The sequence below is a fragment of the Stegostoma tigrinum genome, chromosome 43 (assembly GCF_030684315.1).
Source record: "Stegostoma tigrinum isolate sSteTig4 chromosome 43, sSteTig4.hap1, whole genome shotgun sequence".
In the NCBI taxonomy this organism is placed as follows: domain Eukaryota; kingdom Metazoa; phylum Chordata; class Chondrichthyes; order Orectolobiformes; family Stegostomatidae; genus Stegostoma; species Stegostoma tigrinum.
The window spans coordinates 15,824,923-15,955,545 of record NC_081396.1 but is presented as its reverse complement, the minus strand read 5'-3'; the positions used below and the strand labels follow the sequence as shown (position 1 = coordinate 15,955,545).

The 130,623-nt window shown below is 41.8% G+C and overlaps 2 protein-coding genes across 2 annotated transcripts; both read right to left on the bottom strand.

Annotated features, from left to right (window-relative positions):
* Nucleotides 1–9,083: 9,083 nt before the first annotated feature.
* Nucleotides 9,084–70,560, bottom strand: LOC125448960 (deleted in malignant brain tumors 1 protein-like). Its single transcript, XM_059641856.1, has 25 exons — nucleotides 70,497–70,560; nucleotides 64,748–64,975; nucleotides 57,731–58,048; nucleotides 56,144–56,602; nucleotides 55,902–56,058; nucleotides 54,842–54,942; nucleotides 53,896–54,039; nucleotides 52,184–52,297; nucleotides 50,504–50,635; nucleotides 37,246–37,323; nucleotides 31,541–31,573; nucleotides 30,385–30,699; nucleotides 29,504–29,818; nucleotides 25,915–26,229; nucleotides 23,891–24,205; nucleotides 21,126–21,443; nucleotides 19,787–20,104; nucleotides 19,646–19,702; nucleotides 19,243–19,560; nucleotides 19,083–19,124; nucleotides 18,781–18,897; nucleotides 17,339–17,446; nucleotides 14,019–14,132; nucleotides 12,613–12,744; nucleotides 9,084–9,185 (listed from the first exon to the last, which is right to left on the bottom strand). Exons 1-25 carry the CDS (start codon nucleotides 70,558–70,560, stop codon nucleotides 9,178–9,180), a joined length of 4,620 nt encoding a protein of 1,539 aa, XP_059497839.1. The 3' UTR covers nucleotides 9,084–9,177.
* Nucleotides 70,561–70,896: 336 nt separating this feature from the next.
* LOC132206808 (deleted in malignant brain tumors 1 protein-like) lies at nucleotides 70,897–104,850 on the bottom strand. The gene is made up of 10 exons (XM_059641855.1): nucleotides 104,670–104,850; nucleotides 103,290–103,607; nucleotides 101,756–102,073; nucleotides 101,615–101,671; nucleotides 101,340–101,528; nucleotides 100,757–100,873; nucleotides 99,259–99,381; nucleotides 98,373–98,477; nucleotides 74,561–74,699; nucleotides 70,897–70,996 (listed from the first exon to the last, which is right to left on the bottom strand). The coding sequence occupies exons 1-10, from the start codon at nucleotides 104,848–104,850 to the stop codon at nucleotides 70,897–70,899; spliced, it is 1,647 nt and encodes a 548-aa protein (XP_059497838.1).
* Between the last annotated feature and the right edge of the window lie 25,773 nt (nucleotides 104,851–130,623).

Sequence of the window (130,623 nt, the reverse complement as noted above, 5' to 3'; positions counted from 1 at the left end):
CCCACTGACATTCAACGGTGTTACCATTACTGACATCCCTAATCCCCCCGACCCCCAACAATCAACATCCTGGGCAATACGGTTGACCATAAACTGAGCTGGAGCCAGCCACTGAAACACATGCGCTACAGGAGCAGGTCAGAAGCTGGGAATCCTTCAGGAGTAACTCCTCGCCTGACTCCCCAGCAAAGCCTGTCCCACCATCTACAAGGCACAAGGCAGGAGGGGGAGGCGGGGAATCCTCCCTGCTCGCCCTGGATGGAGGGGGGCAGCTCCGACGAGATCAGATTAGATTAGATTACCTACAGTGTAGAAACAGGCCCTTTGGCCCACCAAGTCCACACCGCCCTTTGAAGCATCCCACCAAGACCCATACCCATAACCCACACACCGCTGAACGCTCTGGGCAATTTAGCATGGCCAATCCACCTCGCCTGCACATCTTTGGGCTGTGGGAGGAAACCGGAGCGCCCGGAGGAAACCCACACAGTCACGGGGAGAATGTGCAAACTCCACACAGACAATCACCCAAGGCTGGAATCGAACCCGGGTCCCTGGCGCTGTGAGGTTGCAGTGCTAACCACTGAGCCACAGTGCTGCCCAACACTCGAGAAACTCAATACCATCCAGGGACAAAGCAGCTCCACCTGCACCCCCCACCACCTCCACTCGATTGGCACCACATCCACAAACGTCCTCTGCACCCGCCCCCCCCAACCAAAACCGACGCTCAGTCGCAGCAGTGTGTACCATCTACAAGATGCCCTGCAGCAACTCACCGAGGCTCCTTAGACAGCACCTTCCAAACTCCCCATGGCCACTTCCATCCACAAGGACAAGGGGCAGCTGTATATGGGAACTCCAGCCACACCTCGACCCCCACCCCGCCCGGAGCCACTCCCCATCCTGACTCGGAAATATATCGGCCATTCCTCCCTGGAATTCCTTCCCTGAGGGATATTATGGGTCTACCCTACAGCACACAGACTGCAGGGGCTCAAAAAGGCAGCTCACCCCCACCTTCTAAAGGGGGCAGGGGGCAACAAGGGGTGGGCAATAAATACTAGACCCACGATGGTCACCACGCACCAATCACACCCCCCGAGCCCGGTTCACAGGATAACCCACCCCCTCCAAACACTCCCATCTCAAATCCTCTGTGTCGCCTCGTGACAGACTCCCACCCTGGCTTATTGATATTTATATTCACACTCCAAGCCTCCCCACAAAAAAACCCCACTATATTTACATATATGCCCATAATAAACCACAGCTACTACCCCCCCAGAACTCCCTTGTAGGCCCCTGCCCCAGGGCTAATCTAGCAACAGCCTCTAGTCATAGCCCTGGAATTCAACTCCACATATACGACCCTTCTTACTTGCCCGTCCCCACATATTGATAAATACATATATACACCCTCTCATCAGCAAAAAGTATCCTCTAGTCTCACCTGCCCCCACAGTGGTGTCTAGTTACAGCCACTGACAGGATCTTTGGGTTAACAAAAAAGCTTAGGTCAATCCCTTACCTGCCCCTCCTTATATATTGATATGTGTACATAAGCCACCCGCCCCAGGGCTCACACAATAACACCCATCCCAGAGCCAAAGCATAGCAACAGCCTCAGATCTGGGCTGTAAGGTTCACACCTCAGGAATATAGCACATTCATCTGACCTACTGACGTACACGTTTCTCCTTCACCTCTCCCAAGCCTCTGCCCCACTCATCCACACCCCTCCCCTAACCCCACAGGCTGGTCCAGCAACAGCCTCTGGCCCAAGGCTCACCCACTCACCCTGAGGGTGAACACCCCTCTCACCTGCCCGTCCCCATACATTAACGTAGGATTAAATGTTTCACCCCACACCACTGTCGCCAAGACAGTGAACTGCCCCATGCTGAGACCCAGCATCGCAACAGCCTCTGGCCCTGACGTCTTCCACTCATTCCCAGGATGAATACCCCTCACACCTGCCTCTCTGTATTTACTAATGTGCATGCACATATGTTTATAATACTCTTCACTCCCTGCCAACAAGGCCCTCTCACCTACCACCATCCCATCTCCTGGTCTAGCAACAGCCTCTGGCGCCAGCCTCTCCCACTCACCCCTGGGGTGAATGCCATTCTCACCTGCCCCTCTCCATACATTAGCATTGGCTTAAATGTTTCAACCCACCCCACCGTCCCCAAGACGGAGTGACCTTCCCCGTACTAGCGCCCAGCCTAGTAACAGCCACTGGCCCCAGACTCTCCCACTCTCCCCAGGGGCGAATACACCTGCCCCTCCCCACGTACTGACTTGCATGCACATACATTTATACAACACCAACACCAGCGCCACCTCCCCCGACAACTCGCCCCGCTCACCTGGCCCCACTCCGGCGCCCGGTCTAGCAACAGCCTCTGGCCCCAGCCCCGGGGCTTCCCCCCCGGGCAGCAGGGGGGATTTCTCGCCGCTCTCGCGCTCCCCTCCTCCTGCCGCCGCCATCTTCCGGGGCTTGCGTCTAACGTCAGCGCGCAGAGCTCTGCCGCGAACCAGTCCTCTGCGTCTGTCGTCAACTCGTACATGCACGGCCACGCCCCTTGCACTGCAGCTGACGTCATCGCGAGCCCTCTTAAAGGGACACCGCCCAGCACATTCATGGGTTGGGATGGGATGGGAGCAAGGGTAGTGAATCTCTCGGAACAAGTTGTTCATTATTTGTTTTTATTTTGCTTAGGACCATCTAAACCAATCCCTTTCCATTGGAATGAGTGCGTTGGTTGGGGGGGCAGCAGCATTAATGAATCTGTCTCCTTAAGGGCTGACTAAAATCTGCGAGGGCAAGCGTCCAATACTCAGAAAAGTTCTAGAACCAAACGCCCTCCTTTCCTCGTCCCAATTCCCCAAAAGTCGGGTGGTAATCTGGTCCTGGGACACAATGGGCTGAATGGCCTCATTAGTACTGTGAACATGCTGTAGCTCCTTGGGAAGTCAATGATTGGTTCCCTCACCACCTCCCCACTCACCCATTGCCCTGGGCCCTGCAGCCGCTGGTAGGCAGATTTCACTCACTGAACCACATTTGTGACCAACAATCCCCGTTTGGGAACAGGCTTGTCACTCTGAGTTCTTATTCAATTTACTTACTTGTGCCAAACCAGCCTAAAAATGAGGCAGGGCGCTAGAGCTGGAAGCCCCCATGCCATGTGAAGTCGGCGAATGAGCCTGTCACACGGGCGGCACAGTGGCTCAATGGTTAGCACTGCAGCCTCACAGCGCCAGGTTTCGATTCTCTCCTTGGGTGACTGTCTGTGTGGAGTTTGCACATTCTCCCCGTGTCTGCGTGGGTTTTCTCTGGGTGCTCCGGTCTCCTCCCACAATCGAAAGATGTACAGGTTAGGTGGATTGGCCACGCTAAATTGACTGTAGTGTTCAGGGGTGTGTGGGTTATAGGGGGATGGGTCTGGGTGGGATGCTTTAAGAGGCGGTGTGGACTTGTTGGGCCGAAGGGCCTGTTTCTACACTGTAGGGAACCTAATCTAATATGAAAAGCAATTGAGGATTCTGGGTCTGGGCACAATGGACACTAAGAGGATGTTGTAGCGATTGGAACCAGGTGGACTTCATTTACTATGAGGCCCTTGAATGGGGTTGGTAACCCAAGCTGATCAGGCTGACCCATACAACCAGGAGATTAGGATCGCCTCAGCTGAGGACTGACGCCGACTTGGCTGGCCACAGCTAGCGTACTGTGCATTAGTAAATAAGGGTGACTTGGTGACAGGATACTGGCCTTTGTGCAGTTACTGCAGATGATGGGGTGGCATCTGACTGAAACTCACAGAATACCAGAGGTCTGGACAGAGTTTGGAGGATTGGAGAAGATGTTTCCACTTGTAGGGGAGACTCAGAACCAAAGACAAAACCATTAGAGAGCACGGGTGATCCTTTAGAACTGAGATGATTAGGTATCGCTTCGGCCAGAGATTGGTGAATATGTGGAGCTCATTGTTGCAGAACACTGTACAAGTGACATCACTATATGTATTTAAAGCCAGAAGTCACACGACACCAGGCTATAGTCCAACAGCTTTATTTGAAATCACCAGCTTTCAGAGTGTAGTCCTTTCTTCATTGAAGTGAGAGAGAAGCACACAGGCGCAGAATTTATAGTGCAAGAGATCAAGGACAGAGAGACCATGCAAATAGTGTGAGTGGAGTGTCAAATAACACGTCTCTACAGGTGATCAAAAATCACAGATGGTGTCAGTAACGTGTTAGCAGCTGAACAACAAGCAAAGAGATAACCTACAATCTGAACAAAAGAGGTGGGGAGATAATTACAACAAAAATAAATATAAGATGTTGCTAGAGACAACCTAAATAACTAGAATAACATGATTGATATAAGAGTCATGTGCTGAGAGTTGAATCAAAGTAATAAGTAAACCAAAGCCGGACAAACTAATTAAGATAGAGAGATCATGACAATTTATCCAGGTGATGGTGTCAAGATAGGGCGAGAATGAAGATTATACAGATACAGAACAGTGTTGTGGGGTCATCCTCATGGGTGCAGAACTTGGCCATCAGTTTCTGATTGGTGATTCTGCCTAGTTGTGCACTCCAAAGGCTGCCTTGGTGGACATTTACCTGAAGGTTGGAGGTGGAATGTCCCTGACCACTGAAGTGTTCACCAACTTGTTGGGATCATTCCTGTGTGGTGACTATTGTACAATGCCCATTCATCTGTTGTCAGACCATTAGTACAGTCATTGCTCACATACCATGCCTTGGGGCATCCTTGCCCGCACTGTATAAGACAGACAATGTTGGCCAAGTCACGTGAGTATCTGACATGTATGTGGTGTGTGGTGTTCCCACGTGTGATGGTGTTATCCATGTTGATGATCTGACATGCCTTGCAGAGTTTACTGTGGCTGATTTGTGTGGTGTAGTGATCAATGTTGCCCGGAAGGCTGGGTAGTTTGCTGTGAACAATGGACTGTTTGAAGGTCTGGTGGTTGTTTGAAGGTGAGATGTAGAAGAGGGATAGTCTTGACAAGACGTTTGTCATCATGTTGAAGGCTTTGAAGAAACGTAATTTCTCTGCTCTGGGGAAGTACTGGTCAATGAAGGGTGCCCTTCATTGTATGTATCCTGTGTCTGCCTTCTGAGGACGTCATTACAGTTTTTCGCAGTGGCACATCAGAACTGAAAATCATTGAGTTGAGCATCATATCCCATTCTTCTGAGTGCATTCTTCAAAATTTCTGGGTGTGCATTGCGTTCCGCTAATCTGAGCACATCTTGTGTATGAGCAGGTCTTGTCCACAAGGGATGGCATCATTAACAGGTTTGGGGTGGAAGCTGGAAAAGTGCAGCATCAAGAGATTAGCCATGGGCTTGCAGTTGACTGAGATACCAAGGTGCCCATTCTTGATGGAGATGTATGTTTCCAAAAATGAAACTGAGTCTGAAGAGTAGTCCACAGTGAGTCCGATGGTGGGATGAAACTTGTTGAAATCACAATGTAGTTGTTTCCATGATTCCTCGTCATGAGCCCAAAGGAAGAAAATGTTGGTGACATACCTGGTGTATAACATTGGGTAAAATTCCCGCACAGCAAAGAGGACTTGCTGAAACTTGTGAATGAATTTGTTGTTATACTGCGGAGCAAATCTGGTCCTCATGGCTGTTCAATGTGTCTGGGTAAAGAACTGGTTGTCGAAGATGAAGATATTGTGGTCGAAGATGAAGTGGATGAGTTACAGGATGGTATCTGGAAATTGACAGTTGGTGAGATTGAGTACTGAGGCTGTTGCTGCGATGACCCCATCATTAGGGATGCTGGTGTAAAGTCCCAAAACATCCACGGGGATGCGGGATGTTCCCGGTTTGACTGGTCCATTGATGCTACATTTCCAGAAGAATTCTGCAGTGTCACGATAGAACCTAGGGATTCCTTGTACAATGAGTTTCAAGGTGCCCTTAACATAGCCAGAGAGGTTTTCACACCGTGTCCCATAGCCTGATACCATGGGACATCCAGGTGTGATGACTTTGCGCACTTTCGGAAGGCAGTAGAAATCTCCGATGTGACAAGTATGTGGGATGGGAATGTTTAAGATACTCTGAAGTTCTGAATCACAGATCCTGATAAGTCTGTTGAATTCACAGGTCAGTCCTTTGGTCAGATTGACCAGCAGTTGTCTGTCGTGTTCCTGGTTTCTCAGTTGTCTGTAGACTTCTTTGCAGTGGTCCGTTCTGTTCTGTGTGATGACGGCTCCTCCTTTGCTGGTTTGCTGACAATGTTTCAATTGGTCTTGAGAGCATGGATGGCATTGTGTTGCGCGTGGGTGACATTCTGCGCTATCTTGTGAGCACAGCCGATGAATCCAGCATCTCCTGACAGCTTGGGCATACATGTCGAAACTAGGGCAGATGTCCTTTATTGGGATGAAATTCAATTCTTTCTCTTTGGCCGCGGCACCGCGGATCTCTTAGTTGACTGTTCCAGTTTGTTGATTGTCTTGTTTGGCTCGTTGCTGACATCTTGGGGTATTTAAGTGTATGTAACACAGAGATAAATAGGTTGTTGCTTACTAAGGGGATCGAGGGTTACAGGGAGGAGGCAGGAGAATGGGGTTGGGAAACACATTAGCCATGATCGAATGGCACACCAGACTCGACTATTTGAATGGCCTAATTTAGCTCATGTATGCTATCGGTTAGCATTGACACGACACATCCAGAGGTGGGAATTGAGACTGGAATGCATGCAGCAGATCTGTTGAGTTTCTCCAAAATTTTCTTTCTGTTTTTGTGTTTATTTTCAATTTTCGACGTGGCTCTGAATTTGCATGGAATGTTGGTCAGAGCTCACCTGGAGTGTTGTGCACAGCTCTGGGCGGTGAGTGCTCAGGAGGGTGTGAATGCATTGGAGACAGGGCAGAAGCGGTTGATAAGAATAGCCTCAAGGACGTTTCAATTCAGTTCTGAGGGCAGATTGAAGACGTTAGGAACGTCCCTGGCCTGAACCAGAAGGCAAAATCGACAAGGCCAGAGAGTGAGCAGAAGTATTCGTGGATTTGGAACGTGCTGTCTGAGGATTTGTGCTGAATATTTGCACTGCATCTTGTAGATAGCACACTGTTGCTACTGAGCATCGATGGTTGGGAGGAATGAATGTTTGTGGGTATGGTGCCAATCGAACAAAGGATGCTTTGTCCCGGGTGCTGTCGAGCTTCTAGAGTGTTTTTGGCTTTGCTCCCACCCAGGGAAAGTGGGGAGTATTCCCTCATATCTTGATTTGTGCTTTGTAGATGGTGGGTCAGGTTTTGGTGAGGGTGGGGGAATGAGGTGGGTGTAGTCAGGAGGTGAGTTACTCCCTGCAAGATTCCCAGCCACTGACATGCTCCTGTAGCCCCTGTGGTTATATGGAGTTGGTTCAGTGCTCAGTTTCTGGTCAATGGTAACCCCCAAGACGTTGATTCAGTGATGATGACACCATTGAATGTCAAGGGACAGTTGTTAGATTTGTCTCTTAATGGAGACTGTGCTAGCGCACGACGCCAAACTAAACTAAAAACTTGTTTGCCTGTATGTGACCCGTGTTCCTCTATTCCCTGCCTATTCATATATCTTTCAAAACGCCTCTTAAAGGTTACTATTCTGTCGCCAGCACCTTCTCCTCTGACAGCACATTCCTGGCACTTGTCAGCCTCTGTGTTAAAAAAGCTGCCTCTCACACCTCCTTTAAACTCATCCACTTTTATCTTAAACCTATGTCGCTGAGTAATTGACATTTCTAACCAAGGGAAGAAACCACCCTGACTATCATTCTATCCAAGTCTCTCCTCATTTAGTAATCAACTGTCAGGCCTCCGATATTCAAGCGACAACAAAGCAAGTTTGACCAATCTCTACTCAAGGCTAAAAGTCTCCGGACCAGGCAACACGTTGGTAAACTACTTCCGTACTCTCTCCAAAGACTCTATGTCATTCCGACATTCTGTGGCGACCAGAACTGCACGCAATATTCCAACTGAGGCCGAATTAAGGGTCAAAAGCAAGCAACATGACTGAAGAAAAAGTTATACTCTGTGCCCCGACTGATGCACGGACGCATGCCATACTTTGTATTGACCATCTGATGCATCTATGTTGCCATTTCACGTACCCTGCAGACGTGTACGCTGAAATTCCTTTGTAGGGTAATAGAACAAAGAACAATTAAAATTACAGCACAAGAACAGGCCCTTCGGCCCCTCCAAGCCTGCGCCGATCAAGATCCTCTGTCTAACCTGTCATCTATTTTCTAACGGTCTGTGTCCATTTGCTCCCTGCCCATCCATGTACCTGTCCAAATATATCTTAAAAGACGCTGACGTGTCTGCGTCTACCACCTCCGCTGGCAACGCGTTCCAGGCGCCCACCACCCTCTGTGTGAAGAACTTTCCACACATAATGTCTGTAGAATTTCGACCATTTACTTTATACTTTTCTCCTGCATTGATCCTTCCAAAATACTCACACAAACGCAATTACCCTCACACTCACAGACATAGTTACGCATTTCCAGATGATCGCATCCACTCTCACTCACATTCACTCAGGCACTGAGATCAACGGAGGGTCGGAATCCCAAGCAGACATGTAGCCATCGCATTTTCATTGGTGAACTGCAACTTAGATTGTGCAAAATCACTCAGAGAGAGATTGCTCAGATCATCGAGAAGAGGGAGATGGAGGGGACATTCCATTCAATAAATAGCAACACAGCAGCTCGGAGATTTGCTGGACTTGACAAGTTTTAAACCCTCCTTCACTGGGGATGGAAAAGCGAAGCAACAACACGTGAAATTCTTTAAATGCAGCTTTGATAGGCATCAGGGACGTTGCCCGCTATAGTGAGTCAATTCATCCGCACAGATAAATGAATTACATGATTTATGCGCACAAAAAAAGCTTTGATGCAGTCCATTTATTTCCACTTTTAACTCACTACAACACTCTTAATGAAAAATAGAACATACAAATTTCAATACCAAAGCAGATGCTGATGAATTACAATCAAAACGAAGCTTATACCGAGAACAAAATATTCAGCATTTTGGAAATGAAAGTGGACGACTTCTCGCGGTGTTATGTGCCTCAGGACGTCCTCCGTTGAAGCATATTCTGTCATTTACCTGTAATGATAAAGAAAATTGTTTGAGTTCACTTGAAGCCATGCCTGCAATGTTACACTGCTGAAGGGCCACACTGCAAAAAGAAAACTGACCTGTATCTCTCTCTCTGCTCGCTCAGCTGAATGTAAGCTATCTCGGACAACAGGATAGAGGTAGGCAGGAAATGACCACTAGACAAATATTTGTTCTGCTGTCAGAAAGCTCAGTACGAATTATTATACAGTAATTATTGCTTTCTGATTTCTGGGGATTTTTTGAGTGTACGTTGGTTATGCCCTGCCCTAAATTACAACAGCGAGGATATTCCCAAATGTACGTCATAAAAACCGAAAGAAATGTGGATGCTATAAATCATGGCCAAAAAAACAGAAATTGCTGGAAAAGCTCAGCAGGTCTGACAACATCTGTGATGAAAAAAGAAATCAGAGTTAACGTTTCTGTTTCAGTGACCCTTCCTTCAAACCACCCGAGATCTGACGAAGGGTCACTGAACCCGAAACGTTAACTCTGATTTTTCCTTCACAGTTTCTGCCAGGCCTTCTGAGCTTTTCCGGCAACTTCTGTATTTTGTTCCCAAAAGCAAATCATTGGCCGTGCGTGTTTTTTTTTGCAAGTCGGGCGGTGTTCGAGCGTGCAGCGTAAAGAAAAATATTTTTGTTTTATTTTCTGTTCTGGTAAAACAATTTCAATGATTTCTGTGACGCAGTAAAATGCTGTTTTCCTCATTGATCAGAAAATTCCAATCACAAATATCGATTGCTTTATTTGATAAATGTCAAGCTTTCCGTGTTGATTTTCAGCAGTGGATAATGCTCAACGTATTTGATAATTCCACAGGACGCCAGGACATCCCAATCTCTGCTCTGGAGCAGAAACAGTGGAAATAATGAGAGAAATTAGCTCTTATCTGTTTGACGTGCTTGCTGTTCAATTTCAGCTTCGGTGCGTGTCATTACTGGGGAGCAACATGGAAATGTGAATTATCAGAAGGAATAGGGTTTTCTGAGAGGGCATCAAAGGTAACTGGTCTGAGATTAATCATGTTAACAATTAGCTCCATTGAGAGCCGTCCAAGTTGCTGGGCAATAATAGCGTGGCGTTCAGGAGGATTGTGTAGCCCTGGCAATGGCTGTATCTTGGAACCAAAGAATCGTCTAGTACGGAAGAAGCTGTTCGGCTCACAGAGTCTGCACTGCCAAAAATATGCTACTACCTGCAACAGTCTCATGGTCCCAGATATTCTTAAAAGTTATGGCGCTTCAAGCACTCATTCAAGCATGTCATAAAATTTCTGAGGTATCCAGCTTCCGTGCAGCGTGTTCCAGACACCCACCACACTCATAGAAATGAATATCTTCCTCAAATCCCCTCCAAACCCCCAGTTTTCACCGTTACCTTTGCCTTCCCTGACCCCACCACAGCCTGCTGCCCCCATCCCCCAGCCTTGTTATGAACATGTCAGCGAGGTTAACAACAATGAACAAAGATTCATGACCAGTTTCTCAGTCACCTGGGATCTCCGTCGGTTTGAATCGATTTATTGTTGTTACATACACGGGAGTTCAGCGAAATGTTTGTGACCTTGCTAAGTGACATTTAAACACTGCAACATTTGGAACTGCAGTGGAGGGATTGAAATGCCCTGTTAAATTTCACATCTCACGCCTGGGTAAATCTGGAGAGGTATTGTATTTTGGTACAAGAAACAAGGGTAGAACATATACAATTCATGGTAGAACCGAGGGTAGCGTTGCAGAACTGAGGGACCTAGGGATGCAGATACGTAATTCTTTAAACTTTGCTTCACGCACATCCAAGGTTGGTTAAAGTGCACCTGGCACCCTGGCATTCGTTGCTCAGTCCTTCGGGTCGGGGAGTTAGGACGTCATGTTGAGGTTGTGCAGCACACCGGTGAGGCCTCTTCTGGAATACTGCATCCAGTGCTTATGGGAGTCCAATTATGGGAAGGATATTATGAGCTGGAGAGGGTTTTGAAGAGATTTAGCAGCATGTTGCTGAACATGCAAGGTTTGAGTTACAAAGAAAGGTTGGATAAGCTGGGGCTTTTTTCACTGGAGTGTCGGAGGTTGAAAGGTGACCAGATAGAAGTTTATAAAATAATGAGATGAATAGACAGAGTTAGTTGTCGCTCTTTTTTTCACTCGGGTGGGGAATTTCGATTCGACGTGTCACGTAATTTGGAGGTGGCAGGAAAGAAATTTTAAAAGAATGACATAGAAGGCATTTTTTTGAGCAGAAGGTGGTGCACGTGTGGATTGAACGTACCGAGGAAGTACTGGATCTGGGTCGAACAGCAATGTTTAAAAGACATTTAGATGGATTCATGTATAGGAAAGTTTTGGAGGGATACGAACAAGGACCACGGAGGTGGAACTAGTTTCGTTTGGGATTGCGGTCTGCATGGACTGTATAATTCTATGACACCGTGACACTATTTAGCAATGATTTTGCTGGACAGGTTACGTGCATTGGCGTGGAAGAGCGAAAAGAATCGTGGATGCTGAAAATCAGAAACAAAACCAGAACACCTCAGCAGGCGTGGCAGTCTTCGTGGAGAGAAGCCAGATTTAACGCTACAGGAGTCGTGGCCATTCTTCTGTGGAGGTGCAGTAGCTTATTTGGAAGTGTGCTGAATGCCACATTTTGTGCTGAATGCCACATTTTGGAGGACATATCCCACAGAGATTGATTAGCGGAGACAAAGCATGGTTTAGGAGAGAAACTGTAAAACAATGCAAACTGTTCACCAGGGAAGCCAGAGCAATGGAGTAAGGTTCTCTCAATGGCCAATTAGGAGCGTTTAAATGGCTAAGCAGCTGATCAGATCGGTTGGGTTATAGTAACAAGTGTGTCCACGAGTTATTGGCATTTAAGATGCTCACGTTGGCGAGACTCATTCTGCCCTGGGAACTGGTATGAGTGTAGTTCCTCAGAACAGCCACATCACAACCATCTCTCTTTGTACTTTACACGCCAATGTGCACCAGGCCTTTCTTCCCAATAGGAACCAAGAAACACATTTAAAACTTGAGACATTGAAAACCTGACCTTGCATATTTTCGATTTAGCTATTTGGTGATTCATTAAAACAGTAGATTTCGACTTATAATTTCACCAGTGGGTGATGATAGTATCGACTACTCAAAGCGTTGGCAAAACGCAATATCTAATACATATATACACATTATTTTGCCAGACAAGACTTTAAGGTATTGGGATTAAGATACCTCTCGAGTATAACTGCTCTTTCTCAGTTTCTGTTTCTGCAGATAAGGATCTGACAGCTTTGAATATTGTTGTTGGCTCTTCAGGAAATGCAACATTCTGTCACAGAATGCAAAGGAATTAAAGCATTCTGAATGCACAGATCACTGGCGAAGATGCAAGTGCCTGTAATTCAACTCACCATGTGAACAAAGATTACTGGCATCATTTGTCAGTATGCGGAGCTCATCAGGATCACTGTCCAGTTGAAACTGGCTATCCTGAGATTCAGCGCCTTCAGTCTCTATATCATCATAATAGCCACGGATAGGACCTGGGAGAAAAATAGAAATGACTATCACTAACACATTGTAACACATAACACCAGGAGCTGGAAAATGAGATTCAAAGTGTCAAATAAGAGATGAAAAGGTGGGATCAGAAGTTTTAGGTAGTTTATTGTATTGGAGGAGCCATGACATGAGCAGAGATCATGCTAATCAGGACTGTTTTCAGTGGAAGATTAAGGGTGATCTGATCGAATTATTCAAGATATTAACAGGAAAAGGCAGGTTTGATAATAATAAACTGCCTCAACTGTTTGGACAATTCTAGAAATCCGGAGCACTCTCTGAGAATTATAGCCTGATCATTCAGAGGAGATGTTAGAGAGGGCAAAAGCTGGGAGAGGTTTCGAAATGTATTCCTTAAAAAAAAACTTGATGTCAGATGTGTTGTTAATTTTAAATCTGGGATAGATTAGTGTCAACCAGAGGTATTATGGGACATGGGCCAAAGAAAAGCATCTGAATTTAGGACCAGGCGAGTGCTAGGAATTTATCACTGAATCGAGGAACAGATTCGAGGGATTGAGTGGACGACTGCTGTTTCGTTGTTCCTCCTTTTCTTTTTTCCCTTGTAGCTGAGGTCACAGAGTGCTTGGCTTTTTTTTTGAGATACATTGTGAAAATGTGATGGACATAGGAGTGCTAGCCAGGAAGAAATTTTCGCCGTTGCTAGGGGATCACCTATCAGGAGACATTGATTGAAGGAAAGGGGAGCTCAGATTCGAGGAGGGAGAATTAAAGAGCATGTGAAGGAAAATTTTTTGAGCCAGCTGTCGGTAGTGCTCTGGAACCAACTGCCTGTAAGTGTGGTAGAGGCATGAACTCTTTTGACACTGAATAAATATTTACTTGCACATAGAGTCATAGAGGGTGCACAGCATGGAAACAGACCCTTAGGTCCAACTCAGCTGCATTAACCAGAAATCATAAACTAATCTGGATCCATTCATCAACATTTAGCCCATATCTTTCCAACCCCTTCATATTAATCTATCCCTCCACGTTGCGTGGTGCAAGGTTATGAGACAACTCCTGGTAAGCGAAATTATAACAGTTGTATGATTGTTTTTGGCAAGCACAGACTCGATGGACCATATCAGTGTGACCCAAAACCAGCAATTTTTTTTCACTGACAGTGGTCATGAAACAGCGCTTACTGCAATATGTTTCTCGCCCCGTGTGAACATTGACATCTTTAAGCCTGGAAGGAAGAGAGAGTGATGGACGAAAGTGGCCTGACAGAAAGTGAACACAGACAAACCTGCAATACTGTTGGAGTTCACCTCAGGATTTTCTGATCCCCGATTATTGTCAATCAAGTTGTGGCTGGTGTAGTATTCAATGTGATTGAGTGAGTTAATGGAAGCAGAAGTTACTGAAAACAAAAGTATAGAGTTAATGTCAATTTCCATCTCCTAGTGAAGGCTTGACCCTTTAGAATTGTAAAGAGGCGAAATGTCTTCAGCCAGAGGATGGTGAATCTGTGGAACTCATTGACACAGAAAGTTGTGGGGGCCAAGTTATTGATTTTCTTTAAAACAGTGATAGACAGGTTCTTGATCATTATGGGAAAATATGTTCGAGGGAGAAGACAGGAGTAGGAGTTGAGAAACATATTAGCCGCAACTGAATGGCGGAGCTGTCATGATAGGCCACTTGACTTAATTCCGCTCCTACATTTCATCGACTTATGGACTGTGGGGTAATGTTTTACCGCCTTAATTGGACAACAAAGTAACAAATATTATTATTTCATCATCTCTGCTGCAATACCCGGAATTTTGTCAAAGGGGCATATAATGGGAAAGCATTCAAGGCACAATTCGTGTGTAGGTTACATGCCTGCATGGGATCCAGCTATGCCTGCCTCTTTGTAGGTTACATGGAACAGTCCCTCTTCCGCACCTACACAGGCCTCAAACCCCACCTCTTCCTCCGTTACATTGATGACTGTATTGGCGCCGGCTCTTGCTCCCCAGAGGAGCTCGAACAGTTCATCCACTTCACTAACACCTTCCACCCCAACCTTCAGTTCACCTGGGCCATCTCCAGCACATCCCCCACCTTCCTGGACCTCTCAGTCTCCATCTCAGGCAACCATTTCAAGCCCAACGACTCCCACAACTACCTAGAATACACCTCCACCCACCCACCCTCCTGCAAAAATTCCATACCCTATTCCCAATTCCTCTGCCTCCGCCGCATCTGCTCCCACGAGGAGGCATTCCACTCCCGCACATCCCAGATGTCCAAGTTCTTCAAGGACCGCAACTTTCCCCCCACAGTGGTCGAGAACGCCCTTGACCGCGTCTCCCGCATTTCCCGCAACACATCCCTCACACCCCGCCCCCGCCACAACTGCCCAAAGAGGATCCCCCTCGTTCTCACACACCACCCTACCAACCTCCGGATACAAAGCATCATCCTCCGACACTTCCGCCATCTACAATCCGACCCCACCACCCAAGACATTTTTCCATCCCCACCCTTGTCTGCCTTCCGGAGAGACCACTCTCTCCGTGAATCCCTTGTTTGCTCCACACTGCCCTCCAACTCCACCACACCCGGCACCTTCCCCTGCAACCGCAGGAAATGCTACACGTGTCCCCACACCTCCTCCCTCACGCCTATCCCAGGCCCCAAGATGACTTCTTTCCATATTAAGCAGAGGTTCACCTGCACATCTGCCAATGTGGGATACTGCATCCATTTTACCGGGTGTGGCTTCCACTACATTGGGGAAACCAAGCAAAGGCTTGGGGACCGCTTTGCAGAACACCTCCGCTCAGTTCGCAACAAACAACTGCACCTCCCAGTCGCAAACCATTTCCACTCCCCCTCCCATTCTTTAGATGACATGTCCATCTTGGGCCTCCTGCAGTGCCACAATGATGTCACCCGAAGGTTGCAGGAACAGCAACTCATATTCTGCTTGGGAACCCTGCAGCCCAATAGTATCAATGTGGACTTCACCAGCTTCAAAATCTCCCCTTCCCCCACCGCATCCCAAAACCAGCCCAGTTCGTCCCCTCCCCCCACCGCACCACACAACCAGCCCAGCTCTTCCCCTCCACCCATTGCATCCCAAAACCAGTCCAACCTGTCTCTGCCTCCCTAACCTGTTCTTCCTCTCATCCATCCCTTCCTCCCACCCCAAGCCGCACCTCCATCTCCTACCTACTAACCTCATCCCACCTCCTTGACCTGTCCATCTTCCCTGGGCTGACCTATCCCCTCCCTACCTCCCCACCTATGCTCTCCTCTCCACCTATCTTCTTTTCTCTCCATCTTCGGTCCGCCTCGCCCTCTCTCCCTATTTACTCTAGAACCCTCACCCTATCCCCTTCTCTGGTGAAGGGTCTAGGCCCGAAACGTCAGCTTTTGTGCTCCTGAGATGCTGCTGGGCCTGCTGTGTTCATCCAGCCTCACATTTCATTATCCCACAATTCGTGTGGTGGTTCAGATTGAAGTGAAATGCCAAATCATTGCCATGGGAGATGGGTAACAAACTTTAGTTCTCACATTGAACAGGCCCTTTCGCAAACAATACTTTTAATGACTTAATTCCTCATCTCTGTTATGAGTTCAAATTACATGGAGGTAAATTGAACGCGTTTAATTTTCTAAGGAACATCTCTCATTGCGTCTGATTCGCCCTTAAATGTTATTATTTGTGAAACATTGCACATTTCTTGAATCCATTCAATATCATTTACGCATCTCTGATTATTGTTATGTGGCATATTTTGCGACTGTTTGCCTTGAACTTGTTTTCCAATTGTATTCACAGTTCGAAAACTAAGCCAATCATTTCCATTGTGATCACGAAATGTCCTTCCATTTCTTGGAGTAATGTTGTTTATGTCCAAATCAAAGCTGCTAGTTGTTCCCACAATCCCATGCTCCATCTGGTCTGTCTGGTGGACAAGTCCCAAGTTCAGAAGGCAATACTAGCCATTAGGATTCTTGCATTTTTCCTTCAGTTAGACTACAGTCATGTTAACATTTTACCTACATATCTGTGTGAGCTGTTGCCATATTATCTGTAAAATAACATTAAAGATGCAAAACATCCTGTTTGAATATTATTCTATGGCACTGGCTATTAGAACCACTCTTCACACGATGGACTGAAGGTCTACAGTCTGCACTGCCACGCCTGCTTGATTGCTCATATCTACTTGCAAATTAATTACTTAATTCGCTTTCAGTACTATATGTTGTGCAAAGGCCAGTCATGACAATGTTTATGTTGCTGTAAAAATAATTTGGGAATGCATTTGTCGTTCAGATGTCTGAGGGAGTCAGAGTGAAACCAGGTTCCAGTCGGAAAGTGTGATTCTGTTCGCATTTACAAACTGCTGGCTGAAAAAGAAATCTTTCAGAACCAAGGGCTTTGGAATGTATCATTGGCAAATCTCTCCCTCCCACAACGCGGAGTTTAATTGACTTTCATTACTTCTGTCACGCGAGGACAGTGATTTAAAAACTAATCATGTTCAATCAGATCAGTCACCATCGAAATTCAAGGGAAGCTGTACTTATCCAAAAGCAAGACCATATGAAGGAAGAAATATGTACCTGGTTCAAGTTCCTGAAGCATCACCTTGCCAGGAGGAATATTCTCTATTTCTTCATAAATTCCTTGGTACAAACCAAGACTTGAGGCTTTGCCGACCGTGTAAAGATCTGTTGAAGGAATGATAGACGAGTCATCATTTGTAGTTGAACACTTAGCAGCAACATTGAGTTTATTTCTGAAGAAACAACTTTTCGAAACATTTGTAGCTCGTTCTATCCAGTTGACGAGAATCATGGCATAGCATGATCTGATCACTAACAATTCTTATGTTAAACATCGAGAATAAGATGTTGTTTACTGGGATTTGTAAGACCAGTTTTGCTCGACATTTACTGATGCAAAAGTTAATTTAAGACACTTCTCAGCTCACAATCGCGCATGTAAGGGAAAAAAAAAACCGAGTTTAGAAATTGAAGTTTCTTAATGCAATGAATGACAAGAAAGTTAATAATTTATAGACAATAAAAAAAATCTTGAGGCCCATGAGGACGTAGCAAATCAATATTCAAGATAAATATCCCAGAAAAAAGGGAAAATGCTTCGCTAACAGTAACTTTATCAGAATTTAGACACTTTAATGAGACAATTACATTGTTGTTGTTATAGTTGAATGCAGGAACGTGAGGCAGGTGAAAAAAGGAGAATATTATGGTCATTGATAGTCTCAGACTAAGCGCATGCGTTTGTTTGCTATCTGCAAACTAAACTGTAGAAAATTTATGAAACTATAGAAACAGATGTATTTTGCAGCTCGTGTTGTTCGTTCTGGCCATCGACTGGAAAAAGGCAACCAGGCAAACACTTAGTTATCAGTTTAAAAAGGTGAACAGGTACCACCTGGTCAGTCACGGGAAAACAGTTACTGGATGAATGAAATTTCCTCTAAAGGGACATTCATCCTCCCATTGATCCTGGGTTCTAGAATCAACATTCCGAAATTGAAATACCATAAATGAGAACAAGCTGCTGAACAAATGATTAAAGCACCGTGCAAATGTTTCAATGAAACTTAAAGACACAGTGCGACAATCAATAACTTGTTCCGGAGTGTCATGTGCAGTTTAAATGGAAGATAAGAAGTGGAGAAATGGTCAGTATTGAAGATACTTTCGCATTGGTAATGACGTGAAAACACAACACGTGAAATGTTAATTTCGCTTCCCTTTACAGACATTGAGCAACTTGATAAATTTTAGAAGTAAATTCTTATTTATTTTAACTCTCATATGCACTACCGGAGTATTTTATCTTTGTCTCCTTTCAAAATCTGGCGATTCAATTGATAAAGCAGCTTGAGGAAAACACAGCGAGAAAAGGCCTCACAGACATCACCTTGAAGGCTACGTGGGTGGAAAGGTGCAATAACATTATGCAGCCCCCAGACCATGTGGAACTCTATAAGTGATGTAGAGTTAACTCAATCTGCAGATGTGAGACTCACCTTTCATTTGCGATTTCCTCTGCATTACCACCAGTAGTGCGACCAAATCACAGATGAACAGGACTCCCAAGGTGAGGCAGACAACAACAGGAATGGAAATAGATGGACTGCCCTGTCCTTGAAGGAGAAATTGCAGACAGATTTAGCATTGCTAGGGGCTGGCATGTAAAATTGTGAAGAAACCAACAGCACGGAAGCGGTGATGTCAGCTTCAAATTCATGAAAATGCCAAGAGTATAATTATCACTCGACTTGAACACAGCCTTCACACAAATATTAATAATAGTATTCATTATAAATACCCGTTGGTGGAGGTGAAGGGGAAGTCGTCAACACATCGGGTCCTGTGAAAGAGATTGTACACATATTCATGAAGGTGAAATTTAATGTAAGAAGAGAAATGCAGTCACTAATTTGCAACATTAATAATGACTGATTGGCACCAGTCTGCATCGTGCTTACCAGAACAGATCACATGAGCAATTTCCTTCTGATTACACTTCCTTTGAGCTGGTGCTGGGGAGAGACAGTCGGAAAGAGAGGATTCACTTCCCTTACACTTCACATCATTCTGCCAGATCACACCTCCACCTAGGGAGACAGCGGTCCCTCCTTGGGCCGGCAGAGTGAAGCCACATCTTAGCTGCCTGCAGACAACATTTGCATCAACGATATCCCAGGAGTCCCCACACAATGTACCCCAGCGTCCATCACACTCGATCTCCACTCTCCCTGAACAGTTGCTGCTCCCTCCATCCAGGCGCACGCTGAGTTGCGAATCTGTGACACAGAAGAGTTTATGATTGAATGCAATCCACAGCAGAAACAACATTCGAGAGCTGGCATCTTAATCATGTGGACGTACCTGATCGCTGATTGCAGGAAGATGAACTGAGGGGCTGCTCCTGCGTCACACTGGTCTCTGTTAAGAGGAGAAACATGCTGACTCTATTGGAAATCAGTATCTGAAACGACACCTGAACATTGAGAAATTTTGCCATGTTACCTGAACATACAACACCAGCATCGTCCCTGTGCTCACAATCGTGTTGATCCCACGGATTTGTTCGGCATTGCCACAGGGTCGATTCGTGTGACTGGCACTCAATCCCATCGAGCCGAATTTGTCCTTGTCCTGCTCCGAATGATGCAGTGTCGTACATAACATCCTGAACTGTACCACAGCGCAACTGTTTACAAATCACTTCCGCATCATGAAACTCCAGGCTTTTTGAGCACACTGTTCCCCAGGTCCCATTGTAGAACACCTCCACTCTCCCCTCACAACGATGCTTTCCATTCACCAGCCGCATCTCCTTGTGCTCTATTCACACAACGACAGATAATTACATTAAGAGATTGTTCATGTGCACAGCTATGTGTGTCCTCTGAAGTTTAACACAGATTTTCAGAAGGAGCGTGCCACGTGATACAGAAACAGGATTTGCCAGAGAACCTCAGCAGGTCTGACAGTGTCAGTGGGGAGAAAAAGCACAGTCAACGTTTCTTGTCCAGTGACCCTTATTCTGAAGAAAGTTCATGAGACCAGAAAGGATCTTTCTGTGTTATTTCCACGGATTGTGCCTGCCGTTTGGTATGTCTCCAGCAACATCTGTCATGGCTACGGATTTTCATCATTCGTAATTCTTAGTGTTTGGTATTGATCATGTATGATATACCAGATTAAATGGTTGGAAGAACGTAAAGAACTATTAAGCAGGAGAAAGGCAGTGCACGCCAGGGAGTGTTAAAAATAAAGATTTGTCAATGTACCACTACGATCTTGTGAAATAATTGCACATGCGATATGGTAAACAATGAAACTGATGGCAAACAGAAAGTCTGCGTTAATGGTAAGGTTTGCCGAACAGTGCAACAGACCAGCCACTTTAATTGTAAAAGGTGTGTTTCAAATGTGGTGAAATCTGCCAGAAAGTGTAAAGAGATCACACAATCCTTGAGAACAGTTTGACAAGCATTCGGAGAGGAATCGTGTTTTTTAGTGAGTTGATGCTAAACTAGAGATCATAAATGATTGTTTATTTTCAGTCAGCCCTTTTAGATATTCAGGAGAATATTTACTTTACATAGAGTGTCATAAACGAACTAACAGTGATACCTTTAGGCCAAATTCGGAATGTGACTGATAGAGGAAGATATTTACACGAAGGCAGTTTATAATAGAGGGGAAAATGGCTGTTTCATGTTCTGTGCGGCGTGTGCACGTCAGGCTCCGTTTCGTTCAATTCCAGACTCCACATTCTCTCTAATTCAGTGTACAGCTTCTATTTTAATGCCTCGCCGACAATATAGCGCGCAAATAAGAATTTTGAAAATGATCTCACCTGAGCACACAATTCTCACATCTTCTTTGTGAGAACAGTCTTCTTGGTAACCCAAATGTGCTGAAGGACATTCCCAAAGAAATGATTCATTTCCTGAACACTTCACATCTTTCAACCAAACTGGGCCCGAGCCCGCTCCATAGGAGGAGGGAAATGTCATGTCCAGTGCATTTCCACATCCCAGTTGTTTGCAAACCACTTCAGCGTCAACCACATCCCAGGAGTCATCACAAACAGATCCCCATGTCCCTTTGTAATAAATCTCCACTCGACCAGCGCAAGGGCTTCCACCATCTGACAGCCTTAACTGTAAGTGTTCTGATCGACAAAAACACATAATATTACGCATCCATTACACAATTCTTTCATCACTCAGCACATCATAATATATCGATGAAGGTAAAACAAGATTAAAATTTTTCTGTGAGCAATCCATAAAAGTATGACGCAGAATATCTCGAAAGTCTAATTCGGAGAATCTTAAACTTCCTGCAAGAATAGTAGAGAAATGCTTTAAAATTAACTTATTATATTCGGCACTGCCAGTTTCAGTTTCCCTTTCTATTTTGAATATTCTATGAGTTGTTGTACAATCAATTGGATTTTTCCTTTCTGTATACTCTCACTCTGTTTATGGCTGTCAGTAATTCAGTACGTTACTGTATTCAGGCTCCTCTGATGCTGGCTGGTCTGCTGTGCTCCTCCAGAACCACACTGTGTTATCTAGTACTTTATACATGCTTGTCTTATTTTACAATCTGAGTAAATGTATCTTTCTTCAAATTAAATTCTATCTGTTAATTCTTTCAAATTCAATATTTTTAAGCGAGAAGTACGGCAGGATAAAACACTGCAACACATGTACAGGAGAGATATCACTCCAATCTTCACAGGGAGGAGATTAATAATGTTCTCATTCAGTTGCCAAATACCGTGATATCATGTTTTCTTTTAAAACTTGCAGGAACGTGACGACATTGAGCGGTAGAGATGTTTCAATTAGTGATTTCTGGGTGTTGTAGGCTTCCAGAATTCCACAGCATGGATTGTCCAAATTCAATTCGAAATGTTCAAAATATCAGAAATAATGCAGAACAATGATATTTCAGACTTTATGATCTGCAGCATATGAAGAGACTGTCAGGAAGAAAGCCATGAACGGGTTTGATGAGATAGATGGGAATTCAATCAGAATACAGCTTCAGCATTTGATTAATTGAATTGTGGGCGAAGTTATTAATAATATTATGTAAATAGATGACCTTCCCATGACGTTGAAATTAAAATTACAACGTGGTCCGATTTAAGGCTCGAGATTATGGTCAGTATGATGCAGCTTTCTACAGCTTACAAGAAGAAACATTTTGTGACAATGGTAGAAATGTTTAAAATAAAAAACCATGAATGATGTCTTCTCCAGTCGCATTAACCGAAACCAGACTAGCAACATCTCAGTGAGGGGACGGTGAAGTGGTGAAGAGAGATAGAGATGATGTAGAGGTGTAGGGATTGAGAACACATGTGAATACTACCGCTGTACCTTCTGAAAATGTAGATTCAAGGCAACGTGTATATTGGAGCAACAGAAATAGACCTTTGTGTACTTGTAGAAGTAAAAATATTGAAGGAAAGCGGCAAGTCTTTGGAGGTTTTGTTTTGTGTATTTTGATGGAAAAGACCAGAGCTAATTCACAGAGTCACAGATTACAGACGTATTCAGCACAGAATATTTGATGAGAAACAAGCACCTAAATATCATAACGTCATTTCCCAGCACTTGGCTTCACCCTGTACTCCTTGGCATCACAGAGGCACCTCTAAATACATCAACCCCTACCACCCTGACAGGCAGTGAGCACCAAATTGCACCAAACTCCGAATGAAAAAAGAACATCCTCATGAGCCTGAAATACTTATGCCCATTACCTTAAAAGCATGATATGATGAATACAACACCTTAAAATAGGGAAAAAGCTTCTTTATTGCACTCTATGTACTCGAATTCTCTCCACAATCAGTCTCCCCGTGTCTGAAGTAAAGAATCCCTGACAGGCCAATTTGTCTTCGTAACTATTTTTTTCCCAGCTTAGGGGAAAAAAAAAACCTGGTACCTTTCGGCTGCATCCTCTCCAGTATTAAAAACATATCCACCTTCTGATGTGGATTCCTGAACTGTGCACACTATTCTGCTCGAGTCGTCGTTTTTCATGCAGTTTCAGCATAACCTCTTTGCACTTATCAATCCGAATTAGCTGACAACAAACCATTTCCTAGCGTTTACAGATGTAAATTGAAGCTTCAATTAGCCCCTCCTGATTTTATAATTCTCTGTGTGGTGACGTTTTAAATTCCATCATTTCGGGCGTTTGTTATCCTCATTCTCACCAAAATTTGAAATGGCAACACCACCAGTCCTGTCACAAAATTAGAAATTGGTGGTCAAACACTGCAGGTCTGGCAGCATCTGTCGGAAGGAAATGGTCTTTACATTTCACGTCCACTGACACTTGGCCAGAACTGACACAGGCTGCACGCAAGTGTGGCAGGTTTTCTTTTGGATTATAAATTTGTCATGTTTGTATCTTACAGAAAATATCTTGGTTTCTCACATGCAGTCATCTGGCTCACGTCTGATTTTGCCCCAGAGAAAAATACTTGCTCCGAGTGACACTGCGGAACATGTGATACAAATCCTCACTTCACTCAGCAGACAGATATCTGATTTGGCATTTCTGAACAGGTTTATTTGGGAAGAGTCTACTCACCCGAGCAGATGACGCCTACGCCACTGCTGTCAGAGCTGGACCAGTTGAATGTGTCAAATCTGCAGTTCTGGAGATGTGGCTCCTGTCCATGACACTGGACCCCAAGCAACCATGAGCGGCTGTCAGTCTCCCCGTACTTCGAAAAGTTATATGTTTCTAAGGCGTAACCGCATCCCAGCTGTCTGCAGAAAACAGCAGCATTGTTTCGATCCCACCGAGAGTCCTGTAATCCGCCCCAGCTTCCATTGTAGTAAACCTCAACTCGGCCGTCACAGTGGCTTCCTCCATTCACTAGTCTCAGCGCCCAATTTTCATCTGTAACACCAGAGTTTTTTTTGAACAACAATTAACCTGAATGGTGATTTTCCATAATTAACAATAATAAAAAAATCATTAACGATGTCTTCTCCATTTGCTTTTAAATAGTTTCATCTTGTTATTGAACTTTATTGTGTATAAAAATTGACAGAAATGTGGAACAACACGTGCTGTTAATCTGGGGCAATGGGGATATAAAGTTGTTTAAAAATCTCGGCCACAAAATAACGACATGAACCATTCTGTCCGAATTAGGCTCCACAGATGATACCAGAGACTGCGAATGTTGCGACGGCTGTTGTGTTGCTCTTGTGTTCATTTCTGGCAGCAGAACACCTTATTCTTAGCAAATTCTGCACCAGCCACCGAAACAAAATAACAAATGAAATAGCCGACAAGAAGGTGGTGAGGACTGAGGAAGTCATTTCAAGGACAGGAGCAAATTTGTGATATCCAAACATCTTGTGACATAATGGGGTTGTTCATCGATCTGTCGGTCAATAGTATTACTATTGACACAAAAGGTGCTTTGCTTTTTAAAATGTCTTCATTCCATTTATATGTCAACATCTTTTTTTTAAAAAAAGTGCGAACACATGCAATTTCTGTGCAAACATATGTGACCACTGAGATCTTTCCCGTTGGGAGCTGAAGATAAACTGTGTTGTATGTCATGTTTTGAAACATGTTATCCAAGTGTGTGAGATAATGCTCAGGAACATAGCTTTGTGTATGTAACCCGGGATTGGGGTCTCTTTTCTGTCAGTGAACCATGAAACTATGAAGAAACATTGTCAAATAAAACCCATCCAGCTCCTTATCATTTCAGGAATGCAAATCTACTAGCTAAGGCTGCCCTCGTTTTCGTAGGACTCCAGACTCCAAGAAGGATGGGTGAAGCATAATTAATGGGCTGTGACAACAACTTAGTTGGATGGAAATCAGGCATTGGCACACATTTTGTCCGCATTGGTGAAACCTTCAAACCGCAGAATAATCACTGTTGGATTAATTACACTTGAAATATTAGTGGAATGTTCATATTGTAAAGGAATAATGAGATCTTAGGAGTACCAACAGAACGTGCTCGAACAGGCCAGTCGTTCTGGAATGATCTTTGGAAAGTAAGTGTTTTGGCATTCCAGCAGCGCTGGAGTCATATGCAGAAATGAAGGAAAGTAATTTTATGTGAAATGGTGTTTCAGAATAGTTCAGAAAATTGAAGTAAAAAATGTGGATTTAACGCAAGTTTAGTTCTGAAAATTTAAATATCTCATCTCAGAGTATCGCTGCTGCAAATCAAACTGCACCCTTGATGAGTAATGTGGAGTTAGTCATCACGACATGGTAATGCAGATCGAGTATCACAGTTCTGGAATAGCATCTGGTGGAGATGAAACCCAATTAACAATCCAGAACTGAAATCTACTCTCAGTAATGGTGGCACTCAAACTATAATCAATTCTCCTAAAAACTCATCTGTTTACTGCACAGGACTGCAGATTAATGGATCCATGCACTGAAGCAATCTCTGAAATGAGACAGCTCACCATTCAATAACAAGGTCATGACAAATGACCAATAAATCATGGCCTCAGCGTTGATATCCAATTAAAGATTGAATAAAGCAATTCAGAAGTTCGAATACATACAACAACGATGCAGAACACTGTTCAGCGACAGGGCAGTTGCTGTGGAGGACATACCAGAGCATACGACATGAGCCACCTTTTCACGTGAACACATGAAATTTTCTCCATGCGAAACTGGACAGTCCCACAATCTTCTCTCGTCTCCACGACAACTGTAGCTTTCCTTCCACACTGGTCCGCCTCCCTTCCCAGATCGAAATTCTCTGGGTATTGACTTTACAGCCCCACATTGAAGATGCTCACAGACCACACTGGCGTCTTGTAATCCAAAAGAATCACCGCACAGCGTTCCCCACTGATTTTCATGCAGCACTTCCACTCGCCCAGAGCACCTGTTCTCCCCATCCACCAGTCGGGGTCCATGGTTTCCTGTTTTGGAACAAATAGAAATGCAGAACTTCTCAAATTGACTTGTTCACTTCATCAGCCTAATTGCAACACTGACACCGAAAGGATTCACCGAAAATAAAGATTGTTACATTTTACGTAAGTTCCTGGAGAATGTAAGTAATGAGGATGCTAAAGTGCATTTGCAGCGTTCTATGGTTAGGTGGCGACTGTGTTGCATTTGATCTCGAAAGCTGGCCAAAGTAAACTGGCTGAGGGAGTGACGCAATGAGTGAAATGTTTACAATATTGAGATGACCAATGGCTGCTTGCTCTTTGGGGAGAGACGACTGATTGTGATTTATTCTGCTGGGCCTCACCCATCAGGCGAGAGGCCAACTAAGAAGATGAAGATGTTGCGAGCAAACTCAGAATGTGACGGAAATCAATCAACGTTCTTTTGTCAGCCCTTTGCATTCCACCAGATGTTCAGCCAACTAAGCTAACCAATTCCCGTCTGGAATCCTGCAGTGCAGTACGACAAGAAATGCAAAAGCTGTTAATATTTACGGTATGAAGACGATTTGCGTAAACATGGGCAAAAAAGATGATTATGCGCTTGAGGTTAATTTTGTAAAATGTTGTATTACATCTGGGTGACATATCCAGAAACGTACATTGAACGCTGCATGGAGAATGGAATTGCCCAACTGTCAAGATTTATTGACCGCTCGAGCCACTCTTATCCAGCCTGAAATACGAGCTGTGTCGTCGTAATTGTATGCCCCCTTTTGCTCCTTTTTCTTTCATTTTAGTCAATGACATGGATTGGGAATAGTTTAAGGAATTTAATTGCGCAAAATCGTCAGAAAATCGGAAAAGAGGATGGATTAAACTTTGATAACAAAGTGTGGAGCTGGACGAACACAGCAGGCCAAGCAGCATTTCAGGACCATGAAAGCTGACGTTTGAGGCCTAGACCCTTCCCGAAACGCCAGCTTTTGTGCTCCTGAGATGCTGCTTGGCCTGCTGTGTTCATGCAGCTCCACACTTTGTTATCTTATATTCTACAGCATCTACAGTTCCCATTATCATGGATTAAACTTTATCTCCCACTGTCGGAAAAGTTATTATAAGCTGTAGGCTCCTGACATTTGTAGAGTGAGATTTGGAACTTCCCATTTCTGCATTGAGATGCAGGGTAACGTTTCAAATTTGGCTCGTGATATCAGACATATATGTTTTTAAACCATTAATAATGGCAGCGATCAACATGATTCGGGTATGCAAAGGACAGCAGTTTGGGCAGATAAGTGGTACATAGAACTAAGTGCAAAGAAATGGCAGCCGAGAAAATGACATGCAACATGCATTTAGAGGTTTTCTACTTTTTCTCTGATCACATTTTGAATGAGGAATCGTATTCAGATGGGTGAACACTTCAGGAGCTCAGGTGCGTAAAGTTGTCGGAAAATGTAACACAGTAATCGGAGATGTAACTTACACTTCACTATGAAAATAGAGTTTAGTTGTTCAGAAGCAGAGACGTTGTGATGATTGTTTCCAAGTCGTCTTTAAGCTGATATAATGACAGTGTGAAATGGGAGCTCACGGCCGAGCGGTATTATGAATGGACTCTTAATCCAGATACCCATATATCATTCTGGGCAGCATGGTTCCAATCCTGCAGATGGTGGACATCGAATTCAACACTCAAAAAAAATTGCAATGAAGAATCTAATGGCAAAACGTGAATGCAGTGCAGATTGCCAAGGGTAAGCACATCTCGTTCAAAAGTGTCCTTTCAGAAAGGAAGCAGCCATCTCTATCAGGTCTCGTATGGCTCACATGTGACTGTAGACCCACATGTGCTGTAGACTGCAATGTGGTTGCCTCTTAACTCCCCATTGACAAATTCGGCATGAGCAATAAATGCTGGTTGACCCAACAACGCACTCATACCCTGAATGCACACGAAATTCCCCAAAAAAAATGCCATGGTCCTGCTGGAGGCACTGATAAGCGATGCTGAAATAGTTTTATGAGCCATTTCCGAAATTCAACCAGTGTAGTGGACAGGCCGTCGTTCATCTTGAAGTAGTAGAGCGGGAGCAGATGGAAGTACAAGTGAATATGACTTTCTTTTACAAGGCGCTTAAGAAAACAGAAAAATAATACTCTACTCCGGTTTGTTGGTCGTCAGAACTGCATTGGGTACAAATATTATGTTTTGAGGCAGAAGTCGTAGTATTCATTGGAAACAATGCGAATCAGACACCTGATAATACAGACAGTGATAATGAGAACTGCAGATGCTGGAGAAGCCAAGATAACAAAGTGTGGAGCTGGATGAACACAGCAGGACAAGAGTCAGATGAAGGGTCTAGCCCTTGGCGAGACTCTTCATCTGATGAAGGGTCTCGCCAAGGGCCTAGACCCTTCATCAGATGAAGGGTCGAGTCCGGAAACGTCAGCTTTTGGACGCCTGAGATGCTGCTTGGCCTGCTGTGTTCACCCAGCTCCACACTTTGATAATACAGACACCAATGTGAAATGCACAGAGATTTCAAAGCGAGACAACCTCAAACCAACGCGAATGGTCAGGGAATTAAATGGATCGCCTTTGGATGTCATGGAATCTGCAGAAAACGATGGTAGGAAAATGACGATGATGATACATGTCAGATGGTGCTTTATTGTAAGCTGATAACTTTTGCTGAAGAAGTTGTTGGAAAGTGAGTGGTGGACAATGATTTCAAACAGTTTGCCAACGTTGTTCAGAAATATTGTCGAGGCAGGGACGGTAAAGGCACCTGTTGGCTTTTCATAAATTTGTGTCTGATATTAACTTCAATGACAGAAGGAGATTTTTAGTGTGCAGATAAACGACACAAAGTCGTTCTGTCAGCGAACAAAATCAAATCTCGTTATTTATTGAGTTGCACATATGATAGTTCTAGCGGGAAGCTCTGTGAATGTGATTTCACGTGAAATCACAATGAAAACCTGTGTGAAGTATTATTGTCAATTATTGACTTTAAGACAATCGAGTCAATAAAGAATGTCGGTTGCACCGAGTTTACAACTTGAGGAAATGTCTTTTCCGATACAAGATTAAACATTTTGAAATGTCTAAATTTGCAATGATTGCGAGTATATTGTTAGCAAACTACATTTTGTGCAAAATAACTTTGGAATCTAAAAGGATTCGTTTCAAATTGCCACTGTTTAATGCAATGTCAGGAATCCAGGCGCTAACATTTTCACAAACATTAAAACAAAATCTGTTTTTATTTTCCATAAAGTGTGTACTCACCAGAACATATCAGGGTGACATTTTTGTGTCCACTGCAACCCTGGTGAGTGCTTGAAGCCCGAGGGCACTTTCCCAGATGAGTCTCATTGCCCGCACATTTAAAGACCTCATTAGCCAGGAGCAGAGTACTGCCTCCCGAATGAGCAGAGCTTGAAACAGACACGGCCACTCCACAACGAAGCTGTGCACAGACCACGTTGGCGTTTTTCAAATCCCAGTCAAGGCCACATACTGTTTTCCAGGTGTCAACGATCTGGACCTCCAGTCGACCGGAACATTGGGAATTTTCAGGTACCAATCTCGGAGCTCTGTGTTCTGGATAAAAAGACGGTGAACCGTTTGAAATTACAACAAAAATAACTCACATTGTTCCCTGATGAACATTCTTCAAATTAATGACAGATCTGCTATTCTTGTGCGTAAATCGTTCTATCAATCTGTGTGTGCTTGGTGCCCTGTCGACATTACCTGCGTTCAGCCCCCAGAATCCGGAACTGGCCTGACAGAATGTGATTTTCAGACTACCGATAACTGTCGCAACGTGCTTCTGCCAGCCAACACTGTGTCAAATCTCGCTATGTTTTGGCTTCTATATGTAAACGTTCCAGCAATGTGGCTTTCTCAATGTGATTTCAAGTGAAATCAGAATGTACACTTTTCCACCCACCCCTCAGTAGTGTGTAACATGTTAGGGGTATTCACCGTGCCCAATACCTTCACATATTCAACAGATCGTATAATGTTACCAAATATATCAACGATTTAATTATTATCCTATTCATAATTATTGAACAGCTTTCCTTCTGTTGCCATGTCCCTTTCTGGTTTCAGACTGAACCGGTTTGTGATGCAATGACGAAGAGACAGCCGTCGATTTTTACCTGAACAGATGACACCAGCATCATTGTCGTGTGATGAGCTGTAGTGACCCCATCCCGCTGACTGGCATTCCCGCAGAGCACGCTCGTCCCCGCGGCACTGAACATAAATGGTGACAATGGGACCGGATCCTTTTCCAAAGTGAGCATTGCCCAGGGCAGAGACCGCGTTCCCACACTCCAGCTCCCGACAAACAACATTAGCGTCCTTCTCATCCCACTCAGACTGATGTACAGTCCCCCAGACTCCCATGTAGTGAATCTCCACTCGGCCAGCACAAGGACTGCCCCCATTCACAAGTCTCAGTCTCACTGTCTCTGAAAAACACAGAAACAATAAGCAAGGTTACCAATGAACATTAATGAAAGCTCCCGTGACAGCACATATCCCCCATTCACCATATCATGTACGTGAGGAGTTAGGACAAATCCACTCCTTCAAAAAACTACTCTGGAAATGTCGGTTGGAAGAAATAATCCAGGATAATTTCTGCTCCGTATCATGTGAATGGTACACGTTGGTGCGAATGAGTGTCGGTGGTGGCAGCAAGCGGATGTCTCTGAATGTAGTGCCAATTGGGTGGGCTGCTTTTCCCTGAATTGTGTTCAAATCTCTTGAATATTGTTCGAACTGCGCCCAAACACACAACTGCTCAGAAATTATTTTAACTTCAGGAAAACCAAAAGGGGCGAGGCCAGTCACGTGCTGCAGTTCATGTTGCTCAGCGCTGAGTGGCGAGAAAGCACAGAGGTCCCGCCCGGTGACACCAGAATAGGAAACTATACTTCCGTCTGTAACAGACAGAAATATTGAGGGGCGCAGGATGAAGTGAGCACGACGTCACTGCTCACTCGTGAGTGAAATAACTTCTCCACTTTTCCCACAGCAGTTCGATACGTTGAACTGTTTCTTCGGACTCTCCCCGTTCATTGTCTCTCGATCTGAGGTCAGCAAAGTGAGTGGATGATGAATCCTGACATTCGCCAGGGCTTCCATAATTAGAGACCATCAAAAGTAATGCATTCCTCTTCTGTTGTGCACAATCGGTTGCTCACAACATCCACATTAACGTCTGGACATTACCAGAGGAACCTGGTGTTTTAACAGATATATCAGCAAATGGGGATTCCACTCCATACGAAAATAAAGTGCTCTTACCTGCACTATCGGCTTGAGAGTAGACGCGTCTCCCTGAAAGATGGAGGAACGAAAAATAAACCGTTAACAATAAATATAACCGGTTGAGTTAAATTTCACAGATGAAACAGACTCTGTGGAGAATTTTCACTACTGTGCGAAATAACTGGGAACTGAAAATGTAAAATCACCCTCACATGTGATGCCTAGATTGCAGGAAATGAAATTTCTGAAGAGAACAGTAATTGCCATTCTTTGATTGAAATTTTTAAAAATTGTTTTCACACCGACGGGGAGAGTGACAACCCGATGTTTGCGGAAATTTGTTGAGAGTTTTTTGGACAGAGTGGTTGGCAGTGAGAATGCCACTCAGAACTGCTGACTGTTCTGCTGGGTGCTGTACTGCTGAGTCAATCAACATTGCTATGATCCCTGCACAGGGCATGATAATTCCCATCGGTCAAAGCAACGAGCTCATACCAAATGCCTTAAGTAGCGAAATAATCTTACTCGGTCAACAACACTGAAATATGCAATAAATTAACGTTATTCTATCAATAACAAACTCGCAAAAGTGTATTCTGAAAGTCACAGCAAGCGAAAAAAAATGTGTTGGGCATGCTTCAGGGAATGTTTCTCCCATCGGTTACCTCTCAGGAGATTTTTAAAGAAAAATGTTTAGAGGAACAACAGTGGATTATGAATTCAGTTATTCATGGCTTCTGTACGCGGTGAACATTGAAGTGGCTTCTGCACCTTGAAAATTCACTTTTGATACAATCCTCTTATTGTTTAACAGAACATTGCTTTAGCATAAAAATTGAGCTGTTAATCATCACATTATATATTACTGGATGCGAGAGCGTTGCTACTTGATTAGACACACCAATCTGTTTAAACTTTTTACAGCTTGAAACATTGCATAGCGGACACCTAAGCAAAATAGAGTGCAAGAAATCTCAATTCTAGATTACTTTGCTTCTCCATCAAATCCGTTGACATATCTTAATGCCTTCTTCTCAATTCCTACTGTGAAAAGAGAGGGTTTTTTTCTGGAATAGCCGCTCATTTGAAAGATTAAACTCTGTGAGATATTTAATCATTTTCAGAATTCTGACTAAACACTGCTCCTCTGAAAGGATCACAAACTAAATATTCTTCTGACCCACCTCTACATCTATGTCCGTTCCCATCAGTTTCTCCTTCCAACTGAACATGAAAGTTTCAAACTAGAACAAGTCTCAATTTCACGTGGCTTTGGTGACATCACTCCTGGAATATTGTGTGTAGTTTTGGTGACTTTTCGAAGGAAGGATACTCCAAATCTCGACAGAGTGCAGCAATTATGTACAATGCTGATTCTGGGGATGGCGGATCTGACACATGAGCAGAGATTGAAGAAGTTGGGATAGTTTTCACTGGAGTCCAGATGTATGCAGGGTAATCCAGACAGATTTACAAAACTCCCTCAAGTCTGAAGAGGGTAGATGCCAGAGGACGTACCTGATGGAGGATATGTCCACAACCATGGGTCACAGTATGGGAATACGGGTGGATGATTTGGGACAGAGATCAGTTAAATCTTCTTCATCCGAAGAGTAGTGAGCCTGTGGTATTCACCACTGCAGGAAGTAGTCAACGACAAAATATTGAATGTACTCAAGAGGCGATTCAATATAGCATTTGGGGCAAAAAGGATCGAAGGTGATGGGGACAAAGCTGGATTAGACTTTTGAGCTGTGCGATCGTCCCTGATAGTGAAAAATGGCCTCGCCCGTCTCCTTTTTCTATTTTTTTATGTTTATCTGACTTCATGATTTCTTTGGCTCGTCACAAATATTATCCAGTCCATCAAGAACAAACTTAACTCAAAAATAGAGCAATATAAATGAGACACCAAGTAAAAGGCATAATATTGCGTCAGTTGGAAATCTGACACAAATGCAGAGAATGCGGGAGAAACACACTTGGCAAAGCAGCATGTACGGAGATCGAAACGGTGTTAATGTTACAAGTCTGGTATGATAATTTTGTTTTCATTCACCAGTTCTGAAGAATCGAGGTACAGAATTCGAAATGTTAACTCTGTTTTTCCCTTCATTGATGTTCACCAACCTGCTGTGATTCTTCCGCCTTGTCTCTTTGTTTTTTTTTAACACTACACTGCAAATTCTACGCGAAAGTATTGGAATCAGATCCCTTTCTACACAAAATAAATTATTCTTGAATTAAAAATGAAATTATAACGTATTCAAATATCTCGACTGTGAAACTGAGCCTTCGAACACAGAAGACAAAGTTCTTGCATGTGCTTTTACAACTAAAATTAACATGAAATGATGTAAATTCAGCCTTCTGGAAATAAAATGCGGTCACAGTAAGTATCACGGTAGCAGCAGATGCGGTGTAAATTGATTGCCCAAACGCTGCACATCGATAATATCTGAACACACTAGATACTCTATCCCAGATATTTCATTCCTGTAATAATGACTTAATTCCTAAGATATTCTTCATGGAAATAACGCGTAGAATTCAGATTCAAGACATAATTATTTAATCGTCACAGAACTACCACGGATAAATGCAAAAAGGGGATAGTCATGGAGCATTCCCCGGTGCAGGAGCAATTTAGCTGCTGTTGACAGGGATTAATTAAAGCAATTACAGGCGAGTTTTTAATAGTGAGAAACAGAATGAAAAAGAAAACTTCATTTCGCACTGCACCGTTCTTGGCATTTAGAAATTTGGAGTTAAGTTTGAAAGAGATGGAGGAACCCAATTTAACGCAAAACAAATATCTACACGTACATGAAGACGATTAATGCATTGTGGCATTGCGTTTACCAAAATTCGAACTGGGATATCATTCTTTCGCTAGAAGTGGAGAATATGTGGCAGATTTTCTGCGCAGTACGCCTTTTCATTCCTAAAGTTTCCTTACTGTCAGCAGTGCACAATCTAGTTCGTTGCAAGCATGTCTGTTACTTACATTACTGCTTCAAGCTGAAACATATTTTCACAAGCTCGACGGCACTTGGCACAAAGTAATCGCCTTCATTTACACTGCTTACATTACGTTAATAGCTTAAAGCATTCACTACCAATGTTCACCCCGCTGAAGCAGCAGCATCAGATTGACCTGCAGCAACCCAGCTAAAATCCTTCACACTAACAAACAAAACTGCTCTCTCTGCAATGATTACAGGTGCACAGAGAGTGGAAACAGCACCAGCGGGCCCCTATCCGAATGGAATGACAACGTCTTTCCTTAACTGATACTTGACCAATATTCTGTGCTTCTCTCGCCTGAGCCAAATGCACTGGTTCATGAGTAGAGATCACCAACACTACACTTGGAAATTTAGGAACTTTGGGCAATCCAGACATGCCTATATTTTTGAACAAGAATAGAAATATAGTCGGCGGATTTTAGTCTAAATATTGATTGTCAACAGCACTGATTTATCATTAAGAATAAGGAAAGAAAATGAAATAGACCATATATCTCTGTGATATATATTTTTGAAGGTTTTGTTTGAACATTAAGGCAGAAACCAATATCGATAGCAAAATATTTATTTTGCATTGACATGATAACACAAATACTGGAAGCAGAACAAGCGACTTAAATTGAGATTTCTGTGTATTACATCCCACCACGGTGAAGTGACCAATGGTATAAATACAAAATCTGAAAGAATTCTCAGCATGTGACTTGAAGTTCAAACGATTCTAGACACAGTATTGACTTGTGTTTTACAGAGAGCGAATTCACTGCTGCCCCAGAATCCGGTACACCTGAATGTAAGAGAAAATCCTTCCAGCTGTTTAGATTTTCTCAACAAGATTGACAGTTGCTTCGTTATTTGCTTGGCTTAAGTGATAACTCTGGCAAATTAAAATAACAAGAGCAATGCAAAGTGAGTGAACCGCCTTGATATGTCCATTCCAATCATTTTGAAAGCTAAGTTTAGCACAGCTCTGAAGAGAAAATAGAAGCATCATTAAAATGTATTTAAATTGTCAAAGCGGTAAAATCTCCAGCAAAATGACATTATTGTTAGACTTGTCTCTATTGGCAGCAGTCTTTCCCCGAACTCAACAGCTCAATAGTTTTCCATCTGATTTCCAGCGCTTGAGCTGAATGATAAAGCTCAATACTGATGATAGTTTGCATACATATCCAAGGAGTGTGGAGGGGGTTTTCGATTTAGTCGTGGTACAGACTGTCACACATGTCCTTCTGGAATATGGTATTGCAACGAAAGTGACAGAAAAGGTGTCGTTTGTAAGTCGTGGATTAGTTTCAAGCAGCAACGTGATACAGGATTCTGTGCTGCCCAGTCTGTTCTCCAGAGCACAGAGGGGCAAAAACATTGTCGACATCTGGAGGACCACCAACTCCGTCAAAGATGCTGTTTGGTCTCTCTGAAAACTGTTGGTCTTCCAGTGCAAGAAGTTGACCTCAAACTCACGTTTCAAACTGGGATAGTCCAAAGTCAATGTCTATGTGGTGAGGGACACACGAAATCTTTGACTGGCCGCTGTCAAGTCTCACTGGAGACCTACTAATATCTGACTTTTCTGTGCTAAGTGTTAGAATGAATCCCCCTGATGACTCTAATAGATTTCTAAAATTGTGTAAGGAAGAGATGGCATTAACTTGTTGCTGGATCGAGTCAAACCCCAATTCTTGTTTGTTGCTACATGCACTAGTCTCGAGAACAGAACTGTTTCTGTTACTGTGTTTGCTATGTCATGTTATTATTAAAGTATATCCTTAAACAAAAGAGATAAAAGCCGCGAACTCGATTATTGGACTGGACCTACAGCAACAACCGTTCAGGTTCAGATAGAAGATGTTATGGACACTGCTCTGGGCAGTGAATTTTTGAACGAAGAAATAGTAAAAAAAAGCTCAGGAAAGAGCAGGCAAAGTCTACGGATGACGGAATTCAGAAGAAAAATTCTTGGAATTCTTGGAAAAACTCGGCCAGTCTGCAGCATCTGTGGATAGCAGAGCAGAATTACAATTTGGGTTTCAGTGTCCCTTCGGGGTTTCTCAGTGAAACAGTTAACTGTGCTCTTTTCACGGTGATGACTCTTACACTTTTCCTCAGGGCAAAAAAAAGGTCTGTCACGTTTCAAAAAGTGCAGAACCGCTTGAACAACAGAATCTATCGAATTGGTGCACCAGTCCTTTGTTTCACCGAGGACATGAACGGCGCATTGTAAATTAATCATTATCCAGACTGAGATTTTGCAATTTTAATAGGAGAAATACGAACAGAAATTATTGCCACATCAAATTTCTTTTAAAAAGTCAAAATGAAGGAAGCTTATGTTTTATGTTCTTCCAAATTTGACAAATGCTTTCGACAGATTCTTTCCAGCAGGTTTCCACACGGCAGACGCGCTGCTAAACCAGGCACAGTCTGCGTTTCTAACAGCCCCAAATTGTTTGAGGAATATTTCAACTCTGTGAGCTGTACACTATACAAGAACAAAGTGCAAGGATTGAAGGGTTGAAGGATGGGAGCTCTGAAGTCCCACAAACTGTTGAATAAATATTCAGGGAAAAAAATAAGGCAATTACATTTACATTGCACTCATGTCAATATTTTCTCTCGCACGGTCTGAACACTAGTGCATTCTCATTAATATCGAAGTAATTCTTGGCTTGCCAATACATATTGGAATATATTCAATAGACCATAACTCACAGTTCAATAGCTGCAGAAGAAGTAATTTCACGAGGGATACAAACATCTTCCCAGCTGCTGGTATACAGTGAGATCTGACTGAACATTAGCTGTATAATGTTTCAAAGATACTGAACAATAATGAACGTATCAAATGGCTCCTCGATTTGTGTAAGAATTAGTTACTTGGACAGAGATTGTACAGAGACCCGTGTTTCTCTCCATCAGCCAATAGGTTTCGATGTGAGCACACTGTGAATTAAACTCTAGCCTTCTCCCCCAATGAGAAGTGATATGACCATTAATGGATACAATGAACCTGAGTTCCAAGCACCAGCTCATCTTCAGAGATCAATGACGTTTCTGATGCTGATATGGAGCACGTTCTACCTCCGGAATCCATATCACAGAATCACACAACCACAATAGATTTTTGGTGTTAATTCTGTATTGCACAGAGCAGCTGGGAGAGAGAGAAAAAAAAAAATCTCTTCAATTTCCAGTCTGCATTTTGCACTCTTGAATATTCAAAATGGGTTCCAAAACCTTCAGACAAGTTTTCTATCCTTTCTTTGAATCGCAATTCGCCCCCTTCCTCCTTAAGCTATTTTTGCCCTGTCGGCTTCGATTTCAACGCAGAAGATACATTTTCACCTCGTCATGTCAAGCAGTAGCAGGCATTCTGCATCTTACTTCACTCCAATATCATAACTAGCAGTCCCTTGGTCTTTTGTTCTTTTCAAACTTACAATGTGTTAAAGTGGCTTCTCTTGCCGTTCTGTAAACAGTTTAAAAACAATCACCATTCTAAACATTCATATTTGATTCACAACATCAATTCTCTTTTGCACTCCACAGGTGCTGCCTGAATTTTTGACTTTTTTTCTTTTAATTTCGTCTTTCTCTCTTTCTGAAAATGTTCGACGAATTTTCTAATTTATTTTAAATAGATCATCAAAAACCTGACATTGTGCTTACTTTTCTGATACAGCTTTTATGATGATGGGTCTAGGTCCGAAATGTCAGCTTTTGTACTCCTGAGATGCTGCTTGGCCTGCTGTATTCATCCAGCTCCACACTTTGTCATCTCTATTATACTTTATTGTTTCACAACATCTCGAATACCCTGGGTGAAGTGATTCTCCTCAATATCCCTTTCTATATTTGACCAGTCATGACAATTTCGTAGAATTTCCATACCAACTGACATGCCGGAGGAAATGTTTATTTTCTGTCTTTGTCTGTAAAATCTCCTCCGATTTCAAATAACTTTGCTTTTGGGCCTCAGATTTCACGGTTCCTGATGCACGGGGAATAAAATATTGTATTGCCAGCTTTGCTGATAAGAACCATACAAAGAGGCTTCAAGGCCTTCTCGACAGATTGTTTCGATGAGCAAATATCAGAAAGATGCAGCTTATTTATGATTAGTGTGACATCATCGAAATTGGAAAGAAAGGAAAAGAGATCAGAGCACCTTAAATATGTAAAGATTAGGAAGCAGCAAAGAACAAATTGATGTGGTCGACCTAGTCCACCAGTAAATGAAACCAAGACGGCAGGTATGAGATAAGAAGACAAGGGGTGAGTTGGCCTTCTTTGGACAGAAGCTTCAGTGTAGGAGGAAATAATTTTATTACAGTACTTTCAAAGGTCGTAATAGAAGGCACGGGTTAAGCACTGCGTTTGGAAGAATCAGAGAGGATCCTCTTGAAACTTAATTGATTATGATAGGTCTGGACATATAGGTGCAGATTTCATGTCACACAGACTCAAGCACACAAAAACTCATTCTTCATACTTTGAAAGGCCTTTAATTCATCCCATTGTCTGGCATATTTTGCTGCCTTTTTGATTCTCATACTCTCGAATTTGCTTGAAATTCGGAGTTGCCCTGAACCTTATGCCGTTGCCCTTCACTGTTAGACAAACACACTGGCCGTTAATGTGCTTCTTTGAGTACATTCATTTGGCTGTTCCAAGCACACAATTTCCAGATCATGGCTAATGGTGCTGAAATTATTCTGATATGATTTTAGACTCTTAAAACCAGCAAGATACGTACCCATTGGCATAATCACTTTGAAACTGACAACATTATGGTGGTGAACACTAAAATGCTCAAACATAAACAGGCAAGAACTTACAATAAATTGTTTTTGAATGAAAACTGTACTCTCACTTCTGGAACGTTCCACTTACTGGCGCAAAATACTCTCCTGGGTATTATGGAAGAATTTTGCCTTGTATAATCGTTTTACACTGACGTGAGCCATTTGAAGAAAGCAAAGATGAAACGACTTTCAAACATCATCCCATTCTTCTAACATACTCAAGATGGAGCAGTATTGCTGGTCCGAATTGTTCAAACCCGTTCTTAATTTCCTTTTGCGAATAAAACAAAAACTGACAGTTTTCCATTCAGGGTCATCTTTTCAGTGTGTGTCATTTTCTGGTAAAGTGTCCCCTGGAAAACATTTGTGCAGACAAAAATATTGTTACGTTCATATATTGTTTTTAAAATGTAATTTGAAATTTGCCAGTTTAACGATCACTTTTATACACTCCTAACTGACTTTGAAGTCAGTGCCTTGATAAGTCAATTCAGAAATCTGAAAAGATCCATCTACTACACATTTTATTGGCTCAATGTTCTGAAAGAGGACAGGAATGATTCAGGATGCCATATTTCCTTGCCTCATTCGCATGACTAGACGAGATGGATTGTAACGACAGTCGACTAATGGCCACCCAACAGTTCATTTTTTAAAAAAAAAAGTTCGGTTTGAAATTCCAGAAACTGCCACATCATGCTTTCTAATCAATATCCAGGCACGGTGGATTACTGTCTCAGTTTCGTTTCATCCCAGTCATTGTCTCCATTCGAAGGCCAAGTCCCAGTAATCGATGGTCTCATGAACATAACATTTGAAAACTGAAATATTTTAACCATTGACCCACGAGAATCGATATCTGAGATCATGTCATTCTGGCAACAGCCTCATAGAAATGGGTACAACCAAACAGAAGACCAGTTTGGTGTTTGAACTATGTTCTCCTTGCACGTCAGACCATTTTTAACTGCATGGGGTGTGGGAGTTCGGACAGATCAAGTTTCTGATATATGCAAGTTTGCAATAAAATACAGGTCACATTTTCCATGCAGCCAAATTCAAATGACATTTAAAAAAAAAATCATGTGTTATTGGCATCATGGTCTTGCCCAGCACTTGCTGCCCATGATTATTTGCTCTTGAGAAGGCGGTGGTGAGTTGCCTTCTTGAACCTCTGTCGTCCATATGCTGTAGGGAGCAATACAATACCATGAAGGAGGAATTTCCAAGATGTGGCACAGCACATGCGAAGGAAAGCAACATATTTCCAAGTCAGCATGATGACTGTCTTGGATGAGAACTTGCACCTTACACGTTTGTCTGATATCCTCAGTCTTGTGGATGGAAGTGCTAGTGGTTTTGGAAGCTTTGTCTGAAGCTTGGTGAATTTCTGCAGCATAAGATGAAAATAGCACACACTGCTGCTACTGAGTGTCGATCGTGGATTTTGTGGATGCAGTGCCAATTAAGTGGGATGATTTACCCTGGATTTCTTGATTTGTGATGCTATGGTCTGTTTATCTGAATGACAGTATCTAAGCATGTTTAACAGCTGTGCTGCAGAACATCACAAGGCCTCTGGCTTGTGTTAAGATAGATGGCAACTTGTCAACTCTCTGATATTATGCAATCTTTCAGAGAGAAGCAGAATATTAACTTGCCAGCTGGAAAATTTCCCACATTATCAGCACCAAGTAAGGCAAGGCCTCCTGCCCGAAAAGAAAAAAAAGATTTAGAAGGAATTTCTGGATAATTGATAATTTGTAAACAGAAAATATTTACGCAGGGCTCAATACATAATTAACAGTTCTCAGTTGTGTGAACCACGGAACTGTCAGTGTGCATCTAGTCTTTCTGTTGAATCAACAGGAAACACCTGGCATTGTGGTAAATTCTATGCTCACGGTTTTTCGCTTGCTTCACCTCTAATATTTAAAAATTACAGATCAATACCAAAGAGAGTTTAGATTTATAAGTGAAGCTCTATGTTATTCCATTCAACATTTCATCATGGCACAGCGCACTCAGCACCATTTTCTCAGCAACTGGGAATATGTAAATACATTAAAACATTAAATCCGGAATCATCATACACAGTTTCAATGATCTTGTTAGAAGATCACAAACATGATACAGAGCAATTTAGCATGTTACACTAAATAAATTCTAAGTCTAGCGAGTTAGCACTTACATGATTTAGGATCAAAGAACATCCCTGTACATTTGAAAAAAAAATGTGTAGATGACAGAATCACTGAATCATGCTTACAGCGTGGAATGAGGCAATTCAGCCAATTGTGCCTGCACTGTCAATGCAAATAATCACGATTAACCTGGGCCTGTGGAGTGATTTCACATCATAACCTTGCACATTTTTGATCAAAATATATTCTTGCATCTCCCTCTGGAATGATCAGATTTAATCAGACTTCCGTAGATTTACAGACCACAGCCTCCATGTCCTAACATCTGCTTGTGTGAAAAAAAATCTTCGCTTAATTATAACAAAGAGTGGAGCTGGAGCAACACAGCAGGCCAGGGCCCATCGAAAGAACAGGCATGTGTTTTTGGTGACGACATTTCTTCAGGATTTTCAGGATTCTCATTTCTGAAGAAGGGTCCTGACCGAAAACATCAACTTTCCTGTTCCTCTCTTGCTGTCTGACCAGCACTGTTCCTCAGGCTTCACTCGTTATTATCTCTGACTTCAGCATCTGCATTTCTTGCTATTTATTCAGATTATTGCAGATCATTGTACTTCAGTTCCTGTGCATTTATGAATGGCAACTGCTTGTCCCTATGTTGCCAAAAACAGAAAGGCAGGTTATGATCTGGATGATGAGACAGCAAGGTGCGAAGCTGGATGAACATAGCAGGCCAAGCAGCATATTAGGAGCAGGAAAGCTGAATGGTCTCAGCCCAAAACGTCAACTTTCCTACTCCGAAGATGCTGCTCCGCCTGCTATATTCATCCAACTCCAAGCCTTGAAATCCCGAATTCTCCAGCGTCTGCAGTTCTACTATCTCCGATCTGAATGATGGAAGTTTACGGAAAGCTGAGGTTGAGTGAGAACTGAGTTTCATGCCGGAACAGGCGATGAATATTGGCATGCAGGTGTGGATGGTAGCACGGAAAGATGATGGCATTCTGAACTTGAATGTAGAGGATTTGAATAGATAAGGAAGGGGGTCTTGCAGAGGTTATATCGTGCCGCGTGGAACCTAAGCCTTTAGTGTCATGAGCAATTTTGATCTCCTCATCATTTGATGGAAGACAAGACAGACATTTCACGAAAGACTGGATCAATTGTGCTTGTATTGACTGTAATTTAGAACAATTTGTTTGGACGGGGAGGATCTTACGGAAATATGAAAAATTCCGATGGGATTGGAAAGGCTAGATATGGGAATAACCTCCTGATGTTGTTAAAGTCAAGAACCGGATTTCACAGACTCAGAATGAGTGTTAAGTCATCCAGGACAGAGAAAACGAAGAATTCCTTCACTCAAAGAGATGTGAACCTGTGAAGTGTCTCTCAAATGAAGCTTATGTGAGCAGTTCATGAAATATGCTCAAGAGGGAGTTAGATATTGCCCTTGCCTGTGATGGATGGCTCGATTCTTTTCTTCACAGCGTTCAACTTTGAAATATCATACAGGATATGTTTCATGTGAGAGGTGGCATATTTAAAAGAGGCAGAATGACAGACTCATACAACAAGGGTTTAGTCCTCTGCGTCCAACTTGTATTTGCCAACCAAATTTCCCAAACGAAACTAGTCCCATTTGGGTTTATTTGGCACAAAGCCCTCCAAACCGTTCCAAATCATGTACTTGGAATGTTGTAACTGTACCTGCATTTGCCAAATCACTTTTAAATATTTCTCTTCTCACATTAAAAATATGTCCTCGAGTATTGTTCTCCCCTAACATTGGATTAAAAGACATTTGATATTCACCTTACAGATGGCCCTCGTAATAGAAAAAAAACTCCCAAAGATTTCTCCCAACTCTCCTGCATTTGAGAAAAGAAAGTCCCACCCTGCTAGCCACGCTTTTTCCCTAAAATGCAACAGTCAAAGCAACAACCTAATATAATTTAACATGATTTTTTTCTCCAGATAGCGACCAGAAATGCAAAGAGTCTTCCAACATGAACTGCCCCAGCTAGATTCAGAATCTCATGATGACGTCCCAACCACAAGACACTTTGATATGAATAATGAAGGTAAGTGTGCTAGGCGTCTTCTTGACCAACCTGTCTACATGTGATGCAAACTTCAAAGAACTCTTCTTGTGAAACTCAAATTACCTTCAACCGACAATTTCACCTATGACTGGATTATTAGCTGTATACATCACATTCATCAGGAGGTGCCTGGAACTTGATCACGTTGGATCTGGTCAGAGGAGAAATGAATGCAATATATTCGAGGCTTGCCTTGAGTTTTAAAAACATTTCTCAAAAATCCGTGACCCATTTTCAATTTTCAATCGCCTTGAATGTTTGTTGCTAGCATTTGACCTGCTCACTGTGTGGAGCCTCTTACTCTCGTCTTTATACGTGTCACTCATAATTTTAATGAATTACATTAGTTTAACCCTTCAGTTTCTGATGCTCTAATGAAACAAGTCAACTTCAGCTCATGTCTCAATATAGCTAATACACTCCATTCGAGGCAATATTTTGCTAAATCCCTCGGCAGTCTATCCAAATACTACACATTCTTCCTATTGACCAGTGAGGGGAAAAAAAGCTGCACGCTGCATTCGAAATGTGTACAGAATTCCAAATCATCAATGTGCCATTGCACCCCGATCATAATTTCCTACAAAGTTTCTGTCAGGCAGAGGATACAGAAGCCTGAATACACGAAGGAGAAGTTTCAGAAACAGCGCTGTTCACCAGCCATTCGAAGACTGATGGATAGACTCTTCGTTCTCAAATAATGCCTGATCTTACTTAACCTTCTTCTCGACTTGAGCACTCTATACGGAATGTAGCGCATACCTCTGTTGAAATTGTTTTAATCTGTACACCATTTCTTACTAGTATCTGTACGTCCTGCTCATAAAGAAAGTTTTACACTGCACTTCAGTACATGTGACAATAAACCAAACAATCAATCAATCAATCGGCAAAAGACGGAAGATGCCATTGAAATTGCTAGCAAGTATGAAATCCTTCGTGACAACCGGCTCTGATATTCCCAGATTGGATTCTGCCAGGGCCACTCAGTGCATGACCTTAGCAGAGCTTTGGTTCAAAAGCGGGAAAAAAATGCTGACAGTCATAGCTGAGGTAACAATCTTAGCACTTGACATCAAGCCTGCATTTAACTGAGTGCGCCATCAAGGAGCCCTTGAGAAATTGGAACCAAAGGATGTCTGGGGAAAACTCTCTACATGTTGAAGTCAGGCCTAACGTTTGGAAGATGGGTCATTGTTATTGGAGGCCAGCCATCTATGCTCCGGGAGGTCTCTGCAGGAGATGCTCAGGCAGAGAGAGGGAGATTCAGTGAGAAAAAGGGGTAGATACAGGCGTACAGAGGGAGGAGTAGAGAAAGAGAGACAGGACGGGGTATAAATAGAGAGGAAGACGGAGAAGTAAAGAGCCCATGTGAGAGGAGAGCACGAGAGGGGGAGAGAGAGGGAGATGACTAGTGGGAGTTAGAAAGGCAGAAAGTGAGATCCATAAAAGTGTCTGCTGAATGATCCTGTGTTTAAGTTGATATGATGCTATTGTCTGTTGTTGCACAGATAGCTCTGCACTGGAAATGCTGGGCATTGAAAACAGTCAGGGGGTCAGTCAGAAAGACAGAGACAGAGAGACAGAGGGAGAGAGCATCTCGCAACAGCATCAACACACACAGATTCACGTACAGACACAAACCATATTGACACAGGCACTGCATAGAAATACACAACCACGCACCAAAGCCACCAAGGCACAAACACACATTACACATACACACATCCGCTGCTGCTCGGGAGACCATTAGAGCTATATTAAGAGTCCCCATGAATTTATTGGAAATTTCAGGAATTTTAATTCTATTTTAGTCTGTTTTCTCAAATCGAATAGAGGAAATAATTCGAAACTGTCGGAAGGGAGACCAGCACTGCGTTTTCTCACCTCCTTCTGCTCAAATGTAAGTGTATAGGATGGGTAGAAGCACAAAAAATCAATCATCATCTACGACAACTGCGTGACTAATGAATTATATAACATGGGCTGAAGTTATACAATTGTTGATGATACTCGAAAAGCTGCATGACCTTGAATGAGCCCTGTGAACATTGCTTTATGAGCCAAACATGACACCTGCACTTTGTTTTACTGCATCTGCGTTTTATGCCCAAGGAAACTGTCTAGTCTTTCTGGATCTGCATTCTTTGAGCGGGCTGTTTTACAACATCGTATTAGAGACAGAGTAAGAGTTTTGCTCAAATTGCTGGACTTCGCCTTGTCTCAAACCATGAACAGTGCCAGGAAGGAACTTTTGTCTTCAGTCCAGACATCGATCGAGGGGCCACTGACAGGCAGAAGGGTGTGGCTTAGCTGCCTTTTTGAGAAGGGATATGTTGGTTTTTCTAGAAATAAGTGAGACTTGTTTCTATTTTCCTTTTCTCTTCCATATCTTATTACCATTACAGTCATTTAATATTATGTAATAAACATTCTTAATTCACCAAATTCGAGTTCTCAAGTCTTCTCCCTAATTATATTTAGTCGATTCTGAAACAAACCACTTGAACGTTCTCCTATGTAGTAGCATGAAGAGGCCACCAGAGGGTGGTACTGCATCAATTGAACCACAAGTAGGATGTTGGTGCAGAGAGTGAGACACCGAGAGAGAGAGAGACAGAGAGAGAGAGAGAGAGAGACGGAAAGAGAGACTGTGTTCTCTCTTGCTCTCTCTCACGCTCTCTCTCGAGCGTGTGTGTGTGTGCGCGCATGTGTGTGTGTGTGTGTGTGAGTTTGTGTGAGAGAGTGTGAGAGACAATGATCCTTTGATTAATCACTGACCAATTCATTCCATCATTCAGAATTCCCTCCAGGACAAGGTATGCCTCACTGCAGCCAGGGATACACCCGTAGAGGTACACGAACAAAAACACTGAGGCACACTTACCCAAACAAACATCAGCATACTAATCACCATTGTGCCACTTTGAACGCAAGAGAGACAGACACGGAGAAAGTGGGAGTGGATCAAACACAAATCTATCGGGTCACCCTGAAAACAACAAACAAACAAAATGCAGGCTCTGACGTCTCCTTTCAACATTCCCCATTTTCCTTTGAGCCGAGATCGCCAAGAAATTGACATTTCTATCCCTGCGAGAAAGATTCCATCTGTACGTTCTATCCATTCGTTTCAACTCGCACCTCAGACTTCGCAGCTCAAGTGAAAATAAATCCATTTGGGTCACTGTCTCACTGCACCACGTACCCTCCAAACCAGGTAGCATTGTGGTAAACCCATTCAGTAGCTTCTCGACAACTTCCTGATCCCTCTGACAGTTTAGCGAACAGAACTGAAGATAATATTTCAAATGTGGTCTTACTAAAGTTCAACAGCAAGCAAACTGACTTTTAAAAAAAATGCCTTTTTCCCCGATTGGTGAAAGCAAGAATGATGTTCGCCTTCTTGACAATTTTATTCGCTTGTGTTGACACTTCAGCGATGGTTCAGTTGACACAATCACACTCACAGACACGGGTACTCAATCACAGATAATTTCATGCACTCTTACTCACTCACTGACATTCTCACATATTTATTGGGGGACTTACATCTTCAAAGAGATACAGAATCAAAGCACAAACGTGAAATAGCCGTAGTTTTATTGATGGAATTCAGTTTACACTGTATAGCATCACTAACAGAACAATTGCCCGTTCTTTGAGAATGTTGCGATGGAGGCAACATTTTCATTCAATAAATCACAACAGCTAGCAGTATTGTTTTGACAACTATTAACTCTCATTGATGGATTTGAAAAGGTTCAGCAATTACAGATGGAATTCCTAAAAATACTTCATTTATTAATGGTAGAGACGTCACCCTCAATATAAAATCAAACAATCCGTAAACAAAAGTAAATTAGATAATTATTCCAAGCACTAAATCGAGACCATTATGAGATTTAACTTCCTCTGTTAACTCATGACAACACACTTGAGCAAATGAGAAACAAAGGAGAGAACACTAAGATAGTCAGCTCAATACAAAAAAAGGATGTATTACCATCAGGTAAAGCTCATGTTGAGAAAAATAAAATTCAGCATTTTGGAAATGATAATGGACGATCCTCGCAATATTATCTGCCTTCAGGCGTTCTGTTTTGAAATAGACTCTAGCATTTACCTGAAATGAGAAAGAAAATGTTGTGAGTCACTTGACGTCATTTTAACGGTGGCCCTATTTACAGCAAATAAAACTGTCAATCGACATCTGAAGCTCTCAAACCAAGGAACTGGGAAGGAGACAATGTCTAACTAAGCAATGGCTGAGTGATGAAAGGTCACTGGATAAATGGATATTGAATTATGCATAGGTTTGCGCTGTCAGCTCGGTGCAAGAGACAGCGTGGTGCCCATCCTGAAGAGTATTATATATGTGAGCAGTAAGTGATGACGCAACTAGTAACTTTTCAAAAATCGATCATCTCACAAAACGTTTACACAGACATTAATGCCTTCTGGTTTGTGTCAGTTTACTGTTGGCATGCCATCTGTAGCAAAAGAGAGGATACTTCTAAAAGTACATCATTGTCTATGCATCACTGTGCACGTGGGGATGTGGCAGAAAGTGCAATGTAAGAAAAAGTCCATGGTTTCTTTCACTCTGGTAAAACAGCATCAATGTTCTATGTGGTCGTTACAACTGCCATTGCTGGAGTCTGAGATGATAAGTTGTAGACCAGGATGATCGCAGCAGGCCGGTCAGCCTCAGAGGGGCAGAAACGCCGATGTATCAGATTTGGGCTTTTGGAGTGGAAATTTGGATCAGTAAGTTCGTAGACGATACAAAAGTGGGTCGAGTTTCGGATAGAGCAGAGAGCTGTCCTAGGCTACGAAGGGACCTTGATAGGATGCAGAGCTTCGCAGTTTTCTGGGCACTTCTTCAGTTATCCACGGATAACTTTCAGCAAAATATAATGCTCAAAATATTCCATAATTGTGTAGAGGGCCAGAATATCCTGCTCTCTCCTCTGAATCCGAAACATTGGAACTATTGAAAAATTAGACCTGATCATTTTGAGGTGTTTGCTCCAAAATTGTGCATCACACTTTTAATGAATGCCGATACAGAAGCCAAAATGGGTGCGTGAGTTTTCAGGAGGAGAAGGATGGAGTTCGTGTGAGGGCATCAGAGGTAATGTTGCATGGCCAGATATTGCATGTTTGCCCTGGGCGGAGATGGTTCAAGCTCCTTTGAGAGTTATCCAGGAAGATGACCAATACCGGTGACACTCAGGCGAATTATGCAGCCATTTTAAAGACTGCACGATTGAAATTTAGCACCGTACCCTCCAGATGACGTCCGTCTGCCCATCAAGTCTGTACTACCAAAGTACTAATAACAGTCACAATTTCCTGCACTAGCTCCATAGTTTCCAATTTTATCCCACTTCAATTTGTGATGACGTTATTTTTAAAGAACTTGAGGTAATCATGGAAGGATGTCTTAAAAGTGGTAAGTATCCCACTGCAACAAGCCTCACAGACAGTGCGTTCTGGACAGGCAACTCTCTCTGGGAAATTATCTTCCTCACATCTCCTCTGAGCTTCCTACCGATCAGTTTAAAATTATTTCCCACTTGTTATTGAGCGTTGCATCAGGTGACAGTGAGGAACAACTGTTGTTAATAATTTTCATGTCCAGTTCGTATTTTATTTGCGATGTAAGTGATACATTTAAATATTGTGATAAGTGGAAGAATAATTGGAAAAATTGAAGGCATGTGGCTATATTTCACGTCTGACAGAGATTGACATGAAGTGACGTTAAAGATGGAAATCAATTATAGATGATGCAGGAGCTTGATTGGCCTGTTGGAGATTTTGAATGCGACTGAGCAGCGGCCCAGATAATTTGGATCTTCATGACAAGGACGCTCATGAAGGATTGGCATTTATTCCGTTCAATTGAAAGATATTTATTACTCATCGGGAATTTACATTATTCGCTTCATCAGAAGAGACACATCAAATCCACCTGTCGTTCTGTTTTACAAATAAAGATCGACAGGGTCTTTGTTGACAGTGAGCAACAAGACCTGCAAAGTTTTAAAACGTCAAAATTTCCAACACACCCTTCCAGATTCCCCATTTGGCTTCATGGTGATTCATTGAATCAGCCCCTTTGTAAACCTGTAATCTCAGTAATGGTGGAAGCGAGTGTTGGCTGTTCAAGGAAGTGACGAAATGCAGATCCTAATTTATATTAGCTTGTTTCATTTCTTGATGGTAGTTCTTCGTGGTGTTGAAATTATGTTCCATCTCAAGCAATACGGCTGTTTCTGAATGAAAGTTAGAGATAAGGGACTGGGAATTTTGAAACAACAAGGAGCGGAGCTGGATGACCACAGCAGGCCAAGCAGCATCACAGGAGGAGGAATGCCGACGTTTCAAAAATGGGGGGTGTGAAGGGGATTCTGAAATATAAGCGGGGTGGGGGAGATCGGATGGAAGATGGGTAAAGGAGCAAGCAGGTGGAGAGGTGACAGACAGGTCAAAGAGGCAGGGTTGGAGCCACGAAAGGTGAATGTAGGCAGGGAGTTAGGTCGGGGATCGATCAGTCCACGGAGGACGGACAGGTCAAGGAGTCAGGTTGAGCTTTGTGTGTATGAGATGGAGGTGGGGCATTTGGTGGGAGGGATGATGAGATAGGTAGGATCTAGTTGGGCTGATTTTGTGATGTGGTCGGCGGAGGGGATACTTTGAAGCTTCTGAAGCCCACATTGATACCATTGGCCTGCAGGGTTCCCATGCAAAACATGAGATGCAGTTCCTGCAGAGGATGAGTGGCATCATTGTGGCAATGCAGGAGGCACAGGAAGAAAATGTCATCCAAGGATTGGGAGGGGGAGTTGAATTGTTTCGTTGCTGGGAGAGCGCTGGTTAAGATGATAGTGACTGTATTTCAACTCACCGAGTGAATGAACTTCAAGGCCAGCATTTGTCAGTGTGAGGTGTTCATCAACATCACTATCCAGTTGTGAGAGGTCATCCTGAGATTCAGCTTCTTCAGACAGAATATCATCATAATCTCTACGAATTGGACCTTGGAGGAAAAGAGAATTATCACTGGCACAAGTTGTAACAAACAACATCACGCTGGAAAATGACACCAGCTCTGAAACATGGGATTAGAAGGTTCAGTTAGTCCCCAGGACATCTAGAGACATGGCTGAAGCACACATGAGTATTAAATTTCGTTTGTTTTCTCTACACATTAGGAGGTTGGGGGAATGTGATAGAATCCTTCCAGTTGTTTTTTTTTTGAAAGGAAGTCAGATAATGACTAACTACTTCCAATTTTTTGGATATTCCAAATCTTGGAAGAATAGTCTCTGATTTCTGGTTAAGACTATGAGGAGATATCATGCAAGAAGCAAGATTGGATGATATTTGGGCCACTCCTTCATGATGTTGTCTTGATTGTTATTTTTAAATATAAGACAGGTTAAATTTATCCTTGATATCTGGATTTAGGGCCCATAACAGACAACCACGATGTCATTGAATAACAGAAGAAGCGTAAGGGGATAAATATAACCGGTCTCATATTAAAAATGTGATTAGAAAATTCAGGCGGCTGTTTTGACAGGAAATGACATGATGGACAGTTTCGTCAATCACATCGTCACAAACCAGATATTTTGACTTTTAACTGGCACTGCTCGTGAAAGAGCCAATGTCGTTCTGAGCCTTCACATCTGCAAATTTGCACTGCAGACAACATGAAGGGCGTTGTGATATCAAGTCTTTTTTTTTAAGGAATGCAATTCGAAACCTGTCCCTGCTTTTGTACTCTCTTGCATCTCCTCTGAATGTTCAGGATTTAATACTCAGAGGGCGCTCCGGATTTCTAGAATTGTCTCCCTCCATCTCACACTCACTCCAATTTTAACAGAAAATGACAGGTTAGACAATGATGAATTGTCTCAACTGTTTGTACATTCTAGAAATCTGGAGCACACTCTGAGAGTTAAAGCCTGATCATTCAGAAGAAATGTTAGGGATTACAAAAAAATGGGAGAGGTTTTGAATTGTATTGCTTTAAAAAATACACTTGGTGTCAGATGAGTTGTTAATTTTAAGTCTGGGATAGATTATTGTCAACCAGGGATATTATGGGACATGGGCCAAAGACAATTATCTGAATTTCGGACCAGGCGAGTACCAGGAAATTGTCACTGAATCGAGGGACCAGGCTCGAGGGATTGAGTGGACGACTCATGTTTCTGTGTTCCTGCATTTCTTTTCCATTGGGGCTGAGGTAACAGAGTGCTGGGCTTTTTGAGCTGCATTGTGAAATTATGACGGACATAGGTGTGGTAGCCAGGAAGAAATTTTCGCCGTTGTTGGGGAAATCACCTGTCAGGAGATGTTGGTTGAAAGAAAGGGGAGATCAAGTTCGAGGAGGGAGAATTAAAGAGCATGTGAAGGAAAAAATGTTTTGAGCCAGCGTTTGGTAGGACTCTGGAAACTACTACCTCTCAGTGTGGTAGATGCACGAACACTTTTGAAAACGAATAAGTATTGACTTGCACATATTGTCAATGACAGTGCACGAAAGTGGCCTGACAGAAAGTGAGCACAGACAAACCTGCAATACTGTTGGAGTTCACCTCAGGATCTTCTGTTCCCCGATTTTTGTCAATCAAGTTGTGGCTGGTGTAGTATTCGATGTGATTGAGTGAGTCAATGGAAGCAGAAACTACTGAAAGCAAACAAATAGAATTAATGTCAATATCATTTTCCTAGTGGAGACATGAAGCTTTCGAATTGTAAAAAGGTGAAATTTCTTCAGACAGAGGATGGTGAATCTATGGAACTCATTGACACAGAAAGGTGTTGGGGCCAAGTTTCTGGTTGTCTTTAAAACAGAGATAGACAGGTTCTTGATCATTATGGGGATAAAATGTTTGAACGAGAAGATAGGAGTAGGGGTTGTGAAACATATTAACCATCGCTAAATGGCAGAACTGTCATGATCGGACACATGACTTAACTCCGCTGCAAAATCTCCTCGACGTTTGGGCTGTGGGTTGAATTTTATTGCCCTAATTGGAGAACAATGTAGCAAATATTATGATTACATCATCTCTGCTGCAATACCCAGAATTTTGTCAACTGGAGAAATTTCGGGAATGCATTCAAGACACGATTTGTGGTGGTTCAAAATGAAGTGAAATGCCAAATCACTGTCATTGGAGATGGGAAAAAAACCTTTAGTTCTCACATCGAGCAGAACCTGTCAGCAAAAATACTTCCTCATATCTGCTATTAGATCAACGCACATGGAGTTAAATTGAATGCCTTCAATTTTCTAAGGAAAGTCTGTCATTGTGTCTGATCGCCCTTAAATGTTATTATTTTGAAACTTTGCATGTTTCTTGAATCCACTCAGTATATTTACACATCTCTGATTATTGTTAGACTTACTGTCTATTGTCTATTGTGATGAGACATCATTTGTATATGTTTCCCTTTAATTTGCTTTCCCAAATGTGTTCACAGTTCGAAAACTGAGTCAATCATTTCCATTGTGATCATAAAATGTTCCTTCCATTTTTTGGTGTAACTGTTTTTATATCAAAATCAAAACTGCCAGTTGTTCCCACAATCCCATGCTCTATCTGGTTTGTCTGTTGGCCCATTCCCAAGTTCAGAAGGCAACCCTAGCCATTAAGATTCTTGCACTCTTCCCTTAATTAGACTACAGTCATGTCAATATTTTACACATATATTCGTTTGTGAGCTGTTACCACATTATCTGTCAAATAACAACACAGAAGTTAAACATCCAGTTTGACTGTTATATTATTTTTTTGGCACTGGGCATTCGAACCGCTGTTGCCACGAGGGATCGAGGTCTATTGTCTGCACTGCCATGCATCCTTGATTGTTCATATCAGTTTGCATATTAATTACTTAATTTGCTTTCAGTATTATGTGTTGTGCAAAAGGCAGTCATGACAATATTTATGTTGCTGTGAAGAAATTTGGGAATACATTTGTCGTTCAGTTGTCTGAAGGAGTCAGAGTGAAACCAGGTTTCCATTTGGAAAGTGTGATGCTGTTCGCATTTACAAACATGGGTCTGAAAAATATCTTCCGGTAACCATGGGCTTTGGGATGTATCATTGATAAATCTGCCTCTCCCTCAAAGCAGAGTTTCATTGACTTTCATTGCTTCTCTCACACGAGGACAGTGAGTAAACAACTGAACGTGTTCAATCAGATCAGTGACCATTGAAATTCAAGGGAAGCTGTACTTATCCAAAAACAACACAAAGTGATGGAAGAAATACGTACCTGGTTCAAATTCCTGAAGAATCATCTTGCCAGGAGGATTATTCTCAATTTCATCATAAATTCCTTGGTACAAACCAAGACTTGAGCCTTTGCCGACCATGGAAAGATCTGTTGAAGGAACGATAGACGAGTCATGATTTGTAGCTGAACACACAGCAGCAACATTGAGATTATTACTGAAGAAACCAAATTTCGTAACACACTTAGCTCGTTCCATCCAGGTGGTGAGAATCATGAAATAACATGACCTGATCACTGGCAATTGTTATGTTCAACATAGAGAATAAGATGTTGTTTACTGGGATTTGGAAGACGAGTTCAAATTTTCGTGTTACAAAATTTTACATCTAGACAATTCTCAGCTCACAATCGCTCATGTGAGCAAAAATACCGAGTTTAGAAATTAAAGATTCTTAATGCAATGAACGAGAAAATAAAACTTTCATAATTTATAGCAAACAAAATAAAACACCTTGATGACCATGACGAGGTTCCAAGTCAATAATCTAGATAAAGGGAGAAAAGGAAAATGCTTCGATAAAAGTAATTTTATCAGAATTTAGACACTGTACCGAGACACTTGCATTGTTGTTGTTATAGTTGGATGCAGTAACGTGAGGCAGGTGAAAAAAGGAGAATATTATGGTCATTGATAGTCTCAAACTAAGCGCATGCGTTTGTTTGCTATCTGCAAATTAAACTGTCAAAAAATTATGAAACTGTAGAAACGGATGTATTTTGCAGCTCGTGTTGTTCGTTCTGGCCATCAAGTGGAAAAAGGCTACGAGGCAACACTTTAGAAAGATGAACAGGTGCCACCTGGTCAGTCACGGGAACCCAGTTACTGTATGACTGAAATTTCGTACAAAGGGGCATTCATCCTCTCATTGATCCTGGGTTCTGGCATCAGCATTGAGAAACTGAAGTACCATAAATGAAAACAAACCGCTGAACAAATAATTAAAGCACCGTGCAAATGTTTCAGTGAAACTTAGAGACACAGTGCGGCAATCAATAAGTTGTTCCGGAGTGTCATGTGCAGTTAAACTGGAAGATAAGAAGTGGAGAAATGGTTTGTATTGACGATATATTGGCATTGGTAACGACGTGATACAACACCACGTGAAATGTTAATTTCGATTATATTTACAGACATTGAGCAACTTGATAAATATTAGATGTAAATTTTTATTTATTTAAACTCGCATAAGCACTACTGAAGTATTTTATCTTTGTCTCCTTTCAAAATCTGGCGATTCAACTCATAAAGCACCTTGAGGAAAACAATGGGGGTGGAAAGGTGGAATAACATAATGCAGCCCCCAGATATAATGGAACTCTAAAATTGACGTAGCATTAACTCAGCCTGCAGATGTGAGACTCAACTTTCATTTGCGATTTCCTCTGCATTATCACCAGAAGTGCGACCAAATCACAGATGAGCAGGACTCCCAAGGTTAGGCAGACAGCAACAGGAATGGAAATAGATTGTCTGCCGTGTCCTTGAAGAAGAAATTGCAGACAGATTTAGCATTGTTAGGGGCTGGCATGTAAAATTGTGAAGAAACCTTAACACAGAAGCGGTGATGTCAGCATCAAAATCAAGAAAATGCCAAGAGTATAATTATTACACGACAGGAACACAACCTTCCCAGAAACATCAATAATAGCATCAATCATAAATACCCGCTGGTGGAGGTGAAGGGGAAGTCGTCAACACATCGGGTTCTGTGAAAGAGATTGAACACATATTCATGAGGTTCAAATTTAATGCAAGAATACAAAGCAGTCACGAATGTGTGACATTAATAATGACGGATCGGCACCAGTCTGCATCTTGCTTACCAGAACAGATCACATGAGCAATTTCCTTCTGATCACACTTCCTTTGAGCTGGTGCTGGGGAGAGACAGTCGGAAAGAGAGGATTCACTTTCCTTACACTTCACATCATTCTGCCAGATCACACCTCCACCCAGGGAGACAGCGGTCCCTTTTTAGGCCAGCAGAGCGAAGCCACATCTTAGCTGCCTGCAGACAACATTGGCATCAACGATATCCCAGGAATCCCCACACAATGTACCCCAGCGTCCATCACACTTGATCTCCACTCTCCCTGAACAGTTGCTGCTCCCTCCATCCAGGCGCACGCTGAGTTGCGAATCTGTGACACAGAAGAGGTTATGATTGAATGCAATCCACAGCAGAAACAACAGCCGAGAGCTCGCATCTTAACCACGTGGATGTACCTGATCGCTGATTGCAGGAAGATGAACTGAGGGGCTGCTCCTGCGTCACATTGCTCTCTGTTAAGAGGAGAAACATGCTGACTCTATTGGAAATCAGTATCTGAAACGACAGCTGAACATTGAGAAGTTTTGCCATGTTACCTGAACATACAACACCGGCATCGTCCCTGTGCTCACAATCGTGTTGATCCCACGGATTTGTTCGACATTGCCACAGGGTCGATTCGTGTGACTGACACTCAATCCCATCGAGCCGAATTTGTCCTTGCCCTGTTCCGAATGATGCAGTTTCGTACATAACATCCTGGACGCCACCACAGTGCAACTGTTTACAAATCACTTCTGCATCTCGAAAATCGAGGCTTTTTGAGCACACTGTTCCCCAGGTCCCATTGTAGAACACCTCCACTCTCCCCTCACAGCGATGCTTTCCATTCACCAGCCGCATCTCCTTGTTCTCTGTTCACACAACGACACATAATCAGATTAATAGATTACTCATGCCTTGCTTGCATGGCTGCGTGTGTCCTTTGAAGTCTCACACAGGTTTTCAGGAGGAGCATACCACATGATACAGAATCAGGATTTGCCATTTAAACTCATCAGGTCTGGCAGGAGAGAAAGAGCACGGTTAACGTCCCTTGTCCAGTGACACTTATTGTGAAGAAAGTTCATGAGTCCTGAAACCAACTTTCTGCTTAATTTCCACAGATTCTGCCTGATGTTCGGTATGTCTCCAGCAATGTCTGTCGTTGTTACAGATTTTCATCATTCATGTTTCTAAGTGCTTGGTTTTGACCATGAAATATAGTACACCAATGAAGCGGTTGGACGAACTTAAAGAACTATTAAACAGGAACAAGGCAGTACATACTTCGGGCATGGCGTTTTAAGGAATAAAAAAAATCTTTGTCAATGTACCTCTACGATCTTGTGAAATAATTGCACATGCAGTATGGTAAACAATGAAACTGTGTTCAAACAGAAAGTCTGCAATAAAGGTAAGGTTTGCCGAGCAGTGCAAGAGGCCAGCCACTTTAATTGTAAAAGAGATGCGTCAAATGTTGTGAAATCTGCCAGAAGATGTAAAGAGATCATATGATCCTTGTCTTATGAATGGTGAAATGTTTGACAGTCATACGGAAAGGAACCGAGTTCTTTCGTTGTTTCATACAAAACTAGAGATCGTAAATCATTGTTTGTTTTTCAGTCAGCCCTTTTAGGTATTCAGGAGAATATTTACTTTACATACAGTTACAGAACTAGAGATCATATATCATTGTTTATTTTCAGTCGGCCCTTTTAGAAATTCAGGAGAATATTTACTTTGCATACAGTATCATAAACTGACTAACAATGATACCCTTGCACCAAATTCGGAATGTACCTGATAGAGGAATAAATTCACATGAAGACAGTGATAATAGAGGGGAAATGGCTATTTCATGTTCTGTGTGGCGTGTACACGTCAGGATCTGTGTAGTTCAATTCCAGACTCCATGTTCTCTCTAATTCAGTGTACAGCTTCCACTTTAATACATCGCCGAAAATATTTCACAAAAAATAGAAAATTGAAAACGGCCTCACCTGAGCAGACAATTCTCACATCTTCTTTATGAGAACAGTCGTCTTGGTGACCCAATTGTGCTGAAGGACATTCCCAAAGAAATGCTTCATTTCCTGAACACTTCACATCTTTCAACCAAACTGGGCACGAGCCCGCTCCATAGGAGGAAGGAAATGTCATATCCAGTGCACTTCCACATCCCAGTTGTTCGCAACCCACCTCAGCGTCAACAAAATCCCAGGAGTCATCACAAACAGATCCCCATGTCCCTTTGTAATAAATCTCCACTCGACCAGCGCAAGGGCTTCCACCATCTGATAGCCTTAACTGGAAGTGCTCTGTTAGACAAAAACACTTCACATTCTGCATCCATTACACAATTCTTTCATCATTCAGCACAGCAGCATATATCGATGAAGGCAAAACAAGTTTAAAATCTTTGTGTGAGCGGCCTGTAAAAGTGTGACACAGAATATCTTGAAATACTAATTCGGTTAAACATAGCCTTCCTGCAATAATGGTGGAGAAATATTTCAAAATAATCTTATTATATTCGGCACTGCCAGTTTCACTTTCCCTTTCTATTTTGAATATTCTATGAGTTAATGAGCAATCAGTTGGAGTTTTCTTTTCTGTATCCTCTCACTCGGTTTATGGCTGTCAGTAATTCAGTATATCACTCTATTCAGGCTCCTGTGATGCTCGCTGGCCTGCTGTGTTCCTCCAGAACCATGCTGTGCTACCTATTACTTTATACATGATAGCCTTCTTTTACAATCTGCGTAAATGTATCTTTCTTCAACATAAATCCTCTCTTTTCATTTCTTCAAATCCAATATTTGTATTTGAGAAGTATGGCAGGATAAAACACTGCAATACATGTACAGGAGAGATATCACACTGCAGGGAGAAGATTAATAATATTTCCATTCGGTTGTCAAATACCGTGATAAAATGTTTGCTGTTAAAACTAACAGGAGCAAGGAGACATTGAGCGGAAGCCATGTTGCATAGAGTGATTAGTGGGTGCTATAGGCTTCAGAAAGCGAATTCCGCCACCTGGATGGGCAAAATTAAATTTAAAATGACCAAAATATCAGAAATAATGCAGAACAATGATATTTGAGACTGTGTGATCTGCAGGATACGAAGAGACTGCCAGGAAGAAAGCCATGAATGGGTTTGATCAAACAAATGGGAATTTAATAGGAATTGAGCCTCAGCATTTGATCAGTTGAATTACATGCGAAGTTAATAATAATATGATGATATTCGATGACCTTCCCAAGATGTAGAAATTAAAATTACAACGTGGCCCGATTTAAGACTTGAGATATTGGTCAGCATGATGCAGCTTTCTGCAGATTATAACAAGAAACATTTTGAAACAAAGGTGGAAATGTTTGCATAAAAACCATGAATGATATCGTCTATAATTGCATTAATCGAAGCCAGACTAGCAACATCACAGTTACGGGACGGTGAAGTTGTGAAGAGAGGTAGAGATGATGTAGACGTATCGGGTTTGTGACCACATGTGAATAACATAACACTAGTCCGTCGGATGGAGCAGCTTTTGTCCAAAGTGTGCAGGAGGGTTTCCTGCCACAGTGCGTCGAAGGGCCGACAAGAGGGTAGGCCACACTGGATCTGGTACTTGGTAATGAACCAGGCCAGGTGTTTGATTTCGTGGGAGGTGAGCACTTTGGAGACAGTGACCATAATTCGTTTACATTCAGTTTACCAATGGAAAGGGATAGGAACATGCCATAAGGCAAGAGCTATAGATGAGGGAACGGCAATTATAAGGCGATTAGGCAAGATGGGGGAGGCATAGAATGGGTGAGCAAAATGCAGTGGATGGGGACAGTCGAAACTTGGAGCTGGTTTAAGGAACAGATATTGTGTGTCCTTGATACGTATGTCTCTGTCAGGCAGTGACGAAGTGATAAGGTAAGGGAACCGTGGTTTACTAAAGAAATTGTATGTCTTGTTAAGCGGAAGAGGAAGACATATGTGACGTTGAGACGAGATGTTTCAGATGAGGCGTTAGGATGTTACAGATTAGCTCAGAAGGATTTAGCGAAAGAGTCAAGAACAGCAAGGAGGAGACATGAGCAGTCATTAGCAGATAGAATAATGGAGAACCATAAAGCTCTCTATAGGTATGTGAGGAATAAAAGGATGAGCAAGATAAGAATAGGCCAGACAAAAACAGAAGTGGGAAGTTGAGTGTGGACCCTGTTGAGTCGGAGAGGTGCAAAACGAATAGGTTTCATCTGTTTTCACTCAGGAAAAAGGAGAATATTTCGGAGGAGAGGACTGAGATATGCCCTCTTGGACTTGAAATGATTGAGGTTAGTAAGGAGGCGGTGTTATCAATTCTAGAAGGTGTGAAGGTAGAAAAATTCCGTGGGCCGGATGGGATTTTTCTGAGTATTCTCTGGGAAGCTAGGGAGGAGGTGGCGGAGAATTGAGTCGTCATTGTCTACGGGTTTAGTACCAGAGGACTGGAAGATTGCAAATGTTGTTTTTTTTTAAAGAAGGGCACTAGAGATGACCCAGGTAATTATCGACCAGTGAACCTTACGTCTGTTGCAGGAAAACTTTTGGGAAGGATTATAAGAGATAGGATTTATAATCATCTAGCAAGCAACAATTTTATTGCGGACAGTCAACATGGAGTCATCAAGGATGCACGTGGACCTCAGTAAAGCCTTTGATAATGTTCCGCATGGTAGACTATTGGAGAAAAAGCAGAGGCATGGGATTGAGGGACATTTAGCAATTTGGATTCGAAACTGGCTTTGTGTCAGAAGGCAATGAATGGTGGTTGATGAAAAATATTCAGCCTGAAGTCCATTTCCTAGTGGTATGCCACAATGATTTGTTTTGTGACCACTACTGTTTGACATTTCTACAAATGACTTCGACGCATGAATGGGTGGATTATTTAGTAAGTTTGCAGATGACACTAAGGTGGGTGGAGTGTTGGACAGTGTAGAAGAATTTTGCAAGTTACCGCAAGTTACACTTGGATAAACTGCAGAATTGGGCTGAAAGGTGGCAAATGGAGTTCAATGCAGATAAATGTGAGATGATTCACTTTGGGAAGAACAATAGTAGGAAAGAATACCGTGTCAATGGAAAGATTCTTGGTAGTTGTAGATATGCAGAGGGATCTTGGGGTCCATGTAGATAGATCCCTGAAAGTTTCCACCCAGGTTCATAGTGCTGTGAAGAAGGCATACGGTGCGTCAGGATTTGTTGGGAGAGGGATTGAGTTCCGGAGCCGTGATGTCATGCTGTACCTGTCGAAAACGCTAGTGCACCCTCACTTCAAATATTGTGTAACTTCAAGGCAGAATGTTATTTTGAGCAACTGCAATAGACCTTTGTGTACTTGTAGAAGTCAAAATTTTGAAGAAAGAAGGCATGTCTTTGTATGTTTTGTTTTGTGCATGTAGATAGAAAAGACCAGAGCTAATTCAGAGAGTCACAGATTCAGAGGTCTTCAGCACAGAACATTTAATGAGAAACAAGCTCGTAAATATCCAAATATCATTTCCCAGCACTTGGGTTCAGACTGTACTCTTTGGCATCACAGGGACACCTCTAAATACATCTGTCCCTACCACCCTGAAAGGCAGTGAGCACCAAATTGTACCAAACTCCGAATGAAAGAAAATTCTCATGCCCCTCAAATACTTATGTCCATTACCTGAAATGCATGATATAATGAATACAACACCTTAAAATAGGGAAATCCTTCTTTATTGCATTTTATATCCTGGAATTTCTTCTGCGCTCAGGCTCCCCGGGTTAAACGAAAAGAATCCCAGACTGACCAATTTGTCTTCACAACTAATTCTTTCCGGCTTCGGGAACAAAAACCGTCATACCATTCCTCTGCATCTTCTCCAGTACCAAAAACATACCCACCTTCTGAGGTGGATTCCAAAACTGTGCACAATATTCCGCACTGGTCAAACAATGTTTCATGCAGTTTAAGCATAATCTTTTTGCACTTAAATTATTAACATTAGCTGACAAAAAACCATTTTGTTGCATTTACAAATATAAAGTGAAGCTTCCTTTAGCCGCTCCTGACGTTATATTTCTCTCTACTCTCTTCCATCGTTCCGGGGAAAAGCCCCATCATATTCATCTATTCCCTTTACCTTACACCTTTAAAACTCAGCAAATTCTTTCCTAAGTGCATTCGAGACTCACAACATCTTTCCTGTAACAGGGACAAAATACAAGAATGCAGTATTCCAAAATTGGTCAAACCTATCTCCTGTGCAGCCATATCATGACATCCCAACTCCGAGACTCAAAACACTGAACAACGAAGTGGGGCAGTGCAACTGCCTCCCTCACTGCACTGTGTACCTGAGTCTTCACTTCCAATGAAACATGAGTTTGCTCACCAAGATCGCATTATTCTGCAGCAGTACCCAGGGCATTGCCATTCAGTGGATAAGTGAAATCCTCTGTCTTTCCAAAGTGCAGCACATTCCCATTTATTTGAATTAAACTCCATCTGCCAATCCTTGGCCATGTTGCCAATCTCATCAATGTCTGTCATACTGACTCTCCCCAAAATTTGAAATGGCGAAACTACAAGCCCTCTCACAAAATTAGAAATTGGTGATCAAACACTGCAGGCCTGGCAGCATCTGGGGGAATGTAATGATGTTTGCATTTCGTGTCCACTGACACTAGGCCAGAACTAACACAGGCCGCAAACAACTGTGGCAAGTTTTCTTTTGGATTATACATTTATTATGTTTGTATCTCAGAGAAAATATCTTGTTTTCTCACATTCAGTCACCTGGCTCACGTCTGATTTCACCCACTGTTCGCTCAGCAGATAGGTATTTGACTCGACATTTCTGAACAGGTTTATGTGGGAGGAGTCTACTCACGTGAACAGATGACGCCTGCACAACTGCTGTCAGTGCTGGATCAATTAAATGGGCCGAACATCCTGCAGTTCTGGAGCTGCGGTTCCTGTCCATGATACTGGACCCCAAGCAACCATGAGCGGCTGTCGCTCTCCCCGTATTTTGAAGAGATATATGTTTCTAAGGCATAACCGCATCCAAGCTGTTTGCAGACAACGTCAGCATTGTTTCGATCCCACAGGGTGTTCTGTAATCCGCCCCAGCTTCCATTATAGCAAACCTCAACTCCGCCGGCACAGCGGCTTCCCCCATTCGCTAGTCTCAGCGCCCAATTTCCATCTGTAACATCAGAGTTTTTGAGAAAAAAATTAACCTGCATGCCGACTTTCCATTAAAAATTATGATTTTTGATCATTAACAATGTCTTCCCCGTTTGCTTTTAAATAGTTTAATCTTGGTATTGACATTTATTTCGTAAAACAATATTGTGAGAAATGTGGAACAACGCGTGCTGTAAATGTGGGGCAATGGGGATATAAAGTTGTTTCAAAGTCTCGGCCATAAAATAACGACTTGAACGAGTCAGTTTGATTTTGGCTCTGCAGGCGATCCCAGAGACTCCGAATGTTGCGACGGCTGTTGAGCTGCCCTTGTGTTCATTTCCGACAGCAGAACACCTTGTACTTAGCAAATTCCACACCAGCCACCGAAACAAAATAATAACTGAGTCAACAGACGTTAAGGTGCTGAGGACTGAGGAAGTCATTTCAAGGACAGAAACAAATTTGTGATATTCAAACATATTCTGACATGATGGGATGGTTCATCGATCTGTCGGTCAATAGTATTACTGTTGACACGAAAGACGTTTCGTTTTTAAAATGTCTTCATCCCATTTATATGTCAACATCTTTTTCAAGAAGTATGAACACGTGCAATTTCTGTGCAAACGTTTGTGACCAGCGAGATCTTTCCCATCGGGAGTTGAGGAGAAAATGTTTTGTATTTCATGTCTTTTAGCATGTTATCCAGGTGTGTGAATTAATGCTCAGGAACATATTTTGATGTATGTAACGGGGAATTGCGGTCTCGTTTCTGTCAGTGAACCATGAAACAACGAATAAATGTTGTAAAATAAAACTCATCCGGCTCCTTATCATTTCAGGAATGCAAATCTCTAGCTGTAGCTGCCCTGGGTTTCATAGGACTGCGGACTCAAAGAAGAATGAGTGAACCAGAATTAACGGACTGTGAAAACAACTTAGTTGGAAGGAAACCAGGTGTATGGCACAAATTTTGGCCGCATTGGTGAAACTTTCAAACCGCATAAGATTAAATATAGGATTAATAACAGATGAAATATTAGTGGTGTGTTCATATTGTAAAGGAATCGAGAGATCTTAGAAGCACGAACAGAATGTGTTCGCACGACCCACTCATTCTGGAAGCATATGTGGAAAGTGGGGGTTTTGGCATTTGATCAGCGCTGGGGTTCTTGGCAGAAATTAAGGCAAGTAATTTTATCTGAAATGGTTTCTGAGAAGTTCAGAAAATTGAACAAAAAATGTGGTTTCAATGCAAATTAAGTTCTGAAAATTCAAATATCACATCTAATAATATCGCTGTCGCAAACCAAACATGGTCTCTCAATGAGCAATTTGGAGTTAGTCATCACGACATGGTAATGCAGATAAGATATTAGAATTCTGGAAGAGCAATGGTGGAGTTGAAACTAAATTAAACAAACAGAACTGAAGTCTAGTCTCAGTAATGGTGGCACTCAATCTATAATCAATTCTCCTAAAAAATGGCCTCTTTCCGACATAGGACTGCAGAATAATGTATCCATGCAGTGAAGCAATCTCTGAAATGAGACAGTTCACCAATCGATATCAAGGTAATTACAAATGACCAATAAATCATGGTCTCATCGTTGATATCCCATTAAAGATAAAATTGATACATTTCAGAATTTTCAATACATACAACAACGATGCAGAGCACTATTCGGCGACAGAACGTTTGCTGTGGAGGATATACCAGAGCATACGACATGAGCCACCTTTTCATGTGAACAGATGAAATCTTCTCCATGCGAAACTGGACAGTCCCACAATCTTATCTCACCTCCACGGCACCTATAGTTTTCCTTCCACACTAGTCCGTCTCCTTTCCAAGATCGAAATGCTCTGTAGATTGACTTTACAAGCCCGCATTGAAGGTGCTCACGGACCACACTGGCATCTTTTAATCCAAATGAATCACCGCACAGCATTCCCCACTGACTTTCATGCAGCACTTCCACTCGCCCAGGGGACCTGTTCTCCCCATCCACCAGTCGGGGTCCATGGTTTCCTATTTTGAAACAAATAGAAATACAGAGATTTTCAAATTGACTTGTTCACATCATGAACCTAATTGCAACATTAATTACGGAAGGACACTCCTAAAGTAAAGATTGTTACATTTTTATTTGAGGTCCAGTAGAATATAAGTAATGCAGATGCCAAGGTGCATTTGCAGCATTCTATGTTGACGGAGCATCTGCGTTGCTTTTGTTCTCGAATGCTGGCCAAGGTGAACTGGCATAGGGCATGACACAATGAGTGCGAAGTTAACAGTATAGAGATGGTCAAATGGTTGCTCTCTTGTTGGGGAGAGACGACTGATTGTGATTTATTCTGCAGGGCCGCACTCATCAGGCAAGAGGCCAACTAAGAAGATGAGAATGCTGCCAGCAAACTCAGAATGTGAAAGAAATCAATGAACGCTGTTGTGTCAGCTCATGCATTCCAACCCAGATGTTCAGCCAACTCAGCTAACCAACTCCCGTCTGGAATCCTGAAGTACATCACGAGAAGAAATGCAAAAGTTGTCAATATTTACGTTATGAAGAAGATTTGCATAAACTTGGGCAAAAAAGATGATTATGTGCTCGAGGTTAATTTTGTAAAATGTGGTATTACATGTGGGTGACATATCCAGAAAAGTACATTGAATGCTGCATGTAGAATGCAATTGCCCAACTGTCAATATTTATTGACCAGTCGAGCCACTGTCATTCTGTCTCAGAATTTGAGGTAATTCGTCGTAATTGTATGTCCCCTCCTGCTCCGTACGTTTTTTAAAATTTTGATCGCTGACCTGTATTGTGAAAAGGTTAAGTTAATCAATTGTGCAAAATCGTCAGAAAATCGGAAAAGTGGATGAATTAAACTTTATCTGCCACTGTAAGAAAAGTGATTATAAGCTGTAGGTTCTTTACTTTTGTAGAGTGAGGCATGGAATTTCCCATGTCTGTACTGAGATGCAGGCTTACGTTTCAAAATTAGCTCATGACATCAGGCATATATGTTTTTAAACCATTCATTATGGCAGCTATCAACATGAGTCGGTAATGCAAAGGAAAGCAGGACGGATGGATAAGTGGTACATAGAACGAAATGTAAAGAAATGTCCTCCTGGAAAACGACGTGCAACATGCATTTAGAGGTTTTCACTTTTTTTCACTCTTCACATTTTGAACAGGAATATGTAAACAAACGGCTGAGCCCTTCATGATCTCAGATGCGTGAAATTGTCAGAAAACTTAGCAGGATAACCAGAGATGCAACTTAAACTTAAATATGAAAATAGAGTTCAGTTGTTCAGAAGCAGAGACGTTGTAATGATTGTTTTCAAATCGTCTTTAAGCTGATATAATGGCAGTGTAAAAGGGGAGATTGTGGCCGAGCGGTATTATGATTAGACTCTTAACCCAGATGCCCATGCATCATTATGGGCAGCATCGTTCGAATCCGGCAAATAGTGGACATTGAATTCAAAACTTAAAAAAAAAACTGCAATTAAGAGTCCAATGGTAAATCATGAATGCACTGCAGGGTGACAAGGACAAACCCATCTAGTTTGATTGGGCCCTCCAGGAAATGAAGCCGCCATCCCTTTCTGGCCTGTTATGGACTACATGCGACTGCACACCCCCAGCAATGTGGCTGCTTCTTTACTGCTGTTTGGCATATTCGTGATGGTCAGTACATGCTGGTCCATCCAGCGACGCCCTCATCCCCTGAATTAACATCCATTCACAAAACAAAACTGTCGTGGTCCTGCAGGAGACACTCCTAGGAGATGCTGATATAGATATATGAACCACTTCCTGTTTTCAGCAAGTGTAGTAGACAGGCCGTTGTTCATCTTGAAGTAGTAGACCGGGACCAGATGGAGGTCGAAGAGAATATGCATTTCTTTTACAAGGTGGCTAAGAAAACAACATAAAAACCCTATTCCGGATGGTTGGTCGCCAGAATTGTATTGGGCACAAATAATATGATTTGAGGCCAGAGTCATAGTATTAGTTGGAAAGAATGCAAATCAAACAACTGATAATACAGACACTAATGTGAACTGCGCAGTGATTTTAAGGCAAGACAACCTCAAACTAACGTGAATCGTCTGGGGATCAATTGGATCACATTTGGATGCCCTGGAATGTGATGTGCAAAAAACGATGGTAGGAAGAATGACCATGATGGTACATGTCAGATGATGCGTTATTGTGAGCTGGAACCTTTTGCTGAAGACGTTGTTGGAAAGAGAGTTGTGGACATTAATTTCAAACAGTTTTCCAACGTTGCTCAGAAATATTGTCGAGGCAGGGATGGTGAGGCTTCTATTGGCTTTTCATAAATTTAAGTGACTGATATTCACTTCAATGACACAACGAGATGTTTAGAGTGCAGATAAACGACACTCAGTTGTTCTGTCAGTGAACACAAATCAAATCTCGTTATTTATTGAGCTGTGCATGTGCTGTTCTAGCGGGCAGCTCTGTGAATGTGATTTCAACTGAAACCCGAATGAACACCTGTGGAAAATATTATTATCAATGATCGACTTTTAGACAATCCAGTCAATAAAATATGTCGATTGCACCGAAGTTACAACTGGAGGAAATGCCGTTTCAGGCACAAGATTAAACATTTTGAAGCTTCGAAACTTCCAATAATTGTGAGTATATTTTACCAAATTACATTTAGTGCATGATAACATTGGAATCTAAAAGGATTAGTTTAAAATTTACACTGTTTAAAGCAATGTCAGGAATCCCAGCGCCATTGCTATCACAAACATGAAAACGAAATCTATTTTTTCTTTTCCATTAAGCCTGTACTCACCGGAACATATCAGGGTGACATTGTTATGTCCACTGCAATCCTGGTGACTGCTTGAAGCCCGAGGACACTTCCCCAGATGAGTCTCATTGTCCGCATACTTAAAGACCTCATTTGCCAGGAGCAGAGTACTGCCTCCCCAATGAGCAGAGCTTGAAACAAGACATGGCCACTCCACAACGAAGCTGTGCACAGACCACATTGGCGTTTTTCAAATCTCAGTCAAGGCCACACACTGTTTTCCAGGTGTCAACGATCTGGACCTCCAGTCGACCGGAACATTGGGAATTTTCATGTACCAATCTCGGAGCTCTGTCTGCTGGACAAAAAAGGCGGTGAACCTTTTCATATTACAACAGAAATAACTCACATTGCTCACAGATGAATATTCTTCTAATTAATGACAAACTTTCATGTTAGCGAGTTTTGAGAAGATTTGTAGCTCAGGTTGAGGTTCTGGATGTGAGTTTGCTCGCTGAGCTGGAAGGTTAGTTTTCAGACGTTTCGTCACCATTCTAGGTAACATCATCAGTGAGCCTCCAACGAAGCGCTGGTGGCATGTCCCACTTTCTATTTATCTGCTTTGTAAATGACGTTCATTTCGCTTGTTGCAAATACCTTGCAAGAACTGTGACAAACACTACATTGGACAAACTGGCAGAAAGCTAGCCACCAGGATACATGAACATCAACTGGCCACAAAACGACATGACCCACTATCACTCGTATCCTTACATACAGATGAGGAAGGACACCACTTTGACTGGGACAACACATCCATCCGAGGACAACCCAAACAGAGACACGCACGAGAATTCCTGGAAGCATGGCATTCCAACCAGAACTCCATCAACAAACACATTGATTTAGAGCCAACCTACCATCCCCTGAGAAAAAGAACAGGAAATGACATCACCAACGCAGGAAATGACATCACCAACACAAGGAAACCTAACCAGATAAATAGAAAGCGGGACATAACACCAGCGCTTCGTCAGAGGCTCACTGATGATGTTACCTAGAATGGTGACGCAACGTCTGAAAACTAACCTTCCACCTCAGCGAGAATCTCACATCCAAATTTTCATGTGCTTTACATTCGATCAAATCAGTGTGTGCTTGGTACCCTGTTGACATTATCTACGTTAAGCCCCCAGAATGCTTAACTGGTCCAACAGAAAGCGGTTTTCAGACTACAGGTAAACGACACAACGTCTTTCTGCCAGCCAAAACAGTGCCAAATCTCGCGATGTTTTGGCTTAAATATGCGAACGTTCCACCAGTGTAGATCTCTCAATGTGGTTTCAAGTGAAATCAAAATGAGCGCTTGTCCACCCACCCCACCTCGGTGTGTTACATTTAAGGGGTGTTCACCACTTCCATTACCTTTACAAGTTCAACAGATCATATAGTGATACAAAATATATCAACGATTCCTTTATTATCATATCTGTAAGTATTGAACAGTTTTCATTCTGTGATCATATCCCTTTCTGGTTTCAGACTGAACCGGGTGGTGACACAATTACACAGAAACTGTCGTCGATTTTTAACTGAACAGATGACACCAGCATCATATTTGTGTGATAAGCTGTAGTGACCCCATCCCACTGACCAGCATTCCCGCAGAGCACACTCATCCCCGCTGCGCACAAAACCCCAAGTCACAAAGGGACCTGATCCTTGTCCAAAGTGAGTGTAGCCCAGGACAGAGACCGCATTCCAACACTTTAGCTCCCGACACACGCCATTAGCGTCCTTCACGTTCAAATCGTACTCATATACAGTCCCCAGACACCCCTGAAGTTAATCTCCACTTGGCCAGCACAAGGACAGTCCCCATTCTCAAGTCTGAGTCTCACCGTCTCTGAAAAATACAGAAATTGGAAGCAAGGTTACCAATGAACATTAGTGAACTCTCCCGTTACAGCACCTATCCCCCAGTCACCATACAATGTAGGTGAGGAGATTGTACAAATGCACTCCTTCAAAATATCACTCTGAAAATGACGGTTTGGAAGTTGTCATCCAGGAGAATTTCGTTATGTGTCATGTGAATGGTACACGTTGGTGCTACTGAGCATCGGTGGTGGCAGCAAGTGGATGTCTCTGAATGTAGTGCCAATTGGGTGGGCTGCTTTTCCCTGAATTGTGTTTGAAACTCTTGAATATTGTTCAGGCTGCGCCCAAACAAGCAAGTGCTCAGAAATTATTTTAAATACAGGAACGCCAAGAGGGGCGAGGCTATCCCGGGCTGCTGTTCATGTTGCTCAGCGCTGAGTGGCGAAAAGACACATAGGCCCCGCCTGATGACACCAGAAAAGGAAACTGTACTTTCGTCTATCACAGACAGAAGTATTGAGGGGCGCATGATGAAGTGAGCACGATGTCATTGCTCACTCGTGAGTGAAAAAAATTCACTACTGTTTCCACAGTAGCTCTGTATGTCCAACTATTTCTTCACAGTCTCTCCGTTCATTGTCTCTCGGTCTGAGGACAGCAAAGTGGGTGGATGATGAATCCGGACATGACAGGGAATTTGGAATTAGAGACATTCAAAAGCCATGCATCCCTCTTCTGTTCTGCACAATCAGCTGGTCACTACATTCACATTAAAGTATGGACATTACCAGCAGAAGCTGGTGTTTGAACAGATACATCAGCAAATAGGGATTCCACTCCATATGAAAGTTACGTGCACTTACCTGTACTGTTGGCTTGAGAGTAGACGCGTCTGCCTGAAAGATAGGGGAACGATAAATAAACCATTAGCGATCATAATAACAGGTTGTGTTAAATTAAACAGATGAAACAGACTTTGGGGAGAATTTTTATTACTTCGCGAAATAATTGGGAACCGGAAATGTGAAGTCACCATTACATGTGATGATTATAGTCCAGGAAATGCAATTTCTGAGGAGATCAGATATTGTCATTCTTTGACCGAAATTTTAAAAATTGTTTGCACACCGACGGGCAGAGAGACAACACACTGTTTTTGGAATGTTGTTGAGAGTTTTAGGAGCCATTGGTTGGCAGTGAGAATGCCACTCAAAGCTGCTAACTGTTCTGCTTGGTGCTGCACTGTTGACCAAGTGAACATTGTTAGGGTCCCTGCGCAGAACATTTCAATTCCCAGCGGTCAAAGAAAGCAGTCCCCATTAAACGCCTGAAGTCGACTAATATTTTTGCTTGATCAACAACACTGAAATAAACAATAACAATGTTATTTAGTCAATAATTAACTCGTGATAGGATATGATGAAAGTCACAGCAACTGTCAAAAAATGAGTTGAACATTGCTTGCGGTCATTCTTCTCCCATCAGTTTCCTCACAGGAGATTTTAAAAAATGTTTAAAAGAACATCAGTGGATTATGAAGTCAGTTATCCATGGCTTCAGTACGAGGTGAATCTAGGAGTGGCCTATGCATCTTGAAAATTCACGGTTTATACAATCCTCTTAACATTCAGTATAATATTTCTTTAACGTAAGGAATGGAGCTACTAATCATCACATTGTATATTGTCGACTGTGAGAGCATTTTTATCAGATAAGACACACCAATCCCTTTAAGGCTTTTAAGACTTGAAAAAAAATTGCATGGCCGATGTATGAAAAAAATAATGTACAATAAATCCAAATTCTAGGTTCTTTTCTTTCTCTGTCAAATCCTTTGAGTTCTCTCTGCTTCTTCCTCTCAATTCCCGCTGTGAAATGAGAGGGCCATTTCGGGAATAGCCATTCATTTGAACGATTAATCTCTGTCAGACATTTAATCATTTTCAGAATTCGAAGTAAACGCTGTTGCTCTCTCAAAGGATCGCAAACTAAACATTATTCTGACCAACCTCCGCATCTATATCGGTTCCCAGCCAGTTCTGCTTCTAATTGAACCTGGAAGATTTCAAATTAAAGCACGCCCCAGTTTCATGGGGCCTTGGTGAAACCATTCCCTGAATGCTGTGTGTTGTTTTGGTCTCTTTACTAAGAAAGTATGTTCTTAATCTCAACAGAGTGCAACAAATGTTTTCAAGGCTGATTCTTGGGATGGTGGGTCTGACCCATGAATAGAGATTGACGATGTTGGGATTGTTTCCACTGCAGTCAAGATGAATGCTGGGGAATCTCACACAGGCTTATAAAACTGCAACAAGTGTGAAGAGGGCAGATGCTGGAGGATGTATCCAATAGAGGGTATGTCCACAACCATGTGTCACAGTATAGTAATTCGGAGTGGACAATCTGGGACAGAGATCAGTTAACTTTTCTTCAGACGAAGAGTGGTGAGCCTGTGGAATTCATTCCTGCAGGAATTAGTTAATGTCAAAGTGTTGCATGTATTCAAGAGTCGATTAGATATCGCATTTGCGGCAAAAAGGATCAGATGTGATTGGGTCAAAGCAGGATTAGACTTTTGAGTTGAACAGTCGTTTATGATGGTGAAAAAATGCCTCCTCCATCTATTAGCTTCTATGTCGTTATGTTAAAGTGATTTGCTGATTTCTTTGTCGCATCACAAATATTATCTCATCCGTCAATACAAAACTTCCCGTTCTTCATAAAACAAACAGTTCATAAAATTTATTAAAAAATTATACTGTATTCAAATTTCTCAACTGTGAAACAGACCTTCAAACAAAGTGCACGAAGTTCCTGCAGGCGCTTTTACAACTAAAATTCACATGAAATGATTTAAATTTCGTCTTCTGGATATAAAATGCAGTCACTGTAAGTATCACTGTAGTAGTAGATGCAGTGTAAATTGTTTGACCAAACACTGCGCTTCAATAATACCTGAACACACTAGGAACTATAACCCAGACTTTTCATTCCTGAAATAGGGACTTCATCACTCAGGTTTTCCTCATGTAAATAATGCGCAGAATTAGGATTCAAGACTTCATTATTTCATACACACAGAATTATCACGGATAAATGCAAAAAGGATCAACTCGAGGCCCATTCCCCTGAGCTGGAGCAATTTAACTGCTGTTGATAGGTATTAATTAAAGCAATTACAGACAGGTTTTAAATAGTGAGAAACAGAATGAGATTGAAGACTTCATATCGCACTGCATAATTCGTGACGTTTTGGAAATAGGAGTGAATTTTTAAAGAGATCGTCAAACCAAATTTAACACAAAATGAATATTTACATTCACAAGAACACGATTGACACACTGTAACATTGCATTTAGAAAACCAAATCGAACTGGGATATCATTCTTTTGCGAGAAGTGGAGAATAAGTGGTGGATTTTCTGTGTAACACAACTTGTGACTCCTAAAGATTGGTTACTGTCAGCTTTGCACAATTCAGGTCTATGAAAACATGTTTGACACTTAGATCAGTGCGTTGACGAGAAACATGCTTTTCGAAGCTCGACGGCAAGTGGCACAAAGGAATTGTATTCAAATACACTGTTTACATTAACTTAATAACTTAAAGCATTCACTGCCTAAGTTCACTCGCTAGAAGTAGTACGATCCGAGTGAACTGCAGCACCTCAGCTAAACTCCTTCACAATACCTAACAAAACTGATCTCAAAGCAATGACTAAATGTGCACTGAGAATGGAATCAGCACCAACAGGCCCACATCCTAATTGGAATGACAACGTTGTTCCTCAACCGGTACTTGAACAATATTCTATACTTCTGTAACCTGAGCAGAATGCATTGGTTCATGAATACAGATTACCACCACGAGACTTGGATTTTCAAGAACATTGCTAGACAATACATTCCCATATTTTTGAACAAAATAGAAATATATTCGGTGGATTAATGTTTCAATATTCATTGATGCCACAACTGATTTATTATTCAGAATAAATTAAGCAAATGAATCAGACTGGATATCTCAGTGATATATATATATATATTTCAAGGTCATGTTTGATCAAACGTATGGCATGAACCATTATCTATTGCAAAATATTAGTTTTGCATCAACATGATTACACAAATACTGAACGCAGAACAAGCGTCTTCAATTGAGATTTCTGTGAACTATATCCCGCCTTGATGAAGTGACTAATGCTATAAGGACAAAATCAGAATGAATTGTCAGCATGTGACTTGAATTTCAACCGATTCGAGACACAGTATTGACTTGTGTTTTACATAAAGTGAATTCACTGCTGCCCTAAAATCCAGTACACCTGAATATAAGAGAAAATCCTTCCGGCCGTTTAAATTTACTGAGCAATATTGAGAGTTGCTTTGTTATTTGCTTGCCTTAATTGATTAATCTAGCAAATGTAAAGTAATGAAAACAATGCAAAGTCAGTCAACTGCCTTGAATACCCATCTGAATCACTTCAAAACCTACGTTTAGCACAATTTTCAACATAAAATAGTAAAGTCATGAAAATGCATTTAAATTGTCAAAGCGGTAACATTGTCAGCAAAATGATATTATTGTTATCTTGTCTCAATTTGCAGCAGTCTTGTCCCTGAATCAAAAACTCAATAGCTTTCTCACCGATTTCCAGCGGTAAAGCTGAATGAAAAGCTCAGTCCTGTTGAGAGTTTGCACACATATCTGAGGATTGTGGAGGGGGTTCACGATTTGGCAGTGGTAGAAACTGTCACACATATCATTTTGGAATATGGTATTGAAACGAAAGTGTAGGGAAAGGTGACGTTTGCAAGTTGTGGCTTGGTTACAAGCAGCAACGTGGCACAGGATTCTGTGCTATCCAGTCTGTTCGCCAACAGCACAGATGGACAAAAACATCATCTACACGTGGAGGACCACCAACTCGGTCAAAGGCGCTCTTTGGTCTATCTGAAAACTCTTGGTCTTCCAGAGCAGGAGGTTTACCTCAAACTCGCGTTTCAGACTGGTATAGTTCAAAGCCAATGTATTCATGCTGAGGGTCACAGTAAAGTTTAGACTGGCTACCATAAAGATTCAATAGAGACTTAACACTGTCAGACTTTTCTCTGCTAAGTGTTAAATTGTACAATCTGATGACTCTAATATATGTCAAAAATTGTACAGGGAAGAGATGGCATTGCGTTGTTGCTGGACAGTGTCAAACTCCAATTATTGTTTGTTGCTACATGCACTAGTCTAGAGAGCAGAACTGTTTCAGTCACTGTGTATGCTGTGTCTCATCATGTTTTGAATAAAGTATATTCTTCACCAAAAGAAATAAAATCTTTTAGAAAAGCCGCTAACTCGATTATTGCTTTGGACCTTCAGCAACAACCGTTCAAGCTCTGACAGAAGACGTTATGGATATTGGTTTGGGCAGTGATCATCAAAAGAAGACATTCAGACCAAATAAGAAAATAGCTAAGGAAAGAACAGGCGAAGTACTGCGGATGCTGGAAATCAGAAAGAAAATAATTGGAATTCTTGGAAAAACTTAATAGGTCTGGCAGCGTCTGTCGACAGCAGAGCAGAACTTTCTTTTGGGGTCCAATGACCCTTCAGATTTTCGAAGTAGAGCAGCTAACTGTGTTCTTGTTTGGCGATGATTTATACACTTTTCCTCAGGAAAAAAAGAATGTCTGTCACGTTTCCAAAAGTGCAGACGTGCTTCAACAACAGAATATATTAAATTGGTGTAACAGCCCTTTGTTTCACGGAGGACATGAAAGTTGCGTTGTAAATACATCATTATCGAAACTGAGTTTTTGCAATTTTAATATTGAAATATTGATCCGAAATTAGTGTCACATGAAATTTCTAAAAATTAAACAAAAGTAATTTTCTGTGTTAATCTCTTCCAAATTTGACAAATACTTCAGATGGATATTTTTCAGCAAGTTTCAACACAGCACAAACGATGTTCAAACAGGGACAGTCTTAGTTTCCAATCGATGCAAATTGTCTGAGTACAGTTTCAGATCTGTGAGCTGTACATAAGACATGAGCAAAGTGTAAGGAATGACGAGCTAAAGGCTTGGAGCTCTTAAGTCCCACAAACTGTTGTTTAAATGTTCAGAGAAAAAAAATTAGGCAAGGTAATTTTCATTCCACTCATGTCGATATTTTCTCTGGCATGGTCTGATCATTATAGCATTCTCATTTGTATCTCAGTAATACTTGTCCTGTTAATAGTTAATGGAACGTATTCAATAGATCATAACTCACAGTTTAATAGCTGCAGAAGAAGCAAGTTCCAGAGGGTTACAAACATTGCCCGAACTGCTGGTATAATGTGAAATCTGACTGAACATTAGCTGTGTGAAGTTTCACAGATACTGAGCAACAGTGAACACATCAAATGGCTCCTCGATTTGAGAAAGAATTAGTTGCTTGAACACAGTTTGTACAGAGACCTGTGTTTCTCTCCATCAGCCAATAGATTTTGATGTGCACACTGTGAATTAATCTCTAGTCTTCTCCCCCAATGAGAAGTGATATGGCCATTAATGGATACAATGAAACTGAGTTCCAAGCACCAGCTCATCTTCCGAGATCAATGACGTTTCGGATGCTGTTATGGAGCAAGTTCCCACTCCGGAATCCGTATCATAGAATCACACAACTACAGGAGGCGGTTGGTGTTCGATTGCTCAAAAACACTGTGCAATTCAGTGTTGCACAGAGCGACTGAGAGAAAGAATAATCTTCTCAATTTACACTCTGCATTTTGCTCTCTTGAGTATTCAAAATGGATTCCAAAATCTTCAGAGCAATTCTCTATCCTTCCTTTGTGGACCAATTTACCCACTTCCTCTTTTAAGTATTTTTGTCCTGTCGGCATCGGTCTCAGCAGAGAAGACACATTTTCATCTCTTCACACCAATCAACAGCAGGAATTCTGCTTCTTACTACTCTCCTACATCATAACTAACAGTCCCTTTGCCTTTAGCTCTTTTCCTACTCACAATGTGTTAAACTGGCTTCTATTGTCGTTCTTTTCACAGTTTAAACACTATCACTGTTGCAAATATTAATTTAAGATTCACAAAATCAATTATCTTTTTCTCTCGACAGATGCTGCCTGAATTTTTGACATTTTCTTATGAATTTCGTCTTTCTATCTTTCTGAAAATGTTAAATCTTCAACTAATTTTCCAATTTACTTTAAATTGATCACTAAAAACCTGACATTATACTTAGTTTATTGTTTCGAAACCTCCCCCAACCCCTGGGTGATCTGATTCCCCTCAAAATCCCTTTCTCTATTTTACCAGTCATGGCCATTTCATCGAATTTCCATACCAACTGACGTGCAAGATGAAATGATTGTTCTCTGTCTTCGTCTGTACAATCTCGTTCAATTTCAAATATCTGTGGTTTTGGGCCTCAGGTTTCCCAGTTCCTAATGGACATTACAATACAATATAATCTACAGAGATTAAATTTGCCTCATATTGGAATTCCCATGCATCCTTTTGATTTTCCTCCCCCATAAACCTTCCAGAGTTTGAAATCATGTCGCCATTACTTTGAATACATCTTGCATATAAATGAAAACTGAAGGTCATCAGTTCCTCGAGCCGAATAATTTGCAAGTATCAGCACTGTAGTTTGCAGAAAGATTTTCAGACAATGCTTTGGTGTGTGATAGTCGAAAGATTACAGATTCTGCGAATATCCAGGAGACTGAGTGTGGAAAATGTGACACAACTGTTTTAAAAGTTGAGGATTAGGCTATCTGTGGGAGAGAGTTCATGGAAATCAACGCGATATCAGGTAAACATTCGCGTCAACTGCAAGTTAAGTGATAACAGGCAACTTGAAAAGTTTCAACAGTGATCAGAAAATGAGAGCATGTATTTATTGGAGGGAAGTCATTTTGGAGAACGCCGCAGTTTTCGAGGTAATATTGATTATATTAAATTTGGAAGAAAAGAAAAACTATTCCACATCGTGTTAATAGAGGTTGCAATGTTTTCCATGAAATCTGTTATGTTAGGATGATGTTAAAAAATTAAACCCGGAAAAAGCAGGGACTTTATTGATCAATATTGAGAAGTAGTTCACTGACAAAAACAAAACATGCATTTTCAGTTGAAAGCGGTGACTATTTGGCTGCAAAAGAAACCGTTGTAGGGCCACTGCGATGCGTAATGTACATTGAAGATAAAGACAAGGGAAAAAATGTTGTATTGCCAGGTTTTCTGATATGAATCATGCAAAGAGGCTCCAAGGCCTTCTAGACAGATTGAGTTGACGAGCAAATATCCGGAAAATGCAGTTTATTTATGATTAGTGTGACATTATAGACTTTGGAGGGAAAAGAAAATAGATTTGAAAACTTTGGTATTATTTCGATATTTAAAGATTGGGAAGTAGAAAGGATCAAAGTAATGCCAGCGACCTTGTCCACCAGTAATTGAAACCAACGCAGCATGTATGAGATAAAAAAAAAGGCAAGGAGTGAGTTGGCCTTGATTGGAGAAAAGCTTCAGTGCAAGAGGAAATTAATTTAGTACAGTACTTTTATATGACAGAAGGGATGAGTTATGTATTGCATTTGGAAGAATCAGAGAGGATCCGATTGAAATATATTCGATTATGTTAGGCCTGGCCATATAGCTGCAGATTTCATCTCAACCTGTGTCAGGAGATCCACAAAAGAGGGGGTTATCACGAGATCGGTTATTTTGGCCAGGGGCAACGAAAGTGTACTTAGCTCAGGGAAAAGTGAATCAGTGGAATTCTCGATCACCTGCGACTGCCTTTGAAAACATTGATGGCCACGTAAGTTGAAGGGAAAACGTAATGGTCCAGAGTACCATTAGGCTGCTCTATTATTGCAGAACCAGACACAAACACACACACACACACACACACACACACACACACACACACACACACACACACACACACACACACACACACACACACACACACAGCGAGAGAGAGAGAGAGAGTTGAACATTTGGATAGATAGCCAGGTCGATAGGTGGGCAGGTAGTTAGATGGATGGATAGACAGACAGACAGAGGGGCAGAGAGAGAGAGAGAGAGGGGGGGAGAGGGAGAGTTAACACAGTTTACTGGAGTTTTGGTTTGTGAATGCGACTAATACCAACAAGTATTTAAGAACACGTGTGGACAGATGCGCCAAGGTTTCATGCATCCTCAATCGGCACAGATCCTTCTTTCCATCATTGATGTTCGTCCTAACAAACGCCCAACAGCATTAAACACATTTACCAGCGTGATATCCATTGTCTACTGTTGTCAAGTTCGTTTTCGGAGACCCTCACCGACTTGCTGCAATAACAAGACAATGACCTGTTGAGAAAAACACAAATCCTTTTATTACCAAGCGAGTACAAGCTGTGGAGAATCACTGTACTTATCCCGGCACAGAGCGCAGAGTCTTGCAAGTAATTGTCCCCGAGCAGCGGACAGTCCCCACTTTTTATACTTTACAGAAGACGTGATACAGAAAACAATTTCACAATTTACAAAAGACATGATTCATGAAACAATTACTACAGCAGACAAAGACAAGATACCGAACAAGTATTGCATCAAGAACATAAAACACCAGGATATAGTATCGATTGTTCGTGAAGTAGCTGCTAATGGCAGGAGGCGATTTCGAGTTGTTCTTCGGGACAGATTCTGATTTCAAGTTGCCAGTGTGTCTGGCTAGAACAAACTCAGTGCCCTGGCCCCGCTGTCAGCGACAGATGTTACATGATTTAGAGGTTTCACTCCTTTACAAATTTTCCCCACCTAACCCTATTTGAAGCAGTTTGATTCTAATTTTAATTCAGTCAGGAAGCTTCAGACAGTGCCTGCATACCGATGTGTGACAAGATAAGGAGTCTCAAAAGCTTTAACCTGAACTCCTAGCTGGGCAGGAAGCTTCAGGGCAGTGTCTGCATACCTATGTGTAGGTAGATAAGCGTTTACTTCTATAAATTAAAGTCTCTGCACAGGAATCAAGTGCAGATAAAAGACTTTAATTTCTAGAAGCACAGGAATCAATGGGATGTTATCACATTAACATCTCACTGTTCCCTGTCATTTTAATTCCATAACCAGAAGCTTCTGAAATGTTGTGCGAGTGACTGCTTCCAACCAGACCGTAAAATATATCTCCAGAAACCTCTGGATCAACGCTAAATTTCCTCACAACTCCTTTAAACCACTTGTTTCTCATGTTAAACATGTGCAGGCAAGTTGCCCAGACACCCCGTCAATGTGGCTTGTAATTCTGTTCTACTTAATGAGTTCGCCTCTCAGCCTCCTTGCTTAGGAGAAGTGAACCCTTCCTACCCAGTCTCAGGTCACGTCTGACACTTTTCTCTGATGGAAAATGGCACTATGCCTCGCCTGCACCCTCTCCAAAGCTATCACGTATCTCTAATACTTTGACTCCTGGAACTGTGTGCTGTATCTTTCCAAAACAATGTTTTATAAAGTAACAAATCTCACTTTTTGCTACTTTCCCGAATCTCCTGCAATGAAGGTAAACTTCCCGTGTGCCTTCACTAATTTGCCTTCTTGTGCTGACATCTTGAGGAATCAACGTACTGTACACTGAAGTACCTGTTTCCCCAGCACTCCCAAGAGAATTATCATTGGTTGCATGTGCTCTTCCATTTTTAGGCCACCAAAAATGCACAACCATTCACTTCCCAAGGCTAAATTCCACCTGCAATTGCTCTGCCTGATCGTCCAACTGATCACCAGCAGAATATTGACTGAGGCTATTCTCTTCACAATCAAAAGCATCACTGCTCTTCACATCATCTGAAAACGTCATAGTTATACCTTCTACAATCATATCCAAATGGTCATCACTTTCAAGCAACAAGGATTCAAGCGCCGATGTCCACATCACACCTCTCGTCAACAGCTTCAAACCATTCAGTCAATATTCATTATCAGCCTTGGCCTCACATTTGCAGGCCAATATTTATCTTAGATTTCCAAATAACAATGGATCCCATGGGCGTTTTTTTTTAAAATCACCCTTCCATGTGGACCTCGACAAATGCCTTGCTGAAGTTCATGTAAAACATATTAACAGCACTTCTGTCAAAAATATGTTTAACACCGTTTCCAAAAATACTCTGTGAAGTTAATCATACAGGATTTCTCTCTCTCTCTCTATCGACCTATCTATCTGTCTCTCTCTCTCTGTATCTCTCCAATAAATCACTGCTCACGATGCCGAATCAGTCCTTACTCTTCCAAGTGTGAATCACTGTGTTCCTCACAGCTTTTTCTCACAAATCCTTCTTCTTTATTGATCATAAGACATTCTGCAGCCTCGCCTTTTTAACAGAAATCGCCACCTACAATTATTTGCGCTGTTATGAATACAGACAACAGTTACTCAGCTCCCATCTCTATCTCGAGGCATAGTTTGATCTGTTGGCCTCCAGTGGACCACACTCTTCCCTCTCCCTCTTAACACACTCGGAAAATGCCTGGGGATCTGAGTGGTATGGTTTCCTTCATACTATCAGCCAAAGATACATCACATGTCGACTTTTCTTTTTCTTCTTTTTCAGATCACACATAAACTGACCAACCTCCCCTCCCACAGACACATGCAAACAAAAACTCATCCTTTACATTTTGAAAGGCCTTTCATTTCCTTCATTCCATGTCTCTAACATATTCTGTTGCATTTTTCTTTCCTATTCTCTCGAGTTTCCTTGAAATTCACGTTTGTACTGAACCTTATGCAGTTGCCCATCAATATGAGAGAAACACACGAGTCAATAATTTCCTGGTTTGAGTACAATCAATTGGCTGTTCCAAGCACACAATTGCCAGATCCGGGCTAACTGTATTGAAATTATTCTGATATGGTTTTCGAACCTTAAGTACAGCAAGATTCTAATCCTCTGTCATAATTAGTTTAAACCTGACAGCATTGTGGTCTCGAAAACTAAAATGCTCAAACATAAGCGCGCATGAACTTTCATTCAATTGTATTAGGATTAGAACTGCACTCTCACTTGTGGAATGTTCCACTTATTGACACAAAATGATCTCCTGGCTGCTATTTAAGAATTTCGCCTTGACGAAACCTTTCATACTGAGGCCAGCCAAGTCAAGAAAGGAAAGATGAAACACCTTTCTAATATCATCCCATTCCTCTAACATACTCAAGATGGAGCAGTATTGCTGGTCCAAAATTGGCCAAACCGGTTCTTAATTTATGTTTGCTTTCATGAATAAAACAAAAACTGACACTTTTCCATGCTCACTCGACTTTCCTGTGGAAATCATTTCCTTGTAATCTGTCCCCTCGAAAACATTTGTGCAGACAAAAATAGTGCTATATTCAGACATTGTTTTTAAAATGTGATTTGAAATTTGCCAATCTAGCCAACATTTTATACGCTCCTAACAGACTTTATGTCAGTGCCTTGGTAATCAATTCAGAAATCAGTTAAGATTTATCTACTACACATTATCCTTGCTCAATGTTCAGAAGAGGACAAGACTTACTCATGATGCCATACTCCCTTACCTAAATAACATGACGTGACGAGATGGATTGTAAAGACAGTCGATTAAAGGCCACACAACAGTTCATTTTCAAAATGAAATCGGACACATGTTGCTTTCTCATCTATTTCTAGGCCCTGCAAATTAATGTCGCAGTTTCGCTTCATATCACTCACTGCCTCTCCTCAAATCCCACAATCCAGTAATCAATGGTCTCATGAACGTAAAACATGAAAGTTGAACCTTTTAAACCATTGGCCCACGAGAATCCATATCTAAGCTCACGTCATTCTGCCAACTGCTACATTGAAATGGAATACAGCAATACAGAAGAAGACCAGCGATAAATTCAGACCAGTTTGGAGTTTGAACTCTGTTTTATTTGCTTGTCAGAACAGTTGGAACAGAATGCAGTGCGGGATTTCGCAGACATCAGAGTTTCTAATGTATATACATATATATAATGTGGTATTGGCATCGCTGTGTTGTCCAGCACTTGCTGCCCATTACTGCTTGCTCTTGAGAATGTAGTGGTCAGTTGACTTCTTGAATCTCTGTCATTCTTCTGCTGTAGGTGGGACCACAATGTCTTGAAAGAGGGTGTTCCAGGATTTGACACAGCATATGTGAAAGAAAGCAACATTGTTCCAAGTCAGCATGATGGCTCTCATGGAAGAGAACTTGCAGCTTTCACGTTTACCTGTTATCCTCAGTCTGCGGATGGAAGTGTTCATGGGTTTGGCACCCTTGTCTGAAGCTTGGTGAAGTTCTGCAGCATAAGTTGAAAATAGCACACACTGCTGCTACTGAGTGTCGATCGTGGATTCAGTGCTTGTTTGTGGATGCGACGCCAATTAAGTAGGATGATTTGCCCTGAATTGTGCTTTGCTTCTTGAAATTTGTTGGAGCTGCAGCCATCCCATCTTTCGGGAGGATTTGATCACTCTATCTCTTTCCTCACCAATGGAGCAAGATATGCTGAAGTGTTCAGTATTCTAGATGTTTAATTGGCAGCTGAGTGGGCCCTGTGGAGCTCAGGCGATGCATCAGTGGGCAATTCATTTCTTTTTAAGTGGTGTTTGACAGCACTGTTGATGATCCCTTCAGTCATAATAATGCTGATTGACAGTATGTAATTCACAGAATAATTGGCCTGGTTGGATTTGTACTGCTTGTTATGTAATAACGCAAGTCGTCGATTTCCCACGCTGACTGTGGACCGTTCAAGAAAAGAATGCCTGAAACAACAGTCAGTGTGATTTATTATTCTTCCGAGGTGATGACTTCTTGTTGAAGTGTAGATCATACGGTATGTGATGCAATATTTGCTTTGGCATAGAAGACAAAGGGTGTCTGTGGATATCAGTTCTTTCATCTCCCAATACCTCCACAAGAATCAGTGCTGGTAACTCGGATGCTTGCAATATACCTCAGTCATTTGAATGAAAACGTAGGGGGTTTCAACAGTAACTTCCCAGTAGCTAAACTTATACTTAATGCCCTTTCAGAATCCACATTATTCCTTTATTACAATAAGGAGAATCGTTGTCTTTTACTTTGATTCCTGTGACCGTCTCTTTCCCTCACGCATCTCAGGTGATCAACTCATAAATCAGGACCATCCAACCATACTCAGTTCTGAATATCTGGAGACAGACTAGAAATATTACCCCAATATTTCTCCCGAGTTTCACAGGTATTTCTGTTCTTATTGCAGACTCAGAACTTTGATTGCATTGCCATGGTTACAAAACTGAATCCGGTTTACAGTGGCTAGTCGCATTTTTTATTCATTTACAGAATGAGAGCCTCGCTGCCAGGCAGCATTTATTGCCATCCTTATTTCCCCCGAGGGCAGTTCAGCATCAACCACATTGCTGTGAGACTGGAGCCAGACCAGATAAGAATGGTAGTTTCCTTCCCTAAAGGACTTGGGAAACCAGATGAAGTTTGCACCCACAGTTGGTAAAGGATTTATGGTCATCATGTGACGCTTACTTCCTGATATTTATTGAATTCAATTCCACCATCTGCCATGGCAGGCTTTGAACCCTGGTGACCAAAACGTTATCTGGGTCTCTACACAACAGTCCCGTAATAATATCAGTCTCTCATTGCCTCCTCAATTTATATGCATTACAGCAATATTCAGTTCAATTTGTGCTGCTATGCTCTGTTTGTCTGCGTGACAGTGCCGAAGCAATGATTAACAGGTGTGTTGCAGAACCTCACAACGCCTATGGTTTGTGTGAAGAAAGAAGGCATCTTGCCAACTATCTGATCAAAGGCAATCTTTCAGAGAGAAGTGGAATAAGAACTTGCCAGAAACGATGGACATTCACACCGCTCCCCCCACCCCGAACAACCCCATTAATCAGCACCAACTAAGCATGACATACCGCCTCAAAAAAAAGCAGAAATTTGGAACCAATTTTATGGAAAAGTGATCATTTGAAATCAGAAAATATTCTCGTAAGTTTCTACATTTGAAACACAGTTCTCAGTTGTGTGAAGCACAGAACTGTCAGTGTGCATCTCGTCGTTCTGTTGAATTAGCAGGAAGCACCTGGCATTGTGGTAAATTCTATGCTCACGTTTTTTCACTTGCTTCACCACTCGTATTAAAAATAACACACCGATGCCAAAGTAAGTTGAGATTTATAATTGAAGCTCCATATCTTTCCATTGAGCATTTCATCATCGCACAGCACATCTCAGCAACATTTTCACAGCAACTGGGAATATGTAAATATATTCCGACATTAAATCACCAAGCATCATGCACAATTTCAATGATCTTGGTAGAAGAACACAAAATTGCAAGCGAACACTTTAACATGCTCCGCTAAATGAATTTGAAGTTCAGCCAGTTAGAACTTACGTGATTAGCATCAAAGAACATCCATATACTTTTCAATATAATGTGTATATCACAGAATTTCGGAATCACAGAGTAGAAAGAGGATATTCAGTCAATTGTGTCTGCACTGTCAATACAAGTGATCACAATTAACCTGGCCAGTGGCATTATTTCACTTCATAAAATTGCACATTTTTGTTGAAAAAAATGTTCTTGCCTCTCCCTCTGGAATGATTAGATTTCATCAGCCTTCCACAGATTTACAGGGCAGTACCCTCCATGTCCTTACTTCAGCTTGTATGAGGAAATATTGTCACTTAATTTAAACAAAGTGTGGGGCAGGAGGAACACAGCAGGCCAGGGCCCATCAAAGGCAGAGGAAGTGTATGTTTTGTGTGGCGTCTTCAGAATTTTCAGGATTCTCATTTCTGAAGAAGGGCCCTGACCCGAAACGTCAACTTTCCTGTTCCTCTGATTCTGCCTGACATGCACTTTTCGACAGGCCTCACTCTTGGTCATGTCAAACTTCAACATCCGGAGTTCTTGCTATGTATGCATTGCATGTGAGCCAATTGTGCAGATCATTGAATTTCAGTTCTTGTACATTTACAAAAGGGAAGAGTTTCTCCTCATGTTGTCAAAAACATGAAAGCAGGATATGATATGAATGATGGCAGTTTCCGAAAATGTGAGGTTGAGTGACAACTGAGTTTCATGATGGAACAGGCGATGGATGTTGGCATGCGGGTCCGGACGGTGGTGAGGAATTTTGATGGCATTCTGACTTCAAGTGAGAGGATTTGAGTGGAGGGGTACAGAGGTATTTCCGATCTTATACAGTATGTGGGTGAATCCAAAGCTTGAGTGTTGTGCGCAGTTTTGGTCTCCTCATCATTTAAAGGATATTTTGGCTCTTTCCGAAATAATTGATGGAAGATTAGACAGACATTTCATGAAATACTGGACCGATTGCGATTGTTCTCACTGGAATTTAGAAGAATTTTTGGGGCTGGGAATATCTCACGGAAATATACAAAATCCTGATGAAATTGGAAAGGGTAGCTACTGGAAAAATGTTCCCGAGGTTGTTGAATTCAGAACCAGAGTTCACAGACAACGAGTGAGTGATAAGCCACTCAGGGCTGAAATAACGAAAAATTCCCTCACTCAGTGAGTTGTGAAGCTGTGAAGTGTCTGTCACATGAAGCTTATGTGGCCAGTTCATGAAATATATTCAAGATGAAGCTCGACATGGCCCTTGCCAGTAATGCATGAAAACGGTCAGTAGATAAAGGGGGAATGGAATGATGAAATTTCATGATCGTATTGGGTGGTATTGCAGGCTGGAAGGACAGAATGGTAAACTTCTGCCCCGATCTTCCACGTTTCTTTCGTCTCTGACAAGCCCTCTCGTGGTTTTGAAATTTGCTATCAGTTCCCGTAGAATCTGTCTCCCATCAAGAACAGTTGTAACTTGTATCGCAGGGTCATAGATTTCCAATGCACAATGAAAAGTCACTTTCGACCACCGTGCCTGTGCCTGGCAACAATAAAGTTTCAAATGCATCGAATCCTGCATTCTAGATCATGGACCATTCCCTCGAAAGCATTGGTTTTTCAAGTATCAATGTAAAATACTGCTTTCATGTCATGAAAGTTTCAGCGTCACCCACTCTTACAGGGTGTGTGTTCCACATTAACATCACAATATGCGTGAGAATTTGTTCACTCACTTCACCACTATACCTCCAACACGTTTTCTTTATTCTGTGGTTGTGGTCATTTATCCCCACACATAGTGGAATAGTTCCTTTCTCTCTAGCCTGTCCATTCCCCTCATAATTTGAAACATCTTAACGAAACATCCTCACTGAATCACCTCTGCTTCAAAGCAGACAAATTCAGTCCGTGCAAACTCTCTTCGTTTTGAAAATGCTGCAAGTCAGCCAAAAACTGAAAAATGCACATCATCACCCTCTGAAGGGCAATGCACATTTCACCAGCCCACCTGCATCATTTATAATGAAAGAATATGTTTTCAAACATTTGACATTGGTCATTTTGCTCTGCTACAAGTTTCACTTCTCCGATGAATATTAAAATATTTGCACAAACTGCTGGTACTGGAAAACAGAAAATGCTGCAAAACTTCTGCAGCCAATGAGCAGCTGAGAGACAAAGCAGAATTGCTCGTGGAGTATCAGAGCTAGGAGCTTGTATAAGATGGATGCTTGGGTTCTTTTCTTGCCAGCGTCGAACTTTCAATGACCATACATCATATGTGTAAAGTGAGAGGTGGCATGTTTAAAAGCGGCAGAGTAACAGACTCCTACAACAATGGAACAGACCTCTGGGGCCAACGTCTTCTTACCAAGCAAATTTCTGAAACTAAACTAGTCCCAAATGTGTATTTGGCTCGAAGCCCTCCAAACCCTTCTTACTCGTGTATTTGGGATGTTGTAACTGTACCTGCATTTGCCAAATACCTTTTAAATAATTCCCTTCTCACTTTGAAATATGTCTTCCACTTTTGTTCGAAGCTGACTTAGGAACGAAAGACCATTAATATTCACATTACTGATGGCCCGCATAATTAAAAAAAACTCTCAAAGTTTTCTCCTCAATATCCTGCATTCGAGGAAACAAAGCCCCAGCCTACTAGCGTCTATTTTTCCCTCAAATCCATCAATGACAGCAACAAACTAATCCGATTTAACATGATGTTTCTCTCCCGATATCGACCAGAAAAGCAAAGGGTCTTGCAACATTAACAGCACCAGCTAGATTCGGAACTTCTTCATGACATCTCAACCCCGAGGCTCATTGGTGTGAATAATAAAGGTAAGTGCGCTCAGCTCTTCTTGACCAACCTGTCTACATGTGACGCAAATTCACAGAGCACTGTTGGCAAACCTCAAATGCTCATCATTCGACAATGTCAACCATGACAGTGTTATGAACTGTCTCAGTCACCGTCAACAGGAGGTGCCTGGAACGTGGTGATACGTGAATTGGTCAGAGGAGGAATGAAAGCATTACATTTGAAGCAGTTGGAAAGACATACGAATGAGCATGCAATAGGGGATATGGAACATGCGTAATTCACGATAAAAATGTTCAGAGAGGGATGCCAACGTGGGAAAATCAGAGCACAGTGCAAGGGATGGGAAGGAGACAGAGAAAGACATTCAGGCCTGATATTATTGATCGATATGGTCATAACATAGAGCAGAGAAGAGAATAGTATGGACTAGACTTTTCTGACAAAATGCTTGTGCTGTCCATGCTGTTGTTCTAAACTAATCTCATGCGTCTGCGTTTGGTCCACATCTCTCCCATCTCTGTCTGTTCATGCACCCGTCTAAATGTCTTGAAAACTTTGCTGCAATATTTATTTATTCCAAATCCAAAGGAAGCCCATTAATAGGCATTTACATTCTTGACTTTAAAAACATTTCTCCCACATCTCCTATGAATTTTCAACTTTCACTCATCTTGTACGTCTGTTGCTCGCATTTAATCTACACACCGTGTGGAGCCTCAATTTTCCTGAATTACATCAGTTCAACTCTTCAGTTTCTGGTGCTCTAACGAAACAATCCAACTGTAGCTTATAAAATGTGAGGCTGGATGAGCACAGCATGCCAAGCAGCATCTCAGGAGCACAAAAGCTGACGTTTCGAGCGTAGACCCTTCATCAGAGAGGGGGATGGGGAGAGGGAACTGGAATAAATAGGGAGAGAGGGGGAGGCGGACCGAAGATGGAGAATAAAGAAGATAGGTGGAGAGAGTATAGGTGGGGAGGTAGGGAGGGGATAGGTCAGTCCAGGGAAGACGGACAGGTCAAGGAGGTGGGATGAGGTTCATAGGTAGATGGGGGTGCGGCTTGGAGTGGGAGGAAGGGATGGCTGAGAGGAAGAACAGTTTAGGGAGGCAGAGACAGATTGGACTGGTTTTGGAATGCAGTGGGTGGGGGGGGGGAAGAGCTGGGCTGGTTGTGTGGTGCAGTGGGGGCAGGGGACGAATTGGGCTGGTTTAGGGATGCAGTTGGGGAAGGGGAGATTTTGAAACTGGTGAAGTCCACATTGATACCATTAGGCTGCAGGATTCCCACGCGGAATATGAGTTGCTGTTCCTTCAACCTTCGGGGGGCATCATTGTGGCACTGCAGGAAGCCCATGATGGACATGTCATCTAAAGAATGGGAGGGGGAGTGGAAATGTTTTGCGACTGGGAGGTGCAGTTGTTTGTTGCGAAGTGAGCAGAGGTGTTCTGCAAAGCGGTCTCCAAGCCTCTAACGAAACAATCCAACTTTAGCTAATGTCTCGTTATAGCTAATACACTCCATTACAGACAATATTTTGCTGAATCGCTCGGAAATCTATCCAAACTATCCACATTCATCCTATTGCCCAGTGAGAAAAACTGTGCACCGTTCTCCAATTTGCACAGAATACCAAATCATCAATGTGCCATTGCACCCTGATCATAATTTCCTACAACCTCTTCTGTCAGGCAGAAGATACAGATCTCTGAATACATGAAGGAGAAGGTTCAGAAAATGCTTTTTTACCAGCTGTTCTAACACTGACCGAGAGATTCCCCATTCTCAAATAATGGACGATCTTGCCAATGTTGATCATGCCTTGAACACTCTGCATGGAATGTAAACTGTGCCTCTATATAAATTATTTTAATCTGTATACCAAGTGCACTTACAACACCAACCATGTCCCCCTGTTCCGACAACACGACCCTGGTCCCTCTGTCCCTTGCAGCACCCCCGGTCCCTCTGACTCTACAGCACCGCCCAGGGCACTCTGCCAGCTGCAGAATATGTCAGTACGGCACATAAAGAAAGTTTTTCACTGTACTTCAGTACACGTGGCAATAAACCACTCAATTAATCAACCAATCATTACAAGATGGAAAATTCCAAAGGAAATGCTATCCAGTAACAAATCTTTCACCATAACCTGCACCGTGATTCCCAGTTTGGATTCTGCCAGGGACACTCAGTACATGAACTGAGCGGAGCGTTGTTCAAAAGCGGGAAAAATGAGCTGACTTCCATAGTTGAAGTAACAGTCTTTGCCCTTGACATCAAGCCTGCATTTAACCGAGTGTGGCACCTAGGAGCTTTGGAAAGATTGGAATCAATTGGTATCCGTGGAAAAGCCTCAACATGTTGAACTCAGACTCAAAGATTGGAAAATGGTCATAGTCACTGCATGCCAGTCATCTAAGCTCCGGGAGATCTCTGCAGGAGATGCTCAGGGAGAAGGAGGGAGATGCAGAGAGAACCAGCAGGAGATACAGGTTTACAGAGGGAGGAGGAAAGAAAGACGGAGGGAGGAAGAGGTAAGAGAGTGTAAATTAGAGGGGTGGAGAGCCCGTGGGAGAGAGGAGAATGAGGGGGAGATGATCAGTGAGAGGGGGAAAGGCAGAGAGAGAGAGATGAATAAAAAAAAGTCTTCTGAATATTCCTGTCAGTATAAGTTCATATGATGCTACCATCTGCTGTCACACTGGTACCACTGCATTGGAGATGCTGGAGCTTGAAAACAATCTGGGGTTCAGTCAAAATGACAGAGACAAAGAGAGGGAGTGAGGGGGAGAGGGGGAGAGACAGAGAGAAAGAGAGCAGCTCGCAAAAGCATCAACATACACAGAAACACATACAGTCACAAATCAAATTGACACAGGCATTGCAAAGGAATAGACAACCACGCACCACACCGTCAGAGGCACAAACACACAGCACACATACACACATCCACGGCTGCTCGGGAGACCATTGGAGTTATACTAATAGCTCCTATACTTAAAATCAATTAAGGTTTTAATGACAACCATTGAATGGAGTGTTTCAATTGCAACTGCGTCCAGGCAACTTTGAATGAATCGTTTTATTCGGAGACATCACGAATTTATTAGCAATTTCGAAAATTTTTACTGTATTTTAGCCTGCTTTCTCAAATTGAAAGTGAGAAAATAATTCAAAAATGTGGGAAGTGAGAACGGCCCTGGGTTTTCTCATCGCCTTCTGCTCGTATCTCACTCCATAGGATGTGCAGAAGCGTGAAAAGCCAATCATCACATACGACAACTGCTGGGGAAGTGAATTATTTAACATGGGTTGAAGGTTTGTAGCTATTGATGATGCTTGAAAAAGCTGCATGACCTTGAAAGAGTCCTGTGAGCATTCTTCTATGAACCGAAGATGACACCTGCAGCTTGTTTTACTGCAGCTGCATTTTATGCATGAGCCAACAGTTTTGTCTTTCTCTGTCTGCTACCTTTGTGCTGGCTGTTGGTTACATTATATTCGAGACAGAGGAAGAGTTTTGATGCAAGTGCTGGACTTCTCCTTGTTTCAAATCGCGAACACTGCCAGGAATGAACTTAAGCCTTCAGTCCAGCCATCGATCGAAGAGCCCCTGATGGGCTGAAGGGCGTGGTTTAGATGCCTTTTGAGAAGAGACGTGCTGGTTTTTCGAGACGGATGTGAGGTTTGTTTTTATTTTGCTTTTTTCTTCCATACCTTATTACCACCGCAATCATGTATTATTATGTAATAAACACTGATATATAAGCAAATAGGGGCGCACGACTCTTCTCCCTGATGATATTTAGTCGAATCTGAAACGAACCTCTTGCAAACAATCTTGTCTCCTGGCGTGAGGTGGCCTCCAGACGGTAGCACTGCATCAATTTAAACACAAGATGGATGTCAGTGCAGAGACTGTCAGAGACACACAGAGAGAGAGAGAGAGAGAGAGAGAGAGAGAGAGAGAGAGAAGAATAGAGAGACTGCGTTTTGTACCTTTCTCCTCTCTCTATGTGTGTGTGTGTGTGTGCACGCGAGCATGTGTGTGTGTGTTTTCGTGTGTGAGAGAGAGAGACACTGAACCTTTGATTAATCACTGATCAATTTATTCCTTAATTCAAGCTTCCCTCCAGGACAAATTCCGCGTCATTGCAGCCAAGGATACACCCGCAGACACACACGTCCAAAATTACTGATGCATACTTTTGGAAACATGTATCCGCAAACTCATCAACATTGTGTTACTCTAAACGCAAAGCTGACAGTCACGGAGAAAGTGGGAGCAGGTGAAACCCAAATCTGTAGAGCCATTCTGAAAACAGCAAATAAACAAAATTCTGCTTCTCTCATCTCCTTTAAACTTACTCTATTTACCTTTAGCCCATATCACCGTGCAATTGGCATTTCTGTCCCTGGGGGAAAAAAAATTCCATCTGTGCATTCTATCCATTCCTCTCAACATTTTGTGAACACCTGTCAAGTCGCCCCTCAGCCTCCGACGTTCAAGTGAGATAAATCCACTTTGGTCACTCTCCCACTGTACCACACACTCTGCTAACCCAGTAGCATTGCTGTGAACAGTTTCTGTAGCTTCTCCGAAACGTCCAGATCCCTTTGACAGTGTTGCGAACAGAACTGAACAAAATATCCCAAATGTGATATTAATAAATTTCGATTGCAAGCCAGCTGATTTGAATTTTAAAAAAGTATTGCATTTTTCCCCGATTGGGGAAAGCAAGAATTCTGTTCCCCTTCTTGACAACCTTATCCACTTCTGTTGCCACTTCCAGCGAGCTGTCGATGTGTTCACTCAGAACGCTCTTATTGCTGATATTCGAATGATTTCCGCTGTTTACTGTGCACGACTCTCCTGCAATAGGTCTCCAAAATACACGTATAGTCTCAATTACACTCACAAAGACTGTTACACAATCACAGATGTGTGCACGCACTCTTACTCACTCGCTGACAATCTCAAATACTTAATGTGTGGCTTACATCTTCAACGAGACACAGAATCAAAGCATAAACATGAAATAACTGCAGCTTTATTAATGGAATTCAGTTTACATTGTATAGCATCACGAACAGAACAATTGCTCGTTTCTTGAGAATATCGTGATGGAGGCAACATTTTCATTCAATAAGTAGCGACACAACAGCGAGCAGTATTGTTTGATCAACTATTAACTCTCGTTGATGGATATGAAAAAGCACTGCAACTACGCATGGAATTCCTGAAAATAGTTCATTCATTAATGATAGAGATGTCACCCTCAATACAGATTCAGTCATTCCACAAACAAAAGTGAATTCGATAGTTATTCCAAGCACTAAAACGATCCCACAAAGAGATTATTTTTCTTCTGTTAACTCATGACAACACACTTGAGAAAATGAGAAACAAAGGAGAGAACACGAATATAGTCAGTTCAATGCAAAGAATTGCGGATGAATTACAATCAGGAAAAGCTCATGTTGAGCAAAATAAAATTTTGTATTTTGGAAATGATTGTGCACGACTCCTCACAATATTATCTGCCTTTGGATGTTCTGTGTTGAAATAGACTCTAGAATATGCCTGAAATGAAAAAAGAAAATGATTTGAATCAATTGAGGTCATTTTGCCTCTGGCCCGATTTACAGCACGTAAAACGCTCAATCGCCATCTGAAGCTCTCAAAACAAGGAATTGGGAACAAGACAATCTTAACTAAGCAATGGCTGAGTGATGAAAGGCCATCTGTTAAAGGGGATATTGAAGTGTGCATCGATCTGCGCTCTCAGATAGGTGCAACAGAAGACCACGTATCCACCCTGAACAATAGTAAAGTTCTGAGCAGCAAGTGACAACACAACTGGTACGTTTTCAAAAATCTGTCATCTCACGAAACGTTTCCAAAGAAATTAACGCCTTCTGGTTTGTGTGAGTTTACTGTTGGTATGCTGCCTGTGCCAGCAGCGAGGATAATTCCAAAAGTACATAATTGTCTCTGCATCACTTTGCACGTGGGGACGTGGTAGAATATACAACATAAGAAAAAGCCTGTGGGTTCTTTCAAACCGGGAAAACAGTCTCAACGTTCTATGTCGTTGTTCGAACAATCAATGCTCGAGTCTGAGATAACAAAGTGTAGAGCGGAATGAATGCACCGGGTCAAGCATCATCAGAGGAGCAACAATGCTGAAGTTTTGGGATTGGACCCTTCTTCAGAAATTATGATTTTGTGTATGATTTGATTGTCGGAGTGGAAGAGTGGATTAGTAGCTCGTTGACGATACAAACGTGGGTCGAGTTGTGGTTAGTGCGGAGGGCTGTTCCAGATTATGAAGGGACCTTGATCAGAAGCAGAGCTTTGCCTTTTTCCGGACTCTTTGTATGTTACCTGTGATAACGTTCAACACTTCATAATGCTCAATACACTTCAGAATTTTGCAGAAGGCCAGAATATCCTCCTGCCTCTTCTGCATCTGAACATTGGAATGAATGAGAAAAGGTAGCCCTGATCATTTTGTTTTGTTCACTGTAAAATCGTGTTTCACACTAGCTATGCATGTCGATACCGAAGGTAAAGTGGGTGCGTGGATTTTCAGAAGGAGAAGGATGGAGTTTGTGTGAGGGAATCAGAGGTAATGCTACAAGGACACCTACTGCATACGCTGCCGTAGGGCGGATATGATTCAAGCTCCTTTGAGAGTTTTCCAGGAAAATGTACAATGCCAGTGGTGCACAGGAGAATTATGCGGCCATTTCAAAGAATGCATTATTGAACTATGAAATCTTACTGCGCAGATAACGTCCTTCAATCATCATGCCTTTACTACCAAAGGTAAGCAACTACTTATATCAGTGTCAATTTCCTGCACTAAATCCACAGTCTTCAATTTTCTAACACATCAATTCCTGATGACAATATTTTTAAACACCTTCTAGTGTACGTGGCAGTATGTCTTCAAAGTGATTGGGTTCCCCGCTACAACTACTCTCACAGACAGTGAGTTCTGGACATCCAACTCCCTGGGAAATTATCTTCCTCACGTCCCCACTAAGTTTATTGCCTTTCAGTTTTAAATTAGTTCCCATTTGTTAATGACCCTTGCGTCCGTTTCTGGTGAGGAGCAACTGTTGCTAATGAATTTCACGCTTACTTTGAACTTTATTTGCAACTTAGTTGAAGCATTTAAATATTGTAAGAACTGGAAGTATAATTGGAAAAATCGAATACATACTTGATCTTTCACATTTGACAGAGATTAACCTGAAGTGACGTGAAGGATGGGAATTAATTACAGATGGTGCAGTAGCTTGATTGGCCTGTTGGAGATTTTGAATTTGACTGAGTAGCTAACCAGAGAGTCTTGATTTGCGTGTCACTGACTTTCATGAGGTATTGACGTTTATGATGTTCATTTCATAAAGATTCATTCCTCGTCGGGAATTTACATTATTCAGTACCTCAGAAGAACCATATCAAACCGATCTGTCGTTCTATTTTACAAATAAAGATCGAACAGGTCTGTGTTGACCGTTGGCATCAAGAACTACAACGTTTTAAAACATCAAGCTTGGAAACCCAACCTTCCAGAATCCCCATTTTACTTCACAGTGATTCATTCAATCAGCAGTTTTGTCGACTTAAAATGTCACTAATGGGTGAAAACAGTCTTGGCTATTCAAAGAAATGGAAAACAAACAGGTTCTGATTCTGGCCCACCTCCTTGACCTGTCCGTCTTCCCTGGACTGATCTATCCCCTCCCTACCTCCCCACCCACACCTTCTCCACCTATCTTCTTTACTCTCCATCTTCTGTCCGCCTCCCCCTCTCTCCCTATTTATTCCAGTTCCCTCCCCCCATCCCCCTCTCTGATGAAGGGTCTAGGCCCGAAACGTCAGCTTTTGTGCTCCTGAGATGCTGCTTGGCCTGCTGTGTTCATCCAGCCTCACATTTTGTTATCTTGGAATCTCCAGCATCTGCAGTTCCCATTATCTCAGGTTCTGATTTATATTAACTGATGTCATTTTTGAAGGTAATTCTTCATTATGTTGAAATTAAGATCGGTCTCCAGAATATGCCTGTTTCTAAATGAAGGTTGTGGAGATAAGGCTCTGGGGGTTTTAAAATAACAAGACATAGACCTGGAAGAACACAGCATTCCAAGCAGCATCAGAGGAGCCGGAAAGCTGCTGTTTTGAGTGGAGACCCGTCATCAGAAATGTGGGAGTGGAAGGTAATTCTCAAACAAATCGGAATAGATGTAGGGGCGGATGGAAGATGGATAAAGAAAAAGATAGGTGAAGAGCAGATAGACACGTCAAAGAGGCAGGGTTTGAGCCAGTAGAGGTGAATTTCGGTGGGGATTTAGGGAGGGGATAGGTTGGTCCATGGAGGAAAGACAGGTCAAGGAGTCGAGAGAGAGATAATGGGAACTGCAGATGCTGGAGAATCGAAGACAACAAAATGTGAGGCTGGATGAACACAGCAGGCCAAGCAGCATCTCAGGAGCACAAAAACTGACGTTTCGGGCCTAGACCCTTCATCAGAGAGCTTTCTGATGAAGGGTCTAGGCCCGAAACGTCAGCTTTTGTGCTCCTGAGAGGTCAAGGAGTCGAGATGAGTTTCGTGGGTATGAGATGGTGGTGGGGCTTGAGTTGGGAGGAATGGCGAGGAAGGGGGGACGAGCTGGGCTTATTTTGGGATGTGGTCGTGGAGGGCAGATTTTGAAGCTTGTGAAGCCCACATTGATACCCTCGGGCTACAGGGGTCCCGAGTGAAATATGGGTTGCTGTTCCTGCACCCTTCTGTTAGCATCATTGTGTCAATGCAGGAGGCCCAGGATGGATATGTCATCCAAGGAGTGGGGCGGGAGCGGAAATGGTTCGTGACTGGAGTGAGTTGTTGTGCGTTGTGAGCCCAGTGTAGGTGTTGCCCAAAGTGGTCTGCAAGCCTCCACTTGCTTTTCCCGAAGTAGTGAAGATCGCAACAAGAACTGCAGATACAGTATGTTATAATAGCAGATGTTCAGGTGAGCATTTTTTTGAATTTTTAAGGTCTTGTTAGAGGCTGGGTTGGGGGCTAAGGGACGGGGGAGTTGCAGGGACAGGTGTAGCACTTGCTGCAATTGCAGAGCAAAGAGTCAGTGGTTTTTGGGCTGTTCGGGCATTTTGAAAATCTCAGGTTGGAAGAGTCTGCAATGTTGTTCACAGAATGGAAAGTAACTAAGGTAGTGTGAAGGCACAGAGCACCGGTTAAGGTGGGAATGACTGCAATTCAACTCACCATGTGAATGAAGTCCAATGCTAATATTTGTCAATGTAAGGTGTTCATCAGGGTCACTGTCCAGTTGTGAGTGGCCAGCCTGACAATCATCTTCTTCAGTCATAATATCATCATGATCTCTACAAGGCGGACCTGGGAGGAAAACTTTATTAACACCGGCACAAATCGTATCAAACAACACAAAGAGCTGAAACAATCAGATTCGAGCCAGGAAACAACTCTAGAAATTGGGAGTTTCAGGAAATGTGATCGAATTCTTCCAGATTTTTTTAATGAAAACCAAATAAAGACTAACTATTTCCAATTATTGGAGATTCTAGATCTCGGAAGAATAATCTCTGAATTCTGGTTAAGCCTAAGTGGAAGTATCATGCAAAGAGAAAGGTTGGTTTAGAATTGGCACTCTCTTCCGAAAGAGACTGTTGATATTTTCTTGGTTGCTCGTTGTAAATATGAGACAGGATTCATTTATCCTAGATATCTGGATTTCAGACATATAAGAGACAACCACGATATCATTGAACGGCAGAAGAAGCTCGAGGGGATGAATAGCTTAATTCTGTTTTCTATTCGTAACTTTTTCTTCGAGCTGAGCACACTCTGGGTAGACAGGATTGAGCTGCATGAACTTGCAGAGCATGCAGCTGGAGTCAACAGGATGAAGCTTTTCTCTTTGGTGGTGTGATTAACGATTAGGGACATAGATTTGAGGGAAAGGAAAATAATAATAAAGTGGATGTGAGTAAAATTGTGTCCACTCCGAATCTCGTGGGATCGCGGGACACATTACCTGGAAGTCTACTGGATGCATCGCAGTCCGTTTACATCTAAGAAGTATCCTGAGGAATACTTGCGGTGTGAAATCAAAAATTTCTCTGAGTCATATGAACAGAAAACAGGATTGAGCCATTCACCCCCTCGAGCTTCTTGTGGCTGAAATCCAGATATCCAGGGCAAATACAAAGTGCCTCATATTTTAAATGTGATTAGAATATTTAGGCCGCTGTTTTGACAGCAGTGCCTTGATGGACGATGTCAACGAACACGTCATAGCAAACCCGCGATTTTGTTTTTTTTAACAGGCAATGCTCATGAAAGAACCAATGTCATTCTGAGCCATATGAGCTCTGACATCCGTAAGTTTGCACTGCAGACAATATGAAGGCCTGTCGTAAACTAGCCCAAAGTGAATATGTATACACCTGGAATACCGTTGGATTTCACCTCAGGATTTGGTGATTCTGGGTTGTGGTCACTCACGGTGTGTTTGGTGTAGTATTCAATGCCATTGTGTGAGTCAACAGAAGCGGAATTTCCTGAACAAAAAGAAACAGAAAGTGAGAATTATTTCACGTTTAATGTTCTTTATTGTAGTTTGAACACAGAAGCATTATTCTTTCACCATATGTGCAGAAATAACTGGAATATTGTCAAAGAAACCATTGCTGGGAAAAGATTCAACACACAGATTGCAGTGGTGCAAAGTAAATTGAAATGCCACATCACTGTAATGAGAGATTCCTCCGATCGAACAGATACTTTCACACAGAGTAAACTTAATGTCTTAAATCATAACCTTTATCGTGGTTTCAGAAGATATGAAAAAAAAATTAGAACGTCTTCAGTTTCCTCAACGACGTCATTCATTATGGCAGAATCGATTGGAAGCGTTATTATTCCAGTGACACAATGCATATTCAATCATTCTATTAAATGCCCTTTCAGCGTGTCTGATTAATGTCCGGTGGCATTCTTTGACAGTCATGATGAAGATTATATTACAGTACAATCAATCAGTGAATGGATTCAATGCCCAGATGTCTGAAGACATCCGTGCGGAGGTCGGGTCGCATTGGAAAAGAGTAGCTCTGCTCGAGCATACAAACAAATGCCCGATAAATGTATTTTTTTCTTTTCAATAACGAATGCCTTTTGGGTATTCTCAAATTGTCATTCGACCTCTCCAAACACAGATAGAGATTAATTCAATGCGATATCTTCCTTCGCACGACGACAGTGATTTAATACATCAGCATGTTCAATCAGATCACTGATCATTGAAATAGAATGGAAACCACATTTCTAACAATGACTCACTGTGAACAAGGAAGTAGATGCCATGCTTCTGAACCGACTTCGCCCCAAGCGGGATATCCTCAATTTCCTCGTAAATTCCTTGATACAAACCAAGACTTGAGCCAGTGGCAGCAGCGTAGCGGTCTGTTGGAGGAAGGATAGACTGGTCAGCATTTGTAATTGGATGTTACGAGCAAGACGGATTTTTTTTTTGTGGGGCAACACCAGTGCAAAGCAATTGTATTTCGTGCAATGCAGGAAAGCATAATGTTTGCACAACATTAACTGATCAGTGAGACAAGCAGAAATTTTGGAGAGGAAGTGAGCAGGCCAACAGGCATTCTCATGTCCCAGCACTTTCCCAAATTTATTATAAAAGGCCATGGTTTTGATGCGTATTGTCACCTCTGTTTGCATGAAGAATCGTCACATCGATATTCAAATGTGTCAGGGAAAATGCAGTCCGTAGATTTCGAAACTTCTTAAAACAAGGAACAATGACAAATACTTTTGAAGATAAAGAAATGAGTCGGAAAAAATACCTGGTGGACTGAGACGAGGTTCCAATCAATGTTCACGATAAAGATCCTGTCACCCCACCCCCAATCTCCATGTTTCGATAACAATGCTTAAATGAGAGTTTGAATATTGTAGTCAGATAAATCAAGAATTCTTGGAATTAGTTAGAAATGATATCGGAGCAAATAGATTAGGGCGACTATCACTGTTGTTGACAATCGCAGATGAAGTGTGCATTTTAAACTGCTCTATGTAAACTCAGCTTGAAATACAGTAAAATGCATAGAGAATCATTATTATTCATGTTAATCGTCATCGGCCTCTCTTGGAAAACCGTTCCCAGGTAAATGCTTCTGAACTGATGTAAAAATTAAGTAAGATATCAGACTGTGGATCTGGAGGATAACAGCAGGTCAGCCAGCATCAGAGAAGCAGATAATCAACCGGTGCCATTCTCAGAGCTGTCAGCTGAAGAGGGTGGGACCCTTCTTCTGCCACGTCTCCAAACATTGTCAACATTGTCATCTCTTACTCCAGTATCTGCAGGTTTCACGACCTGAGTAAAAGCTGAAGACGTTTTGTCTGACTCGACAAAATAAACGAGTTGTCAGATGACGGGAAGTCGCCGCAAAAGGGCACTTAGTTCTTTCACTCATCTTCAATAATTCCATCAGCACCTAGAAACTGACTAACTGTAAACGAATCTAATTGATGAATAAATAATTCGCGGGAAACAGCCAAAGTCTCCATGAAACTTAATGATATATTATTACAATCAGCAATGTATTCTGGAGTATTGCACCTTTCATTCCAAGTTATATGGGGCGTTTCAATGGGAAAAGCCCCCTGAAGAAGTCCAACAGCCAGAAACTTTCTCACACTCGTGGCAAACGGGTCGGGTGATGGAAAATTGAAACAAAATCATCAACAGCTTTGGCACGAGAATGAACAAATAAAAACTGACTGAAGTGTGAACTCAATCCGTGGATGTGAGACTCACCTTTCATTCGTAATTTTCTCTGCATTACCAACAGCAGTGCGATCAAATCAAAGATGAACAGAACTCCCAATGTTAAGCAGACGACGACAGGTATGGAACTAGATTCACTTTCCTGTCCTGAAAGAAGACATTATAGAGATATTTAGCTGAATTCGAGTCTGTCTTGTGTAACTGTAAAGAATTCATTAATGAGGAAACGCAACAAGAGCATTAAATTCGTGAAAACGCCAGACAGGATATTGTCAGGAACGTAACGCTGCAACAAACACTTATAATCATATCAAGCATAAGTACCTGCAGGTGAAGATGAAGGAGAAATCGTCACCAATTTGGATTCTGTGGAAGAGAGTGTACAAATTTTCATGAAGGTGAAATTTAATACAGGAAGAGAAATTTTGGCAGTAATTTGCAACATTAATGATCACAATTCAGAGTTGCTCAGCATTGTGCTTACCAGAACAGATCACATGGGCAATATCCTTGTGACTGCATTCCCTTTGAGCTGGTGCTGGGGAGAGACAGTCAGACAGAGAGTATTCACTTCCTTTACATTTGACGTCATTGTGCCATATCACACCCTCACCCTGAGAGACAGCGGGCTCTCCTTGGGCTGATACAGCAAAACCGCATGGCAGCTGTCTGCAGACAACATTGGCATCACTCATGTCCCAGGAATCACCACACAATGTCCCCCAGCGTTCATCGCACATGATTTCCACTCTACCAGAACAGTTACTGTTTCCTCCAACAAGGAGCAAGGTATTTTGGGAATCTGTGGCACAGAACAAATAATTACTGAATGAAGGAGAAAGCGGCAATATTATTCCGAGAGTTTGCATCTTCCTGATGAGGACGCACCTGAGTTTTGAATGCAGGAATTTGAACTCAGGGGCTGCTCTATCCTTTCATCGATCTCTGTTAAGAGGAGAAATATGCTGACTGGATTGGAAAACAGCACCTAAAACGAGATCCGAATACTGAGAATGTTTGTCACATTACCTGAACAAACAACCCCTGCATCTTCCCTGTGGTTACAGTCGTGTTGACCCCATAAGTCTGCCTGACATTGCCAGAGTTTCGACTCATGTGATAGACACTGTATCTCATCAAGCCAAATCTGTCCTGTTCCTGCTCCGAATGACTTAATGTCATCTTCAATATCCTGGAATGCGCCACAGTGCAAATGTTTGCAAATAATGTTTCCATTGACTGAATTCATTTTGTCTGAGCACACTGTTCCCCAGGTCCCGTTGTAGAACACTTCCACTCTTCCCTCACAGCGATGTTTTCCATTCACTAGCCTCATCGCCTTGTGCTCTGTTCATACAATAACAGATATCCAGATTAATAGATTGTTTAGGACCTTCGTGCATCACTCTGTGTTACCATGTATTTCCAACACTGATTTCTGAAATGAGCATGACACATGATAAAGAAACAGGAACTGCTGGAGGAACACAGCAATTCTGACAGCTTGAGTGGAGAGGCAAAGCCAAGACAACATTTCTCATACAGTGACGCTGATTCTGTACTGAGGAGATATCGGTTCTGAATTGTCTCTAGATATTCCGCCAGGCCTGAAGAATTTCTACAGCATTTCCTGTTTTTCTTTCAGAATTTCCAACATCTACTCTACCTATTCCTTTTTACTGTTTGTAACACATGATGTAGTTGATTTAATTATTCTGAATTAAGTTAGGGAAGTATTCTTCAGGAGTAAGACGGAGATGTACAGAATTGAGAAAAAAAAAACAATGATCCCAAGAATCCTTTGAAATGACTGAGCATGAGAAGTGGCTGAGGAGAGGAATCTGACTGCAAACGCATCCTGTTTCATCAGCGGTGTGTGTCAGATTTTCAGAACAGTAGAAGTTACGACATACAAGAGCTTTGTGTCAGTTTGTAGCTGTTCTATTAAGGTAATTGGGAACATTTTAACCGCAAGACAATTACAAATACCCCAGTTGAAAGCAAACTATAGAAACTATTGTTCTGAATCATCATTTAAATCCTAAGTATCGAGTCATGAACGGGCATTTTGGGAGCCTGAGCCTAACAGTTATGATATATTTTTAATACAGCTATACTTAATGTAGTGGAATCTGGAGGGACCTGTGTAGAGATGAGACACTCCTTGCTCCTTGGTTCATAATCAGTTTGTGGGGCTTACAGCCAGCAGTCACGTTTACAAAATCTGAATACAAATGTTCAGAATAACTTGAGTTTTTTTTCAAGTTAAAGGTTCTAAATATTTATGACAGTATTTGTGTAACCTAGGGGAAGGGACAATGGGCCACCAATGATGCATTCAATGTTACACTTGGCTTGAATCTGACAGAGGAATAAATTCCAACACAGTCAGTTCATAGTGGAAGATATAATGGTTCTTTCAATTGCTGTACGGTTTACATACGTTAGGATCCTTTTAGTTCAATTCCACACTTTGCATACTTTCCAGTCCAGTGTACATGTGTCATTTTAATGCACCAGTTGAAATATTTTAGGTATGTTGGAACATTGAGAATTGCCTCACCTGTGCAGATAATTCTCACATCCTCTTTATGAGAACAGTCGTCTTGTTGACCGAGTCGTGCTGAAGGACATTCCCAGAGAAAGGTTTCGTTTCCAGAACACTTCACATCTTTCAGCAAAACTGGGACTGAGCCCAATCCATAGGATGAAGGAAGGGTCATATCCAATGCATCTCCACAACCCAGTTGTTTGCAAACTACTTGAGCGTCTACCATATCCCAGGAGTCATCACAAACAGAGCCCCATGTCCTGTTGTAGTAAATCTCCACTCTACCAGCACAAGGGCTTCCACCATTTGACAACCTTAACTGTAAGTGTTCTGTTAGACAAAAATTCATAGCATTATGCATTCATGACATAAGTCTTTCATCACTCAGTACGGCACAATATATAGATACAGGGGCAAAAGTGTTTAAAATGTTTCTATGACAGTTCCATAAAAGTATGAGACAGAATATATTGAAAAACTAAATCGACTAAATATACGCTACCAGCCAGAATATACAACATAGAAACATTTTTTAAAAATAATGCTATGCCTGCTACTGCCAGTTTCCCTTTCGCTTTGAGCTGTGAATATTCTATGAGTCATTGTGCAATCAGTGGGATTTTTTCCTTTCTATATCCTTTCACTTAGTTTTAGTCTGCCAGTGTTTCGATGGATTATTATATCCGTGTTTCTCTTATTTGACAGCTAGCATAAAGTTATCTTTCTTTGATATAAACACTAACTTAGCGTACCATAAATTCCAACAAGTTGAAAGAAAATCTATGGCAGGGTAAAATATGATAACACACAATGAGGAGAGATATCAGGCCAATCCTCACTGCGAGATGATTAATAATATTCTCATCAAGTTGCCCACTACAGGGATCAAGTGCTTCCATTTAAAATTCTTCGGAGCAACGCTACTTTGAGAATAATCGATGTTTTCAAGAGGGATTTTTGGCTGTAGTAGTTCAGAAAGCAGCTTCTCAGCGATTGGATTAGACCTCTTAAATTCAGAACCATCAGCATGTCAGACTTCATACAGGATAACAGTATCGACGACCTTCTGATCTAAACGATATTAAGAGACTGTGGTGTTAATATTTTGAGTCCAATGACACTTCGCCTGAAATTAAACATACCACACGCACATGTGGCAGCATTTTTGTATTTTGGATTATGAATTTGTTATGTTTGTGTCTTCCAAAAATATGTTGTTTTCTCACATGCAGTCATCTGGCTCACGTCTGATTTCACCCCAGGAAGAAAAAATAAATAAATATTCTGAATGCAACTGCGGAGTAAGTGATGCCCTCAGTTCGCTCAGCAGACAGATATTTGATTTGACTTTTGACATTTCTGCGCAGGTTTCTTTGGGAAGAGTATACTCACCTGAACAGATGATGCCTACGCCACTGCTGTGAGTGCTGGAACAATTAAGTAGTTCGAAGGTGCTACAGTTCTGGAGATGTGGCTCCTGTCCATGACACTGGACCCCAAGCAACCATGAGCGACTGTCGCTCTCCCCATACTTTGAAGAGTTATGTGTTTCTAAGGCATAACCGCATCCCATCTGTCTGCAAACGACATCAGCATTGTTTCGATCCCACAGAGAGTTTTGTAATCCGCCCCAGCTTCCATTGTAGTAAACTTCAACTCGTCCGTCACAGTGGCTTCCTCCATTCACTAGTCTCAGCGCCCAATTTTCATCTGTAACACCAGAGTTTTTGAGAAAAAAAAATTAACCTGAATGGCTACTTTCCATAAATAACAAGAATAGAGAATTTGAATTTTTAATGATTAACGATCTCGTCTCCATTTGCTTTTAAATATTTCCGTCTTGGTATTCGCTTTTATCTTGTAAAAATATTGAGAGAAATGTGGAAGAACACGTGCCATTAATGTGGAACAATAGGAATATAAAGTTTTTTAAAAATCTTGCCATAAAATAACGACATGAACCATTATGTCCGATTTTGGCTCCACTGACGATACAGGAGACTCTGAATGTTGCGACGGCTGTTTTGCTGCTCTTGTGTTCATTTCTGGCAGCAGAACACCTTGCATTTAGCAAATTCCAGACTATCCACCCAAACAAAATAATAAATGAAATAACAGACACAAAGGTGGTGAGCACTGAGAAAGTTTTTTCAAGGATAGTAGCAAATTTGTGATATCCAAACATCTTGCGATACAATGGGATGGTTCTTCGATCTGTCGGTTATTTGTATTGCTGTTGACACGAAAGGCGTTTTGTTTTTAAAAAGATTTCATCCCATTTATATTTCAACATCATTTTTAAAAGTACCAACACATTCAATTTCTGTGCAGACATATGTGACCACCTAATTCTTTCCCAACGGGAGTTGAGGGCAAAAGGCTTTGTGTTTAAAAACTTGAGGGCTGTTGTCCAGTTGTGAGATATAATGCCTTGGACGTAACTTTAGGTATTAACCCGGAATTGGGGTCTCGTTTCTGTCACTGCACCATGAAAGTATGAATAAATACTGTAAAATAAAACTCATCCAGCTTCTAATGTTTTTCAGAAATGCAAATCTACTAGCTATATCTGCCGTGGTATTCGTGGAACTTCAGGCTCAAAGACGAATGGGTGAGCCAGAATTAATGGACTGTGACAACAACGTAGTTGGATGGAAATCAGGCATTGGCACAAATTTTGGCTGCATTGGTGAAACCTTCAAACACCAGAAGATTCAGTATAGGATTAACAACTGTTGAAATATTCTGGGGGCGTTCCTATTGGAAAGGAATGGAGAGATCTTGGAAGCACGAACAGAATGTGGTCCAACAGCCCAGTCGTTCTGGAAGCATCTTTGGAAAGTAAGTGTTTTGACATTAATCAGCGCTGGAGTCATAGGCAGAAATGAAAGAAAGTAATTTTATCTGAAATGGTGCTTCGGAAAAGTTCAGAAAATTGAATAAAAATGTGGATTTAATGTAAATTAACTTCTGAAAATTTAAATATCACATCTCAGAGTATCGAAATTACAAATCAAACTGGTCTCTTGATTAGTAATGTGGAGTTAGTCATCACGACATGGTAATGCAGGTCGAGTATCACAGTTCCGGAATAGCATCTGGTGGAGTTGGAACTGAATTAACAATCCAGTGTGGAAATCTAGTCTCTGTCATGGCGGCACTCAAATTATAATCAATTCTCCTAAAATCTCATCTGTTTCCTACATAAGATTAAAGAATCCATAAACTGAAGCAATCTCTGAAATGAGCCAGTTCACCAATCAATATCAAGGCATTTACAAATGGTCGATAAATCACGATCACAGTGTTGATATCCCATTAAAGGTTAAATAAAACAATTCAGAAGTTTGAATACAGGCAACAACTATGCAGAACACTATTCGGCGACAGAACTTTTGCAATGGAGGACCTACCAGAGCATATGACCTCAGCGACCTTCTCATGTGAACACATGAAATTTTCTTCATGCGAAACTGGACAGTCCCACAATCTTTTCTCATCTCCACGACACCTGTAGTTTTCCTTCCACACTGGTCCGCCTCCCTTCCCAGACCGAAATCCTCTGTTGATTGACCTGACAGCCCCGCATTGAAGATGCTCACACACCACACTTGCGTCTTGTAATGCAAAAAAATCACCGCACAGTGTTCCCCACTGATTTTCATGCAGCACTTGAACTCGCCCAGAGCACCTGTTCTCCCCATCAACCAGTCGGGGTCCATGGTTTCCTATTTTGGAACAAAGACAAATTGCAACCCTGGCACCGAAAGGATCCTCCGAAAATTAAGTTTATTATGTTTTATGTCGGTTCCTGCAGAATGTAAGTAATGAGGATGCAAAAGTGCATTTGCAGCATTCCATGCTTAGGTCGCATTTGTGTTGCTTTTGTTCTCAAACGCTCGAGTAGGTAGACTGACTTAGGGAGTGATGTAACGAGTGCGCAGTTAACAATATCGAGATGATAAAATGGCTGCTCTCTCATTGGGGAGAGACGACTGATTTTGATTTTTCGTGATGGCCCTCATGTGTCAGGAGAGAGGCCAACTAAGAAAATGAGAACGATCCTGGCAAACTCAGAATGTGACAGAAATCAAAGAACACTGCTGTTTCAGCTATTTTTGTTCCAACCCAGATGTTCAACCAACAAAGCTAACTGATTTCCATCTGGAATCCTGCAGTACAGGACCACAAGAAATGCAAATGTTGTCAATATTTACTTTATGGGGAAGATTTGTGTAAACATGGACGAAAGTGAAGTTCGTGCGCTTGAGGTTAATGTTGTAAAGTTATATTACATCTGGGTGACTAAATCCTTCTCTGTACATTGAATGCTGCATGTAGAATGCAATTGCCCAACTGTCAATATTTGTTGAACAGTCGAACCACTGTCACCCTGTCTCAAAATTTGAGCTATGTCGTCGTAAATTTATGTCCCCTTCTGCTCCGTGTGTTTTTTTCTTTACAATTTAATCGCTGGCATGTATTGGGAAAAGGTTAATTAATTCAATTGTGCAAAATCATCAGAAAATCGGAAAAGGGGATGAATTAAAATTTATCTGCCACTGTAAGAAAATTGATTCTATGCTGTAGGTTCTTTACTTTTGGAGAGCGAGGCATGGAATTTCCCGCGTCTGCACTGAAATGCAGGCTAACGTTTCAAAATTAGCTCATGACATCAGGTATATATTTTTTTAAACCATTAATTATGGCAGCTATCAACATGAGTCGGTAATGCAAAGGAAAGCAGGACGGATGGATAAGTGGTACATAGAACGAAAAGTAAAGAAATGGTATCCTGGAAAATGACGTGCAACATGCATTTAGAGGTTTTCACTTTTTCACTATTCACATTTTGAACGAGAATACATAAACAAACGGGTTAGCCCTTCGAGCTCAGATGTGTAACGTTGTCAGAAACCTTGGCAGAGTAATCAGAGATGCAATTTTAAGCTGATATAATGGCAGTGCGAAAGGGGAGCTCATGGCCGAGTGGTATTATGAATGGACTCTTAATCCAGATACCCATTCATCATTCTGGGCAGCATGATTCGAATCCTGCAAATAATAGACATTGAATTCAAAATTAAAAAACAACAAAATTCTGAATCTAATGGTAAACGTGAATGCTCTGCATGATGACAAGGACAAACTCATCTAGTTCGATAGTGTACTTTAGGAAAGGAAACTGCCATCCCTATCTGGCCTGTTACGCCCTCTGAAAAATTGCAGACCCCCAGCAATGTGGCTGCCTCTTTACTGCTCTTTGGCAAATTCGTGATGGGCAATAAATGCTTGTCAAGCCAGCGATGCCCCCATTCCATGAATGAACACCAATTCACAAAAAAATGTCATGGTCCTGCTGGAGACACTAATAGGCGATGCTGAAATAGATAAATGAGTCACTTCCTGTTTTCAGCAAGTGTGTTGGACAGGCCATTGTTCATCTTGAAGTAGTAGAGCGGGAGCAGATGGAGGTCGAAGAGAATGTCCATTTATTTTACAAGGTGGTTAAGAAAACAAAATAAAAACCCTATTCCGGTTTGTTTGTCGCCAGAATTGTATGGGGCACAAATAATATGATTTGAGGCAAGAGTTGAAGTATTAGATGGAAAGAATGCGAATCAGACAACTGATAATACAAACACTAATATGAAATGCGCAGTGATTTTAAGGCAAACAAACTCAAACGAATGTGAATGGTCAGGGGATCAAATGGATTGCCTATGGATGCCCTGCAATGTGCAGAAAACGATGGTAGAAAGAACGATCGCGATGGTACGTGTCAGATGATGCGTTATTGTGAACTGGAACCTTTAGCTGAAGAATTTCTTGGAAAGAGAGTTGTGGACAGTTATTTCAAACAGTTTGCCAGCGTTGTTCAGAAATATTGTCAAGGCAGGGATGCTAAAGGCCTCTATTGGCTTTTCACAAATTTAAGTGACCAATATTAACTTCAATGACAGAAGGAGATTTTTAGAGTGCAGATAAACGACACAAACTCGTTCTGTCAGCGAACACAAATCAAATCTCGTTATTTATTGAGTCGTGCATGTGATAGCTCTGGGGGGAACCTCTGTGAATGTCATGTCATTTTAAATGAAATCAGAATGAACACCTGCGTTAAATATGATTATCAATGATCGACTTTTAGACAATCTAGCCAATAAAATATGTCGATTGCACCGAGTTTATAACTTGAGGAAATGTCTTTTCTGACACAAGATTAAACATTTTGAATTGTCCGAACTTCCAATAATTGCAAGTATATTTTACCAAATTACATTTAGTGCATGGTAACATTGGAATCTAAAAGGATTTGTTTAAAATTCACACTGTTTAAAGCAATGTCAGGAATCCCAGCGCTATCACCATCACAAACATTAAAACAAAATCTGTTTTTCTTTTCCATTAAGTGTGTACTCACCAGAACATATTAGGCTGACATTGTTGTGTCCACTGCAATCCTGGTGAGTGTTTGAAAACCGAGAGCACATCCCCAGCTGAGTCTCATTGCCCGCACACTTAAAAACCTCATTTGCCATGAGCAGAGTACTGTCTCCAGAATGAGCAAAACTTGAAACAGACACGGCCACTCCACAATGAAGCTGTGTACAGACCACGTTGGCGTTTTTCAAATCCCAGTCAAGACCACACACTGTTTTCCAGGTTTCACCAAACTGGACCTCCAATCGACCGAAACATTGGGAATTTTCAGGTACCAATCTTGGAGCTCTGTGTTCTGAACAAAAAAGGTGGTGAACCTCTTCATATTACAACAAGAATAACTCACATTGCTCACTGATGAACATTCTTTTAATTAATGGCAGATTGTCGCGTGCTAAGCCTTCTATCAATCAGTGTGTGCTTGGTGCCCTGTCGACAGTATCGACTTTCCGTCGTCGGAATCTCAACTGATCCAACAGAACATGGCTTTCAGACTACAGGTAAACGACACAACGTCTTTCTGCCAGCCAACACAGTGCCAAATCTCGCGATGTATTGGCTTCAATATGCGAACTTTCCAACGATGCAGCTCTCTCAATGCGATATTAAGTCAAATCAGAATGAAGACTTGCCCACCCACCCCTCCTCGGTGTGTAACATTTAAGGGGTATTCACCACTTCCATTATCTTTATTCGTTCAACAGATCATATTGTGATACCAAATACATCAACGATTTTCTTATTATCATATTCATAATTATTGAACATTTTTCGTTCTCTTGTCATATCCCTTTCTGGTTTCAGACTGAACCGGGTGGTGACACAATTACACAGAAACAGTCGTCAATTTTTACCTGAACAGATGACACCAGCATCATATTCGTGTGAAAGGCTGTAGTGACCCCATCCCACTGACTGGCAATCTTGCAGAGCATGCTCGTCCCCGCTGCACTCAACACCCCAAGTCACAAAGGGACCGGAACCTTTTCCAAAGTAAGCGTTGCCCAGGACAGAGACCATGTTCCCACACTCCAGCTCCCGACAAATAACATGAGCATCCTTCTCCTTCAAATCATCAAAATCCACAGTCCCCCATGTCCTCTTGTAGTGAATCTCCACTCGGCCAGCACATGGACTGCCCCCATTCTCAAGTCTGAGTCTCACCGTCTCTGAAAAATACAGAAATTGTAAGCAAGGTTAGATTATTTGGACTACTTGTGTAAATTTGTAGTTATGGGCACAGAATAGGTGTGTTTGTGAGTGGGATGCTCCACGGAGGGTTGGCACAGAATCGTTAGACTGAATGGCACGCTTCCACCTGGTCGGGATTCTATGAACAGTGATCGATTTCCAACTTGGGATGGTCAGTAGCTTGGAGGTTATTTTGCGGGTGGTGGCTTTGCTGTTTCACTGCTGCCCTTGTCCTTCGAAATGTAAGTGGACGTCAGTTTGGAAGTTGTCATCCAGGAGAATTTCTGTTTTGTGTCATGTGAATGTCACTCGCTGGTGCTCCAGAGCAAGTGGATGTCTCTGAATGCAGTGCCAAATGGGTGGGCTGCTTTGTCCTGAATGTTGTTTGAAACTCGTGAATATTGTTCAGGCTGCGCCCAAACAAGCAAGTGCTCAGAAATTATTTTAAATACAGGAACGCCAAGAGGGGCGAGACCATCACGGGCTGCTGTTCATGTTGCTCAGCGCTGAGTGGCGAAAAGACACAGAGGCCCCGCCTGATGACACCAGAAAAGGAAACTGTACTTTCGTCTATCACAGACAGAAGTATTGAGGGGCGCATGATGAAGTGAGCACGATGTCATTGCTCACTCGTGAGTGAACGAATTTCACTACTGTTCCCACAGTAGCTCTGTATATCCAACTATTTCTTCACAGTCTCTCCGTTCATTGTCTCTCGGTCTGAGGACAGCAAAGTGGATGGATGATTAATCCTGACATGACAGGGAATTTGGAATTAGAGACATTCAAAAGCCATGCATCCCTCTTCTGTTCTGCACAATCAGCCGGTCACTACATTCACATTAAAGTATGGACATTACCAACAGAAGCTGGTGTTTGAACAGATACATCAGCAAATAGGGATTCCACTCCATATGAAAGTTAAATGCACTTACCTGTACTGTCGGCTTGAGAGTAGACGCGTCTGCCTGAAAGATAGGGGAACGATAAATAAACCGTTAGCGATCATAATAACAGGTTGTGTTAAATTAAACAGATACTTTGGGGAGAATTTTTATTACTTCGCGAAATAATTGGGAACCGGAAATGTGAAGTCACCATTACATGTGATGCTCATAGTCCAGGAAATGCAATTTCTGAGGAGATCAGATATGGTCATTCCTTGACTGAAATTTTAAAAATTGTTTGTACACCGACGGGCAGAGAGGCAACACACTGTTTTTGGAATGTTGTTGAGAGTTTTAGGAGCCATTGGTTGGCAGTGAGAATGCCACTCAAAGCTGCTAACTGTTCTGCTTGGTGCTGCACTGTTGACCAAATGAACATTGCTAGGATCACTGCGCAGAACATTTCAATTCCCAGCGGTCAAAGCAACCAGCCCCCATTAAACGCCTGAAGTAGATTAATATTTTTACTTGATCAACAACACTGAAATAAACAATAACAATGTTATTTAGTCAATAATTAACTCGTGATAGTATATGCTGAAAGTCACAGCAGCTGACAAAAAAATGAGTTGAACATTGCTTGCGGTCATGCTTCTCCCATCAGTTTCCTCACAGGAGATTTTTTTTAAAAATGTTTAAAAGAACAGCAGTGGATTATGAAGTCAGTTATCCATGGCTTCAGTACGAGGTGAATCTAGGAGTGGCCTATGCATCTTGAAAATTTACGTTTGATACAATCCTCTTAATGTTCAGCATATTATTTCTTTAACGTAAGGAATGGAGCTATTAATCATCACATTGTATATTGTTGAATGTGAGAGCATTGTTATCAGATAAGACACACCAACCCCTTTAAGGCTTTTCAGGCCTGAAAAAAAATGCATGGCCGATGCTTGAAAAAAATAATGTACAATAAATCCAAATTCTAGGTTCTTCTCTTTCTCTGTCAAATCCTTTGAGCTCTCTCCGCATCTTCCTCTCAATTTCCACTGTGAAATGAGAGGGCCATTTCGGGAATAGCCATTCATTTGAAAGATTAATCTCTGTCAGATATTTAATCATTTTCAGAATTCGAAGTAAACGCTGTTGCTCTCTCAAAGGATCGCAACCTAAATATTATTCTGACCAACCTCCGCATCTATGTCTGTTCCCAGTCAGTTCTTCTTCTAATTGAACCTGGGAGATTTCAAATTAAAACACACCCCAGTTTCATGGGGCCTTGGTGAGACCATTCCCTGAATGCTGCGTGTAGTTTTGGTCTCTTTTCTAAGAAAGTATGTTCTTAATCTCAACAGAGTGCAACAAATGTTTTCAAGGCTGTTTCTTGGGATGGTGGGTCTGACCCATGAATAGAGATTGACGAGGTTGGGATTGTTTCCACTGCAGTCAAGATGAATGCTGGGGAATCTCACACAGACTTATAAAACTGCAACAAGTGTGAAGAGGGCAGATGCTGGAGGATGTATCAGATGGAGGGTATGTCCACAACCATGTGTCACAGTATAGGAATTCGGAGTGGACAATCTGGGAAAGAGATCAGTTAACTTTTCTTCAAACGAAGAGTGGTGAGCCTGTGGAATTCATTCCTGCAGGAATGAGTTAATGTCAAAATAATGCATGTATTCAAGAGTCGATTAGATATCGCATTTGGGGCAAAAAGAATCAGATGTGATTGGGACAAAGCAGGATTAGACTTTTGAGTTGCACAGTCGTTTATGATGGTGAAAAATGGCCTCCTCCATCTATTGGCTTCTATGTCGTTATGTTAAAGTGATTTGATTATTTCTTTGTCACGTCACAAATATTATCTCATCCATCAATACAAAACTTCACACAAAAATAGAGCAAAATAACTGAGACTACAAGTAAAAGGCAAAATAATGTGCAGGTTGGATATCTGGAATTGAAACAAATACAGTTAACTGTTTTTCTCTTCATTGATGTTTACCAAACTGGTGTGATTCTTCCACATTCTCAGTATTTATTTTTTGAGCAATACCGTACAAAAACTATACAAAAGTATTGGAATGAATTCCCGTTCTTCATCAATCAAACTGTTCGTAAAATTTAAAATAAAATTATAATGTATTCAAATTTCTCAACTGTGAAACAGACCTTCAAACAAAGTGCACGAAGTTCCTGCATGCGCTTTTACAACTAAAATTCACATGAAATGATGTAAATTTTGCCTTCTGCATATAAAATGCAGTCAATGTAAGTATCACTGTAGTAGCAGATGCAGTGTAAATTGTTCGATCAAACACTGCGCTTCAATAATACCTGAACACACTAGGAACTCTAACCCAGACGTTTCATTCCTGAAATAGGGACTTCATCACTCAGGTTTTCCTCATGGAAATAATGCGCAGAATTAGGATTCAAGACTTCATGATTTAATACACACAGAATTATCACGGATAAATGCAAAAAGGATCTACTCGAGGCCCATTCCCCTGAGCTGGAGCAATTTAACTGCTGTGGATAGGTGTTAATTAAAGCAATTACAGACAGGTTTTAAATAGAGAGAAACAGAATGAGATTGAAGACTTCATATCGCACTGCATAATTCTTGACGTTTGGGAAATAGCAGTGAATTTTTAAAGAGATCATCAAACCAAATTTAACACAAAATGAATATATACACTCACAAGAACACGATTGACACACTGTAACATTGCATTGAGAAAACAAAATCGAACTGGGACATCATTCTTTTGCGAGAAGTGGAGAATAAGTGGTGGATTTTCTGTAAAACGCAACTTGTGACTCCCAAAGATTGGTTACTGTCAGCTTTGCACAATTCAGGTCTATGAAAACATGTTTGACACTTAGATCAGTGCGTTGACGAGAAACATGCTTTTCGAAGCTCGACGGCAAGTGGCACAAAGGAATTGTATTCAAATACACTGCTGACATGAACTTAATAACTTAAAGCATTCACTGCCTAAGTTCACTCGCTAGAAGTAGTACGATCCGAGTGAACTGCAGCACCTCAGCTAAACTCCTTCACACTACCTAACAAAACTGCTCTCAACGCAATGACTAAATGTGCACTGAGAATGGAATCAGCACCAACAGGCCCACATCCCAATTGGAATGACAACGTTGTTCCTCGACCGGTACTTGAACAATATTCTATACTTCTGTAACCTGAGCAGAATGCAATGGTTCATGAATACAGATTACCACCGCGAGACTTGGATTTTCAGGAACATTGCTAGACAAGACATTCCCATATTTTGGAACAAAAATAGAAAAATATTCAATGGATTAATGTTTCAATATTCATTGATGCCACAACTGATTTATTACTAAGAATAAATTAAGCAAATGAATCAGACTGGATATCTCAGTGATATATATATATTTCAAGGTCATGTTTGATCAAACGTATGGCATGAACCATTATCTATCGCAAAATATTAGTTTCGCATCAACATGATTACACAAATACTGAACGCAGAACAAGCGTCTTCAGTTGAGATTCCTGTGAACTATATCCCGCCTTGATGAAGTGGCCAATGCTATAAGGACAAAATCAGAATGAATTGTCAGCATGTGACTTGAATTTCAACCGATTCGAGACACAGTATTGACTTGTGTTTTACAGAAAGTGAATTCACTGCTGCCCTAAAATCCGGTACACCTGAATATAAGAGAAAATCCTTCCGGCCGTTTAAATTTACTGAGCAATGTTGAGAGTTGCTTTCTTATTTGCTTGCGTTAATTGATTAATCTAGCAAATGTAAAGTAATGAAAACAATGCAAAGTCAGTCAACTGCCTTGAAGACCCATATGAATCACTTCAAAACCTAAGTTTAGCATAATTTTCAACATAAAATAGAAAAGTCTTGAAAATGCATTTAAATTGTCAAAGCGGTAACATTGTCAGCAAAATGATATTATTGTTATCTTGTCTCAATTTGCAGCAGTCTTGTCCCTGACTCAAAAACTCAATAGCTTTCTCACCGATTTCCAGCGGTAAAGCTGAATGAAAAGCTCAGTCCTGTTGAGAGTTTGCACACATATCTGAGGAGTGTGCAGGGGGTTCACGATTTGGTAGTGGTAGAGACTGTCACATATGTCATTCTGGAATATGGTATTGCAAAGAAAGTGTAGTGAAAGGTGTCGTTTGCACGTTGTGGCTTGGTTACAAGCAGCAACGTGACACAGGATTCTGTGCTATCCAGTCTGTTCGCCAACAGCACTGATGGACAAAAACATCATCTACATTTGGAGGACCACCAACTCGTTCGAAGGCGCTCTTTGGTCTATCTGAAAACTCTTGGTCTTCCAGAGCAGGAGGTTTACCTCAAACTCGCGTTTCAGACTGGTATAGTTCAAAGTCAATGTATTCATGCTGAGGGTCACAGTAAAGTTTAGACTGGCTACCATCAAGATTCAAGAGAGACTTACCACTGTCTGACTTTTCTCTGCTAAGTGTTAAATTGTACAATCCGATGACTCTAATATATGTCAAAAATTGAACAGGGAAGAGTTGGCATTGCGTTGTCGCTGGACAGTGTCAAGCTCCAATTATTGTTTGTTGCTACATGCACTAGTCTAGAGAGCAGAACTGTTTCAGTCACTGTGTATGCTGTGTCTCATCATGTTTTGAATTAAGTATATTCTTCACCAAAAGAAATAAAATCTTTCAGAAAAGCCGCTAACTCGATTATTGCATTGGACCTTCAGCAACAACCGTTCAAGCTCTGACAGAAGACGTTATGGATACTGCTCTGGGCAGTGATCATCAAAAGAAGAAATTCAGAACGAAAAAGAAAATAGCTAAGGAAAGAACAGGCGAAGTACTGCGGATGCTGGAAATCAGAAAGAAAATAATTGGAATTCTTGAAAAACTCAGTTCGTCTGGCAGCATCTGTGGATGGCAGAGCAGAATTTTCTTTTGGGGTCCAATGACCCTTCAGATTTTCAAAGTAGAGCAGCTTACTGTGTTCTTGTCATGGTGATGATTTATACACTTTTCCTCAGGAAAAAAAGAATGTCTGTCACGTTTCCAAAAGTGCAGACCTGCTTCAACAACAGAATATATTAAATTGGTGTAACAGCCCTTTGTTTCACCGAGGACATGAACGGCGCGTTGTAAATACATCATTATCCAAACTGAGTTTTTGCAATTTTAACGGTTGAAATATTGATCCGAAATTAGTGTCACATAAAATTTCTAAAAATTAAACAAAAGCAAATTTCTGTATTAATCTCTTCCAAATTTGACAAATACTTTAGATGGATATTTTTCCACAAGTTTCCCCACGGCACAAACGATGTTCAAACAGTGACAGTCTAAGTTTCCAACCGATGCAAATTGTCTGAGTACAGTTTCAGCGCTGTGAGCTGTACATATAGATGAGCAAAGTGAAAGGAATGAGGAGCTAAAGGCTGGGAGTTCTGAAGTCCCAAAAACTGTTGTTTAAATGCTCAGAGCAAAAAAAATAGGCACGGTAATTTTCATGCCACTCATGTCAATATTTTCTCTGGCATGGTCTGATCATTATAGCATTCTCATTTGTATCTCAGTAATACTTCTCCTGTTAATAGTTAATGGAACGTATTCAATAGACCATAACTCACAGTTTAATAGCTGCAGTAGAAGCAAGTTCCAGAGAGTTACAAACATTGCCGAACTGCTGGATTAATGTGAAATCTGACTGAAAATTAGCTGTATGAAGTTTCACAGATACTGAGCAACAGTGAACGCATCAAATGGCTCCTCGATTTGTGTAAGAATTAGTTGCTTGAACAGAGATTGTACAGAGACCTGTGCTTCTCTCCATCAGCCAATAGATTTTGATGTGAGCACACTGTGAATTAAACTCTCGTCTTCTCCCCCAATGAGAAGTGATATGACCATTAATGGATACAATGAAACTGAGTTCCAAGCACCAGCTCATCTTCCGAGATCAATGACGTTTCGGATGCTGATATGGAACAAGTTCCCACTCCGGAATCCGTATCATAGAATCACACAACCACAGGAGGCGGTTGGTGTTCGATTGCTCAAAAACACTGTGCAATTCAGTAATGCACAGAGCAACTGAGCGAAAGAATAATCTTCTCAATTTACACTCTGTATTTTGCTCTCTTGAGTATTCAAAATGGATTCCAAGATCTTCAGAGCAATTCTCTATCCTTTCTTTGTGGACCAATTCACCCCCTTCCTCTTTTATGTGTTTTTGTACTGTAGGCATCGGCCTCAGCAGAGAAGACACATTTTCATCTCTTCACACCAATCAATAGCAGGCATTCTGCTTCTTACTACTCTCCTACATCATAACTAACAGTCCCTTCGGCTTTAGTTCTTTTCATACTCACAATGTATTAAACTGGCTTCTCTTGTCGTTCTTTTCACAGTTTAAACACTATCACTGTTCCAAATATTAATTTAGGATTCACAAAATCAACTATCTTTTTCTCTCGACAGATGCTGCCTGAATTACTGACATTTTCTTTTGAATTTCGTCTTTCTATCTTTCTGAAAATGTTAAATCTTCAACTAATTTTCCAATTTACTTTAAATTGATCACTAAAAACCTGACATTATACTTAGTTTATTGTTTCAAAACCTCCCCCAACCCCTGGGTGATCTGATTCCCCTCAAAATCCCTTTCTCTATTTGACCAGTCATGGCCATTTCATCGAATTTCCACACCAACTGACGGTTGAAATCATGCCGCCATTACTTTGCATGCATCTTGCATATAAATGAAATCAGAAGATGATCAGTTCCTCGAGCCTAATAATTTGCATGTATCAGCACTGTAGTTTGAACAAAGAGTTTCAGACAATGCTTTGGTGTGTGCTAGTCGAAAGATTACAGATTCTGCGAATATCCAGGAGACTGAGTGTGGAAAATGTGACACAACTGTTTTTAAAGTTGAGGATGAAACTATCGGTGGGAGAGAGTTCATGGAAATCAACGCGATATCAGGCAAACATTCGCGTCAACTGCAAGTAAAGTGATAACAGGCAACTTGAAAGGTTTCAACAGTGATCAGAAAGTGAGAGCATGTATTTATTGGAGGGAAGTCATTTTGGAGAACGCCGCAGTTTTTGAGGTAATATTGATTATATTAAATTTGGAAGAAATAAAACTATTCCACATCGTGTTAATAGAGGTTGCAATGTTTTCCATGAAATCTGACGTGTTAGGATGATGTTAAAAATTATACCCGGAAAATGCAGGGACTTTATTGATCAATATTGAGAAGTAGTTCACTGACAAAAACAAAACATGTATTTTCAGTTGAAAGCGGTGACTATTTGGCTGCAAAAGAAACCAGCTGTCGGGCCCCAGCGATATGTAATGTACATTAAAGATATTGAACAAGGGAAGAAATGTTGTATTGCCAGGTTTTCTGATATGAATCATGCAAAGAGGCTCTAAGGCCTTCCAGACAGATTGAGTTGACGAGCAAATATCCGGAAAATGCAGTTTATTTATGATTAGTGTGACATTATCAACATTGGAGGGAAAAAAATAGAATTGAAAACTTTTGTATTATTTAGATATTTAAAGATTGGGAAGTAGAAAGGATCAAAGTAATGCCAGCGACCTTGTCCACCAATAATTGAAACCAATGCAGCATGTATGAGATAAAAAAGTCAAGAGTGAGTTGGCCTCGATTGGACAAAAGCTTCAGTGCAAGAGGAAATTAATTTAGTGCAGTGCTTTTACATGACAGAAGGGATGAGTTAAGTATTGCTTTTGGAAGAATCAGAGAGGATCCGATTGAAATATATTTGATTATGATAGGCCTGGCCATATAGCTGCAGATTTCATCTCAAACCTGGCTTAGGGTGTCCACAAAAGAGGGGGTTATCACGAGGTCGGTAATTTTTAGCCAGGGGAAACGAAAGTGTACTTAGCTCAGGGAAAAGTCAATCAGTGGAATTCTCGATCACCTGCGACTGCCTTTGAAAACATTGATGGCCGCGTCAGATGAAGGGAAAATGTAAAGGTCCAGAGTACCATTAGGCTGCTCTATTATTGCAGAACCAGACACACACACACACACACACACACACACACACACACACACACACACACACACACACACACACACACACACAGGTGCACGCGCGCACACACACAAACAAACACACACACACACACACACACACACACACACACACACACACACACACACACACACACACACACACACACACACACACACACACAGAGAGAGAGAGAGAGAGAGAGAGAGAGAGAGAGAGAGTTGGATAGATGGATAGACAGCCAGGTGGACAGGTAGGCAGTTAGATAGATAGATGAATAGACAAAAAGACAGAGAGAGAGAGGTGGGGAGAGAGAAAGAGAGAGGGGGGTAGAGAGAGATTTAACACACTTTACTGGAGTTTTGGTTTGTGGAAGAGACTAATATCAACAAGTATTTAAGAACACATGTCGACAGATGCGCCATGGTTTCATGCATCCTCAATCGGCACAGATCCTTCTTTCCATCATTGATGTTCGTCCTAACAAACGCCCAACAGCATTAAACACATTTACCAGCGTGATATCCATTGTCTACTGTTGTCAAGTTCGTTTTCGGAGACCCTCACCGACTTGCTGCAATAACAAGACAATGACCTGTTGAGAAAAACACAAATCCTTTTATTACCAAGCGAGTACAAGCTGTGGGGAATCACTGTACTTATCCCGGCACAGAGCGCAGAGTCTTGCAAGTAATTGTCCCCGAGCAGCGGACAGTCCCCGCTTTTTATACTTTCCAGAAGACGTGATACAGAAAACAATTTCACAATTTACAAAAGGCATGATTCATGAAACAATTACTACAGCAGACAACGACAAGATACCGAACAAGTATTGCATCAAGAACATAAAAGACCAGGATATAGTATCGGTTAATCGTGAAGGAGCTGCTAATGGCCAGAGGCGATTTCCAGTTGTTGTTCGGGAAGAGTCTGATTTCAAGTTGCCAGTGTGTCTGGCTAGAACAAACTCAGTGCCCTGGCCCCGCTGTCAGCGACAGATGTTACATGCTTTGGAGGTTTCACTCCTTTACAAATTTTCCCCACCTAACCCTATTTGAAGCAGTTTGATTCTAATTTTATTTCAGTCAGGAAGCTTCAGACAGTGTCTGCATACCGATGAGTGAGAAGATAAGGAGTCACATAAGCTTTAACCTGAACTCCTAGCTGGGCAGGAAGCTTCAGTGCAGTGTCTGCAAACCTCTGTGTAGGTAGATAAGCGTTTACTTCTATAAATTAAAGTCTCTGGACAGGAATCAAATGCAGATAAAAGACTTTAATTTCTAGAAGCACAGAAATCAATGGGATGTTATCACATTAACATCTCACTGTTCCCTGTCATTTTAATTCCATAACCAGATGCTTCTGAAATGTTGTGCGAGTGACTGCTTCCCACCGGACCGTACAATATATTTCCAGAAACCTCTGGGTCAACGCTAAATTTCCTCACAACTCCTTTAAACCACTTGTTTCTCATGTTAAATATGTGCAGGCAAGTTGCCCAGACACCCCGTCAATGTGGCTTGTAATTCTGCTCTACTTAATGAGTTCGCCTCTCAGCCTCCTTGCTTAGGAGAAGTGAACCCTTCCTACCCAGTCTCAGGTCACGTCTGACACTTTTCTTTGATGGAAAATGGCACTATACCTCGCCTGCACCCTCTCCAAAGCTATCACGTATCTCTGATGCTACGCCTCCTGGAACTGTGTGTTGTCTGTTTCCAAAACAATGTTTTAGAAAGTAACAAATCTCACTTTTTCCTACTTTCTCTAATCACCTGCAATGAAGGTAAACTTCCCGTGTGCCTTCACTAATTTGCCTGCTTGTGCTGACATCTGAAGTACCTGTTTCCCCAGCACTCCCAAGAGAACTACCATTGGTTGCATGTACTCTTCCATTTTTAGGCCGCCAAAAATGCACTACCATTCACTTCCCAAGGCTAAATTCCATCTGCAATTGCTCTGCCTGATCTTCCAACTGATCACCAGCAGAATATTGACTAAGGCTATTCTCTTCACAATCAAAAGCATCACTGATCTTCACATCATCTGAAAACGTCATAGTTATACCTTCCGCAATCATATCCAAATGGTCATCACATTCAAGCAACAAGGATTCAAGCGCCGATGTCTACGTCACACCTCTCGTCAACAGCTACAAACCATTCAGTCAATATTCATTATCAGCCTTGGCCTCACATTTGCAGGCCAATATTTATCTTAGATTTCCAAATAACCATGGATCCCATGGGCGTTTAATTTTCAATCACCCTTCCATGTGGACCTCGACAAATGCCTTCCTGAAGTTCATGTAAAACCCATTAACAACACTTCTGTCAAAAATATGCTTAACACCGTTTCCAAAAATACTCTGTAAAGTTAATCATACAGGATTTCTCTCTCTCTCTGTCTCTCTCTCGCTCTCTCTCTCTCCCTCTCTCTCTCTCTCTCTCTCTCTCTCTCTCTCTCTCTCTCTCTCTATCTATCTATCTATCTATCTATCTGTCTCTCTCTCTCTGTATCTCTCCAACAAATCATTGCTCACGATGCCGAATCAATCCTTACTCTTCCAAGTGTGAATCACTATGTTCCTCACAGCTTTTTCAAAATAATTTCCCTGCATCTGACATTAACCTGACTTGCCTCACATCACATAGACTGCCCCAGCTGCCTTTATCAAGAAACAACGTTGTCTGGCAGTCTTCTTGTACTTCATCTTGTTCCAGAGAAATACACAACATATTCATCAGGGGCCCAATAATCTCTGGTCTTGCATTAAATGTCAGATTTGGGATATATGCCTTTAGGCTTGTGATTTATGCAACTTTTCGCCACCACTGTAACAAATCCTTCTTCTTTATTGATCATAAGACATTCTGCAGCCTCGCCTTTTTAACAGAAATCGCCACCTACAATTATTTGCGCTGTTATGAATACAGACAACAGTTACTCAGCTCCCATCTCTATCTCGAGGCATAGTTTGATCTATGGGCCTCCAGTGGACCACACTCCTCCCTTTCCCTCTTAACATACTCGGAAAATGCCTGGGGATCTGAGTGGTATGGTTTCCTTCATACTATCAGCCAAAGATACATCACATGTCGACTTTTCTTTTTCTTTTTTTTCAGATCACACATAAACTGACCAACCTCCCCTCCCACAGACACATGCAAACAAAAACGCATCCTTTACATTTTGAAAGGCCTTTCGTTTCCTTCATTCCATGTCTCTAACATATTCTGTTGCATTTTTCTTTCCTATTCTCTCGAGTTTCCTTGAAATTCACGGTTGTCCTGAACCTTATGCAGTTGCCCTTCAGTATGAGAGAAACACACGAGTCAATAATTTCCTGGTTTGAGTACAATCAATTGGCTGTTCCAAGCACACAATTGCCAGATCCGGGCTAACTGTATTGAAATTATTCTGATATGGTTTTCGAACCTTAAGTACAGCAAGATTCTAATCCTCTGTCATAATTAGTTTAAACCTGACAGCATTGTGGTCTCGAAAACTAAAACGCTCAAACATAAGCGCGCATGAACTTTCATTCAATTGTATTAGGATTAGAACTGCACTCTCACTTGTGGAATGTTCCACTTATTGACACAAAATGATCTCCTGGCTGCTATTTAAGAATTTCGCCTTGACTAAACCTTTCATACTGAGGCCACGCAAGTCAAGAAAGCAAAGATGAAACACCTTTCTAATGTCATCCCATTCCTCTAACATACTCAAGATGGAGCAGTATTGCTGGTCCAAAAATGCCCAAACCGGTTCTTAATTTATGTTTGCTTTCGTGAATAAAACAAAAACTGAGACTTTTCCATGCTCAGTCGACTTTCCTGTGGAAATCATTTCCTTGTAATCCCTCCCCTCGAAAACATTTGTACAGACAAAAATAGTGCTATCTTCAGACATTGTTTTTAAAATGTGATTTGAAATTTGCCAATCGAGTCAACATTTTATACGCTCCTAACTGACTTTGATGTCAGTGCCTTGGTAATCAATTCAGAAATCAGTTAAGATTTATCTACTACACATTATCCTTGCTCAATGTTCAGAAGAGGACAAGACTTACTCATGATGCCATATTTCCTTGCCTGAATATATGTATATCATGTTGTATTGGCATCGCTGTCTGGTCCAGCACTGGCTGCCCATTACTGTTTGCTCTTGAGAATGTCGTGGTCAGTTGACTTCTTGAATCTCTGTCATTCTTCAGCTGTAGGTGGGGACCACAATGTCTTGAAAGAGGGTGATCCAGGATTTAATACAGCATATGTGAAGGAAAGCAACATTTTTCCAAGTCAGCATGATGGCTCTCATGGATGAGAACTTGCAGCTTTCACGTTTACCTGTTATGCTCAGTCTGCGGATGGAAGTGTTCGTGGGTTTGGCACCCTTGCCTGAAGCTTGGTGAAATTCTGCAGCATAAGTTGAAAATAGCACACACTGCTGCGACTGAGTGTCGATCGTGGATTCAGTGCTTGTTTGTGGATGCGACGCCAATTAAGTAGGATGATTTGCCCTGAATTGTGTTTTGCTTCTTGAAATTTGTTTGAGCTACAGCCATCCCATCTTTCGGGAGGACTTGATCACTCTATCTCTTTCCTCACCAATGTAGCAAGACATGCTGAAGTGTTCAGTATTCTAGATGTTTAATTGGCAGCTGAGTGGGCCTTGTGGAGCTCAGGTGATGCATCAGTGGGCAATTCATTTCTTTTTAAGTGGTGTTTGACAGCACTGTTGATGATCCCTTCAGTCATAATAATACTGATTGACAGTATGTAATTCAGAGAATAATTGGCCTGGTTGGATTTGTACTGCTTGTTATGTAAGAACACAAGTCGTCGATTTCCCACGCTGACTGTGGACCGTTCAAGAAAAGAATGCCTGAAACAACGGTCAGTGTGATTTATTATTCTTCCAAGGTGATGACTTCTTGTTGAAGTGTAGATCACACGGTATGTGATAAAATATTTGCTTTGGCATAGAAGACAAAGGGTGTCTGTGGATATCAGTTCTTTCATCTCCCAATACCTCCACAAGAATCAGTGCTGGTAACTCGGATGCTTGCAATATACCTCAGTCATTTGAATGAAAACGTAGGGGGTTTCAACAGTAACTTCCCAGTAGCTAAACTTATACTTAATGCCCTTTCAGAATCCACATTATTCCTTTATTACAATAAGGAGAATCGTTGTCTTTTACTTTGATTCCTGTGACCATCTCTTTCCCTCACGCATCTCAGGTGATCAACTCATAAATCAGGACCATCCAACCATACTCAGTTCTGAATATCTGGAGACAGACTAGAAATATTACCCCAATATTTCTCCCGAGTTTCACAGGTATTTCTGTTCTTATTGCAGACTCAGAACTTTGATTGCATTGCCATGGTTACAAAACTGAATCCGGTTTACAGTGGCTAGTCGCATTTTTTATTCATTTACAGAATGAGAGCCTCGCTGCCAGGCAGCATTTATTGCCATCCTTATTTCCCCCGAGGGCAGTTCAACATCAACCACATTGCTGTGAGACTGGAGCCAGACCAGATAAGAATGGTAGTTTCCTTCCCTAAAGGACTTGGGAAACCAGATGAAGTTTGCACCCACAGTTGGTAAAGGATTTATGGTCATCATGTGACGCTTACTTCCTGATATTTATTGAATTCAATTCCACCATCTGCCATGGCAGGCTTTGAACCCTGGTGACCAAAACTTTATCTGGGTTTCTACATAACAGTCCCGTAATAATATCAGTCTCTCATTGCCTCCTCAATTTATATGCATTACAGCAATATTCAGTTCAAGTTGTGCTGCTATGCTCTGTTTGTCTGCGTGACAGTGCCGAAGCAATGGTTAACAGGTGTGTTGCAGAACCTCACAACGCCTATGGTTTGTGTTAAGAACGAAGGCATCTTGCCAACTATCTGATCAAAGGCAATCTTTCAGAGAGAAGTGGAATAAGAACTTGCCAGAAACGATGGACATTCACACCGCTCCCCCCACCCCGAACAACCCCATTAATCAGCACCAACTAAGCATGACATACCGCCTCAAAAAAAAGCAGAAATTTGGAACCAATTTTATGGAAAAGTGATCATTTGAAATCAGAAAATATTCTCGTAAGTTTCAACATTTGAAACACAGTTCTCAGTTGTGTGAAGCACAGAACTGTCAGTGTGCATCTCGTCGTTCTGTTGAATAGCAGGAAGCACCTGGCATTGTGGTAAATTCTATGCTCACGTTTTTTCATTTGCTTCACCACTCGCATTAAAAATAACACACCGATGCCAAAGTAAGTTGAGATTTATAATTGAAGCTCCATATCTTTCCATTGAGCATTTCATCATCGCACAGCACATCTCAGCAACATTTTCACAGCAACTGGGAATATGTAAATATATTCCGACATTAAATCACCAAGCATCATGCACAATTTCAATGATCTTGGTAGAAGAACACAAAATTGCAAGCGAACACTTTAACATGCTCCGCTAAATGAATTTGAAGTTCAGCCAGTTAGAACTTACGTGATTAGCATCAAAGAACATCCATATACTTTTCAATATAATGTGTATATCACAGAATTTCGGAATCACAGAGTAGAAAGAGGATATTCAGTCAATTGTGTCTGCACTGTCAATACAAGTGATCACAATTAACCTGGCCAGTGGCATTATTTCACTTCATAAAATTGCACATTTTTGTTGAAAAAAATGTTCTTGCCTCTCCCTCTGGAATGATCAGATTTCATCAGCCTTCCACAGATTTACAGGGCAGTACCCTCCATGTCCTTACTTCAGCTTGTATGAGGAAATATTGTCACTTAATTTAAACAAAGTGTGGGGCAGGAGGAACACAGCAGGCCAGGGCCCATCAAAGGCAGAGGAAGTGTATGTTTTGTGTGGCGTCTTCAGAATTTTCAGGATTCTCATTTCTGAAGAAGGGCCCTGACCCGAAACGTCAACTTTCCTGTTCCTCTGATTCTGCCTGACATGCACTTTTCGACAGGCCTCACTCTTGGTCATGTCAAACTTCAACATCCGGAGTTCTTGCTATGTATGCATTGCATGTGAGCCAATTGTGCAGACATTGAATTTCAGTTCTTGTACATTTACAAAAGGGAAGAGTTTCTCCTCATGTTGTCAAAAGCATGAAAGCAGGATATGATATGAATGATGGCAGTTTCCGAAAATGTGACGTTGAGTGACAACTGAGTTTCATGATGGAACAGGCGATGGATGTTGGCATGCGGGTCCGGACGGTGGTGAGGAATTTTGATGGCATTCTGACTTCAAGTGAGAGGATTTGAGTGGAGGGGTACAGAGGTATTTCCGATCTTATACAGTATGTGGGTGAATCCAAAGCTTGAGTGTTGTGCGCAGTTTTGGTCTCCTCATCATTTAAAGGATATTTTGGCTGTTTCCGAAATAATTGATGGAAGATTAGACAGACATTTCATGAAATACTGGACCGATTGCGATTGTTCTCACTGGAATTTAGAAGAATTTTTGGGGCTGGGAATATCTCACGGAAATATAAAAAATCCTGATGAAATTGGAAAGGGTAGCTACTGGAAAAATGTTCCCGAGGTTGTTGAATTCAGAACCAGAGTTCACAGACAACGAGTGAGTGATAAGCCACTCAGGGCTGAAATAACGAAAAATTCCCTCACTCAGTGAGTTGTGAAGCTGTGAAGTGTCTGTCACATGAAGCTTATGTGGCCAGTTCATGAAATACATTCAAGATGAAGCTCGACATGGCCCTTGCCAGTAATGCATCAAAACGGTCAGTAGATAAAGGGGGAATGGAATGATGAAATTTCATGATCGTATTGGGTGGTATTGCAGGCTGGAAGGACAGAATGGTAAACTTCTGCCCCGATCTTCCACGTTTCTTTCGTCTCTGAAAAGCCCTCTCGTGGTTTTGAAATTTGCTATCAGTTCCCGTAGAATCTGTCTCCCATCAAGAACAGTTGTAACTTGTATCACAGGGTCATAGATTTCCAATGCACAATGAAAAGTCACTTTCGACCACCGTGCCTGTGCCTGGCAACAATAAAGTTTCAAATGCATCGAATCCTGCATTTTAGATCATGGACCATTCCCTCGAAAGCATTGGTTTTTCAAGTATCAATGTAAAATACTGCTTTCATGTCCTGAAAGTTTCAGCGTCACCCACTCTTACAGGGTGTGTGTTCCACATTAACATCACAATATGCGTGAGAATTTGTTCACTCACTTCACCACTATACCTCCAACACGTTTTCTTTATTCTGTGGTTGTGGTCATTTATCCCCACACATAGTGGAATAGTTCCTTTCTCTCTAGCCTGTCCATTCCCCTCATAATTTGAAACATCTCAACGAAACATCCTCACTGAATCACCTCTGCTTCAAAGCAGACAAATTCAGTCCGTCCAAACTCTCTTCGTTTTGAAAATGCTGCAAGTCAGCAAAAAACTGAAAAAAGCACATCATCACCCTCTGAAGGGCAATGCACATTTCACCAGCCCACCTGCATCATTTATAATGTGAGAATATGTTTTCAAACATTTGACATTGGTCATTTTGCTCTGCTACAAGTTTCACTTCTCCGATGAATATTAAAATATTTGCACAAACTGCTGGTACTGGAAAACAGAAAATGCTGCAAAACTTCTGCAGCCAATGAGCAGCTGAGAGACAAAGCAGAATTGCTCGTGGAGTATCAGAGCTCGGAGCTTGTATAAGATGGATGCTTGGGTTCTTTTCTTGCCAGCGTCGAACTTTCAATGACCATACATCATATGTGTAAAGTGAGAGGTGGCATGTTTAAAAGCGGCAGAGTAACAGACTCCTACAACAATGGAACAGACCTCTGGGGCCAACGTCTTCTTACCAAGCAAATTTCTGAAACTAAACTAGTCCCAAATGTGTATTTGGCTCGAAGCCCTCCAAACCCTTCTTACTCGTGTATTTGGGATGTTGTAACTGTACCTGCATTTGCCAAATGCCTTTTAAATAATTCCCTTCTCACTTTGAAATATGTCTTCCACTTTTGTTCGAAGCTGACTTAGGAACGAAAGACCATTAATATTCACATTACTGATGGCCCGCATAATTAAAAAAAAACTCTCAAAGTTTTCTCCTCAATATCCTGCATTCGAGGAAACAAAGCCCCAGCCTACTAGCGTCTATTTTTCCCTCAAATCCATCAATGTCAGCAACAAACTAATCCGATTTAACATGATGTTTCTCTCCCGATATCGACCAGAAAAGCAAAGGGTCTTGCAACATTAACAGCACCAGCTAGATTCGGAACTTCTTCATGACGTTTCAACCCTGCTGCTCTTTGGTGTGAATAATAAAGCTAAGTGTGCTCAGCTCTTCTTGACCAACCTGTCTACATGTGACGCAAATTCACAGAGCACTGTTGGCAAACCTCAAATGCTCATCATTCGACAATGTCACCCATGACAGTATTATGAACTGTCTCAGTCACCGTCAACAGGAGGTGCCTGGAACGTGGTGATACGTGAATTGGTCAGAGGAGAAATGAAAGCATTACATTTGAAGCAGTTGGAAAGACATACGAATGAGCATGCAATAGGGGATATGGAACATGCGTAATTCACGATAAAAATGTTCAGAGAGGGATGCCAACGTGGGAAAATCAGAGCACAGTGCAAGGGATGGGAAGGAGACAGAGAAAGACATTCAGGCCTGATATTATTGATCGATATGGTCATAACATAGAGCAGAGAAGAGAATAGTATGGACTAGACTTTTCTGACAAAATGCTTGTGCTGTCCATGCTGCTGTTCTAAATTAATCTCATGCGTCTGCGTTTGGTCCACATCTCTCCCATCTCTGTCTGTTCATGCACCCGTCTAAATGTCTTGAAAACTTTGCTGCAATATTTATTTATTCCAAATCCAAAGGAAGCCCATTAATAGGCATTTACATTCTTGACTTTAAAAACATTTCTCCCACATCTCCTATGAATTTTCAACTTTCACTCATCTTGTACGTATGTTGCTCGCATTTAATCTACACACCGTGTGGAGCCTCAATTTTCCTGAGTTACGTCAGTTCAACTCTTCAGTTTCTGGTGCTCTAACGAAACAATCCAACTGTAGCTTATAAAATGTGAGGCTGGATGAGCACAGCATGACAAGCAGCATCTCAGGAGCACAATAGCTGACGTTTCGGGCGTAGACCCTTCATCAGAGAGGGGGATGGGGAGAGGGAACTGGAATAAATAGGGAGAGACGGGGAGGCGGACCGAAGATGGAGAATAAAGAAGATAGGTGGAGAGAGTATAGGTGGGGAGGTAGGGAGGGGATAGGTCAGTCCAGGGAAGACGGACAGGTCAAGGAGGTGGGATGAGGTTCGTAGGTAGATGGGGGTGCGGCTTGGGGTGGGAGGAAGGGATGGCTGAGAGGAAGAACAGTTTAGGGAGGCAGAGACAGATTGGACTGGTTTTGGAATGCAGTGGGTGGGGGGGGGAAGAGCTGGGCTGGTTGTGTGGTGCAATGGGGGGTCGGGACGAATTGGGCTGGTTTAGGGATGCAGTTGGGGAAGGGGAGATTTTGAAACTGGTGAAGTCCACATTGATACCATTAGGCTGCAGGATTCCCACGCGGAATATGAGTTGCTGTTCCTGCAACCTTCGGGGGGCAACATTGTGGCACTGCAGGAAGCCCATGATGGACATGTCATCTAAAGAATGGGAGGGGGAGTGGAAATGTTTTGCGACTGGGAGG

Bases quoted from the DNA above. Each gene is read 5' to 3' on its own strand.
- LOC125448960 (XM_059641856.1), bottom strand. From the start codon at position 70,560: ATGGTTTATTTATCGTTCCCCTATCTTTCAGGCAGACGCGTCTACTCT. The intron at 58,049-64,747 runs GTGAGATAAGAT...TTTGTCTAACAG, and splicing joins AAACTATAGGTGCCGTGGAG to AGCACTTCCAGTTAAGGCTA. The intron at 17,447-18,780 runs GTGAGTCTCACA...TTCCTTCAACAG, and splicing joins GAGGAAATCGCAAATGAAAG to ATCTTTACACGGTCGGCAAA.
- LOC132206808 (XM_059641855.1), bottom strand. From the start codon at position 104,850: ATGGGATGCGGTTATGCCTTAGAAACACATAACTCTTCAAAGTATGGG. The intron at 101,672-101,755 runs GTAATGTGACAA...TCCTCTTAACAG, and splicing joins TGCAGGGGTTGTTTGTTCAG to AGATCGATGAAAGGATAGAG. The intron at 99,382-100,756 runs GTGAGTCTCACA...TTCCTCCAACAG, and splicing joins GAGAAAATTACGAATGAAAG to ACCGCTACGCTGCTGCCACT.